The sequence below is a fragment of the Hyla sarda genome, chromosome 4 (assembly GCF_029499605.1).
Source record: "Hyla sarda isolate aHylSar1 chromosome 4, aHylSar1.hap1, whole genome shotgun sequence".
In the NCBI taxonomy this organism is placed as follows: Eukaryota; Metazoa; Chordata; class Amphibia; order Anura; family Hylidae; genus Hyla; species Hyla sarda.
In genome coordinates, this window is record NC_079192.1 from 68,087,394 (window position 1) to 68,214,442 (window position 127,049).

The 127,049-nt window shown below is 44.6% G+C and overlaps 1 protein-coding gene across 5 annotated transcripts; it reads left to right on the top strand.

The window, feature by feature from the left end:
* The first annotated feature begins 18,674 nt into the window (after positions 1-18,674).
* On the top strand, positions 18,675-115,219 carry SEMA4C (semaphorin 4C). 5 transcript variants are annotated; one of them, XM_056571338.1, is made up of 15 exons: positions 18,675-18,812; positions 103,339-103,468; positions 103,792-103,943; positions 104,028-104,090; positions 104,824-104,922; positions 106,356-106,452; positions 106,563-106,679; positions 107,475-107,626; positions 108,086-108,261; positions 109,969-110,113; positions 110,645-110,867; positions 110,981-111,096; positions 112,443-112,600; positions 112,724-112,791; positions 112,882-115,219. In XM_056571338.1, the coding sequence occupies exons 2-15, from the start codon at positions 103,375-103,377 to the stop codon at positions 113,724-113,726; spliced, it is 2,505 nt and encodes an 834-aa protein (XP_056427313.1). In that variant the 5' UTR covers positions 18,675-18,812; positions 103,339-103,374; the 3' UTR covers positions 113,727-115,219. The 5 variants fall into 5 exon arrangements, with proteins under 5 accessions (XP_056427313.1, XP_056427312.1, XP_056427310.1 ...); XM_056571337.1 differs by lacking the exon at positions 18,675-18,812 and adding an exon at positions 76,118-76,347; XM_056571335.1 differs by lacking the exon at positions 18,675-18,812 and adding an exon at positions 78,587-78,808.
* Positions 115,220-127,049: the final 11,830 nt, after the last annotated feature.

Here is a 127,049-nt window from a genome sequence, read left to right on the forward strand (position 1 = left end):
AACCTGCAGGCAGTTGTATCTGAGTGCATACAGGTAATACAGGGACATGTACTATCCGCAGAGTCATATGTAGTACAGAGTCATTAGTATCCACTATAGAAATCTCATATGCACAAAACGTGTAGCTGTAAACAGTTCCTACACCTATGTATTGCCCCTCAGCCACATGTAAACATGAAAAAGCTGTATATGCCCAATGATAAAAATACTGACTCCCCAAATGATACCCCACCGATCACACTACCATTTACATGTACATGGGAGGAAACTAGTCTGATGTTATGAAACCTGCATCACGTTGATTTCCTTCAACCTACAGGTGGTGTGATCGGTGGGTTATCCTTTGAGAATTTGGAATTTCAGGCATTGGGCATATACAGCTTTTTTATGTTTACATGTGGCTGAGGGGCAACATATAGTTGTAGGCACTGTTTACAGCTACACATTTAGTTTTTTTTTTTCTGCAGTCCAGCGCTCCAAGATCCATCATTAAAGATCCATCATTAAAAGAATAAGGATACGAAAGTATTATACAGGAAACAGAATGGTTTTACGCATTTCGGAGAGAACATCTTCTCCGATATTCAGGACTTTTAGCAGTTCTCCTTGAAACTCGTATAACTATGCAGTGTCCTGTACAGGATGTTTGTATCATTTTGCTTGTAATGATGAAATAGTAAAGATACATTTTATGGATCTGTACTCTGGATTTTCTTCTATTACATGAATTGGGTTGCAGAACCTGCAAAACCTCTGTGAGTTCTACAGATCGTGACTGTGGCCGCTAGTGGTGAGGTGACATATTTTCATTACCGCTGTAATAAATATCCAGGGCTGAAGTTCAAAAAGGGGCAACATCCCAAATTCACCACTCCAGTTTTCTCCAGTCCTCCCAGCTCCCGGCTAGGAGCGTAAATATAGAGAGTGCAGAGGGGGGCCCATAAGATTTCTCTTTACTATAAGAGTAGACCTGTGCCATCTGTGCCATAAATAAAGCGTTATAGCTGGGGGGGGGGCTGTAACAGTTTTTGCATTGGAGGCCTGCATCTACGATACGCCATTGCCCCAGCATCAACTAGATGTGAGAATTTGAAAAGATTCCAAGCGTACCTCAACATTATAAATGTTTTATAGCAAATCTGTCATCAAGATATGTTATAATGACAGGTTCGCTAGGCTTTTATATCAAATGGCACCAAAAATAATAATACAGTAAACTCACGGTTAGTTATGAGTCTGTTGTGTTCACGATTCTGGCGCCCCTCGCCTTCCCTTACCCCCCTCTCTAAAGATTGATGGGACCATTGTATTTGACTGTGTTCCCAGCAGTGGTCAATCATTAGTGCAATGGCAGGGAGAGGCAATAAGGCATCCATAGATAGATAGGCATATAGATAAGTAAAAAATACATAGATAGATAGATAGATAGATAGGAGAAGAATCACTGCAGCACTCACAAATGATGTGAAAAAAGGAAGTGTAGCTTTATTCCATCACATACTATAAACGTTTCAGCTGCTCAATTGCAACCCTTTCTCAAGCTTTTCTTGCAGCTGAGCAGCAGAAACATTGCCGGTATGGGCCAAGAGGACCTCATCTGATGACGCTACGTATGAGGAATCATGCCATGACATAAAAAAAGAGGTTAAGGCAAAGAGTTTACAGTAAGAATACCCTAAACAGAGCAAAAGGCATTGTAGATTGTCAAAATCATGATCTCTATCTCGGCTCTGATGCCAATAGGGCACGAAAAAGAATTGAAAAAAATCGCAACATACAAGGGTCAAACCATGCTGTGACCTTCTCTACCTCTTATAGTACTGTGGTGTCCCGGTACCGTATTTGTACCTTGGTTGGGGGTCCCCAAAGTCAGAGTTCCTAGGAACTGTGGGGGTCCGCTTCCCTAGTCATCCCCTAGTGACCCCTCATATAGTTAATATTCTGTTAAATTACATGTAAATGCTGTATATTATATGTAAGCTTACCTGCGTCGCAGGATCTTAGGTCATGTGATCGGGTTAGTACTCTATAGTAGGTAAAAGGACCTTTGGAGGTTCATGGGTCATGTGATTACCCATGACTCTTTGTAAAGCTGATTGACAGATGGTGTGGACCAATCCTAAAACGGTCAGCCCCTGCCCAAATAAGGGAGCTGAAGCCAATAGACGCTCTCTTGGGTTGCTGACACTTCATGAGGAAAGACCTCCACAACTTTCAACGACAACTACTGGGCCAAAGCCTGCCGGCCTTGACCTGAAGCTAAACAGTGAGTTCTTACAACTACCCCGCTTATGCTAGCGAGACCTCTGAACCTAAACATACCCCTAAATCCAGTGGATCTATGCTTACAAAATCCTACTAATCTAAAGAACTTACAAAAGTCCCAACCATATGGCAATCTCAGCTGCGCTGTACATAGACTCTGTTATATGGACTGTTCCTGTTATCCCTGTTGCAGAAAATACTCAGTAAAGTTTCCGACAGTTTTCAGCAAAGCTTCTGGTTGTGGACATTGCATTTATTCTTCAACTCCCTATCGCTTTTAGGAAAGGTGGCGATAGGCCAAGCATCACAGTATTAACCCTCACCCTGGCGTCACGACTGACAAGAGTTAATTGCACCCTTGATAAACCGCATAGCAACACCCCGACTGCCATACACCCCCCCCCCCAAAGGCACCACAGCACACATTTCACCCAGATCAAGGATATTATACAAAAACACTTACCTGTATGATAATGATGACATCTGCATGGTTCTGGGTAATGGTGTTAGAATTGTGGCTAAAAAAGGAAGATCCCTACAAGGGAGATTGTCCAATAGTGATTTCAAGAATGGCAATCGCAATGAATGCTGGATGAGAACAGTGGGTAACTATAGATGTTCACGACCGAGATGCAACCTCTGCAAGTACGTGATACACACTAAGCAGTTTTTCTCACCTGCAAATGGCAAGATTTACAGAATAAAATCTTTTATAAACTGTAAGACCACACACGTGGTTTATTCAGCAGTGTGTATAAGGTGTAATGTGCAATACATAGGCTGCACTCCCAGAAAATTGAAAAAACATTTCCATGTGCAGCAACAGGAAAATGGTGGTTCTCAGGTTTGAGCAGACATATACTGGAGGTGCATGGGGGGACCCACAATGTATCCAGGTCACAGGAATAGAACATGTCCTCGTCCCCAAAAGAGGAAGTGATTGGCCTCATCCGGTATTCAAAAGAGAGGCATTCTGGATATTAAAGAGGTTATCTACCGTAAGGTGATTTTAGTACGTACCTGGCAGACAGTAATGGACATGCTTAGGAAGGATCTGCGCTTGTCACAATGTGGCTAGCTGTTTGTGTACTGGTATTTCCTGTTTGACTTTTCTTTTTTTTTTTTTTACTACAAATCCCACAATTCCATCTTCCTCCCTCCCACACATCAGCCACCCCACCCATTAAAACATAAATGAGCTGCATCCATTCAAAAGACCTGGGGTTTTCAATCAGGGTGCCTATAGCTGTTGCATTAGTTGCAGATTGATCTCTTTCCCACCAAGCGATCGCTCCACCCATTGAAGCAGACAGGCTCCCTGTCATCAGCTGACTAGTGAGTCAGGTCTCGGCCGCAATGCAACCTGGGAAAAATCCGAGACAACAGTCATTTTGTATGCTGGTAAATATAAATATTGGGGTGAAAATCACATAAAAATTGTGAGAAAACCATCACACACAGGTACAGACACTATATTATGAACTACACTAACTTTACAGCCCCTGTAGCATAGTCAAATAAAAAAAATTCCTGGAATACCCCTTTAAGACTGGACTCACGTTACCCACAAGGCTTGAATTCCCATAATGATTTGTCTTATTTTTACTGATCTTTGATTCTTTTATTGTTGGCAAGAACGTTTTTGGAATATAGCTTTGGATATGATTGTGTTGGTTTATTTTTGCTGAACTACGTTATCTTTCCATTTTGTATTTTCATTATTACTATTTTTTCTGATATTTGTCTTGAATTTGTTCATGCCACATAGTTTTCTATGTAGTAACATGCGGTAAAAGAAGATACTATGTTTTTTTGACAAGAATGTGTTAACTAACCTGGCTGCAGCAATCCCTCCCAGGAAGTGAGGACAGACTCCAACTTCCAGGTGGTGTATAGGAGGTTCCTGGCAAACATGTGTTGTTTGGTATGGAATATATAAGGTCTGTACTTATTTTCCTCCTTTGCCATGATTAAGGACCTAATGGTCAGAAACGCGTCGGCGTAAGGGGTTTTTTACTCACACTGGGTGTTTTTCTTTGAGCGTTTTTTAAAATGAATTATTAAAGTTTGGACTTTTAACCTTTTTTTGCTTGGGAGCTGGACACCTCTCTGTTCATTGCCGGTATGTGATGGAATAAAGCTACTTTTCCATTTTTTCACATCATTTGTGAGTTTTGCAGTGATTCTTCTGTTATATATCTACTTTGGGTCCCTGGAACTGGGACCTCTCACCTGTATGCACCCAACTACCAACCACCTGCCCTGACTGGAGTGCTGCTTCTTCTTCTGGTGTTTAGATAGATATGAAAGATAGGCTGGAGATAAATATGAGATGGATGATAGATGGATAGATAGATAGATAAATAGATAGATAGATATGAGATAGATATGAGATAGATAGATAGATAGATAGAATGATAGATGGATGGCAAAGTAGAAGCAGTTGGTACTCCAGACACCACTTTATTTCACCAACCTGAAGTGCCACTGCTTCTACTTTGCTATATTACTCGGATCTCTGACCCAGATCAACAACAGGGAGGCAACCGTACACCTCAATTTCAGGAGTGCTGCTTTACTCTTCTACTAGATCAGGGGTCTGCAACCCGCGGCTCCGGAGCTGCATGCGGCTCTTTTACTCCTTTGCCGCGGCTCCGTGAGACTGTCCCGGTCACCCTCATTCCGGGACAATGTAGTGTCCCGGAATGATCTGAGCCCGTGAGCCGCCGTCGGTTTACTTACCTGCCCTCGTGCCATCGGAGCGGAGTCTCTTCTTCCGGGGCCGCGCGGATCCTCACTGTCATGTGACAATGTAACGTCACATGACAGTGACGTCGCCGGCCTGCGCCTCAGTCGAGGAGCGCCGCCGGGAGGGGAAGATGCCACGCAAGGAGCTGGTGAGTATGTAAAGTACATTACTCACTTGACAGCGGGGTGTTAACCCCTCACCCCGCGCCAGCGTTAATGCTGCCGCGGGGTGAGGGGTTAACGCTACCGCTGCCATGGGGTGAGGGGTAACTTAACCCCTCACCCCATGGCAGCGGCAGCGTTATCGCTGCCGCGGGGTGAGAGGTTAACGCTGCCGCTGCCATGGGGTGAGGGGTTAAGTTACCCCTCACCCCATGGCAGCGGTAGCGTTAACCCCTCACCCTGTGGCAGCATTAACCCCCCTCTCCCCTGTGCTTTAACCCCCCCTCTCCCCAGCCCACCCCAGGCCTGGGCCCCAAAAAAGCCCACCCCAGGCCTGGGCCCCAAAAAAGCCCACCTCAGGCCTGGGCCCCAAAAAAGCCCACCCCAGGCTTGGGCCCAAAAAAGTCCACTCCAGGCCTGGGCCTCAAAAAAGCCTACCCCAGGCCTGGGCCTCAAAAAAGCCTACCCCAGGCCTGGGCCTCAAAAAAGCCTACCCCAGGCCTGGGCCCCAAAAAAGCCCACCCCAGGCCTGGGCCTCAAAAAAGCCCACCCCAGGCCTGGGCCCCAAAAAAGCCCACCCCAGGCCTGGGCCCCAAAAAAGCCCACCCCAGGCCTGGGCCCCAAAAAAGCCCACCCCAAAAATATATTTTACATTGTTAAGTGAAAGTCCTTTTTTTCTTCAGATTGACAACTGACTGCACGATCCTGTATATATAGCATTAAGGTAAGAAACAATATATGCAGTGTTACATTTGTTTTAAATATCGCAATGGTTTTGCGGCTCACAGTTTTTTTTTTTTCTTCGGAAACGGGTCCAAGTGGCTCTTTTTGTCTTAAAGGTTGCAGACCCCTGTACTAGATCAATAGATAGATCAATAGATAGATCATTATAGATAGATATATAGATAGATATGAGATAGATAGATAGATAGATAGATAGAAGATATAAATATTAAATAAATAAATAGATAAATATAAGATAGAAAAAAAAATCGATAGAATTAAGATAGATAGAAAAGTGAGAGAAACAGTGAAACTTTGAGATGAGCATATACATTTTCGATATCAATGGCCTCATCTCACCCCCACTGATCAGCTATTTGGGTGTACATCAGCCGGAAGCCTCGGCTCTGTACTCTGTGTAGTGATGGTGTCAGGTTAGTGGAGATCAGCTTTCATTACAGTGAATGTAATCGGGTGCCACCACTACACATCCTACATTGCCGAGGCTTCTGGCTGATGTACTATAGTATATATGTCGGCACCATAGCTTGCCCAAACAATTGATTGGCGGGGTGCCAGTGTCTGCAACCCACAATCAGATATTGATGGCCTAATGCTCCCTTTAAATAGAAGACCGCCTTTTTTGATAGGACCACTCCCGATCTACACCTCTTTTTTAGTTCCTATGTATCCTATGTATATTTGTCCTTTTTTTTTAAAAGACCACCCCACTAGAGCGGTTTTTGATACCTAATCAAATCTATATCTAATAATTGTTGTGTCTATAATGAGATGATGGATATTCATTGGAAGATTTCCCATTGAGGAATGTTGGCATTGTAAGGTACAATCCTAGTAGTGGAACCATTTATTATAAAGAGCAATGCTAGTACAGTATGTCATCCAAGCAATAGTCTCTATTTCTTTTTCAATGAATTAGCATTTGGATCTGTGAAGATGTTTAGCTGTGACTATTCTTATAATATGATCATACACAGAAGAAAGAAGGAGGATGCAAAAAATCAATTGTCTCTAAGTTACAGGAGGAATAATGACAGGGAAAGGCATCTGCAGGGAAATATTATAGGCTTGTCGGAGGATGTGTGGTCAACAGATCTCTGGAGAAATGAACATGAGATGCTTTCTACTGCACTGCCCATCTGCATAGTGGTCAGACCGGATGAAGGGAAGCCAGTCCGTCCAGTCTAACCAGAGTGATTCCTGCTGTGTAGTCTGCACCTCTGCATCCCCCTGCTCACAAGGGCTATAGGCTCCCAGGACCTGATCCTTACCTCTCCAATGCTGCATCATTTCCTCTCTTCCTAAGAAAGGGCAATTCTCAAGACCTCTTATCCTTATCTTGGTGACCTCTGCAGCAGAAACTATATGGATATTACCCACTGTACTGTAATCACTCATGTAGATAAGACTATGGTAATAGACAAAGCACATGTTACATAGGATCCCTATGTGTTGCAACCAAATATTTGCATGTCCTTTATCATTTCGTAAGATGGGAAACAACTTCATTTGTGGCTCCCCTATGCTTAATCCTGTTAACATTGTGCAATGTGTTTCCCAATTCTATCAAGATATGAGCATATTATATTACACATACAGTCAATGTTTCCATATATGCCTTAAAGTTCCAGTAACACCTCTGCACAGGTCTCACTGAAGAAGGTCTCAGGGTGGCCCCATTTTTCCTTCATGATCTTCAAATTATTCTTTAATATTTTTTTCCCCTCAAAAAAATGACCTAAAGCCCAGATCTATGATAGGTTGTGTTCCCAGCAGCTATTTGCGGTGGAGCTTATCTTACAGTTTATTAGGACATGTGATCCATTAGATTTTATAACTTGAAACCCATCATGAGAAGTTTAAGAAGACTTATTGTCAGGGGCGTGGCCTGCATGCTGGACTGAGAGGACGTTTAAGCCGGAGCTCCCACACCCTCAGCCACTAAAAACCTTGAAATACCTATCTTGAGGGTCCGCAACTCTCCTGGCCCTGCTGGGGTGGTTGGCTGCTGCTGCCCTGCCTGAGGCGGAACACTCAAATCTCCTGCCGGGGAGTCCCTTGGTCTGGAGCTGAGGGCCGTGGCTGTCGGAAGGTGCCAGAAGCTGAGAGGTGGCTGTTGCTTATCTGCGAAGGTCTCCAGTGAGGTCCTGGGGTCCTGAGGTGCCACGGGTCTGATGTGCAGATGTCCGGGAGCTTCGGGCAGATTGTTGGAGGGCTGTGGGGGCACTGCCATTGTTGCCTTCGTGGGCTGGCCCAGCTGGTCTCCTAGGAGATTCCCGCCAGCGGGACTGAGTGGAGTGCTGCGCTTCACTTCCTCCTGGCACTGCTGACTTCTGGCTACAAGTGCGGTGCGCACATCTCACCGCTGCTGAAAGCTGCACGGGCAATCTCGGGCTGGTCATCTGGATTAGTACTAGTGGTGGGAGAGCCCTACCCTCCCGGTCGGGGCCCCTGCTTATCCTCTCCTACTAGTGAGGTGTAACCTCCTCTGCTGTGCCTGTCTGCCAGTGTCTTGTGCTGCTGCTGCTGTGCTTCTACCCTGCTCTGGAGCCTTGAACTGTGCTGGTCTGCTGCCTTATTGATAGTGCTGCCTGTGGGATACCTTCTGGCTTGCTCCCCTTGTGTCTACTCTCTACTTATCACTGCCTACCCCCTATGTTGCTATGGGGGGCTCCCGCAACAAATCTAGAAAGTCAAAGGTTGCTGCGGAGGCGGGCCGGCAGTCCACTGAAGAAGACAACTCTTCTGATGAAGGCTCTCAGCGGTCCGGTGGACCTTCCCACCGGGACTCATGTGTATCTACTCCTCTAACATCTAAAGTGTCAGCCCATGCAGCTAAAACGCTCAGTCAATACTCCAGGGCCCAGGACCACCCGGGCCGTGCTTCTCCTGACCCATCCCTCCTGCTGCTTGAGGGTCCTGACAGTCCCCCACAATCTTGTTCTCCGGTCCGATTTTCCTATACTGCATTGGATATTGACCAGAAATTTGCCGAGGTACTGACGGTCATTACAACATGCCAAACGTTAATGCTTTCCAGGGTTGATGAACTGAGGTAAGACTTCTGCATAACGAAACCCAGAAGATCAGAGAGCGCACCACGGAGGGGAAGTGCAGGGTCTCTTCAGTGGAGGATACATTGCAGCCAATTCCTCAGCAAATAGCTATTTTCCAGCGCCAGAAAGGAGTGGCTGACCGGAGAGACAACTTTGAGAAGCATTTACGCAGGGCCTTCGGTTGGTGGAGGGTTTTTGTTATTTGGGGGTGGAGGTATCTTTCTCACACGGTTCCTTTATGGACCTTAATCTGGTGCCCTTGTTGACGCTTACTGCCACCAGACTGCGGGGTTGGTCTTCTTTGCCTCTATCTTTAGCAGGTCCGGTGAATATATTTAAAATGATCTACCTTCCTAAGTTTCTCTATCTCTTTCTTCTGTCTCCTATTGTTCCTCCTAAATGGTTCTTTAAACAACTGAATGCTACTCTGAGATGCTTCTACTGGCAGGATAGACCCCTGAGACTGAGTCAGGCTCTTCTCCATGTGCCAAGGCAACGAGGTGGTCTTTCAGCTTCGAATATGTATGGTTATTTTCTTGTTTCACAGCTGGTGTACGTGGCATGGTGGATCGACCTGGATCTCTCTAATGCAGCAACGGCGCTGGCAAGGGCGCTCATGGTGTCTTATGAATCCTTGACTAATACGCTAAACAGATATTCCTCCTCCTCCTTATTGGGTCCTATCAAAACGGTGGCATTGGTCTGGTTGGTGGTCTCAGCTCGCTTTCCACTGCCGGTGGTGTCTCCTCGAGCATCCCTGTGGGGTAACCAAAATTTGGCACATCTTCAGGGGTTAGAGGTGGCCGGATTCTGGAGCTCACATGGAGTCAAGTTTGCTATGCACCTATTTGAGAAGGGCGTGTTTCCTTCCTTTTCTGCTCTGCAGACCAGATATAATATCCCTAGGAGTGCCTATTTTAGGTATCTTATACTTAGACATGTAATTCATGTGCAGTTTGGCTCCTTGGATGTAGCTCCTGCTTTTTCTGATGTTGAACTTCTGCTGGGTACCACCGACCTTGCTAAACCACTTACGCAGGCATATGGGTTGCTTCAAACTGTGGAACCAGTTCGTTTGGCTCTGGCTTATCCAAAAGAGGCGAAGGATATACCAGGCCTGTCGGAGAAACAGTGGAAGGAGGTGGTGCTGTCCTACTATCCTACTGTTGTTAGTGCCCATGATCTCCTTATTCAGTTTCGTCTCATTCTTCGTCTTTATTATACACCTGTCCGCTTGCTTCGCATGGAGGTTTTGCCTTCCGATAGTTGCTTCTGATGTTGTATTCACAGGGGCTTGCTTTTACATGCTGTGTGGGAATGCCCGTGTGTGGTTCCCTTCTGAAAGGAGGTATTGCAGTTTTTGTAAGATCACCTTGAGTTTCCATATGTGTATGCCCCAGATATGTCTGTTGGGTGTTCTTAATGGGTTGGAGTCTGGAACGCATAGGAATCTCTTAGGGTGGTTTCACGACCACGTTTTTGCCTACGGTCGGGAAACCGCATACGGCCGAAAACGCAGGCCGACCGGAGGCTGCGGTTCACTCCGGTCGGCTCATAGACATGCATTAAATACGGTTCCCCTATACGGCTTAGTGCGGGTGCCGCGATTAAGCCCCGCCCCCTCCTCCTAGCCGTATACGGGAACCGTAAGTACAAAACGGGGTGTGAAACCACCCTTAGTCTGTTTTCTTCTTTTCTGTGCTCGCAAAGTAGTCATCATGGCCTGGAAAGATACTGTTACTCCCCCGCTTTCCCGTTGGGTGGCCTTGGTTAATATGTATGTCCCCCTGTTTCATGCCTTTTTTCATAAATCGTGGTTGTCCGCAAAAGTTTTTATGAGGTTAAGGTGTGGTCACCTTGGTTGCGGCTGGAGGCTTTGGCTGATCCTCCAGTTAGATCTGGGTGACAGACTTATTATTGTCAGTTGTCTTAGAGGAGTGGATGGTGGAGGCTCCTGGGGTTGTGTGCGTGAGTGTACGGTGGTGTGTTTGTGTGCTGGGCTTGTTCTTGCTGGAAGCTACATGGGCTGGGACTATTCCTTTGGGGTATTGTAAGAACAATTTATTGTGTGGACTTTGCCTGTCTGTTCCCATTCACCTGTTCTTGGAACTAGTTATCCGTGCCTTGTGGTCGCTCCTCTGGGGCTCCTAGATGTATTGTTTTATTTGTTTTGTTTGTTTATTACTATTCTTTAAAAAATTTATAAATAAAAATAAAAAAAACATTACATGTTGTCAGTAAAAGTATCCAGAAGCTTAAACAATCCTGTTCCAATCCTGCATATACAGCTGTAAGGTTTGTTTCAAAAGAAATCTCGGAGTCAGTAGAAAGTGATAAGGACAAGTTTTAAAGGGGTACTGCGGTGGAAAACAATTTTTTTTAAAATAAACTGGTGCCAGAAACTTAATCAGATTTGTAAATTACTTCTATAAAAAATCTTAATCCTTCCAGTACTTATCAGCTGCAGTATAATACAGAGGAAGTTCTTTTCTTTTTGAATTTCTTTTCAGCCTGACCATGGTGCTCTCTGTTGTCCATGTCAGGAACTGTCCAGAGCAGGAGAGGTTTGCTATGGGGATTTGCTCCCACTCTGGACAGTTCCTGACATGGACAGAGGTGTCAGCAGAGAGCACTGTGGTTAGATGGAAAAGAAATTCAAAAAGAAAAGAACTTCCTCTGGAGCATACAACAGCTGATAAGTACTAAAAGGATTAAGATTTTTAAACAGAAGTAATTTACAAATCGGTTTAACTTTCTGCCACCAGTTGATTTAAAAAAATTAGTTTTCCACCAGAGAAAACTAATTTTAAGGCTGTGTTCACACATTGCAGTTCCAGTGCAACAGTACTACAATAAAACTGCAATGCAACTACAGCCTTGGTCTCTGAATATAACACAAACAATTTTCAGTCATTAACAAAAACATGGAGGGTTAAGAATTGTGAAGAATTGGAGAAAAAAAGGTTCCATATACAAGAACGTTGCAGAGCATTATTATTATGAATACACTTTCTTTGAAGAATAAAGTGAAGTACCATACATGGTATCAGCTGTAGTTCTCATAAAATTGTAGAATCCTGGCAATACAATAATACTGCTTATCTCCCTTCCTGCATTGAAAACAATTTCTAACCATGAAGAACAGCACTAGACAGATGTATTTCTCTCCAGAACCCAAACATATTCTGTCCAAGACAAAGATACAACTAAGGTTCATTGACAGGCACTTTCAGTTAATAATGTCAAGTTATCGCTGGCCAGAAAAAGATCTAAGTGCAAAGCTACAACACCAAGGTTCTGTTGAGATATATTGCTGTCTTATTATTGTGTCATTATATGTATATCTGTGGTGACCCAGTACAGAAATCACGTGCTCTTCTGTACTTCTACCCATCCTGTCTGGCAGATCATCCTCAATGTTGGTCATGGGTCCCCTCTCCTCAGAACTCTCACAAGTGACTTATCTACCCAATGGGATCTCTCTCAACTGTCCCCCTTATATAGTGAGGTCAGGGTTCAGTTCACTTTCTTGAGCTTCTTGAGCTCCTGCTCTTAGTGCTGAGCTGAGGTACAGTGAAGACAAGTCTGAGGAGTATGTGCAGTGTTCCTGAAGGAGGCCTAGTCCAGCAACCATGCTTCTACTTCAAGTCAACCCCTGCACTGTCGGTAAAAGTCAAAGCCTGACGGTAGGAACTAAACCTATTGGGGATTCAGCTGAAGTCCAGTCCAAGTAGTCAGTTACCGTAAGTCTGTCAGTTACTAAATTCAAGTGTGGCTGCATCAGTCAATACAATTGCAACTACAAGTCCCAGCAAGCCGATAAGCTTCCCTAAATTCACCCTCCATCTCCTTAGTGCCTATCTGAGCTGTATGGACTTTAAAAGCTTGTCTACCAAAGCATACCAGTTAACCGTAACCTTGTGCCGGAGTGATTATTTGCCCCGTTCCTGGCACAGGTGAAGCTGGTCTACCTCAGGCGGTGTATTGGTCAACCACGCCCTGGCATCACAAAGAGGATAATACACACATTACCCCGTCCGACACAACTTTTGGCATCACGGACAGGATATGGGTGTGTGCCTTGTGTAGCTATACCCCCAGTCTGAACTGTTTCCAGTATTACACAAACCACACATCCGTGCAACAGAATATGTGCCAAATTTGTCCGGGACTGTCTCTGTCTAAAAGTCATATGTGGAAAGGTGCTTGTGAAAAGAGGGGGAAAAGACAAGTTTATTCTGGCTACTGTAACCGTGCTAAAGTTGTGTCGGCCATGTGCAAGATTTGTACCGAAGCTATGCTACACCACAAAATGTCTGCCATACCTGAAAGGGTTAAGGGAGCTGAGGAAAAGCACGCAAAGAAGTCCCGCGAAGGCCAGTCCCTGGGCGTGGAAGTCAAGTCTCAGTCTCGAATCCAAAGTGGAACCAAAAAGCTCCGCTCCTGTTGCCAGGGGGGTGGATGAAGAGGGCGCACCTCTGAAGAACTTCTGGCTGGCAGCCATCTTGCCGAAGATGGTATAAAGAGCAGGGCGCAGCCGGACTTCTTCAGTCCACCGGAAGTTCCTGTGAAAGAGAAGATGGCAGAGCAACCTGTGAGCAAAATGTCCAGCATGGCGTGCAGCGCCCGAGATGTAGCGGCGGCGGCTGCAGAAGTCTTCTCAGCACTGGCGGAGCAGCTGGAGAAGCTGACCCTGGATGAACAATCCCTCCAGACGCCACTTCCAGAGAACGACAGCAGCTGGCCAGCAACCCCCACAGACGGAGCACCGGCATCGCCCCGAGGGGCATCACCAGAGCCTCATCATCAGTCCTGGGGTTCCTGGGCACCGCCATAATGGAGAAGATGAGGGAGCAGAGGAGAAGAGAATTTGGCCCAAAAGAACTGCCATACGAAGTGCACATGGCGCAACAGAAAGATACCATAAGTCTAGAGAATGTGTATATCCGGATGCTAGACCACCCTAGGCCCGGAGAGCCACCCCTGGTCCAAAGAAGTGCCACCGTCGTCAAATTCGACAAAGTCAGAGGGTTCGGCACGCTGCTGGACTGCCATCACGGTGGCACTATCTTAGTGAATCTGAGGGCGGTCAAAAGGGACTTTCTCCCATCTCACCTACACTCCTTGGAGAGCGTGGAATATACGCCTGTCCAGAGCACACGAGGGGAGAGGGCGGCAGCTGTGACCTGGCCCAAGAACCCGACACAGCTCCCCTTTGTATATTTTCCGTCGGAGGACTGGAATGACGATCTCTTTGGTCTGCTATCCCCCAAGAAGAAGGGTGAGGACTAAGAAGAAGAGGAGTTCCTGCCTGAGGTTCCTATGATGGCACCTCAGTATGTACCAGGAGCCAAGAAAAGGATGTCTGCAGATGTGCCCAGGCCTACTCCTGGCATTGAGGAGGTTTGGCCGGCACTAATGGGTCAAACCTGTACTGAATGTATATATAAAATGTTTATGTTTACAAATTCTGTGCCTTATGTATGTCTTCTAGCAGGATTGTTCGTGCAGAAAGTCCATAGGCCAAATAATTTCCTGAATAGTCAGAAATGCATATGTTAAATATTGTGTACAGATGGTGAATTACTGTACAGTATAAAAATGTGTCTTCAGTCAGGACTGTCACCTAATAAGTCAGTATGTATATACTTCAGTCCATGTCAGTACTTACTGTTTTTCCTGTCCACTGTGCACAGGGTTTTCTGAGAGGCCACAGAGAGCACCTGGTAACGTAAAATAGCATGTAAGGTGGAAAGTCATTGTATATTTGTCATTGTCTAATGGTACTATGTTACGGGGAGAAGTAGCAAACAAGCAGATGGGCCCCATTAGCAAAGGCATCTGGATAGAAAGCCTCAGGCAGCCGGGTCCAAAATGGGTCATGTCATACAAATAGCAATGTGTTTAATGTGTATATTGCTATGCTATGTTAAGTGTCAGTACAAGAAAAAGGTACATAGGACCCTTCACAAGGTACATAGGACCCTGTTACAACAACCATGTAGTCAGTCAAGTCTGTCAATTACTAAATTCAAGTGTGGCTGCATCAGTCAATACAATTGCAACTACAAGTTCCAGCAAGCCGATAAGCTTCCCTAAATTCACCCTGCATCTCATTAGTGCCTATCTGAGCTGTATGGACTTTAACACCTTGTCTACCTCAGTAAAGCATACCAGTTAACCGTAACCTTGTGCCGGAGTGATTATTTGCCCCGTGCCTGGCACAGGTGAAGCTGGTCTACTTCGGGTGGTGTATAGGTCAACTATGCCCTGGCGTCACGAAGAGGTTAATACACAGATTACCCTGTCCGACACCACATATCCATTCAGATTCATTATACAGAAACCCCTCTGGGTAGTTTGTACTTGTAAAAGGGGTCCCTTAACCATACTGGAAGAGAAAAACAGAGCAAATTTTTCATAAAACAGCACCACAGCTGTCCTCAGCTTCTGAGTGGTATTAAAACTTGGCTCAATTCCCTTCAGTGATCTGCAATACCACACATAACCTGAAGATATGGGTGGTGCTGTTTTTTCAAGATATTATCCCTGTTTTTCTTATCCCGCATAGCCTCTTTAAAGGGGTACTCCGTTGCTAGACATCTTATCCCTATCCAAAGGGGATAAGATGTCTGATCGCAGGGTACGGCCGCTGGGACTCCCCATCTCCGTGCAGACATGACGCTGGGTTTGGGCGGCCATGGTCATGACATCATGCCACACCTCCTTGTGACGTCACTCCACACCCCCTCCATTTATGCCTATGGGAGGGGTGTGATGGCTGTTCTGAACATGATGTTAAGAATGCCGGGTGTCTGCATGGAGATTGCAGTGGTCGAACCCCCACGATCAGACATCTTATAAGATTCTAGAGCATCACCACCACAGGGAAGACTATGCATTACACATTGCCCATTCACATTAAAGGGGTACTCAACTGGAAAAAAAAAAATTTATTAATTGGTGCAAGAAAGTTAAACAGATTTGTAAATGACTTCTATTTAAAAATCGTAATCCTTCCAGTACTTATCAGCTGCTATATGCTCCACAGGAAGTTCTTTTCTTTTTGAATTTCCTTTCTGTCTGACCACAGTGCTCTCTGTGACACCTCTGTCCATTTTAGGAACTGTCCGGAGCAGGAGTGGTTTACTATGGGGATTTGCTCCAACTCTGAACAGTTTCCTAAAATAGAGCACAGAAAGGAAATTCAAAAAGAAAAGAACTTCCTGTTGAACATACAGCAGCTGATAAGTACTGGTAGGATGAACATTTTTAAATAGAAGTAATTTAACTTTCTGGCACCAGTTGATTTATAATTTTTTTTCCCCAGTGGAGTATCCCTTTAATGTGTTGTTTGTGTAATGCATTACAGATCCTACAAAATAAGGCCCCTATTGACATGTAGCTCTGAACTCATTTAGAGAGGCTATAACAAGGCTCAACTATTGTATATAGATTGTTTGTGTAGCCCTTGGCTTCCATTATTCATCGGCCAGTAAAGGTTTTTTAACCTGTACGAAAGAGTTTATCAGCTGATCTTTGTCACAGGGCGATATCGGCCTTCAACCCATGCAGGACAAAATTAAAAATGTGATAGTAAGGGTTACTACGCAATTTGCCAAGGGTTAGGAGCTGTACTAATGGTATATAGTCTATATCCCGGGGATATAAGGATAATCTCCTGTTTGGTGGTCTGTGGAAGGCCTGGGATTTTGCATGTACTGGGACTCAAAAGGGGCTGCAGCATAATAGGTCATTTTTACTGAACATCTTCCACGTAGTGGACGTACAAATCTTAAATAGTTCCAATGAAAACATTACACGAGGCAGATGAAGGCAGATGATGCTGAAGGAATAAAGGGAAACTCCACTGGAAAACATTTTTTTTTAAATCAACTGGTGCCAGAAAGTTTAACAGATTTGTAAGTTACTTCTATTTAAAAACCCAATCCTTCCCGTACTTGTCAGCTGCTGTTTGCTCCACAGGAAGTTCTTTTCTTTTTTAATTTCCTTTCTGTTTGACCACAGTGCTCTCTGATGACACCTCTGTCCATTTTAGGAACTGTCCGGAGCAGGAGAGGTTTGCTATGGGGATTTGCTCCAACTCTGGACAGTTCCTAAAAATGACAGAGGTGTCAGCAGAGAGCACTGTGGACAGACAGAAAGGAAATTTAAAAAGAAAAGAACTTCCTCTGGAACATACAGCAGATGATAAGTACTGGAAGGTACTTAAGATTTTTAAATAGAAGACATTTACAAATCTGTTTAACTTTCTGGCACCAGTTGATTTAAAAAAATATGTTTTACAGTGGAGTACCCCTTAAACCCCTGGGGAGTATAGATTTCGGCTTGAGCAGTTCCTGAGATGTTAAATCCCGGAAAACTCTGTAGGTTGGCTTCCAATAGGAGAACGTTATTTTGGCCCGAGTGATTGTTTACAAAGGTATATGTTTGCTAAGAGGCCCTTGCTCAGTGATTATTCCCTCAGACAAGTAAGAAAACTTCCAAACTAGTAAGAATAATAAATAAGATCTTCCAGTTAGGGTTAAAACTGTACGCAGGATATTGTTTCCCTCTGCCTAGTAGCCTGTACTCATACACACGATCCTGGTAAGATTTAGCAACTTTGCTCTAACGCAAACTTCTCCAACAGCAAAAACTTTCCCTTACAGACCATGTGGCCTAGAGTCAATGTGGCCTAGGAAAACTAGACTTATATAGGGAGCTTAAAGGAGTACTGCAGTGTAAGACACTTATCCAAATGCTGGGACCCCCTGCGATCTACCGTACGGGGACCCAGCACGGCTGATGCACGTGTCATCGACCTTGTACAGGACGGTACGCCCCCGAAACAGCTCTATGGGAGAGGTGGAGCAGAAACATTGCGGGGGCGTGTCGGTCGCAGCACCCTGCACGGGAGAGCGGCAGGGCAGTGGCCCTTGTACAGGAGATTGCGGAGGGTCCCAGCGTAAGGGGAAAAGTTGTATCAGGCTGCAAATTTCTTTAAATTATATTAGAAAGTAAAATGATGTAATGTTGTCTCACCAAAGGTAGCAGCAAAGAGCAGAAAGTGTGAGTGAATGTAATTGTATGTAAGTGGTTGGGTTTAACACAGTTACCATTTGCCTTTACCTGGTAACAGAAAAGTGCAATTTAACCATTTTATGGTGCAATATACATATTAAGATAAGGTTAGGTCATCCTTCATTAAACGATATAAAAATACTTATACTGGGAGATCAGCAACTCATTTTTGAAAGAATGATGATGTATAGCCCGATAAAAGGATAAAAATATGATGTGAATTCAGCTTAAAGGTGATACCCTGGTGGAAAATATTTTTTTTTTTCATGTCAACTGGCTCCAGAAAGTTAAACAGATTTGTAAATTACTTCTATTAAAAAAATCTTAATCCTTCCAGTACTTATCAGCTGCTGTATACTACAGAGGAAGTTAAGTTGTTCTTTTCTGTCTAACCACAGTGCTCTCTGCTGACACCTCTTTCCACATCAGGAACTGTTTAGAGCAGGTGAAAATCCCCATTACAAACCTATTTTACAAATCTGTTTAACTTTCTGGCACCAGTTGATTTTTAAAAAAAAAAATGTTTTCCACCAGAGTACCCCTTTAAGTCACTATACCAATAATCTGTTGACTTCCTTCATCTGGTCTCCTTACTAAGTTTCTATTAATTTCAAGGCACATGCACTTTTGCAAAAGGGGGAGAAAGACCCATCATGACCTCTCGTGATCAGTCTGGGTCTCAGTTGCCAAGAACTCAAGAATCATCGATGTCTGTGTAATGCATAGAAGTGTCAGGTCCTCTACAGCAATAGGGTAAGTGACGTTTTTCTGTAAGGCTACAGTATCAGTTCATATTCCAGTCTTTAGAAGGCATCTTCTCCATATAATATAAACCTTCTGCTTATTGCGCTGTTCCTCGTCATCCTGCCAACAGGTTTCGTGCTTCCTGTAGAAAGTTTTTTACAAACTTCTGGGAACAGGCTTAGTCTAGAGAAGTTCTCACTCGCTTCCAAGCCAAGTCAGAACGTTCAGAACATGCAATTGCATGTGTGCTGTCCTTTCACATGAACCCGCAAGGCCATTGTGTTGTTAACACTGTGACATATGACCCAGTGACGCCAGCCCTTACACACTGCAGTCATCCGTACATTATAATACAGAAATATTATTTATTTACAGGGGTTACTTTGGAAATATTCTCATTAAATGAAGCCCCGGTCCTCAGTATACTATTCATACACTATGGCACAGACTTCTTGGAGCAGCCAGTCTTATAATGCTATAATTGTGTCATAGATGGTACATTTTATGTTACATGGAAGGAATATTACCATGTTATTGTCTTAGGCTGGGTTCACACTACGTTTTGTTACTACGGTTCCCGTATACGGCTGGGAGGAGGGGGGCGGGGCTTAATTGTGGCACCCGCACTCAGCCGTATAGGGGAACCGTATTTAATGCATGTCTATGAGCCGACCGGAGTGAACCGCAGCCTCCGGTCGGCTGCTTTTTCGGCCGTATGCGGTTTCCCGACCGTAGGCAAAAACACGGTCGACCACGTTTTTGCCTGCGGTCGGGAAACCGCATACGGCCTAAAACGCAGCCGACCGGAGGCTGCGGTTCACTCCGGTTGGCTCATAGACATGCATTAAATAAGGTTCCCCTAGACGGCTGAGTGCAGGCGCCACAATTAAGCCCCGCCCCCTCCTCCCAGCCGTATACGGGAACCGTAGTAACAAAACGTAGTGTGAACCCAGCCTAAGTCAGTAATTTCCAAAGTTTTACTACAGATTTATTAGGCTGCATAAACATCACGTTTAGCACATATGACAGCCTGATCCGACAGGGGAATTTCAAAACCGTCTCCTGCCGTATCCCTGCCAAACCCATGTTGTACCCCATTAGTTTCAACGAGGTGACCGGAGTCGGCTATAGGGTCCAGTTGGCTCATTTTCCCACTTTATTCGGTTTTTGAACTGGAATGAAAACTGTGGCCTGACGAGTTTTTTTGTCCGGTTAAAAAATGGAATATGGTGGGAAAATGAGCCGACCGGAGTCATTAGCTGATTCTGATCACCTCATTGAAATGAACAGGGTCTGGCAAGGGTTCAACAGGGATATGGCAGGAGGTGAAGAAGGAAAGTTGTCCAGTGAGGGAATAGTGCAAAAATCTTCTTTATTATTAAAAGCCAGCAAACAGGATACAAAGGGACGCGTTTCTGGTGTCCATCTGCACCCTTAGTCGTACCCTTTGTTGTATGTTGATGGACACCTGAAATGCGTCACTTTGTATCCTGTTTGCTGGCTTTTAATAATAAAGAAGATTTTTGCACTATTCCCTCGCTGGACAACTTTCCTTCTTTGCTATATTGCCTCAGTGCCTGCCTCAGCACAGTGCGGGTGAACGACGAGCACACAGTGAGCTGGATTTTTTCTATTATTTCTGTTCCTTATGACAGGAGGTGGTTTTGAAATTTCCCTGCCGGATGTGGCTGCCATAGACCCCCAATGTGGTGTGAATGCAGCCTTACCAAGATTCTTCAATTTCTGGGGAACCCTAGCTCCAAGCTCAATATAGGTGCACTTATAATTCTCTAGCCTTATCCTACAGCATTGTTGGTACCTACTGTCAGTCTATCAGACTGGTGTTCTTACAACACTGTTGTAAGATGGACAGTTTATACACTGACTGGAGACGTGAATAACATTGATTATATGGAGACAATGACCCCTGTTAAGGGGTGGGATATATTGGGCAGAAAGCAGTCAGTTCTGATGGTTGATGTATTAGAAACGGGAAAATTTTGCAAGAATAAGGCTCTGAGCGAAATTGTGGTAGCTAGACGAGCATCTCTAACAGATCTGTAAAAGGCTCTGTAAACAAGTGTCGTTCTAGGAGATCAGCGCTTATATACTGTGCAGGGCCGGGCAGACCATGCAATAGGGCCTAGGGAACTGTAACACAAATTTCTGAAAAAGTTACTGCTGACTATAATATAAAGATGTCAGAGCGCACAGGGCATCGCAGCTGGCTGATTATGGGACTATGTAACCACAAGCTGCCCATACCGACCCTACCCTCTGCCAAAAAGTATCTGGAACTGCAAGCATCAGATCTGGACCATGGAGCAATGGAAGATGGCAACCTGGTTTGATGGACCAAGTTTTTTTTTTACATGATGTGGATGGCCAGATGCACGTGCATCACTCATCAGAAGAAGAGCTGGCACTACGGTGTACCAGGAGGGAGAAAACAAGCAGTGGAGGTAGAGTAATGATCTTGGCAGTTTACTGTTGGGCCACGACATTCTTGTGGATGTTACTGTGACATGTATCACTAGTGTTGCTTGCGAATATTCACAATGCGAATTTTATTCGCGAATATTGCATATTCGCATATTCGCGAGTATAGCACTATATATTCGTAATTACGAATATTCGTTTTTTTTTTTTTTGTTTTTTTTTCACAGTGATCATCCCTCTCTGGTTCCAGCTTGTGTGGTGTAAAGAAGGCTCTAATACTACTGTGTGAGACTGGCGTGCAAATTTTTGCATATGCGGAAATTTGCATATGCTAATTTTCGCATTTGCAAATTTTCACTTATGCTAATTATGGTTTATGTAAATTTTCGCATATGCAAATTTTTCGCATACGCGAATTTTCAAACATGCGAAAATAAAACGCGAATATTACGAATATGCGAATTTAGCGAATATATGACGAATATTCGTCCATATATTCGCGAAATATCGCGAATTCGAATATGGCCTATGCCGCTCAACACTATGTATCACCTACCTAAACATCGTACAGATCGAGTCCTCAGGGCTCTGCCCTTTTCCAGGAGAAAAATGCCAGGGTTACACTGCAAAAATAGTTTAGGCATGGTTTGGGGAACATGATAAAGAAATCAAGTTGTTGACTTCACCTCCACCAGTCTATGGAGAACGCACCTCACAACTTACAGGGCTGAAAGGATGTGCTGATAACGTCTTGGTGGAAGATATCACAGGACACCATAAGAGGTCTCGTGGAGTCCATGCCTCAATAGGACATAGGGGGGTATTTATCAATTTTGCCTGTTGACAGTTTCTTTTTTACCCTTTTTTTTTTCACTTTGGTTTTCGTGGACATGAACCAAATTTATCATTTGGCTCAAATGTTGAAATCAGCTGTTCACGGCGCCTTTTACACAGAACTTACCACCACAGAGGACGTGTATTTTACCCTGTAGAGCAGCCATTTCGGAGTCCCTCCTGCAGTATATCAGCAAGCGACATGAGGTATTTTCTTTTGTGGGGTTTATAGCCACCATGTGAAATGGATTTTATTTTCAACTTGAGTAGTTTTTTTTTTTGGTTACTTTAGTGCAGTGGTCTTCAACCTGCGGACCTCCAGATGTTGCAAAACTACAATTCCCAGCATGCCCGGACAGCCAACGGCTGTCCGGGCATGCTGGGAGTTGTAGTTTTGCAACATCTGGAGGTCCGCAGGTTGGAGTCCACTGCTTTAGTGCTTACCTTTCCTGACCCCGTGTGGCCATGTCCAATGCTGGCTCAACGGAGGGTGAAGGTCCCTCAGAGACAACTATGTCGCAGGATAGTATTGAGCAGCCCTTTTTAATGTATTTTGACGCCTTTACATTTTGTGGCATTGCTAAGTGTGTTTTCCATGTGCAAAATTTCTTGGCGGTGATTTGCGACAAAAAAAAAACAAAAAAAACTAAAGGCGCAAAATTGCTTGGCGCAAATGATGAATTACTGACTAAAGTTAAAATCACACACAGGACCGTGTGATTTTGAGAAAGTTGTAAAAATGACAGTGGAGAAGATGCGTCAAACTTTGGCGCAAAAAGACACTGCGCCAAAGTATTGCGCCAAAGGTACGTGAAAAAAACAAACACATAAATCCTTTGATGAAGGCACAAAAATTAGGTTTTAACGTAACGGCTTTTTAATGCATTCTGTATATACATACAGAATATAAAATGGGCACCATGCCACGGTCATAAAACAAGCCGAGACGCCTGTGTTCTTCTTAACCCACTCTTCTACTTTTTCCAAAATACAAATAACGTTAATCTGCCTTAGTCCCTTTTTATATGCACCATATTGAGAATATATTCACATGTAGATGAAGTGTATCTTTTCATGTCAGAAGGTAAATGTAAACTACATGAAGTTAATGATTGCAGTGTATAATATAACACACTCCATGTATAAAGCGCCATAATCTTTTGCGCCTAATAGAAGATCATTACTCCAAGAATGAAGTGCTCTGGAAAGCGATGAATGGTAGGCATTTCTCACATTTAATGCGAAATTAATTGGTAAACATACTTTTCAATGACTTGGAGGTTGTCATGGGGCCTATCACATCACTCACATAGCACAAAGTCTTGCTATACATGAAAGCAAAGAGATTTGGCGTAGAGCAGTCTGTCAGCCTCCGCACTCACAATCCCCGCAGACGCGCTCGCTGTTTAATTAATAAGGATAATTAGGCCGTTTCTATTCATTTGTTTTGCTCTCACTTAGCGGCTCCTTTGTAGGGTGTCTCTCTGGTGTTAAAGTTGTCAGTGTGCGTGGCAGGTGGTCCCTAGCATGTAACCCACTCTCTGGCAGGGTAGTGTCTCAGCGGACTGATCTGACACAGTATCTACCGTCAATATAGCTCTTGCCTCTCAACACAATACCATAGGATTATATTGGCTGCATGTGGCAGTTTGGGGAAATAAAAGAACATATGGGGAATAGCATCGCTGGATTTGACTGCTGCCAATTTGGATTTCCTTCTATGGCAACTTGCAGAACATCTCTGGTTACATAACAAGAACTTGCCGGCTTGCGTTACGACATTTTAAGGATACAGCAGAAAGCCTCACTTTAATGGCTGCATAGTCCAAAAAAAATTGTAATTTTTCAAAGTCGTAATGGATGGTAGGGAAGGTCATTGGTTGGCAGAGATTTTCTGTAAATACTTTTATTGCCAGTGAAATGACAATTCTAGAGCATCTTTTCTTAGAACTCTGCATTGTACTGTTCTCTGCGCTGTTGACAATTTATTTATATATTTCCAAGAGGAATAAAAGAGAAATGGTACAATGCAGAGTTTTTAGAACGTGTCTTCCAGTTATATAGTAAAACAGGCAGATCAGGAGAGCTGGTGGATCCTCTTTAGAAAGGACCAAGGAAACATGTGAATGGAATTTGTATCTTAAGGGCCATATTGTAAATGAGCACCAACGGATCTTGTAGATCGGTGTGTGGTAACGGGGTGTGATTAGGGCAGATGTTGTTACCCTAGGGGCAGATGGCATTAACCCCTTGTTTTTGTGACGCCAGGGTGTGGTTTATCCTCAATACCACCCAAAGGTATACCGCTAGATCTTGGGCTATGCACGGGGGCAATAATGACTCTGATGCCAAGTTACGGATAGCGGTAGCTTTACTGAGGATAGACAGATGGTAAAGTCTATACAGTTCAGCCAGGGCCCACAGAGGTGACCAGTGACTCAAAGACCTTAAGGGCTTTCTGGGACTTTTAGTAGGGCTGGACAATATAATGCAGGCCACGCTGACTTGACAGATGACAGGGACTGACTTGAGTTGACTGAAGACTGACAAAGCTTTGACTGTAGCTTACTAGCATTTGATGGTGGCTGCAGGACACACGGCGATATTGGCCTGTTCAACTGATAGTTTCTATGTGTATTAGAGCCCTTTCAGATGGGAAGACCTAGCAGATCGGCACTTAACCCCTTAAGGACCAAGGACGTACCGGTACGTCCTTGGTCCTGCTCTCCCGATATAACGCGGGGTTACACAGTAACCCCGCGTCATATCACGGCAGGCCCGGCGTCATAGTGAAGCCGGGACCCGCCTCTAATAGCGCGCGGCGCCGCGCGCTATTAACCCTTTAGCCGCGCGCTCAGAGCTGAGCTGCGCGGCTAAAAGTGAAAGTGAAAGTTGCCGGCTAGCTCAGTCGGGCTGTTCGGGATAGCCGCGGCTAATCGCGGCATCCCGAACAGCTGACAGGACAGCGGGAGGGCCCCTACCTGCCTCCTCGCTGTCCGATCGCCGAATGACTGCTCAGTGCCTGAGATCCAGGCATGAGCAGTCATGCGGCAGAATCGTTGATCACTGGTTTCTTATGAGAAACCAGTTATCAGCATAGGAGATCAGTGTGTGCAGTGTTATAGGTCCCTATGGGACCTATAACACTGCAAAAAAAAAAGTGGAAAAAAAAAGTGAATAAAGATCATTTAACTCCTCCCATATTAAAAGTTTGAATCACCCCCCTTTTCCAATAAAAAAAAAACACAGTGTAAATAAAAATAAAAATAAACATATATGGTATCACCGCTTTGGGAAATGTCCGAATTATAAAAATATATCATTAATTAAACCGCTCGGTCAATGGCGTGCGCGCAAAAAAATTCCAAAGTCCAAAATAGTGCATTTTTGGTCACTTTTTATATCATTTAAAAATGAATAAAAAGCGATCAATAAGTCCTATCAATGCAAAAATGGTACTGTTACAAACTTCAGATCACGGCGCAAAAAATGAGCCCTCATACCGCCCCATACCCGGAAAAATAAAAAAGTTATAGGGGTCAGAAGATGACAATTTTAAACATATTAATTTTCCTGCATGTAGTTATGATTTTTTTCCAGAAGTCCGACAAAATCAAACCTATATAAGTAGGGTATCATTTTAATCATATGGACCTACAGAATAAAGATAAGGTGTCATTTTTACCGAAAAATGTACTACGTAGAAACGGAAGCCCCCAAAAGTTACAAAACGGCGTTTTTTTTTTCAATTTTGTCGCACAATGATTTTTTTTTCCGTTTCACCGTAGATTTTTGGGCAAAATGACTGATGTCATTACAAAGTAGAATTGGTGGCGCAAAAAATAAGCCATCATATGGATTTTTAGGTGCAAAATTTAAAGAGTTATGATTTTTTAAAGGCAAGAAGCAAAAAACGAAAATGCTAAAACGGAAAAAACCCCGGTCCTTAAGGGGTTAAATAATAAGCCTTTTACACAGTTCCATGATGTGCAGCCAGGTTCCTTCACTTAGTAATTATTCTTTATCTGTATAGCACACTCAGATTCCACAGCGCTGTACACTGTTCACAGCCACACACCCCTGTGTACACAGAGTCTCCTCCTACAGGCTGCACATGATGAAATAACGCTGTACAGTACAGGAGCAGGGAGTGCAGACAGGACAGGAGTCCCTGCCCCTGTATATATTCTATAAAGCGCCAATATAAGGGTGTAGAGTGCCATTGCATATATGTACATGCCAACAGCACCACACACATCCAACCATCTACAATAGGATGTATAGTGTTTTTTTCCTCAATAAGGGATGCAGTCAGCATCTTCTTTCCAGGGGGAGATAGCAGCTACATGAGTAGCCTCTCTGGTACATAAGCTCTTGCTTAGGCTAAGTTCACATCAGCGTTGCACGCCATCTTGTTCGGGGTTTGTTCAGCTTATTTTCTTTTTTGTTCTTTTGTTTTTTTAACCAAATGGACTCTGAACGGGTCAGAGCACAACAGACTGCCGGGTTTCCATCGGGTGTCTGTTGTATTGTAGGAGTTGAGCAGAGAAAAAATGACTAGCGTAGTTTTGACATAGCCAGCGGAGCTCCAGTCCAATATCTGTCCTGTGGCTTTGGACTGTTTCGGGCAGCTTGGTAACACAAGGTGTTGGGACCACTAGAGACTTGTAGTTAATTTATGATTACATTCTATTGCAAAGTAATATATTTTCCTAAATTAATTATATCGCTTTTATAGGTAAATATGTTTTTCTGTGTTACTGTACCCTTAAGTGAGAGCCGTGAACCCCATGTGACTCTGCCTGCCAATGGGAACCCCTAAAGTCTCCCCTATATAGTGTATTGGGGGGAGCAGTTAACCCAGTTCACCCTCCTGAGCAACAGTGTGGTTCAGGTGTGCTGTGTGGAGAAGCCTCAAGGGAAGGCCTAGCTCAAATCTAATCTCTCTGGTCATTCTGCAAGGATTACTCGCTCAGTGGAAGTTCATACCCCAGCGGAGAAGGCTTCAGTATCTTGACAGAACCCTACCTACTAGGATTCATCTACCTGTCTCACAAGCCAGTATTAATCTGTTTGGTGAAAGCACCACAAGTCCCAGCAAGGCAACAGGGCTCCCAAGGGGTTACGCTGCACTCTCTCACCCAAAACCACTATATGTGTATTACCATCTGCACCAAGCTCAGTAAAGACAGTTATCTGTAACTCCCTGTGTCCGGCCCAGGAGAAGCTGTCCCTAACCTCGGACTGTGTATAGGATAATGGTGCTCTGGCGTCATGAAGTAATCAGGTATTTCCACTAACACCACCCTGTGGCACCCCAAGTAAGTACCGTATATACTCGAGTATAAGCTGACCCGAGTATAAGCCGAGACCCCTAATTTCAACCCAAAATCCCAGGAAAAGTTATTGACTCGAGTATAAGCCTAGGGTGGGAAATACATCATCCCCCCCTGTCATCATCCAGACCCGTCATTAACATCCTCATCATCATCCCCTTGTCATCATCCCACACATCCCCCCTTCATCATCCCCTTATCATCCCACACATCCCCCCTTCATCATCCCCTTGTCATCATCCCACACATCCCCCCTTCATCATCCCCTTGTCATCATCCCACACATCCCCCCTTCATCATCCCCTTGTCATCATCCCACACATCCCCCCTTCATCATCCCACCCCCCCCCCCTTCATCATCCTCTTGTCATCATCCCACACACCCCCCCCTTCATCATCCTCTTCTCATCATTCGCCCTCAGTGGTCTTCAACCTGCGGACCTCCAGAGGTTTCAAAACTACAACTCCCAGCAAGTCCGGACAGCCGATGGCTGCCCGGGCTTGCTGGGAGTTGTAGTTTTGAAACCTCCGGAAGTCCGCAGGTTTAAGACCACTGCGGCCTTCGACATCATCCAGCCCCCTCTCACCCCCTTTAGTTCTGAGTACTCACCTCCGCTCGGCGCTGGTCCGGTCCTGCAGGGCTGTCCGGAGAGGAGGTGGTCCGGTGGGATAGTGGTTCCGGGCTGCTATCTTCACCGGGGGCGCCTTTTCTCCGCGCTTCCGGCCCGGAATAAGGCGTTGCCTTGACAATGACGCAGAAGTACGTTGGCAATGAACGCACCTCTGCGTCGTTGTCAAGGCAACGTGACTATTCTGAGGCCGGGCCCGAAGCGCTTAGAAGAGGCCTCCCCGGTGAAGATAGCAGCCCGGAACCACTATCCCACCGGACCACCTCCTCACCGGACAGTCCTGCAGGACCGGACCAGCGCCGAGCGGAGGTGAGTACTGTACAGAACTAAAGGGGGTGAGAGGGGGCTGGATGATGTCGAAGGCCGCAGTGGTCTTCAACCTGCGGACCTCCGGAGGTTTCAAAACTACAACTCCCAGCAAGTCCGGACAGCCGATGGCTGCCCGGGCTTGCTGGGAGTTGTAGTTTTGAAACCTCTGGAGGTCCGCAGGTTGAAGACCACTGCGGGTGGGGGAGTTCACTCAAGTATAAGCCGAGGGGGGTGTTTTCAGCACGAAAAATCGTGCTGAAAAACTCGGCTTATACTCGAGTATATACGGTATACATGTTTGTATAAATGTAAGTGTAAGTATAAGTATTAGTGTAAGTATAAATGTGTCATTCTGGACTCTAGGTGGGCTATTCGATATATCCATGTAGTCAAAAAAATATATTGCACTGTATTCATTTTTTTTTTTTACAATGGGTACCTATAGTGATGGATGGGACTATATGGCATCTGTTAATTGAATCCATCAAACGTATACGTCAGAAGCTTTTCCTGGTAAATGCATTTAATCACAAGGATTAAACACAGTGTGAATGTAGCCTTACTGCCAAAAACAAACATTTATATTTCTTCCGTGGTGAATGACTGAACATTTATACATCTGCATCAGCAAGTTATATTATCATCAATAGGAATCAACTTGTAGATCCTTTTATGACTCATTTTTCAAGTGCAAACTTACGGGAAACATCTACTTTATTTCAGAGGAAAACTAAACTGGAATACCCAGTGTGTCAAGCAGGAGGGATAATAATGGACTGGATGCTGTGTAGTGGACGATCTGGTCAACAAGACGCCGTAGGATGATTGACAGCAGATGGAGTAGGGTCTGGGAAAATCACTCCCATCAAGTCTTGTATTTTATTTTTAAACCAAAAATGTAAACGTTAAAAAAAAAAAATGAAATAAATAAATGTCCTCTCTATTTCTGTCGTCTCTGGTGGTAGATTCCAGTAAACGCAATGGGAGATTTCTGTAAACATTCTGCATGCATTTGCAATAGCCACAAGATCAAGCCACATTTTACGTGCTGTGTCTTAAGTAATTGTCGTCATTCTGCCGACTGGGTGTCTTATTTACAGTTTGGCTCTGGGAATTCTAGAATATGTTGTTGTACATTTTGTGCATTAGCGTGTGATGTTGTGCGACTTGTAAAAGGGTTATTTGGGGGTTTAAATGAGATGAAATGTGGTTCTGACAGCAAGTGCCCTTCAAAGCTGGTATCATGTGACAAAAGTTAGTGTGGTATCCCGGTACAGGAGTTAGTCCTCTACCATCCTTAAGTCCCCTCAGGAAGAGTCCCTAAGGTCCATAGGGCTCTCCTGCAGGGCTCCCCCCTTGTTGTCTCATATAAATGCAATGTATATTCATTATGTGTATCTATTGTTCATATGTGTAAAGTTGTACAGTTTGTATAAAATGTATAGGACCTTCCTTGGTCATGTGACCTACTGTCATGTGATATACCCAGAGTTCCATGGGCACAGGAACCCCAGGCATTAGCAACCAATGGGCTTTAGTCCAGCCCCCTGGTATATAAGGGGCTGTAGTCTCTCAGTTAGCTCTCTTGTTCCTGCACTCTCTTAATTCCTGCTTCTCATCCTGTACACTAAAGCAGCATCAATTCCTGCACAATTGCATCTAGGCCAAAGCCTAAGGAGCAGCAGCCACTCCCTCGCCCGCAACCCCGTTTGTTGTCACCGCTGAGTGAGTAAAGAAGTTATCCTGAATGGTGAGTGTCGCCTCTTCTTACTACTTCTTGCTGAACCATCGTTGTCTACGGGCTGAGCACCACCGCCTCAGGACTATTAGGTCCGGCTCCGATATTGTTGTATCTCTTTGTTCTTCTCTACGGCTTAGTATTGGTAGTGCCGGCTGTTGTATTCTCCTTGTTAGCTACTTCTAAAACGTGAGTTACAATTATCTCTACAAATCCAGTGACTACTACTCAGCTAAGGAATATATTAGTAGCACATTGGCTGTCACAGCGAGCGCTCCGGTCTTCACCTCCGGATCGGAGCGCTCGCTGCCTCTGTCCTCTGCTCCGTAGCCTCGGCGTCTCCCGGTCAGACGTACTGACCGGGAGCGCGGGTCTCACAGTGACAGAGACGCGGCTAGTGTGGTGGCTGGTCCCGCTCACGCGCCGCGTCCCTGTTCGCCTTACCTGCTCCCTGCGTGGCTCTCTAGGGCGCGTGCGCGCCGGCTTCAGTAAATTTAAAGGGCCGGCGCACCGGTAATTGGTGCGCTGGTTCCTCACCTCCCACTGGCCCTTCCCAATAAAAGGCACCTTCCCCTTCCTGCCCTTGCCAGATCTTTGTGCCTTGTGCCTTTGAGAAAGCGTTCCCTACTGTGATATTGCCTTGCCGTTTGCCGTACCCATTGCTACCGTATACTCGCCTGTGAACCCTTTCTGCCTGCCCTGACCTCTGCTACGTCCGACTACGCTCTTGCCTGCTCCCTGTGTACCACGCTATATCAGCTGCCTGAGAGGTTGAGTTGTTACTGGGGGATACGACCTGGTAGTTACCGCCGCAGCAAGTCCATCCCGCCTTGTGGCGGGCTCTGGTGAAAACCAGTAACGGCATAGAACCGGTCCTCCAGTACAACCCGTGCCATCGCCTCTCTGGTCCAGAGGATCCACTACCTATCCTGCCGGTACGTGACAGTAAGATCCGGCCATAAATCCCGCTGATGTTCCCCTGCCAAGTCTAGCGGACCTCACCTCCATTGTGGCCCAGCAAGGTCTACAGCTGGCCCAGTTGACCGCCATGATGCAACAGCTCCTATGTGCTCAGCAACAGCCTGCACCTCCGCCTGCACCTGCTGCATCACCTCCGCCCGCAGTTACCACTGGAGCCAGAATCCGTTTGTCTCTACCAGACAAATACGACGGAGATCCTAAACTATGCCGAGGGTTCCTGTCTCAGTGCTCTCTTTATCTCGAGCTACTATCAGACCAGTTTCCGTCTGAGCAAGCCAAGGTAGCCTTCATCCTCATTCTGCTCTCCGGGAGGGCCCTGGCCTGGGCTACACCGCTTTGGGACCGCGCTGATCAAGCCACCGCTTCTGTCCAGAGTTTTTGTCTGTAGTTTCGTAGTGTTTTTGAGGAAACTGCCCGGGTTACCTCTGCAGAGACTGCTTTGCTAAACTTGTCCCAAGGAAATTCTACCGTGGGTGACTATGCCGTCCAGTTCCGCACCCTTGCTTCCGAGCTGAACTGGAATAATGAAGCTCTTTGTGCCACCTTTAAGAAGGGACTTAATTGTGACATTAAAGATGTCCTTGCTGCACGTGACCTGCCTACCACCCTGAGTGACCTCATCTTGCTAGCCACCAGGATTGACAAACGTTTCTCTGAGAGACAAGAGGAACTCCATCTTGAAAAGGAAAAAGCTCGTCCTAAACACTGCTCTCGTCTGACTCCAGTGTTCCAGCGTCCACCTCTACCTGTCTCTGGGTCTTCCGCTGTGGAGGCCATGCAGGTGGACCGGTCTCGCCTGACCCCTCAAGAACGGAGCCGCCGTAGAGACGAGAACCTGTGTTTGTACTGCGCTAGTACTGAGCACTTCCTTAAGGACTGTCCTCTTCGTCCTCCACGTTCGGGAAACGCTCGCACCTAGTGGATGTGGGAGAGGCATTACTAGGTGTGGATTCTTCCTCTCCACGCCTGATTATATCCGTGCAGTTGTTCCTTTCGGCCAAGTCCTTCTTCTCTGCTGCTGCTATCTTGGATTCCGGCTCTGCCGGCAACTTCATCCACGCCTCCTTGGTCGACAAGTATCAAATTCCTATAACCCGTCTGCCCAAGCCGTTCCTTATTTCTACGGTCAACGGGGGAAAACTCTCTGCTACGGTACAATACCGCACCCAGCCCCTGCGGATGGACATTGGGATATTCAATACCGAGACTCTGGAATTTCTTGTTCTTCCCTTCTGCTCCTCCGAACTCCTGCTGGGTTTACCGTGGTTGCAACGCCACTCTCCTGTATTGAATTGGTCCACCGGTGAGATTCTGCATTGGGGTTCCTCCTGCCCTGACCGGTGCTTCAAGCCTGCTCCTATCAAACGGGTCCCGCCAGTTCCTCCGCCACCAGGTCTCCCCAAGCCTTACCATCAATTTGTAAAATTGATGTCTTCTGTAAAAAACAAGCGGAGACTCTTCCTCCTCACAGGCCTTATGATTGTCCCATTGACCTGTTACCGGGCTCTACTCCTCCTCGGGGCAGAATTTATCCTCTCTCACCTCTAGAGACTCAGGCCATGTCGGACTATGTAAGTGAGAATTTACAGAGAGGCTTTATTAGGAAGTCTTCGTCTCCTGCTGGAGCCGGGTTTTTCTTTGTGTCTAAAAAGGATGGCTCTCTCCGACTCTGCATCGATTATAGAGAACTCAATAAAATTACCATTAAAAACCGTTACCCTCTGCCTCTAATCTCTGAGCTGTTTGACCGTCTCAGTGGAGCCAAGATTTTCACCAAGTTGGATCTCCGCGGGGCCTACAATTTGATCCGCATTTGTAAAGGAGACGAGTGGAAGACCGCATTTAACACCCAGGACGGTCACTTTCAGTACCTAGTGATGCCCTTTGGACTTTGTAACGCACCCGCAGTCTTCCAGGAGTTCGTGAACGACATCTTCCGGGACCTTCTCTACACTTGTGTTGTAGTATATCTGGATGATATCCTTATTTTTTCATCCAATCTGGATCAACATCGAGTCCATGTCCGGCAAGTTCTCACCCGACTCAGAAGTAACCGCCTCTACGCCAAAAATGAGAAATGTCTATTTGAGCGTACCTCCTTGCCTTTCCTGGGGTATATCATCTCTGCACAAGGTCTGCAAATGGATCCTGCCAAGCTATCTGCAGTTCTGGACTGGCCACGACCCTTTGGTCTCCGAGCCATACAGAGATTCCTGGGTTTTGCCAATTATTACAGACAGTTTATACCTCATTGTTCCACCCTGGTGGCTCCTCTTGTGGCTTTGACTAGAAAGGGTGCAAATCCCAAGACCTGGCCTCCTCACGCTGAAGAGGCGTTTCTGTCCCTGAAAACCGCCTTTGCATCTGCACCTTTTCCCTCCCGGCCAGATTCTTCCAAGCCATTCTATCTTGAAGTGGATGCATCCTCGGTGGGAGCTGGAGCTGTATTAACTCAAAAGTCTTCCAGGGGCAAGACCATAACTTGTGGCTTCTTCTCTAAAATCTTTTCTTCTGCCGAGAAGAATTACGCTATTGGGGACAGAGAACTGTTGGCAATTAAATTTGCCTTGGAGGAGTGGAGACATCTTCTCGAGGGTGCTCCTCACCCTGTGACCATTTTCTCGGACCATAAGAACCTAGTCTACCTCCAGTCTGCTCAGAGACTAAATCCCCACCAAGCCCGTTGGTCCATCTTCTTCGCCCGCTTCATCCTCCTCGCCAGCGGTTGCAAGTTCTCAAGTGGGGCCACGCTTCCTTCCTTGTCGGTCCTCCTGGGATTAAGAAGTCTCTGCAGTTAATTTCTCAAAGATATTGGTGGCCCTCGCTAGACAGAGACGTCACTGAATTCGTCCAGTCCTGTGCAATCTGCGCCCGGGACAAGACTCCTCACCAGAAACCTGCAGGTCTTCTTCTGCCCCTCCCTGTTCCGGAGACCCCTTGGTCACACATCGCCATGGATTTTATCACTGATCTTCCCTCCTCCCATGGTATGACTGTCATTTTTCAAAGATGGCTCATTTTGTGTCCCTGCCTGGTCTCCCGTCTGCTCCTCAGTTGGCCAAACTGTTTTTTCTTCACATCTTCTGCCTCCACGGTCTTCCCAAACACATCGTCTCTGACCGTGGGGTGCAGTTCGTTTCCAAGTTTTGGAGGGCTCTCTGTGGTCAACTCGGAGTCAAGCTGGATTTTTCTTCCTCCTATCACCCTCAGTCCAACAACGGCCAAGTAGAAAGGGTGAACCAGACTCTGGGAGATTATCTACGCCATTTTGTGTCCTCTCGCCAAGATGATTGGTCGGACTTACTCCCTTGGGCAGAGTTCTCTTATAATTTCAAACAATATTCCGCCACCAATAAGTCTCCATTTTTTGTGGTTTACGGTCGTCATCCTCTGCCTCCTCTGCCTAGGACCTCCGCCCCCTCCTCTGTACCAGCTGTAGAGGACCTCCTTCTGGACTTCACTTCTATTTGGCGAGAGACCCATTCTGCCCTCCTCAAGGCCTCGGCCCATATGAAGCTCCAGGCCGACAAAAGTCATAGAGCTCCTCCAGAATTCAGTCCCGGTGACAAGGTGTGGCTCTCCTCAAAGTACATCAGATTTAAGGTACCAAGTTACAAGCTGGGCCCTCGTTACTTGGGTCCCTTCAAAGTCAAGAGCCGCATTATTCCGGTGTCCTACCTGCTCCATCTTCCTCCCTCCCTCAGAATTCATAACTCTTTTCATGTCTCCCTTCTCAAGCCTGCTATCTTTAATCGCTTCTCTCCTAAACTTCTTTCTCCCACCCCTGTCACTGGTACCTCTGATATTTTTACTGTTAAAGAAATCCTAGCCACCAAGCTTGTTCGGGGGAAAAGATTTTTTTGGGTCGACTGGGAGGGTTGCGGTCCTGAGGAAAGGTCTTGGGAGCCTGAAAATAACATCTTGGACCGCAGTCTCATTCTCAACTTCCTTGGTGCCAAAAAGAGAGGGAGACCTAAGGGGGGGTACTGTCACAGCGAGCGCTCCGGTCTTCACCTCCGGACCGGAGCGCCCGCAGCCTCCGGGGCCTCGGCATCTCCCGGTCACTGACGTACTGACCGGGAGCGCGGGTCTCACAGTGGCAGAGACGCGGCTAGCGTGGCGGCTGGTCCCCGCTCACGCGCCGCGTCCCTGTTCGCCTTACCTGCTCCCCACGTGGCGCTCTGCTCTCCTGGTTCCCGGCGCGCGCGGGCCCGCTCTCTAGGGCGCGCGCGTGCGCCGGCTTCAGTAAATTTAAAGGGCCAGCGCACCAATTACTGGCCCACTGGCCCTTCCCAATAAAAGGCACCTGCCCCTTCCTGCCCTTGCCGGATCTTTGTGCCTTGTGCCTTTGAGAAAGCGTTCCCTACTGTGATATTGCATTGCCGTTTGCCGTACCCGTTGCTTCTGGGGAAACTACATTACTGTAAAGACTGTTTCCTGAATATTCCAAGTAAAAGTTCCAGTTATTGCAAAACCCTTGCCGTGGACATTCCTTTATTGCATACCGTTTCTGGGATGGTTGTCGGCAGTTATTGTACCAAAACAACCGCATCCTGGCATCACAAACACTAAGGGGTTAACAACATCTTTCCCCCAGGGTTAATACCACCAGACCCTGCTACATACTGCAACACCCTGTGGTCAACACATTAGGATATGATGGGTACAAAATGTTAGCCCAGCATATCTGCATAGTCTCCTGTTGTCTTTGTTCAGATGTCTTTTGAGGTTACATGGATGGTTTATTATAGTCAATGGCCGACCATGTGGACCCCATCAACTGGATATTACTTACAATGGGCAAAAAGATGAGTTTTTCTGTTAGCTTTAAAGGGGTAGTCTGGGATTTTTTTCTTATTTGACTATGCTACAGGGGCTGTAAAGTTAGTGTTGTGCAAAATATAGTGTCTGTACCTCTGTTTTATGGTGATCTCGCAATTCTTCCGTGATATTTTCCCCAAAGTTTATTTTTAACAGCATACAAAATGAGTGTTGTCTCAGGTTTTTCCAGGTTGCAGTGCGGCCGAGACATGACATCACTAGTCTGGTGTTAAGAGGGAGCCTGTCCTGCTTCAATGGGTGGAGCGACCGCTGGGTGGGAGATCATTCTGCAATTAATTGTATTTTTGCAAAAGCTGGTGGCACCCTGGTTAGAAAACACTGGTCTATTGCATGGAATGCAGCTCATTTGTGTTTTAATGGGTGGGGCGGCTGATGTGTAGGAGGAAGGAAAGTGACCTCAAACAGAACAAAACAAGGAACTGTGGGACTTGTAGTTGAAGAAGGAAACTCCAACAGGAAATAGCCAGTTCACAAAAAGACAGCCACAGTGTTATGGTAATCTCACAACATAGCCATTTAGCACCAAGACAAGCGCAGATTCTTCCTAAGCATGTCCATTACTGTCTGCCAAGTACGTACTAAAATCACCTTATGGCGGATAACCCTTTTTTACACAGTTTTCTGTGTTTGGAGCTGAGATTTATCCTCTGATTTCCTCACCCTACGTACCTTTAGGGCAGTGTTTCCCAGCTGTTGAAATACCACAACTCCCAGCATGCCCGGACAGACAAAATAAAAAAAATACAAGATTTGAGAATTATTGTAAAATATAAATAGCAAAATGGAGAATTAGAAAAACATCTCCAAAAAAGAGGTATAGTTGGCCCTATATTGTATGTTTTCCAGACAATGTGTCTGCAGCTGTTGCAAAACTACAACTCCCAGCATGCCCGGACAGCTTTGGCTGTCCGGGCATGCTGGGAGTTGAAGTTTTGCAACAGCTGCAGACACATTTGTAGTAAAACGCTGGTATAACAGTTGCCTGGAGGCATAATAGGCCTCATTCACTATTTGACTTCTGTGTATATTTAGGTGAAAGAAGTATGGGGAAATGCAATTCGCTTCATTTATTGATGCTTTTTCCCTGTTTTTTTTTTTTTCACTTTGTTGACCATTTTCAGCTAATTGTTCCAAAAGCGGGCGTAGTTTTCCATTTTTTCACAACCCGGGTGATTTATAAAATGGTTTGCCCTGTTTTTGGCGTCTTTTCACTTTTAACAGAGAGATTAACTGACAAAGCTTCACGACATGTATAAACACATTCGTGCATATGAAAAAGCCAAAAAAATTCACTAAGAAAAGGACAACAAAATAGAGTAAACATAGTACATGAGGCCCAATATGCTTGTGTGCATGAGGACTGTCATGAGCATTATCTTGGCTCTTGTAAGATGGCCAAATATATGGTTTCCATTAACCCCTTAAGGACCAGGCCATTTTACACCTTAGGACCAGAGCATTTTTTGAACATCTGACCACTGTCACTTTAAACATTAATAACTCTGGAATGCTTTTACTTATTCTGATTCTGAGATAGTTTTTTCGTGACATATTCTACTTTAACATGGTGCTAAATTTTTTGGTAACTTGCATCCTTTCTTGGTGAAAAATCCCCAAATTTGATGAAAAAATAGAAAATGTAGCATTTTTCTAACTTTGAAGCTCTCTGCTTTTAAGCAAAATGGATATTCCAAATATTTTTTTTTATTCACATTTCCAATATGTCTACTTTATGTTTGCATCATAAACATCATTGACAAGTTTTTACTTTTGGAAGACACCAGAGGGCTTCAAAGTTCAGCAGCAATTTTCCAATTTTTCACAAGATTTTCAAACTCACTATTTTTCAGGGACCAGTTCAGGTTTGAAGTGGATTTGAAGTGTCTTCATATTAGAAATAGCCCATAAAAGACCCCATTATAAAAACTGCACCCCCCAAAGTATTCAAAATGACATTCAGTCAGCGTTTTAACCCTTTAGGTGTTTCACAGGAATAGCAGCAAAGTGAAGGAGAAAATTCACAATCTTCATTTTTTACACTCGCATGTTCTTGTAGACCCAATTTTTGAATTTTTACAAGGGGTAAAAGGAGAAAATTTATACTTGTATTTCTAGACCAATTTCTCTTGAGTAAGCACATACCTCATATGTCTATGTAAATTGTTCGGTGGGCGCAGTAGAGGGCTCAGAAGCGAAGGAGCGACAAGGGGATTTTGGAGAGTACGTTTTTCTGAAATGGTTTTTTGGGGGAAAAAATTTTTTCACAAAAATGTGTGTTTCCCCCCAAATTTCACATTTTTGCAAGGCTTAATAGAAAATACCCCCCAGAATTTGTAACCCCATCCCTTCTGAGTATGGAGGTACCCCATAAGTTGACCTGAAGTGCACTACGGGCAAACTACAATGCTCAGAAGAGAAGGAGTCATATTTGGCTTTTTGAGAGCAAATTTTGCTCGGGGGGCATGTCACATTTAGGAAGCCCCTATGGTGCCAGGACAGGAAAAAAAAACACAACATGGCATACTGTTTCGGAAACTACATCCCTAAAGGAACATAACAAGGGGTACAGTGAGTCTTAACACCCCACAGGTGTTTCATAAATATTCATGAAGTGGGATGTGAAAATTAAAAATGTGTTTTTTTTTACACTAAAATGCTGGGGTTACCCCAAATTTTTCATTTTCACAAGTGGTAAAAGGAGAAAATGTCACTGTAAGTTTGTAAATACATTTCTTTGGAGTAAGGACATACCTCAAGTCTGAGCGTAAACAGCTTGCACACTGGTCTGAGAGGAGCAGGTCGCATTCAGGGGCCTTGAGCTTCTGCGTTGCGGCCTATGGAGCCAGAACAGTGGGACCCCCCCTCAAGGGGCATTACATGGGGTAAATAACTGGGGTACACTAAATAACTAAAATGGGATACAGTGGGACATAAAATTATAAAACAGGTTATGTTGCCAGAATGATGACCAGATAGCCAAAACTAAAAAATATGCCCGCCCCAAACCCTATGCTCTGAATCATCATTCTGGGAATGTGACGTGTGTGGTCGTCCCTAACCTGTTACCTCAAATGTGCACCCCGCTCAGGTGGAAAGAGAGCGCTGCGCATTTGAGGCAACAAAAAAAGTCCCTGATGATAGTGACTCAGTGACCCATGACCCAGAGAAAAAAATACCCCCAGAAGTCTTATCAGTTTTTAGTTTTTTTTAGATGAGTTTTTTGGGGGGCAATTTAGTGGTTTTATGGTGTTAAAATTTGGAATGTACTCTGGACTTGGTACATTGGGGTCAAATTATGGAAAATTAAAATGAAAAGGGAAAATTTAGTACTGCATGAAAGTGTGATACTCCCTGAAGCAGTTTTTAATGCAGAGGCCCGGATGATCGGGGCAAGTGTCACATTGAGTGGTGGTGTCCTTCCGAATACCCCTCCTGTTACACACTCTGCATTTTTTCTGGCACTTATAACTCCAGTTCCTTGGGAAGTCTGGCCTGCTCTTTCCCAGTCGCCAAAGATCAGGACCTTTAGGACTTCTTCTTGGAACTGGAGGAATGTCCCTGTGTTGCCAGCGTACTGGGACAGTACAAAAGCATTGTACATGGCAACCTGTACCAAGTAGACCGCAACTTTCTTGTACCATACACGTGTTTTCCACATGGCGTTATATGGCTTGAGGACTTGATCAGAAAGATTAACTCCCCCCATATACCAATTGTAGTACAGAATACAATCGGGCTTGAGGACCGGTGTTGTGGTACCTCGCACAGGGACAGGTGAGCTGCCGTTACCATGAATAGTGGTCAGCATAAGGACATCCCTCTTATCCTTATACCTGACCAGCAACAGGTTTTCATGGGTAAGGGCACGGGACTCACCCTTGGACATAGGTGTCTGCAGAAAATTTAGAGGGAGGCCTCTCTGGTTTTTCCGCACGGTCCCACAAGAGGAAGTGGATCTGGCGGCAAGGGATGTGAAGAGAGGGATGCTGGTATAAAAGTTGTCCACGTACACATGGTAACCCTTATCCAGCAAAGGGTGCACAAGCTCCCAAACGATTTTCCCGCTAACACCCAGAGTGGGGGAACAATCTGGGGGTTCAATACGGGAATCTCGTCCCTCATACACTCTAAACTTGAGAGTGTACCCGGAGGTACTCTCACAAAGTTTATAGAGCTTCACGCCATACCGCGCCCGCTTCGAGGGAATATACTGGCGGAAGATGAGTCTCCCCTTAAAACTGATAAAAGACTCATCAACCGAGAGCTCCCTGAGGGGTACGTAGGCCTCCAAAAATTTGGCCCCAAAATAATCGATGACCGGCCTCACTTTGTAAAGCCAGTCATGGGCGGGATCACCTCGGGGCGGACATGCCGCATTATCTGCATAATGCAGGCATTTCCGAATGACCTCGAACCTCCTCCGTGCCATGACCAAACTGTAAAGCGGGGTCTGGTAGAGGACGTCCCCGCTCCAGTACTGTCTGACACTTGGTTTTTTGACCAGGCCCATATGCAGCAAAAGGCCCCAAAATGTCCTCATCTCTGCTGCATCAATGGCGCGCCATTTATTGGGCCTGGCCAAAACAGAATCAGGGTGGTGGACGATGAACTGCCTGGCGTACAGATTCGTCTGCTCCACGATGTGATTGACAAAACTGTCACTGAAAAAATAACTGAAATAGTCAATTTCAGTGAATCCAGAATTGTCAATCCGGATTCCGGAGTCGCCAACAAACTCCGGAACCCGTGGCTGATAAGCCTCTGGGGGTCTCCAGACAGGTTTACCGGAAGGGGGCTCCGGTAAACTTGTCTGGGGGGCGGACTCCTAGTACGAGCAGCATCACCACTCGCACTAGTGCCCGCCACTGGGCCACTATCATGGGGGGTGCGTGGCCTCGCCTGGCGGCGTCTCCGCCGTACAGGGGACTCATCATCAGTACTAGATGATGAGGAGGACGATGAAGAACACAGGAATGTAGGATCTTCATCATCCTCACTGACAGATTCGGAGTCGGAGGCAAAAAAAGCGTATGCCTCCGCTGCCGAAAATGCCTGGCGAGCCATCGCCTTTTTTCTACAGTGGTGGGGGGGGGGGTTGGTGGCGGGGGGGGGGGGGGGGTGTGTGTGTGTGTGTGGGGGGGGGGTGAGTATGTAGTGTGTGTGATTGGTGTAACTAACTGTATGGGGGGGGGGGGGGAGCGCTGCAGCCAAAAAAAAAAATAAAAAAATGGCCAAATGCAGCGCCCTGAATCCCTAATAGGGCCCGGGTCATACTAAAAAAAATTGTGGCGGACCCTTTAGGTCCTATTAGGGTAGTACACTTTTTTTTAACTTTATTTTACTGGTTAACCCTACCTGTCCCTTGGGCTGTAATCTCTCCCTGCTCTAAGGGGGGTCTTCCTCTGTGAGGGGCTCCGATTCTCACAGAGAGGGGGGGGGGGGTCCCTGGCTCCTTTTCGCAGCTCTGGCCGCTGAATGAACTCAGGGAGCAAGCAGAGCCGCGAGAAGGGGCCGTTAACCCCTCCCCTGCCGGCTGCTATTGGCCGTCCGGCCAATAGCAGCGATCCTGGGGGGGGTTACGAAATCGCCACCTCCCCATAGATACAGAGGGTGATAGGGGGTGTATCCTACACCCCCGATTACCTTGTATCTCTGGGTCAGCGGGACACACGGGACACAGATTGGGAACCACTGTATTAGTGGTCTGCAAACTGTAGTCCTCCAGATGTTGCAAAACTACAACTCCAAGCATGCTGGGAGTTGTAGTTCGGCAACATCTGGCTCTAAAGATGTTGCCGAACTACTACTTCCAGCATGCCTGAGAATGTTTGGGAGTAGTGGTTTTGCAACAACTGGAGGCACACTGGTTGGGAAACATTGTCTGTTTCCTAACTCAGTGTTTCCCAACCCGTGTGCCTCCAGCTGTTGCAAAACTATAACTACCAGCATGCACTGATAGACTGTGCATGCTGGGAGATGTAATTTTGCAACAGCTGGAGGTTCCCCCCCTGTGAATGTACAGGGTACATTCACATGGGCAGGGGGCTTACAGTGAGTATCAGGCTGCAAGTTTGCGATGCAGCAAATTTTGCGCGGCAGCTCAAACTCGGAGCGGGAAACTCGCTGCAATCCCCCGCCCGTGTGACTGTACCCTAAAAACACTACACTACACTAACACATAAAATAAAAAGTAAAAAACACTACATATACACATACCCCTACACAGCCCCCCTCCCCAATAAAAATGGAAAACGTCTGGTACGCCACTGTTTCCAAAATGGAGCCTCCAGCTGTTGCAAAACAGCAACTCCCAGTATTGCCGGACAGCCGTTGACTGTCCAAATATGCTGGGAGTTTTGCAACAACTGGAAGCACCCTGTTTGGGAATCACTGGCATAGAATATCCCTGTGTCCACCGCTATGCAAATCCCTAATTCAGGCCTCAAATGCACATGGCGCTCTCACTTTGGAGCCCTGTCATATTTCAAGGCAACAGTTTAGAGTCACATATGGGGTATCGCCGTACTCGGGAGAAATTGCCTAACAAATTTTGGGGGGGGCTTTTTCTCCTTTCACCCCTTATGAAAAGGTGAAGTTGGGGTCTACACCAGCATGTTAGTGTAAAAAAATTAATAGTTTACACTAACATGCTGGTGTTGCCCTATACTTTTCATTTTGACAAGAGGTAAAAGGGGAAAAAAGCCCCCCAAAATTTGTAATGCAATTTCTCCCGACAACGGAGATACCCCATATGTGGGCGCAAAGTGCTCTGGGGGCGCACAACAAGGCCCTGAAGGGAGAGTGCACCATGTACATTTGAGGGGATTTGCACAGGGGTGGCTGATTGTTACAGCGGTTTTGACAAACGCAAAAAAAAAAAACACATGCGACCCCATTTCGGAAACTACACCCCTCACGGAATGTAATGAGGGGTGCCGTGAGAATTTAGCCCCCACAGGTGTCTGACAGATCTTTGGAACAGTGGGCTGTGCAAATAAAAAATGTTGTACAGACCACTGTTCCAAAGATCTGACAGAAACCAGTGGGGGTCTAGTTTCCAAAATGGTATGCCATGTGGTTTTTTTATTTGCTGTTTTGGCACCATAGGGGCTTCCTAAACGACATGACCCCCGAGCAAAATTTTCTCTCAAAAAGCCAAATATGACTCCTTCTCTTCTGAGCATTGTAGTTTGCCCGTAGTGCACTTCAGGTCAACTTATGGGGTACCTCCATACTCAGAAGAGATGGGGTTACAAATTTTGGGGGGTATTTTCTGCTATTAACCCTTGCATAAATGGGAAATTTGGGGGAAACACACATTTTAGTGAAATATTTTATTTATTTTTTTACATATGCAAAAGTCATGAAACACATGTGGGGTATTACATATATATATGTCACGAAAAAACAGTCTCGGAATCAGAATGATAACTAAAAGCATTCCAGAGTTATTAATGTTTAAAGTGACAGTGGTCAGATGTTCAAAAAATGGCTGGGTCCTAAGGTGTAAAATGGCTGGGTCCTTAAGAGGTTAATGTTCTAGTTCTTTTTCTGCATATTTTTTTTTATATTTGTCAATTGGAATAATCTGAGCAAATAAGAAGAGGCACATAATAGTTTAAAGGGGTTATCCACTATAAGGTGATTTTAGCACTTACCTGCCAGACAGTAATGACATGCTTAGGAAGGATCCATGCTGTCTTGGGGCCAAATTGTAATGTTAATGAGATTACCATAAGGCTGTGGCTATCTGTTTGTGTACTGACTATTTCCCTTTGGAGTTCTCTCTCTGCAACTACATGTCCCATGATTCCTTGTTTGTAAATGTGAGGCCACTTTTCGCCCTTCCACACATCAGCCATTGAAACACACCTGTGCTCCCTTCCATGCAATAGACCAGTGTTTTCTAACCAGGCTGCCTCCAGCGGTTGTAAAACTACAATTAATTGCAGAATGATCCCCCCCACCCAGTGGTCACTCCACCCCTTGAATCAAACAGGCGTCCTGTCATCACCTGACTAGTGATGTAATGTCTCGGGCTGCACTGCAACCTGGGAAAACCAGAGACAACACTCATTTTAAAATAAACATCGTGGCAAAGATCACATTGTGAGACAATCATGAAACACAGGTACGGACACTATATGATGAACTACACTAACTTTACAGCCTTTGTAACATAGTCAAATAAAAAAAAAATCCTGGAATACCCCTATAACTTATTGGTGGTTATTACTTTTGTTACTATTGTACCTCGGTCCCTGGACATTCAGGTTTTGTTGGGACTGGAATGACATATGAAGCACTTGTGCACATTGTCCACACGATGACTTGTTACGCAGTTGTGTGAGGTCTTAAGTGAGGTGGGTCATCTCTCTGATGTGGTCATTTGTCACTTAATGGGCCGGTTTAAGAGATTTCCCTGGGATTACATACCACTGGATCTGGTAAAATCCCTCAGTCTTTGCCACTCCCTGGAGCTGACTGCATACATATTATCTGGCTGGGGACGTATGGAGTTCACCAGCAAATGTTCAGCAAGCCCCCTCCATTATAAACCTAAATATAGGACAGTACAATGTTCCTGGAGATAAGAACGACTTAACTCACCTAGACTCTTCCTGTTACCTTAAAGATGAGGTTCACTGTTTGTTTTTTTGTTTTTTTTCACTAATTCTAGGGTCTTACATTCATGAGTGCTTTTTTCCAGTACAAAGCTGTTTTAATGACTTTTCTTTACTATTTTTAGGAGAACCTGGTTGATTGCTGGGCAGATGTAAAGCCTGAATGATGCTGGTTTACTCTTTATTCCATCATTTGAGAACATTTTCTACTCCCCTTTTCTTCTTACCAAACTTTAGGACTAGCCATTTGATTCATATTTGCTATCAGTTATGACATGATAAAGGAGATATATTATAATGAAAAACGTATACCCTATCTGGGTCTCCCCAGGAGCGGCACATCACGACTCCCGCACAAAGTGGCGGCCTACACGCACCCTCCATATATCTCTATGGGAGAGCAATTCGGCTATCTTCAGCTCTCCAATAGAGAAATATGGGGGGGGGGGGGGGGACGTGTTGGCTGGAAGGGGCATGTTGGCAGGTCCCCCCTCCCCCCCATGAGTCTGCACTCACTACCCTATAATGAGAGTGTAAAAACAGAGTTTTTGAAATATTTGCTAATTTATTTAAAGGAAAAGCTAACATTTTACATGAACATAAGTATTCAGGCATTTTGCTATGGCACATTGGAAAGACACAGCCCTGTCTGTATAAGGTCTCACAGCTGACAATGTATATAGTTCTGAACAATCAGGACTCTTCATAGAAGAGTAATTGTGGGAGAAGAGTCTTGGTAAGGCTAAGTTTCCACTTGTTTTCTTTTTCTGGCAGTTCTTGGATATCTGCCACTGCAGTTTTTGAGCCAAAGTCAGAAGTGGATCCATAAGGGAGGAGAAGTAGAAGTCCTTCCTTTATATGTCCTATTCCTTTTGAATACACTTCTGGCTTTGGCTCGAAAACTGCAGTGGCAGATATCCAAAAACTGCCAGAAAAAAACAAGTGGATACTTAGCCTAAGAGGGATAGCCAAGAACTCACAGGTCACTCTGGCTGAGCTCCAAAGATCCTGTGTGAAAATGGGAGAAACTTTTAGAAGGTCAACCATCACTGAAATACTCCGCCAATCTGGGCATTATGGCAAAGTGGTCAGAAAGAAGTCTATCTTCAGTAAAACACACATAAAAGCCTGCTTTAAGTTGCAGAAAAGCCCCTAGAGGACTCTAGGACTGAGAAAAAAAGATTTCTGGTCTGATAAAACAAGGATTGAACGTTTTTCCCTCAATTCTAGGAGTAATGTGTGGAGGAAACCTGACACTGCTCCTCACCTGCCCAATACCATCCCTACAGTGAAAGCGTAACTCTGGGTGCCATAACCCACACATAGCCTTTGTATTGTGTGCAGATGGTGTGTACAGCATTGTTTTCACCTTATTTTTGCAGGCTTTCATCACCCCAAAAAATGCCTTTGATCACAGCCACACACAGTCGGATAGGCGTGGCGCGAGGTACGCTATGCCCTGCCGCCACCACACCCACCCCCTGTGTCAGTGCTGGAACTGCTGTGTGATTGACACAGGTCCCAGCGCATGCGCCACTCACATCTACTGTGCGCGCCGCCGCGTGTTATTCAGGCAAGTGCTTGCTCCCCCAGCGAGTGCTCGCTACCGGCGCCGTCTGCCTCCTCAGTGCGCCTGCACATTGCTAGAGGCAGAGAGCGCGCTTCCTCTCTGCCTCTAATACCGGGAACTGTCCTGCGCATGCAACTCTACCAGACAGAGAGAAGAAGGAAGGCAGAAGAGGATAATGGGCACGTTACAGTATATTAGTCACAAAAGGTGCATTTATGAATAAAGTTTTTTTTTTGTGGACCAATTTTTACATGTAATAAATAAAGCATACAGTTTTTCGCCCCTCAGTGCGCCTGCACATTGCTAGAGGCAGAGAGCGCGCTTCCTCTCTGCCTCTAATACCGGGAACTGTCCTGCGCATGCAACTCTACCAGAGAGAAGAAGAAGAAGGAAGGCAGAAGAGGATAATGGGCACGTTACAGTATATTAGTCACAAAAGGTGCATATATGAATAAAGTTTTTTTTTTTGTGGACCAATTTTTACATGTAATAAATAAATAAAGCATTCAGTTTTTCGCTCCATTGTAGGTACCGGCCCTTTCATACACACACACATATATTTTTTTTATGTGTGTGTATATATATCTTGTTACGCCGAGCGCTCCAGGTCCCTGCTCCTCCCCGGAGCGCTCACGGCGTCTCTCTCTCTGCAGAGCCCCGGTCAGACCCGCTGACCGGGAGCGCTGCACTGACATTGCCGGCAGGGATGCGATTCGCATAGCGGGACGCGCCCGCTCGCGAATTGCATCCCAAGTCACTTACCCGTCCCGGTCCCCGGCTGTCATGTGCTGGCGCGCGCGGCTCCGCTCTCTAGGGCGCGCTCGCCAGCTCTCTAAGATTTAAAGGGCCAGTGCACCAATGATTGGTGCCTGGCCCAATCAGCCTAATTAGCTTCCACCTGCTCCCTGGCTATAATACCTCACTTCCCCTGCACTCCCTTGCCGGATCTTGTTGCCTTGTGCCAGTGAAAGCGTTTAGTGTTGTCCAAAGCCTGTGTTTCCAGATCTTCTGCTATCCACATTGACTACGAACCTTGCCGCCTGCCCCGACCTTCTGCTACGTCTGACCTTGCCTCTGCCTAGTCCTTCTGTCCCACGCCTTCTCAGCAGTCAGTGAGGTTGAGCCGTTGCCGGTGGATACTACCTGGTTGCTACCGCCGCAGCAAGATCATCCCGCTTTGCGGCGGGCTCTGGTGAATACCAGTAGCATCTTAGAACCGGTCCACCGACATGGTCCACGCCAATCCCTCGCTGACACAGAGGATCCACATCCAGCCTGCCGAATCAGTAACAGTAGATCCGGCCATGGATCCCGCTGAGGTGCCGCTGCCAAGTCTCGCTGACCTATCCACGGTGGTCGCTCAGCAATCGCAACAAATCGCCCAACAAGGACAGCAGCTGTCGCAGTTGACCGCCACGTTACAGCAACTTCTGCCACTGCTACAGCAGCAACCATCTCCTCCGCCAGCTCCTGCACCTCCTCCGCAGCGAGTGGCCGCTCCTAGCCTTCACTTGTCCCTGCCGGACAAATTTGATGGGGACTCTAGACTCTGCCGTGGATTCTTATCTCAGTGTTCCCTACATATGGAGATGTTGTCGGACCAATTTCCTACAGAACGGTCTAAGGTGGCGTTCGTAGTGAGTCTTCTGTCTGGAAAGGCCTTGTCTTGGGCCACACCGCTCTGGGACCGCAATGATCCTGCCACAGCCACAGTCCAGTCCTTCTTCGCTGAAGTCCGTAGTGTCTTCGAGGAACCAGCCCGAGCTTTTTCTGCCGAGACTGCCCTGCTGAACCTGGTCCAGGGTAATTCTTCTGTAGGCGAGTACGCCATCCGATTTCGTACTCTCGCTTCCGAATTATCTTGGAATAACGAGGCTCTCTGCGCGACCTTTAAAAAAGGCCTATCCAGTAACACCAAGGATGTGCTGGCCGCACGAGAGATTCCTGCCAACCTGCAAGAACTTATCCATTTGGCCACCCGCATTGACATGCGTTTTTCTGAGAGACACCAGGAGCTCCGCCAGGAAAAAAGACCTTGATCTCTGGGCACCTCTCTCACAGTATCCTCTGCAATCTACCCCTGTGCCTCCCGCCGAGGAGGCTATGCAAGTGGATCGGTCTCGCCTGACCCACGAAGAGAGGACTCGCCGTAGGGATAACAATTTATGTCTGTACTGCGCCAGTACCGAACACTTCTTGGTGGATTGCCCTATTCGCCCTCCACGTCTGGGAAACGCACGCACCCAGCTCACGTGGGTGTGGCGTCTCTTGGTACGAAATCTGCTTCTCCACGTCTCACGGTGCCCGTGCGGATTTCTCCTTCTGCCAACTCCTCCCTCTCAGCCGTGGCCTGCTTGGACTTTGGTGCCTCTGGAAATTTTATTCTGGACTCTTTGGTGAATAAGTTCTGCATCCCTGTGACCCATCTCGTCAAGCCGCTCTACATTTCCTCGGTCAACGGAGTTAAATTGGACTGTACCGTGCGTTACCGCACAGAACCCCTCTTAATGTGCATTGGACCCCATCACGAAAAGATTGAATTGTTCGTCCTTCCCAATTGCACCTCTGAAGTCCTCCTCGGTCTTCCATGGCTCCAGCATCATTCTCCCACCCTTGACTGGACCACCGGGGAGATCAAGAATTGGGGCCCTGCTTGCCGTAAGAGATGCCTCACATCGGCTCCCAGTCCCGTCTGTCGGGCCTCAGTGTCTCCTCCTGTGCCTAGCCTCCCCAAGGCCTATCTGGACTGTGCCGTGCCTCCTCATAGCCCCCATCCTGGTGACACTCTGCCCCGTGACAAGCTTCACCCTCTGCCCCCCCTCCCCATTTCCACTTCTTCTGAACTACCTGCCGCTGGTATAGCTACCCAGAATTTCTTTTTTCAGAAGGAGACTCAAGAGGCATCCCCTATGTTGTTGTCTTTTGAAGGGACAAGGAGACAAAAAGAGGGGGAGACCTAAGGGGGGGGGGGTACTGTTACGCCGAGCGCTCCGGGTCCCTGCTCCTCCCCGGAGCGCTCACGGCGTCTCTCTCTCTGCAGCGCCCCGGTCAGACCCGCTGACCGGGAGCGCTGCACTGACATTGCCGGCGGGGATGCAATTCACATAGCGGGACGCGCCCGCTCGCGAATCGCATCCCAAGTCACTTACCCGTCCCGGTCCCCGGCTGTCATGTGCTGGCGCGCGCGGCTCCGCTCTCTAGGGCGCACGCGCCAGCTCTCTAAGATTTAAAGGGCCAGTGCACCAATGATTGGTGCCTGGCCCAATCAGCCTAATTAGCTTCCACCTGCTCCCTGGCTATAATACCTCACTTCCCCTGCACTCCCTTGCCGGATCTTTTTGCCTTGTGCCAGTGAAAGCGTTTAGTGTTGTCCAAAGCTTTTGTTTCCAGATCTTCTGCTATCCACATTGACTACGAACCTTGCCGCCTGCCCCGACCTTCTGCTACGTCTGACCTTGCCTCTGCCTAGTCCTTCTGTCCCACGCCTTCTCAGCAGTCAGCGAGGTTGAGCTGTTGCCGGTGGATACGACCTGGTTGCTACCGCCGCAGCAAGACCATCCCGCTTTGCGGCGGGCTCTGGTGAATACCAGTAGCATCTTAGAACCGGTCCACCGACACGGTCCACGCCAATCCCTCGCTGACACAGAGGATCCACATCCAGCTAGCCGAATCGTGACATATCTATCTATCTATCTATATATATAAAAAATTGTATGTGAAATATATATATATATTGTAAGGGATTAGGTAACGGGGATAACGTCTCCTGGGTAGACAGGCACAGTTTTTTGCAGGAACACTGTAGAAATTGCAGTCCAAACAGCAGGGGATTCGTTTAACTGACCTCAGCCAGTTTTATTGACAGGTTGAGGTACAGAACATAAAATATAAAAAACAAAATCCTAAGCCTGTCCGGCTCTAACTAACAACAGGAAACCTCACTAACCAAGTGCCGGCCTAATACCGGGCACCAAACAATATAGCAAAGTCCATACCACTTGTAGTGCTCTCACAGGCTCCATGCAGATAACCTGTTCCCAGGCTGAGAGAGAGATGTGTCTGAATTCTCAGCCTTATATCAGGCCAGCACACCTGAGGAGTGATTACCTGACAGCCCAAAACCCGGACTGTCCGGATGGAGTGGGGGCCCACCCTTCTCTCCCCACTCCAGCAACACAGGCCCTAAAAACACACAGGTTTTATACAAACCCAAATTGCAGAGATGTCTGCATAGACCTCTGCTGAACATTTCCCTGGTTGCTTTAAATTACATAAGTGAGGAACCTCGGGCACACATAGACCCCGTCCACTACTTCTCCAGACACTCTGTCACAATATATATATATATATATATATATATATATACACACACACATAAGGTATGTATATATATATATATATATATATATATATATATATACACAAATACACAAAAAAAAATATATATATATGTATGTATATATATCAGTGTTTTTCTAGCAGGGTGCCTCCAGCTGTTGCAAGACTACAACTCCCAGCATGCCCGGGCATGATGGGAGTTGTAGTTTTGCAACAGCTGGAGGCACCTTAAGACTTTCCAAATACATTATTCCATATTGTCTTAAAGGGGTACTCCGTCCCTGAGACATCTTATCCACCGCTGGGGACCCCCGCAATCTTCTATTCACCACCCACCTGTTTGTGCTGCACGCCGCAATGCCAGCTCACAAACAGCAGGGTGTTGAACACTGGGCTAGATTATAGTGAAGTCACGACTCCGCCCCCGTGTGACGTCACCCCCCCGCTATGCAAGTCTATGGGAAGGGGCGTGACGGCCTCGGGGGTGGGGGGTGACATCACACGGGTGCGGAGTCGTGACGTCACAATAATCTTGTCCTGTGGTCGCCACCCGGCTGTTTGTGAGCTGGCACCGTGGCGTGCAGCTCAAACAGGTGGTTTGGCGAATACAATATTGCGGAGGTCCCCAGCGGCGGGGCCCCCGTGGTGAGACATCTTATTCCCCTATCCTTTAGATAGGGGATAAGATGTCTCAGGGCCGGAGTACCCCTTTAAAATCTGACTGGTCCATATTTCCTACCAAAAAAGTTGCTGGATATCAGTTTTCCTAAATCTAAATCTGGTTCAGAGTCAGAAGTTAAAAGCAAAGAAGACTTGCAGCCAGATGTATGAAGACAATACAATTGATAATAAACTCACTATTAATGTAAATTATTATCTCTAGAGATGAGCGAACTTACAGTAAATTCGATTCGTCACGAACTTCTCGGCTCGGCGGTTGCTGACTTTTCCTGCATAAATTAGTTCAGCTTTCCGGTGCTCCGGTGGGCTGGAAAAGGTGGATGCAGTCCTAGGAAAGAGTCTCCTAGGACTGTATCCACCTTTTCCAGTCCACCGGAGCACCGGAAAGCTGAACTAATTTATGCAGGAAAAGTCATCAACTGCCGAGCCGAGAAGTTCGTGACAAATCGAATTTACTGTAAGTTCGCTCATCTCTAAATCTCCTAAACTCTAGTGTTGTGTGTTTATGTATCAGACGCACCAATATTTTAGTACTTAGTTCACATACATCACTTAGAGTTAACAACAGTCTTTACCTAGCACCAGATTTTGCTAAACCTATGTTCAGTAGTGCAGCCTCAGGCTTTGGTTCTGTAACTTGATATCTCAACATTGTAGTGAAATATTAAAATGCAGGTTTCTCACATTACTGTACACTGAAGGGCTTATTATATTTCTTCTGGTAGTCCTGCTTCAGGTTATCTATACTGCGTGAGTGTAGAGACTTGCTTTGTTAGGGTGGTGGGAATGTACGGTTTGGACAATGGCTTTCAGTATTGTGGGTCCCCAGGGCGAAGCTGCTTCCACTAGCGGGACCCCCTGCGATTCGCTGTTATTGCCTGGGGAATTACTTCTAAGTTGCTCATTTTATTTTCTTTATTTTCCAGGGGAATTGCATAGTGCCAGATAAACACAAAAAAATTGAATATACATATGTGTGTGAAAAATGATGTGGTAAAACTAGTCTGCTACTATCTATATGCTGTAATGCTTCTAAAAGGTGATATTACCTCCTATAGCAGTGGTCTTCAACCTGCGGACCTCCAGATGTTGCAAAACTACAACTCCCAGCATGCCCGGACAGCCAACGGCTGTCCGGGCATGCTGGGAGTTGTAGTTTTGCAACATCTGGAGGTCCGCAGGTTGAAGACCACTGTCCTATAGCAATCCCTATATTTTGCCTTAGTGGGATGCTGTACAGATATATGTATAGGTAAAAATGAGACGTAAACCCTGATATATCCATATGATCATTGTCCTAAATAGTAGACCGAGGACCCAATAACAAATAAAAATGACATCACCCTAGTCCTACCCACCTAGGACAAACACCATCTTAGGTAGGTTCTCACCACCCTAGAATATAATGTGCAAGTAGGATCATGTCAAAAGCAATATGTTACAGTACAGTTCTCCCAAATCTATTTATCCATATCATAAGTATATACAACTTACTAATATAATTGCTAATATACAATTGTGGCCCAAAAAAAAGTTTCAAAATAAATTTTGGTTTCTACAAAGTTTGTTGCTTCTGTGATTTTTAGATTTAAGTCAGTTGTTTCTCTGGTTACCAAAGTACAAAATCCTGACTGATGACAACCCATTCTAACCTTTACAGTGCTTGGAATTCATAACCATTTTGGTGTTTTATTTGTTTACCCGCTATTTGAGAATTAACCACAGGTTCTCAATGGAATTATGATCTGGGCAGTTTTCCGGCCATGATGACCCATAATGTCAATGTTTTGTTCACCGAGCCACTTAGTTATTACTTTTGCCCAGTGATTTGGAGCTCCATCATGCTGGAAAAACCATTGTTTATCACCAAATTGCTCCTAGATCATTGGGAGAAGTTGTTGGAAGATTATTCAATTCTTATTCATGGCAGTGTTCTTAGGTAAAATTGTGACTGCCCCCACTACCTTGGAAAAAAGCAACAGGTTTACTGTTGACATGACAAAGGACTCATGGTAGCGCTCACTATTAGTTCTTTGGACAATCATTCTTTCAGATGTCCCAAATAGTCTGAAGGGGGCTTCATCATAGAAAATAACTTTACATCAGTCCTCTTCAGTCCAATCCGTGAACTTACTACAGAATGTTAGTCTGTCCTTGATGCTCATGTTGCCATTTCTGAGCATGTTCTGCACTGGTGCTGAACTGATCCCATAGATCAATCCTCTTTAAGAGATGGTCCTGGCACTTGCTAGTCTTTCTTGGGCACCCTGAAGCCTGCTTCACAGCAATTGAACGTCTTTCCTTGGGGTAGGTAATCTTATGTGCAGCAATGTCCTAGCCTGTAAAGCCTTTTTGATGCAAAGCAATGATGACTGCTCCTGTTTCCTTGTAGGTTACCAATGGTAACAGAAGAAGACAATGATTTCAAGAACCATCCCTCTAATGGCCTCCTTACCCTCAGGGCCGGCGTTAAGGCGAGGCAAACCGGGCAATTGCCCACGAGGCCCTGGGCAACTGCCCAGTTTCCCTCGCCTTAACGCCGGCCCTGAGGGTAAGGAGGCTGTTATCTCTCTGTCATGCTGATTGAATTGTAGGAGCAACTGGTTACTTTAAAAGAGGGATGTTCTTGAAATCTGCTACAGTGTTAGCGGCTCAGGGAATGTGGGGAAGTGCAGCCAGAACCATTTAGAAGTGAGCCTCGCTGCTTCTTAAAAGCTCTTAGCAGAGGCCATACAAGTAGTGCTGGCAGGGAGAGGCCGGTCTCCATTAACAACCCCCCCAGCTCCTCCTCCTCCCCCTCCTGCTGCTGCTAGTAGACTCCCACAGTATATCTGCCTGTCGGCCGATGGGTGAGATGGCCTGCAGGCTCCAGGAAGCACAGAATCAGGCCATCAACACCTAGCTGCTAAAGTATTCTCTGCCCCCAGCAAGCTCTCAGTAAAAGTAAGTATATTTATATCTAGTGCAGTGTTTCCCAACCAGATGGGTGGGAAACACTGATCTAGTGTGTGAACATGTGTGATGTGAACTATTTCTCTTACATGCATTTATAGTGTGTTGTGTGTGTGTACAGCATGCATATACACATGATATATATATATATGTGTGTGTGTGTTTTTCTGATTATACACGTGTGTGTGTATATGTATAGTTTTTTTTCTGTATGTGATATGTAGTGGTATATCTGTCATTAGGCCAATATGGCCCAGACTTAGTGCCGCATTTATCACAGCGGTGGCCATAACTGCACCCGCCACCCCCCCCCCCCCCCCCCCCACTCTCCTCATTTATTCTAGGGCCATTGTGATGGAGTTCCATGCACTCTGGACAACTTTCTGTCCGCTCCTCCCCTCAGGTCTCTGTGGTGCCAGGAGAGAGAGTAATGGTGTCTAGGGTGTTGCGGTAATAGTGTAGGGTCTGGTGGTATTAACCCTTGAATGTCGTGACGCCAGGGTGCGGTTTCTTCAATAGTAATGGTCCTACCGCCAACCGTCCCACAAACGGCAGAGAGAAATAACAGAATGTCCACAGCAGATTTTATGAAGTAAACTGAAGAAACTTTACTTGCAGATTTTATGCAACGGTATTGAACATAACAGTCTTTTCAAGAGTGAACCGGGATACAAGTTCCTCACAGGTTTGCTGGGACTTGGAAGCAATGAGCTTTTGATGCTAGCCACTGTGCTACTATTTTAGAATATTTGAGCTGATAGCAGTCACACAGGATTCAGTAGTTTGAGCTTTGAGTAACTCACGTTTAGTGGTAGCAGGTTCTTAGGCTTTGAGGTGATGAGATGTGTTTGCTTTGTAGTGCAGGAACAAAGAGAGTAAGAGAGTGAATTTAGTGGCTACAGCCCTTTATATAATAAGGGGCTGGACTAAGCTCATTGGTCAGCAAACCTGTCAGTTATGAACCCAGTGAACTCTGGGTACATTACAAGACCTCCAAAGGTCTTTAAGCATCTCATACATTACAAGTGTGTATCACGTGACTACTAAGGTCCTAGACATATATTTCCTACACATTAAATTAATATGTACATTAAATAACACATTTATATGAGGCAACTAGGGGTAAACCCTACAGGAGAGCCCCATGGACATGGAGGGACTCTAGCTGAGGGGACTTTAGACAAGGGAAAGGACCCGGTCCTGTACCGGGACACCACAAACCCCCTTACTTGACATAAGTCTTCCTCGACGTACGTCCCCTAGGATAGAGGAACGGAATGGCCATAGGGCCAGATGCAGTCCTGAGCATTAATACAGATGTCCACATTCAGGCTGTAGATGAGTAACGGTATAGAGTCTTTGTGCATAGTGAAATGTCCATACAAGCTCCAAGATTAACATATAAACAGGATTGTTAGGAATTGGATCACGAACAGGATGATATGGATTTATCTTGACATACTTTTTGGTTTCTCCCATTCTACTTTACTTAATCATGCACCTATTGAATATGTAAGAAATTTGATACAATTAACATCTGAATGACATTAGATTTTTTTTCTTTCTTTTCTTGACTGTTTAACCACTGACTATGGAGTATGTATAGTGACAGCAAGGCTTCTACACACTTTAACAGATCTCACTATTATTATTATTTTTCTTTTTGTTGATATATACCACATTTTTATTTTCTAGAGTTATACACTGGTTGCGGATTGGATTGCCTGAGGTTTTCAGCCCAATGCCTTGGTTACTAGGGTCTGGAGGTATTACACACTTAGGCCTAGAACTCTCTGAACTAGATAACAATGACATACTGTTACCTTTCTGGATACGTGCATTTTTTATTGAGCTACAGGAGCACCTTCTGGCCAGGAAGAGCATCCTGAACACGTAAGAGACAAAAGAACACATTAGTGCATAAACAGTGGTATAGAACTGAGGTATAGCATGTTACAGTTCCTAAGAAATATGTTGTTGTGTGTGAGATATATATTTCTAAGTTATGTGTACTGGATTCTGAATGTACACTAATGAATTTTGTAAAATGTACTATGTGTACATTGTATTGAATGAATAGAGTCAGTCTTGGTATCTAATGGGAATATTTCCCATAGGCATTAGTGAGGGGTGACACTATTTGTTACTCCCAGAGAAGCTGGGAGGGCACCTTTAAGTAACACTATAACACCTGAAGGAAAATAAGTATTTTGTGTACAGGAATTGATATTGCTGTACAATAACCATGGACATTGGTTTGACATTGTGTAATAACAGCCATTTTATTGGCAAAACACCAAAAACATTCAGGTACATTCACCTGCGGTATGGGTGCATATTTTGCACACAAAAATATATTTCTATGATTTTATTTACAATAAACAGACATACAAGGATCAACAGTCCACACGTGTTATAAGTCCTTATTAGAACACGGTTCCTCCAAAGCCGGGAATAGACTTACAAGAATATCCTCGGACAAGGAGTCTCTCGGCCAAAACCCGGGGACAAGCTTAGGTGGTTACATTAATGAACAGGTTATTTCATGCATAGTCCCGCCAGGCACTTCTTCTTAACCGGTTACATCTGGAACAGAACAGTCTGTAAAAAAACAAAGGTACCACAGACTTAATGGTAAGCAAACAAAAGAAAATGTATGACTTTACACAGGGTATCTTCTTGATTCACAGCCTCGCCAGTCAGCTGCTTTGGGACATGTAGCAAGGAGCACGTGGCTGGGACTCTCTCAGGGGATGAATAGCAGTGTCCCATGAGACATTAGTGAGCTTTGATTGGGAAACAGAGAAGTTAACACTCACTACAAAATTAAAAGCAGCCTCTGCGGCCATTGGTACTTCCGTTGGTGCCGGTTGAAACGGCCTCACCTCCTTGAGTGGAGTAGGCCACGGAACTTCTGTCGGTGCCTGTTGGTTAGGCCACACCTCCGGGCATGGAGTAGGCCTGGGCACATCTGTGGTTGGTGCCTGTTGGTTAGGCCACACCTCCGGGGATGGAGTAGGCCTAGGCACATCTGTGGTTGGTGCCTGTTGGTTAGGCCACACCTCCTCAGGGGGAGTAGGCCTGAGCACATCTTCTACTAGAGCCGCTGCAGAAAGATTGGCAGATACTTGGGGTGCATAACAGGTGCTCTGAATCCTTCTTCCTCATCGGCTGTGTTGGGTAACCTCATCGGCCGGATTCCATGTGGGTCTGCCTCCCAGTCGACCAACGGAAAATAGGTGAAGAGGATCTGCATCGGGTTCTTGGGCCTGGTGACTGCTGCAGCCAATTTACCCTGCAGACTCTACACGGGGGTGTACTGGTAGATCTCCCCTCGCTCCAGGGATGGTCCCCCCATGTCTGCAATCGAGGAGGGTGCCAAAACCCCTGGCCTTATCAAATTTCACCACGGTGGCGCGTCGGCGCTCAAGGGGTGCTCCACCCTCTCGTGGGTAGTCCAACATTCTTAAGTACAGAGCCTCCAACCTCTTGGTATCACTCTGCTGCTTCACTCCATCTTCATAGGAGAGGCGTTTCGGCCCATATCACTCTCTGTGTTCAGCCTTTAGCTGCTCAATTATGCTGTTAATTTCAGCCTCCCTGCGGGCCCTTTCGGTCTGAGCTGCGGGGACCGGTGGATGAGACTTCCCTGGCTGGGGAAGAACATGGTCCCACATGTACTGAATCAGCTCAGGCTCGTCGCCGAACACCCATTTCGGGAGAGGGGGTGAGCGTGAGCGTACACTAGGGAGGGTGACTTGGAACAGGGGGACCTCTCTGTCTCTGGGTTGGATGAGGAAGAGAAATTGGCTTCCGCCGGGGTACTCACATCCGAGTCTTCTGATGGGATCTCGGCCCAGGACCCCCATGTCTGGTGGTGAGGGGACAGTCTCACCGGTGATGCCGTCTCTGATGTCCCGGGTGATGCCCCTTCCGGGGTAGCTGGCCACTTGTCGTCCTCCGGTAGCGGGGGTAGGTTGTAGGCCTCCTCGGCCCCAAGGGACAACTGCTGCAAGTGGTCGACAAGATCTTGAAAAAGTTTCGCTGCGGCTGTGGCAACTTTTCTCTGAGTCGGCGCCATCTTAGGACTCTCTCAACATGTAGCACTGGGCTCCGCCATGTCTGTACACCTCGCTGCCATCTCCAGACTGTAGAGGTCCGGCCGCGTGGCTTCTTTTTATATGGGGCTCCCACAAGATGGCCGCCAACCGGAAGGACGTCATCGGTGCAGGTCTGACTTCCTGTCCTCTGGCAAACACAAGCAAAAAAATTACAGTTCCACTTCGGCATTGCAACGAGTACTTGGTGGCCACGCCCAGGGGCAGGTTGCAGACCAACGCGGGACATTTTCGCACGGTTCTCTGGTAAATCGTTAACCCTTTGAGGTACTTGTTGCAGTGGAGAGCGCAGCATGGCTTCGCTGCAAATTTTTCACATGGCCACAGAAACACAATCTTCACCTCCCCCCTTAATGTTTTGTTCACCCCAGTCAAGCACAATCTCAACAGCAAAGTCCCATACACTTCTGGGCATCATTTTAATCTCTACATGCGATAATTCCAAACAGTTCAAATAGCACATTTCTTATTAGGGGGAGGACTATGGCTTTTGTCAGGGTAGCAAAGTTCTTTAAGGCACACACCCATATCCTGTTCGTAAGGCGCCAAAGGAGTTGTGGTGCCAGGAGAGAGAGTAATGGTGTCTAGGGTGTTGCAGTAATAGTGTTGGTTCTGGTGGTATTCACCCTTTAATGTCGTGACGCCAGGGTGAGGTTTCCTCAATAATAATGGTCCTACCGCCAACCGTCCCACAAACGGCAGGGAGAAATAACGGAATGTCCACAGCAGATTTTATGAAGTAAACTGAAGAAACTTTACTTGCAGATTTTATGCAACGGTATTGAACATAACAGTCTTTTCAAGAGTGAACCGGGATACAAGTTCCTCACAGGTTTGCTGGGACTTGGAAGCAATAAGCTTTTGATGCTAGCCACTGTGCTACTATTTTAGAATATTTGAGCTGATAGCAGTCACACAGGATTCAGTAGTTTGAGCTTTGAGTAACTCACGTTTAGTGGTTGCAGGTTCTTAGGCTTTGAGATGATGAGATGTGTTTGCTTTGTAGTGCAGGAACAAAGAGAGTAAGAGAGTGAATTTAGTGGCTACAGCCCTTTATATAATAAGGGGCTGGACTAAGCTCATTGGTCAGGAAACCTGTCAGTTATGAACCCAGTGAACTCTGGGTACATTACAAGACCACCAAAGGTCTTTAAGCATCTCATACATTACAAGTGTGTATCACGTGACCACTAAGGTCCTAGATATATATTTCCTACACATTAAATTAATATGTACATTAAATAACACATTTATATGAGGCAACTAGGGGTAAACCCTACAGGAGAGCCCCATGGACATGGAGGGACTCTAGCTGAGGGGACTTTAGACAAGGGAAAGGACCCGGTCCTGTACCGGGACACCACAAACCCCCTTACTTGACATAAGTCTTCCTCGACGTACGTCCCCTAGGATAGAGGAACGGAATGGCCATAGGGCCAGATGCAGTCCTGAGCATTAATACAGATGTCCACATTCAGGCTGTAGATGAGTAACGGTATAGAGTCTTTGTGCATAGTGAAATGTCCATACAAGCTCCAAGATTAACATATAAACAGGATTGTTAGGAATTGGATCACGAACAGGATGATATGGATTTATCTTGACATACTTTTTGGTTTCTCCCATTCTACTTTACTTAATCATGCACCTATTGAATATGTAAGAAATTTGATACAATTAACATCTGAATGACATTAGATTTTTTTTCTTTCTTTTCTTGACTGTTTAACCACTGACTATGGAGTATGTATAGGACAGCAAGGCTTCTACACACTTTAACAGATCTCACTATTATTATTATTTTTATTTTTGTTGATATATACCACATTTTTATTTTCTAGAGTTATACACTGGTTGCGGATTGGATTGCCTGAGGTTTTCAGCCCAATGCCTTGGTTACTAGGGTCTGGAGGTATTACACACTTACACCTAGAACTCTCTGAACTAGATAACAATGACATACTGTTACCTTTCTGGATACGTGCATTTTTTATTGAGCTACAGGAGCACCTTCTGGCCAGGAAGAGCATCCTGAACAGACATCCTAAGAGCATCATAAGAGACAAAAGAACACATTAGTGCATAAACAGTGGTATAGAACTGAGGTATAGCATGTTACAGTTCCTAAGAAATATGTTGTTGTGTGTGAGATATATATTTCTAAGTTATGTGTACTGGATTCTGAATGTACACTAATGAATTTTGTAAAATGTACTATGTGTACATTGTATTGAATGAATAGAGTCAGTCTTGGTATCTAATGGGAATATTTCCCATAGGCATTAGTGAGGGGTGACACTATTTGTTACTCCCAGAGAAGCTGGGAGGGCACCTTTAAGTAACACTATAACACCTGAAGGAAAATAAGTATTTTGTGTACAGGAATTGATATTGCTGTACAATAACCATGGACATTGGTTTGACATTGTGTAATAACAGCCATTTTATTGGCAAAACACCAAAAACATTCAGGTACATTCACCTGCTGTATGGGTGCATATTTTGCACACAAAAATATATTTCTATGATTTTATTTACAATAAACAGACATACAAGGATCAACAGTCCACACGTGCTATAAGTCCTTATTAGAAGACAGTTCCTCCAAAGCCGGGAATAGACTTACAAGAATATCCTCGGACAAGGAGTCTCTCGGCCAAAACCCGGGGACAAGCTTAGGTGGTTACATTAATGAACAGGTTATTTCATGCATAGTCCTGCCAGGCACTTCTTCTTAACCGGTTACATCTGGAACAGAACAGTCTGTAAAAAAACAAAGGTACCACAGACTTAATGGTAAGCAAACAAAAGAAAATGTATGACTTTACACAGGGTATCTTCTTGATTCACAGCCTCGCCAGTCAGCTGCTTTGGGACATGTAGCAAGGAGCACGTGGCTGGGACTCTCTCAGGGGATGAATAGCAGTGTCCCATGAGACATTAGTGAGCTTTGATTGGGAAACAGAGAAGTTAACACTCACTACAAAATTAAAAGCAGCCTCTGCGGCCATTGGTACTTCCGTTGGTGCCGGTTGAAACGGCCTCACCTCCTTGAGTGGAGTAGGCCACGGAACTTCTGTCGGTGCCTGTTGGTTAGGCCACACCTCCGGGCATGGAGTAGGCCTGGGCACATCTGTGGTTGGTGCCTGTTGGTTAGGCCACACCTCCGGGGATGGAGTAGGCCTAGGCACATCTGTGGTTGGTGCCTGTTGGTTAGGCCACACCTCCTCAGGGGGAGTAGGCCTGAGCACATCTTCTACTAGAGCCGCTGCAGAAAGATTGGCAGATACTTGGGGTGCATAACAGGTGCTCTGAATCCTTCTTCCTCATCGGCTGTGTTGGGTAACCTCATCGGCCGGATTCCATGTGGGTCTGCCTCCCAGTCGACCAACGGAAAATAGGTGAAGAGGATCTGCATCGGGTTCTTGGGCCTGGTGACTGCTGCAGCCAATTTACCCTGCAGACTCTACACGGGGGTGTACTGGTAGATCTCCCCTCGCTCCAGGGATGGTCCCCCCATGTCTGCAATCGAGGAGGGTGCCAAAACCCCTGGCCTTATCAAATTTCACCACGGTGGCGCGTCGGCGCTCAAGGGGTGCTCCACCCTCTCGTGGGTAGCCCAACATTCTTAAGTACAGAGCCTCCAACCTCTTGGTATCACTCTGCTGCTTCACTCCATCTTCATAGGAGAGGCGTTTCGGCCCATATCACTCTCTGTGTTCAGCCTTTAGCTGCTCAATTATGCTGTTAATTTCAGCCTCCCTGCGGGCCCTTTTGGTCTGAGCTGCGGGGACCGGTGGATGAGACTTCCCTGGCTGGGGAAGAACATGGTCCCACATGTACTGAATCAGCTCAGGCTCGTCGCCGAACACCCATTTCGGGAGAGGGGGTGAGCGTGAGCGTACACTAGGGAGGGTGACTTGGAACAGGGGGACCTCTCTGTCTCTGGGTTGGATGAGGAAGAGAAATTGGCTTCCGCCGGGGTACTCACATCCGAGTCTTCTGATGGGATCTCGGCCCAGGACCCCCATGTCTGGTGGTGAGGAGACAGTCTCACCGGTGATGCCGTCTCCGATGTCCCGGGTGATGCCCCTTCAGGGGTAGCTGGCCACTTGTCGTCCTCCGGTAGCGGGGGTAGGTTGTAGGCCTCCTCGGCCCCAAGGGACAACTGCTGCAAGTGGTCGACAAGATCTTGAAAAAGTTTCGCTGCGGCTGTGGCAACTTTTCTCTGAGTCGGCGCCATCTCAGGACTCTCTCAACATGTAGCACTGGGCTCCGCCATGTCTGTACACCTCGCTGCCATCTCCAGACTGTAGAGGTCCGGCCGCGTGGCTTCTTTTTATATGGGGCTCCCAAAAGATGGCCGCCAACCGGAAGGACGTCATCGGTGCAGGTCTGACTTCCTGTCCTCTGGCAAACACAAGCAAAAAAATTACAGTTCCACTTCGGCATTGCAACGAGTACTTGGTGGCCACGCCCAGGGGCAGGTTGCAGACCAACGCGGGACATTTTCGCACGGTTCTCTGGTAAATCGTTAACCCTTTGAGGTACTTGTTGCAGTGGAGAGCGCAGCATGGCTTCGCTGCAAATTTTTCACATGGCCACAGAAACACAATCTTCACCTCCCCCCTTACTTTTTTGTTCACCCCAGTCAAGCACAATCTCAACAGCAAAGTCCCATACACTTCTGGGCATCATTTTAATCTCTACATGCGATAATTCCAAACAGTTCAAATAGCACATTTCTTATTAGGGGGAGGACTATGGCTTTTGTCAGGGTAGCAAAGTTCTTTAAGGCACACACCCATATCCTGTTCGTAAGGCGCCAAAGGAGTTGTGGTGCCAGGAGAGAGAGTAATGGTGTCTAGGGTGTTGCAGTAATAGTGTTGGTTCTGGTGGTATTAACCCTTTAATGTCGTGACGCCAGGGTGCGGTTTCCTCAATAGTAATGGTCCTACCGCCAACCGTCCCACAAACGTCAGGGAGAAATAACGGAATGTCCACAGCAGATTTTATGAAGTAAACTGAAGAAACTTTACTTGCAGATTTTATGCAACGGTATTGAACATAACAGTCTTTTCAAGAGTGAACCGGGATACAGGTTCCTCACAGGTGTGCTGGGACTTGGAAGCAATGAGCTTCTGATGCTAGCCACTGTGCTACTATTTTAGGATATTTGAGCTGACAGTAGTCCCATAAGATTAAGTAGTTTGAGCTTTGAGTAACTCACGTTTAGTGGCTGCAGGTTCTTAGGCTTTGGGCCTAGCTTGAATTGAATTGATGCTGGTGAGATGATGAGATGTGCTTGCTTTGTAGTGCAGGAACAAGAGAGTTAGAGAGTGAATTTAGTGGCTACAGCCCTTTATATAATAAGGGGCTGGACTAAGCTCATTGGTCAGCAAACCTGTCAGTTATGAACCCAATGAACTCTGGGTACATTACAAGACCTCCAAAGGTCCTTAAGCATCTTACACATCATAACTGTGTATTACGTGACCACTAAGGTCCTAGACATATATTTCCTACACATTAAATTAATATGTACATTAAATAACACATTTATATGAGGCAACTAGGGATAAGCCCTACAGGAGAGCCCCATGGAAATGGAGGGACTCTAGCTGAGGGGACTTTAGACAAGGGACAGGACCAGGTGCTGTACCAGGATACCACATCTCCGTACAACTCCAACTCTTCAATATACATTTCTTACCTCCACCTCCCCGCTCTGTATTACTGGTTAATGCGCATGTGCTGCTGCCACAGCACAGCTTCACGTTACCAGCTATCTTGGACGTATCGATTGACACCTAAAGTTTATTATTAGCAAATATATATGGCATCACAATATATATATATATATATATATATATATATATATATATATATATATATATATATATCAGCGTTTACAAAACAGTGTCTAGATAGATTTTGCTAAATTACAACTCCCAGCATGCCCGGACAGGATATGGATGTCTGGGCATGCTGGGATGCTGGGAGTTGTAGTTTTGAAACAGCTGGCACACACTGTTTGGTAAACACAGAAAAAGTGTATATATATTTTTTCTTCATGTGTTTTCCAAACAGTGTGTTGCCTGCTGTTTCAATACTACAACTTCCAGCATACCAGCATGCCCAGACATCCATATCCTTTCCATGCATGCTGGGAGTTGTAATTTTGCACTCCCTTTGTAAAACTACAGCTCCCAGCATGCCCTGACAGGTTTGCAGCAGCTGGTGTTACACAGTTTGGAAAACACTGATAAATAAATATATATATATATATATAGAGAGAGAGAGAGAGAGAGAGAGAGCGAGAGAGAGAGAGAGAGAGATGTACGTTAGTGTTTACATACAAGTGTTTTAGAGAGTGTCTCTAGTTGTTGCAAAACTATAACTCCCAGCATGGCCGGACAGAAAAAGCCTGTCTGGGCATGCGGGGAGTTGTAGTTTTTCGAAGGCTTTTAATACAATGTTTGGAAAACACTGATATATATGTGTGTGTGTGTGTGTGTACATACACTGCCCAAAAAAATAAAGGGAACACTAAGATAACACATCCTAGATCTGAATGAATGAACTAATCGTATAAAATACTTTAGTCTTTACATAGTTGAATGTGCTGACAACAAAATCACACAAAAATTATCAATGGAAATCAAATTTATCAACCCATGGAGGTCTGGATATGGAGTCACACTCGAAATCAAAGTGGAAAACCACACTACATGCTGATCCAACTTCATGTAATGTCCTTAAAACAAGTCACAATGAGGCTCAGTAGTGTGTGTGGCCTCCACGTGCCCGTATGACCTCCCTACAATGCCTGGGCATGCTCCTGATGAGGTGTCAGATGGTTTCATGAAGGATGTCCTCCCAGACCTGGACTAAAGCATCCGCCAACTCCTGGACAGTCTGTGGTGCAACGTGGCATTGGTGGATGAAGTGAGACATGATGTCCCAGATGTGCTCAATCAGATTCAGGTCTGGGGACCGGGCGGGCCAGTCCATAGCATCAATGCCTTCCTCTTACAGGAACAGCTGACACACTCCAGCCACATGAGGTCTAGCATTCTCTTGCATTAGTAGGAACCCAGGGCCAACCGCACCAGCATATGGTCTCACAAGGGGTTTGAGGTCCCATCTCGGTACTAATGGCAGTCAGGCTACCTCTGGCAAGCACATGGAGGGCTGTGTGGCCCCCCAAAGAAATGCCATCCCACACCATTACTGATCCACCGCCAAACCGGTCATGCTGGAGGATGTTTCAGGCAGCAGAACGTTCTCCACGGTGTCTCTAGATTCTCTCACGTCTGTCACACATGCTCAGTGTCAACCTGCTTTCATCTGTGAAGAGCACAGGGCACCAGTGGCAAATTTACTAATCTTGGTGTTCTCTGGCAAATGCCAAACGTCCTGCCATGTTGGGTTGTAAGCACAACCCCCACCTGTGGACGTCGGGCCCTCATACCACCCTCATGGAGTCTGTTTCTGACCGTTTGAGTGGAGACATGCACATTTGTGGCCTGCAGGAGTTCATTTTGCAGTGCTCTGGCAGTGCTCCTCCTGCTCCTCCATACACAAAGGTGGAGGTAGCGGTCCTGCTGCTGGGTTGTTGCCCTCCTACGGTCTCCTCCACGTCTCCTGATGTACTGGCCTGTCTCCTGGTAGCACCTCCATGCTCTGGACACTACGCTGACGGACACAGCAAACCTTCTTGCCACAGCTCGCATTGATGTGCCATCCTGGATGAGCTGCACTACCTGAGCCACTTGTGTGGGTTGTAGACCCCGTCTCATGCTACCACTAGAGTGAAAGCACGGCCAGCATTCAAAAGTGACCAAAACATCAGCCAGGAAGCATAGGAACTGAGAAGTGGTCTGTGGTCACCACCTGCAGAACCACTCCTTTATTGGGTGTGTCTTGCTAATTGCTTATCATTTCCACCTGCTGTCTGTTCCATTTGCACAACAGCATGTGAAATTGATTGTCAATCAGTGTTGCTTCCTGAGTGGACAGTGTGATTTCACAGAAGTGTCATTGACTTGGAGTTACATTGTGTTGTTTAAGTGTTCCCTTTATTGTTTTGAGCAGTGTAGATAAATGCATATAATGATGTATAAATATTTATGAAATTATTATTACATCAACATGATTATACTCATGTATCTCCAAATAAAGATCTGTGTGTATATGTCTAAGTATAGTATGCAATTGCTGTAAAGGAGTTTGGAGTTTGGGGACAGTGGAAGGATGATGGGAGTTGTGGTTAGGCTTCTTTCACACTGTCGTTAGCACACGGCAGTGTGACGGCCAGAGTGGGAGCCCGGGAAATAGCGGTAGAAAAATTACTGCTTGTTCCGTATTTTTCTCCCGCTATTCCCGTCAAAAATTAACGGCACCTCGTGGCCCCCATAATAGTAAATGGGAGCCGCCAGGACCCAGTGTTGCCCATTGCTCCCCGTCACAAGATCGACTGTTAAATTCATCAGGGAAAAAAAGAGACTTTAATGACCATTCTCAATGAGTAGCAACGGCCGTGTGTAAGGGGCCTTGGTGTGAGAATGGTGGGAGTGACTGGCAGGATGATGGAAGTCAGGCAGGTGGGAGGATCAGAGGCCGCAGCAGCACACATGAAGTAGCCAGAGTCGGGAGGCAAGCAATGTATATTAAAGAGCCGGTTTGGAAATGTCCTGAGGGGAGGAGCAGATGCAAATTTGTCTGGGGCGCGTGGAACTCCATCACACCACCCTCACCACCTAAAAATCAGGCACGATGGTGGTGGTGCCCTCTGCCACAAAGAGCAGTGGCTGCTTGTAGTGGTGATGGGTGGCAGACATGCCGTGTCATACCACACACTGCTTCAGAACCTCAATATTACAATGACATTTTGTATAAGTTGGGGGCATCTCTTTCTACGCAGTGCACCTTTCGGTAAAAAATGACACACTATCTCTATTTTGTAGGTTCATACGGTTACAACAATACCCAATTTATATAGTTTTTTTTTACTACTTTAGTTTTCGTACAAGAATGAGTATGCTTATAATTGTACTATTCTGTTGCCTATAACTCATTTATTTTTCTGTATATGGGGATGTATGAGGGTCATTCTTTGCGCTGTGATTTGTAATTTTTTATCTTTTCAATTCCTTTGTAGATATTTCTTATGGTTTTTGAAGTGACCAAAAAATGTGTAAATGGGATTTTTAATTTTCTAGACAAAGAATGACAAGTTCATTACAGTACATCTGATCACTCTTCATAACAATCTAGAGTAAAAGCAAAACAATCTTACAGGACAACTTTTTCCCTATTAATCGGCTGCCGATTCATGCGGGGGTCAACATGCTCCATTGCCGGGAAGAGCCAAGGTCCCGTGCAGGAGATCGAGGGGGTCCTGGCAATCTGACTCCCCATGATCTAAAACTTATCCCCTTATCCTTTAAATAGGGGGGATACATTTTTCTGCACAAAACTTCTCCTTTAATCCAAATTACTACTATGAAAACTTAAGCAGCAAACTATGTAAAAACCAACATTTTTGTCAGTCACAAAACACATTCATCAGTGGTAAGGACACATGAATGCTCAGTTGAGCTGTGGGTACATGCATATGGGGATTTAGGAGAGAGCTGTAGGCTATAGGACTGTGTGTGGCCATCTTTAGTGTTCTGATCATTTATTGTATTTTTGTGGCACAGAACCCCTATAAATTGTTTATAATTTTTAACGCTCTTTGTGTTAAATATTTATTTTCCCAGCAGTCGATGTCCATTTATAACCCAATTTATCCGCAAGCTGATCAGCTGGAGATCAGATAGCAGATTGTTATTTGTTTTTCCATATTTCCCATGTTGTTTACGACCATATGATGCTCTCAGTGTAAAGGATGGAAACTCCTTGTTTCCGTTGGAAAGAAAATGACATTTTCCACTGCTGATTTGATTGCAGTGATAGGAAGCTTATGTATATGTCACGGCGGACAGTGCCTGCATCCACTGTGTTATTGGTTTACTGGCATAAAATTAATGTGACACTATCATTTCAGGAATCTATCTTTGTTACATGGCAATTTGTCTTGGATAGGCTGGAATTTTACATTGACATTCCGCTGGTCAGTGCAGAAAGCACTTAGCTGACAACATGACATTAAGGCGGCCAAATGACTACATGTTGTGAGACGGAATCTGCGTCTGTAGCAAAACCGACCATTAATATACACTGCGGCACACTGAATACTGAAACCCTTTTGTAAAGTTGCCTATAAATGTAACAATAAACGAGGCAATAAAGCAATATGTCTTTGTACAGAACCATGTTTTAATTATTATCGGGTAAAAGGCGTTATATGACTATGGAAATACAATAATGCTTGGCTGTTAAAACACCATTACGCTTGTCTTTGGGTGTCCATTGGGATAAGGTGTAATACCAGACACAACCTTTTACAAATGTGGCACTGTTTATTTTAATAAAAACACAGATCATTTATCTGCTAAATAGGTTATAAGTGTCTGCCCAATTTATGTGTGTGGGGAGGAGGGAGGGCCCCAACTGATAGGACCCTGTGGATCACGAGAATAAGGGTTCTATGGCCACTGTTTGAATGGAGTTAGAGTTGGTGCACTGCCGCTCCATTTACCTCTATGGGCCCGGAGAAGATAGCCGAGCGCTGTACTCATCTATCTTAGTCAGGCCTGAAGAATTGAATGCAATGGATCGGCAGAATGTAATCTTAGCCTAGTCAATCCCTGGGGTTGGAAAAGCTTTTACCATCCAATGAAATCTCTTGATTGAACCTGGTGTTCTTATCAGCCAGAAATAAAGTGTAGTTTTTATCTATGGAGAGAGAATTATTACAACTACAATATTAGGATTCCCCTTTGGGCAACCTCTACAGGACAATTCCTACCGAGCAAGAGACGCATTTTGTATCCTTTCTTCACCCTGGCCATGCAATCTGGATCCTGAACATAGAATCCCCTCTATTAAAGGAGTACTGCAGCCTAATATAACTTATCCCCTATCTGCAGGATAGGGGATAAGTGTCTGATCACGGGGGGTCCGAACGCTGGGACCCCCCGCCATCTTCTGTATGGGGCCCTATCTGCAGGATAGGGGATAAGTGTCTGATCACGGGGGGTCCGAACGCTGGGACCCCCCGCCATCTTCTGTATGGGGCCCGACTCTGGCACGGTATCTGTATCTCTATAGGAGAGGCGGAGATGCAGCATTCGTGCCTCCCCCCCCCTCCCATATAGCTGAATGGAGGGGGCGTGTGTTGACCTCTTAGTGAGGTCGACGACACGAGCATTAGTCACACAGAGCTGCGCAGTGCCGCTTCCCGTACTGGAGATTGTGAGGGGTCCCAGCGGTTGGACCCCCTGCGAACAGACACTTATGCCCTATCCTGTGGATAGTGGATAAGTGTCTATGGCTGCAATTCTCCTTTAACTCCAAATTTTCAGAGTGTATGGAAACTACCATGTGGAAATTGTAGCACAGATTGGGCCCTTATTTACTAAGCTAAAACCCACTAGTTTTTATCAGGTTCTGTTGATGCACAATGTCTGAGACATGTGAGACGGTGTGCACAAGGAAAATCCAACGTACCCGACATTGCACTGTGAAAAGCCGAAAAGGGGCGTGGTCCGTTGCAAAGGGGGGGGGGGGGCGTAACCAGCCCAAAAGGGGCGTGGTTTCACAATCCGACCTATTTACTATTGAATTCACAGAAAATTCTGTGAATAAATGGCTGGAAATTTCCACCTAGAAAAAGCTGGTCAGAAAATGTTCCCGACTTGTAAATCTGGGATCAGGTAATGTGGAATCCTGCAAGTCTGAAACAACATTTCACACTAGTAAAAACCCCACACTCTTAGTAAATGAGGCCCATTATGATCATTTCTTGCTTACAGTTACCCACAGAGACTGCTGAGACCAGTGACTGGCTGCAGTGGCAAGTGAACAATGTACATAAAGCAGCGCAGAGCAGTAGCGCTGCACCACCTATGGATTGAGGTGTTTTATATTATGCTAGTTCAAGGCTGGGCATAGTTTTTCAGAAGTCTCTTTAAATAGTATTAAGCAATGTTTTTCTGTTTTTCTTAGTAATATAATTGTCATGTGACACTTGCATGGAACTATCATAAAAACTGCATGTACAAGCACTGAAATGATTCCTATAGACTAGAAATGTCATGTAACTGTTGAAATTGGAGCATTCAGCGAGAATAAATCTGTGTGTAGTCTAAACAATCCGCTCTCCTTGGCATTTTCCAGGCACAGAGAAAAACAAGACGTCGTAGATGTGCAGCAATACTGAGGAATCCCAATGCAGAATGGAAGAAAAAGTGGTACTCACCAATATGCTGTAATCTTCTTCGGAATATATTATTCACACTGATATATATATATATATATATATATATATATATATATATTGCAATAAACTCACATAAAAGTGGGGGGTATACACCAGGGCCTTCAGCGTCTCCTGTTATTTGTGTATACCTCCCGCCCGTCGATCTTATGTAAGTATCTTGTAATAAATGGGAAGGAGATTTCAGCAAATTGGTGAGTGCTGCTTTTTCTTCCTTGCTGAATTGAAGTTTATCTATGGACTGTGTTTGGACGCAGAGCACCATCAAAAGCTGTTGTTCGCTGTGACCTACTAAGGAACCATTTACACTACGGAAATTCCACTCTTGAATTATTCCGAGTGGAATTCACATTGCAGCCGCCTATCATTGTTTTCGACGGGGTTCAGCTTCTCTGTGCACACTTTTAGCAGATCTGGATTCCACCGAAAGAATGAACATGATTATCCTTTCAGTAGAATCCGCCAGCGGAATCTCAATGGGCTAATGTTAATTTCCACTGTAAAATACAGCACTAAATATGTGCCGATATTCCAAAGGATAGGGGAGAAGTTATAGATCGCGGAGGTCTGACCGCTGGGAACCCCCGCAATCTCCTGTACGGGGCCCCGGCAGTCCGCATGAAGGGAGCATTTCGTCCCAGCAAGATGTAGCGGCCAACATGCCCCCCCCCCCCCCCCATATATCCCAAAGAGATAAATGGAGGGGACGTCTCAACCACCGCATCATGTGGGGACGAAACGCTCCCTTCTTGCGGACTGCTGGGGCCCCACACAGGAGATTGCGAGGGGTTCCAGCGGTTGGACGCCTACAATTTATAACTTATCCCCTATCCTTAGGATAGGGGATAAGTTATATACCACTACAGTTTTCCTTTAATGCACTATGCTACCTATGGATGGCCCTGGGCACAACTGCTGTACCCATGCAGCCAGCACTGGGCACTATGACTGACTCCAGCTATAATGGTCATGATTAGGGAAAGTAGTGCTGATCGAGATACTAGGATGTTCAGTGACTTGTTGAATATTGGATATTTCATCTAGTAAGGACCTAAGAGATGTTTTTACATATTGCCTGTAGTTAAAGGGGTACTCCACTGGAAAACATTTTTTTTTTTAAATGAACTGGTGCCAGAAAGCTAAACAGATTTGTAAATGACTTCTATTTAAAAAAAAAAAACTATGAATTCTTCCAGTACTTATCGGCTGTTGTATGGTCCACAGGAAGTTCTTTTCTTTTTGAATTTCCTTTCTGCCTGACCACAGTGCTCTCTGCTGACACCTCTGTCCATTTTAGGAACTGTCCAGAGTGGGAGCAAATCTCCATAGAAAACCTATCCTTCACTGGACAATTCCTAAAATGGACAGAGGTGTCAGCAGAGAGCACTGTGGTCAGGCAGAAAGGAAATTAAAAAAAATGAACTTCCTGTAGATGATAACAGCAGCTAATAAGTTCTGGAAGGATTAAGATTTTTTAATAGAAGTAATTTACAAATCTGTTTAACTTTCTGGCACCAGTTGATTTAAAAAAAATGTTTTTCAGTGGAGTACCCCTTTAAGGAAGTAATCCTAACTTTTAAAGTTCTCCACTATCAACATGAGAAAGGATAACAAGTGGCTTGGTAGGGGGTCCATTTGTTGGGACCCCCACCGATCAAGACAATGGAGGACAATTTTCCCTCGAATGAATGGAGTGCAGCGTCTATGCACTGTCAGCACTACATCCTTTCTATAGGTGGATCCTCACCAATCAGCTTATTATTGCCTCTCTGGATAACTGTTCGAGTTGAGTATACCCTTGTAAAGGGTACCTGTCATATTCCAGAACGAAAAAATGCTTTTTTATGTTACTTACTAGATCATGCAGATGCCCCCTCGTATGTTTTTTTTATGTGTCTAGCTTCTGTATTTGGCTGACAATTCCCTTCATTCTGCTGCTCACTTATTCTTACAACCACTGCTTAGGAAGGGCGTGTCCGAGGCAAGCACTGAGCCTGCCCTCACCATGCATTCACTTCCTCCCTGAGTCTGCTGTGCTGGGTCTCTTTATCCAATTGTGGTGTCTACGGGGTGGATAATGTGAAATGAACCTTCTCGTTATGCCAGGGCACTGTTAGCCTATACACGATCCAAGGTTTGAGACAGCTTCTCCTGAGCCAGGCACAGGGCAATAAATACTTTGATACTAGGTTACGGATAACTGTCTTAACTGAGGAAGAATAGATGATAATTCCTTTACAGCATAGATTGGTGCAAAAGGAGGTGCAGAGTAAACATTGGAAGCCTATTGCTTTGCTGAGAGTAGTTGTTTGGGCTGTGCTGTATGGTGACTGACTTGTGATGAATGGCAATCCTCGCTGACTTTGGTGCTGCAGACTGACTGGCTGAAGACTACTGACTTTCTTTCCTCAGGGTTTAGTACTTATTGCTAGGTTTTGATGTTCACCTGAGCATAGGGGATTTTCCTTAGGATATGCGTGGTTGCAGGATTAGACTTTTGATTAGCTTGAGTCCTCCACAGATCACCTCACAATTCTCTCTGACTTCTCCACACTGTAGCTCAGGAGAGCTCTGCTCACAGCAGAAACTGAAACTACTCTGGGCAGCTAATCCCCCCCCTACACTATATACTGGGCAATTTGGAGGATTCCCATTGGGGCAGAGAGGCCACCTGATTTACTCTTCACCTTCTCTGCTAACAGACTTAAAGATACAGTAACATAGAAAATTCTAGAATAACAACAATGGCATAACAATTTAATATATTGAGTCCTGAGTAGTGGGCCCAAGATGGACACTGAAGGCAACATCTGCCTGACAGGATGCGCAGGATACAGTATTCTGTACTGGGTCACCACACAATCACTGCAGGCTGCTCTTTAACCCCCTCCTCTCTGTTTTAAAGCTGCAGTTTGATAGGACAGGAGTGAGCACAGAGGAGTGCTAGTCCCGTCCTCACTTTCTGGACTTTGTCCCTGCCTCTGCTTCAGCTGGGACAAAGATGATGCTGCAGCCAACCAGGATTATGTTCTGGATGGTATGGGGCCCCCTAGTGGTGATATATTATATATGAAAAAGTTGATCATTTTTTTTTTATATATTAAAGTAGAAAGGTTAATGTTTTTACTAAATGTACAACTTATAAAAGTTTTTTAAAGTCATTTAAGGTATTTTCAAGGTATATTTAGGTCTGTTCTAACTACCATTTGCATGTTAGTATGTAAAGTACTGGCATACCTTTTATTTTTAAATAACAAATACAAAATATTAGTACAAAAAGTACATTTAATAAATTCATATAAAAATAAAATACACATATTTCGTATCCTCACAACTATAATAAGCAAGCGCTATGCATCCTGAAGTTTAAAACTGGCTGCATGCTAAGGATAAATTTACATGGGATGGAAATGCCCAGACTATTTTCCTGCAGATTTGCACCTGAAAAATCTGCAGCCGAAAACAGCAGGCAAACGGATGAGAGTATGATAGATGTGATTCACATTCTGCGGAAGTCGTGTATTTCCCGCAGACGCGTTGCAATTTTTGCCTAGTGAAATACTCAATGTTTTGATGTGAATTTAGAATTTTGCAAGTACGACAACTAAGGATTTCAAAATAATACATTTATTTTTTATTTTATTTTTTTTTGCATAATCCATAGGAAAATCTATACTGGTAACTCCTGCATGATTTGGTGCAGATTTGTTTTCGCACATTTTCCCTGCAGGATTGTGAATTTGCCCTGAAAAGCCTGACCTGGGTGAACTTACCGGTAAGGGTTAAGCCTCCAGATTGCAGTCATTACAACTGGAATCGATTCTTTAAAGGGGTACTCCGGTGAAAAAATGTTTTTTTTAATTAACTGGTGCCAGAAAGTTAGATTTGTATATTATTACTTCTATTTAAAAATCGTAATCCTTCCAGTACTTATCAGCTGCTGTATACTAAAGAGGAAGTTCTTTTCTTTTCAAAATTTTTTTTTTTTTACCACAGTGCTCTCTGCTGACACCTCTGTCCGTGTCAGGAACTGTCCAGAGAAGGATAGGTTTGCTATGGGGATTTGCTTCTACTCTGGACACTTCCTAAAATGGACAGAGGTGTCAGCAGAGAGCACTGTTGTCAGACTGGAAAGAATTCAAAAAGAAAAGAACTTCCTGTGGAGCATACAGCAGCTGATAAGTACTGGAAGGGTTAAGATTTTTAAATAGAGGTAATTTACAAATCTGTTTAACTTTCTGGCACCAGTTGATTTAAAACATTTTTTTCCAACGGAGTACCCCTTTAAGCATGTTCCACTGATGAAACGCTGCAGATGTCTGGGAGAGATTTTGGCATTGTAAGGGCTGGTTCACACGTAACTAATCAGAGCAGTGGATTGTGATACCATTGACTTCAATGGATCCCCCGAAAATCCACAATAGTGGCAGATTTGCACATCTTTCGCTAAATCATTGACATTATCAAAATCCGCTCCGGTCCTAAAATCTTATATATTTATGTTATCTATTTTCATTACATCAACAAACGGCCGTCCGGAATGATGGCAGTTGTAGTTTTTTGCACAACTACAACTCCCAGCATGTTCGGTCAGTTGGTGGGCCTCCAGATGTTGCAAAACTACAACTCCCAACATGCCCGGACAGCCAATGACTGTCCAGGCATGCTGGGTGTTGTAGTTTTGCAACAGCTGGAGGCACCCTGGTTGGGAAACACTCAGGACTCTGCAGCCATATTGACATCCTCTGGGGTCTCCAGACTGTGGACCTCCAGATGTTGCAAAACTACAACACCCAGCGTGGCTGCAACATCTGGAGGTCTGCAGGCTGTTCGAGCATGCTGGGAGTTACAGCTTTGCAACATCTCGAAGTCCACAAGCAGTCTGGGCATGCTAAGAGTTGTAGTTGTGCCACCTCTAGAGGTCCGCAGGCTGTTTTTGCATGCTAGGAGTTGTAGTTTTGCAACATCTACAGGTCTGCAGGCCATCCGGGTATGCTGGGAGTTGTAGTTTTGCAACATCTGGACTCCCGCAGGCTGCCTGGGCATGCTGAGAGTTGTAGTTTTGCAACATCTACAGGTCTGCAGGCCATCCGGGTATGCTGAGAGTTGTAGTTTTGCAACATCTACAGGTCCGCAGGCTGTTTGGACATACTGGGTGTTGTAGTCTTGCAACATCTGGAGGTCCACAGTTTGGAGACCACTGGTCTATTGGCTTTCTTACAAATTATCTAACTTCAGATGGTAAAAAGAAAAAAATTGGGAACAAAACTGCTAAAACTGGCACTGTCCTTGCTGAGAGCTGGGCACAGACATCTAAGGGGGCAGCCTGGGGGCTTGAGCAGATCACTGACCCCTGTGCCTGCTCTGCATCCTGCAGCACAATAGAACCATTATATATATGTATATATAAAGTCTAGTAAAGCAGATCGAGCTCCAGGATGCCCCATCCCCCCACCTTGACGTCAGAACAAAATGGGCAGGGATTAAGGAGAAAGCAATTGAAGGATGGGAAGAGCTTGAGGAGGAGGAGGTTGGAGTCTAGTGCATCCAGTGCAGGAGATCGGGACAGGGCAGTGGGATGCAGTGCAAGAGGAGCTGATATCTCAGTGCAGGACACCTGGGGGCATTGTGACTGATCTGTGGGCATCTGGGACTGTGCAGATTGTGTGCCCAGTGGAGGAGATCCAGCACCAGGAGTGCACCCTGCACCGGATATTACTGGGACAAGTAGATCGGAAAGATATCTGTGGGTTCCCTGGGAGCAGGTGAGCCAAGCACTGGGTATACAAGATATGTGGCACACTGGGTATACAACATATGTGGCACACTGGGTATACAGCATATGTGGCACACTGGGTATACAATATATGTGGCACACTGGGTATACAACATATGTGCACACTGTGTATACAACATATGTGCACACTTGGTATACAGCTTATGTGGCACACTGGGTATACAAATATATGTGCACACTGGGTATACAAATATATGTGCACACTGGGTATACAACATATGTGGCACACTGGGTATACAACATATGTGGCACACTGGGTATACAACATATGTGGCACACTGTGTATACAACATATGTGCACACTTGGTATACAGCTTATGTGGCACACTGGGTATACAAATATATGTGCACACTGGGTATACAAATATATGTGGCACACTGGGTATACAAATATATGTGCACACTGGGTATTCAACATATGTGCACACTGGGTATACAACATATGTGCACACAGGGTATACAAATATATGTGGCACACTGGGTATACAACATATGTGCACACTGGGTATACAAATATATGTGCACACTGGGTATACAAATATATGTGGCACACTGGGTATACAAATATATGTGCACACTGGGTATACAACATATGTGCACACAGGGTATACAAATATATGTGGCACACTGGGTATACAACATATGTGCACACTGGGTATACAAATATATGTGGCACACTGGGTATACAAGATATGTGGCACACTGGGTATACAAATATATGTGGCACACTGGGTATACAAGATATGTGGCACACTGGGTATACAAGATATGTGGCACACTGGGTATACAAGATATGTGGCACACTGGGTATACAAATATATGTCGCACACTGGGTATACAAGATATGTGGCACACTGGGTATACAAGATATGTGGCACACTGGGTATACAAGATATGTGGCACCATGCCTATATGTGTATGGCTCTGTCCATACACTTGTGGGTCTCTCTGGCACTCTGCACAGTGTTGTATTTATGTGTTGCACTGAACTCTTGCTACAATTGTGTCAATATTTATTGTTTATGTATTGATTCAATACTTTGTAACCTTTGGGTTGTTTTGTTGCCCAGTTGTGTATTCTTGCTGAAGTGTCTGTTCTGCTGCACACTATACATACAACTGTGTGTATATATGGTGTGTTTGTTGTTCACTATTGTTCCCCTGTTTATAACATTTTATAACATTCTATAATGTAGTGTTTCCCAACCAGGGTGCCTCCAGCTGTTGCAAAACTACAACTCCCAGCATGCCCGGACAGCCTTCGGCTGTCCGGGCATGCTGGGAGTTGTAGTTTTGCAACAGCTGGAGGCACCCTGGTTGGGAATTACTGCTATAATGTGTGCCTTTATGGTGTGAAAGGCTTGGCAGCATCTACAATGGTGTGTCTGTATTGTGCTGCACACTTGTGTTCACTATTGTTCCCCTGTTATAACATTCTATAATGCAGGGTTTCCCAACCAGGGTGCCTCCAGCTGTGGCAAAGCTGTCCAGGCATGCTGGGAGTTGTAGTTTTGCAACAGCCGGAGGCACCTTTGGTTGGGAATTACTGCTATAATGTGTGCCTTATGGTGCGAAAGGCTTGGCAGCATCCCCAATGGTGTGCCTGTATTGTGCTGCACACTTGTGTTGAGTTGTGCACTGTGTTGGGGGTTGGGATTTCTTGCTGACTAGCAGAAGTCTGGACAGTATAAAGAGGAGGGGAGAGGTTTGTATATAGTGTAAAAGGGGGGGGGGGAGGGGATTAGTGCATGGAGGGGGGGAGGCTTGCACGTGTGTCTAAGGGGAGGTTATGTGTGTGTATCGGCAAGATCTGACCCATAACTGAGGATAGTTGGCCTATTGTGGCTTGGCATAGGGGCACTGTAATTGTGCCAGTTGCGGGAAAGACTATTTGCCTCGGGGGCTTTTGATAATTCCTCCCAACAAGCTCCAACCTGAGCTGCTGACTCTTAATCTGCCCCATAATACCTCTACTACGCTGGCAGCGCCGTGCCTTGTTATGGCGGAGAAGAGGCCGATGAGAGATTGGCATTGTGAAGAACTCCTACGGTTTCATCTGTGTGGTGCTGGCGGTGGACTTTGGCGTAGAAGGGAGCAGATGAGGGAGATTTGATATGGATACTGGACAGGGACTACCGCAGGCTTTAGGCCTCCTCTTGTTAGGCCAGCAGCTGGGGGGGGGGGGGGGGCATTGGCGCTGCTGGTAATCTGATTTCAATGACATATCGTGTAACTAATTTTCCAGATGGGATGACTGCATTGGTGAATTATCATCAAATTACACTGGCCGGCCATTGCTCTGACTGGTCAATAGAACTGGTTGTGTCAGGCAGATTGCTCCTCTCCCATTAGATTACCTCATGGATGTAGGAGCCGGCATGGGGCCACCTGGTGCAGCGATTGCTCACCCTCTCTTTCCATCCTACTCGGTATAAAATATCCTCTGAATAATCCGTCATTTGCCTCGGATATCTATAGAGCGGGGTTGCAGGCAGCAGTTAATTGTTTTTCCGTATACGCTTCCATATGCTGTATCCTCCTCGCCCATCTGTATAGATTCACAGTAAGGCTGCGGAAGGGAAGTGACTTTCTGCTGCCAGCACAGGCCTAATGCTTAGAGTAGTGCAGAGGTGGTGATGTGGAACTGCTATCCGAATTATTCGTATTACAGCCTACAACAATTTCCCGGTCTTCATTTATCCTATTCTAGAAGGAAAGAAAATCGCTGGTAACCTCCAGCTTTCTCAGCCAAAAGCTCCCTGAATCTCCGCTTCCTGGAACCATCCCCCAATTACACCTGACCTTTCAGGTCTTAAGTAGAATTAGGCTTTTCGAAAATCTTCCTTTTCTGAATTTAGTGATTTTTATACCATACTTAGGCCCCAGTCCCTATTGTGGTTGCCCATTGAGATGAGAGAAAGATACAGGAAAAAGTGTATTCTCAGCACTAAAGATAAGAGAGGCAAGATGGCGAACGTCAGATTTGCTCCTGAATTTCACAAAAAATTTTGATTTATCAGAATCGGTACGTTCTGTGATTCGTTTCAGAATTTTTTCAGCCCAGAGGCGAGTGGTGATGCTGTGTGCATACGCTTCTACATTCACTGAGCTGGAGGATCTGCACATGACCCTTCTGCTCAGTGTACTTTACAAGAGCAGGGACTCCTGTTTTTGACAGGTGTCTCTGTACATACTTTGCATCGGCAATCATGGCACTTCTGAATTGGGATTCGATTGGTATCAGATTCAGGGAATAGGCCCCAATATGTATCTTGAAAGATTCAGAACCATAATAACCACACATGGAATAAAGATAATAATAATAAAAATATTTATAGTTATGCTTTCCTCTAGTACAGTTTTTTTACAGGCAAGAGTCTATAGGGGGAGATTTTTCAAGCTGATTTTGCTTATATTTGGCACAGAAAGAGGAGATTATACTTAGTTTTCAGCGTGCCCGAAATATACCATTTATTTGTGCTAGCGTGTATGTGGGGGTTTTGCTTAGTTTTTTTTCACCCAGTTTGCCATTCTAATTTGGATGTTTTTAAGTCAGATTTATCATTTGCACATTTTTTTTTTTTTAAATAGTAGCAAATCTAGGAACATCTGTACCCCATCTCCGAGCAGGCGCAGTTTATGCACACTTAACCCAAAAGGGGGCACATTTTTCTGGTATAGTTTTATAAAGGAGCTTGCGTATTTGTGTTTTTTTTTTTTTTTTTATATAATTTTATACAAAAATTTATTAAAAAAATATATACATTTTGTTTATAAAAAATTCTAAAATAAGATCTGCCAAAAATGAGAAAATGCCAAATTATTAATTTTTGTTTTCTACATAGGTTTTGCAGTCTATTGTAACCTATTATCAGCTACATCAGACTGGGAGAGATTTACTGTGGTTTTTTTCAATGGGATTTGCTTTTTCATAGAAGAGATGAAAATAAAATGTCCTAATCAGAGGCGTTCATTCATAGAAGTGTGCCCAGTGACGTCTCCCTCTCTACATTAGTATCCAGGATATATTATTCTCTGGATCGATGGATGGAAGACTCCCATATTGATCCGGTGCTGTAACCTTGCTGTACGGCAGGAAGTGCGGATCTATACTGCCTATGGCAACGTGGCATTTAAGATTGCATTTATAGGTGTATGTAATGCCATGCCAGTCTCCCCGGGCTCCAGGAAGCTGAGATATGGGGGGCTGTTTGGTGAGGTGGTGATCGTATTGTTGCTGCACTGTGGGCGCTGGTAAATTTCATCTCTTCTGACGCCATTGGAAACGGTAACTTGAGATAAGGATATGCAGAATGGATTAGCTATTAGCAGGCAGTCTGGACCAGTGTTCCCCAGCCAGTGTGCCTCCAGCTGTTGCAAAATTATAACTCCCAACATATACATATATACACACACACATCTAGCAGGTGGAGCAGCACTCAAGCGTTAAATAGGTGGGTGCAGGCTGTGGTTAGGCTCTGGTCACAAGCCCCTCTGGATACAGTACATGAAGACTCAGCAGCACTCCAGAGTAGTGATCAGTAGTGGCTTTATTATCACCAAAGATGTAACAGCGACATTTCGGCCACCTCACGTGGCCATCATCAAGCCCCATGATGGCCATGTGAGGTGGCCGAAATGTCGCGGTTACATTTTTGTTGATAATAAAGCCACTATTGATCACTACTCCGGAGTGCTGCTGCGTCTTCGTGTGCTATATATAATACAGTGATCCCTCAACTTACAATGGCCTCAACATACAATAGTTTCAACGTACAATGGTCTTTTCTGGACCATCGTAAGTTGAAACCAGACTCAACATACAATGCACAGACAGTCCAGATCTGTGATACCTGTCAATGGCTGGAAGAACCGACCAATCAGAATGGGCATTCACTGGTAAAACCCCTGTATTACTGAAGTGTATGCACTGACTGGTGTCTGGTAGCGCCCCCTACAGTACAGGGAGGTATTACATGTTCTGTACACTTTACCTGTACCAGGGTTAGCTGCTCCTTTGGACACCAGGTGAGGGCGACTCCATTACTTTTTTTCAGGACATTGTGCCTTTGGCTGTCCGGGCATGCTGGGAGTTGTAGTTTTGCAACAGCTGGAGGGTCCCTACTTGGAAAACAGTGATTACAGCTCCCAGCAGATCTTTCTTACTTTTATATGTAAGGACTTTTTCTTCAATTCTCACTTTTTCCTATTTTTGGATGACCTTTTGGTGCCTTTAGAACCAATTACCAGGTTTCCATAGAGTTCTGGTCTCAACATACAATGGTTTCAACATACAATGGTCGTCCCGGAACCAATTAATATTGTAACTTGAGGGCCCACTGCATATATAATTTAACAAAATGGGGGAGGGGGGGTTGCAATGAGGAAAAAAATTATTGGCAACCACATTGTCCCCGACTTGCCACCAGCTAGCACGGGGACTTCCAAAGTGGTTCTACAGTGCAGGAAACCAGACAAACAGCTCCTTGTATCTCATCTTCCTGGTCCTGTGTATGTTGGGAAAAATTCTGTCTGGAGATTCCGAGGTTGCCGGACGTTGACTAAATGTAGGTGATAGGACCACGCGGACAGTGCCGTTCCCATAGACTGCAATGTATTCTGCACGGATTCTGCCGAAAGAATGAGAGCTGATTCATATGGCGGCAGAAGGTCTGTCACTGAAATTCCGTACTGTGCAGCGGAATCCTATTCACAGCAATGGGATTTTTAAGTGGTCTTTTTTTTTTCTTCTTATCCCCAGCGGCGGGACCCCCGCGATCTCTCCTGTAGCACCTCCGTTCATGAGCTGTATGGAGCGCAGATTGCTCCGTGGCTGATGACCGGCAATACAGGAGCTGGGGATCGTGACGTCACGGATCCGCCCCCTGCGATCAGCTGAGTGTTCCTTTTTAAATTGACTGTGCAAAAAACAAGCCTGCACATGGGTCTGTGGATGGAAAAATGTAAAGGGTGATAGTTCTTAGGCCGGGTTCATTTGGGCAAAAATTTTCAGAATGTCTGCCTGGAAAACACGGGCTGACGTTCCGCACATTTAAATCCAGCAGGTGCTAGGACCACTCAAAAATGTGCAGTCTCTTAGATGGCAAGTCTTATTTTTCTGAGGAGTCGGGATTTCCTCAGCAGAAACATCTGCTGTGTGCACAGTGCAGCAGAATCTCAATGAAATCAATCGGACTCTGCTGCAGCAGAATGTCTGTGTGGAATATTCCTACAGATATTTCACCATGTGAACATAGCCTTTGAAGTAAAGGAGGTAATCCAGCATTATACTTTTGTTTCCAAAGGATAGGTGATAAGTGTTTGCTAGCAGGTGGTCCAACAGCTGCAAGTACCCCGCAATCTCCTGCACCGCACCCCAGCTCTACTCGTGCATGCCCCCTCCAGGCATCTCTATGGGAGTGGCAGAGATACACAAGTACAGAGCTCATGTATCTCCAGCTCTCCCATAGATATGCATGGAGGGGGCAAGTCAACCCCCGCTCCATGCACCAGTACAGCTGGGGTGCTGTGCAGGGGATCGCAGCAGTCAAGCCTCCCCTATCAGACACTTATCCTCTATCCTAACATAGAAAGAAAATGCTGGACAACCCCTTTAAGTGCAAATTCTTAGTGGATCTATGTATGTTTGTAAATTGCTCAGTATAATTAAGATACTCGGGTGGAATTTTTTTTTTTTTTTTTTTGTTAAATCAACTGGTGAAAGAAAGTTAAACAGATTTGTAAATTACTTCTATTAAAACATTTTATTCTTCCAGGACTTATCAGCTGCTGTATGCTCCAGAGGAAGTTGAGTTATTCTTTTGTCTGACCACAGTGCTCTCTGCTGACACCTCTGTCAGTGTCAGGAACTGTCTCCTACTCTGGACAGTTCTTGACACGGACAGAGGTGTCAGCAGAGAGCACTGTGGTCAGACAGCAAAGAACTACACAACTTCCTCTGGAGCATGTAGCAGCTGATAAGTACTGGAAGGATAAAGATTGTTTAAATAGAAGTAATTTACAAATCTGTTTAACTTTTTGTCACCAGTTGATTAAAAACAAAACAAAAAAAAAGTGTTTTGCTGTGGTAAGATGGACAAGAGGAGCAGGGCATTCGCATTTATTGATGACGTGGGCATCGGTTACGATATTTCTAGCGCGTTTTTCTTTTCTTTACATATACACAATCCTTATAGGACCGTAAATGGCTAACTAGTCAAAATGACTTTGCAGATTTAGCAGAGCTGACGTTGTCATTTAGTGTAACGCAAAGGGGTATAACGTCTCTTTTCAGTTTTTCCCAAGCAGTGTGCCTCCAGCTGTTGCAAAACTACAACTCCCAGCATGCCCGGACAGCCAAAGGCTGTCCGTGCATGCTGGGAGTTGTAGTTTTGCATCAGCCAGGGGCACGCTGTTTGGGAAACACTGGGTTACAGGAAAACCTAGGGCATCACTCAATCCACTGGCTTTCAGCAACCCCCTACTTAGGAAACAGGAAGGCGAAAACAAATCTTCATTATGGAGCCTGAATTTAAACTCCATAATGAACCGGAAACTTTGTTTTTACCGGAGTATGCCTTTAAGGCCGCTTTCACAAGGCATTGCTGTGCCAGGATTTTCTCACAATAGGGTTGCTATCCCTTTCTAATCATTGGGGGTTTGAGACTGCCTGGACCCCCACCAATTCTCTTTTACCCCCCCCCCCCCCCTTCTTTCTATCCTGGCATGCTGGTAGTTGTAGTTTTGCAAAAGTCAATGGTTGGCGGACACTGCTGTAGAATGTAGAAGCCATTTGGCTTACTATGAGTCTGACTTTGATAGACATTAAAGGGGTACTCTGGTGGAAAACTTTCAATCAACTGGTGCCAGAAAGTTAAACAGATTTGTAAATTACCTCTATTAAAAAATCTTAATCCTTCCAGTACTTATTAGCTATTGAATACTACACACAGAGCTCTCTGCTGACATCATGACCACAGCGCTCTCTGCTGACATCTCTGTCCATTTTAGGAACTGACCAGGGCAGCATATGTTTGCTATGGGGATTTTCTCCTACTCTGGACAGTTCTTAAAATGGACAGAGATGTCAGCAGAGAGCACTGTGCTCGTGATGTCAGCAGAGAGCTCTGTGTTCCAAAAACAAAATAATTTCTTCGGTAGCATTCAGCAGCTAATAAGTACTGGAAGGATTAAGATTTTTTAATAGAGGTAATTTACAAATCTGTTTAACTTTCAGGCACCAGTTTTCCACCGGAATACCATAATAATAATACATTTATTTTATTAATTACTCCTCTGCAATTTCTCTGCTACATTTCTATGGAGGCTCCGTTGTCTTCAGGGGTGTCATGACGCTGCAGTCCAGCACTGTGATGAATGATGTATAGGTCACATATGGCCTCTGATGACAGAACGGATGCTGGATAACCGGGCGTGCGTCCGTCACCTGCTGGCTGTATTGTCCCTCTTACATCTGCAGGGTTGACGTCACTCTTGCAGCCCTTGTGTCAGATTCCTTACTGGCATGAGATGTGCACTTATTGAGGATGTTGGTTTTCTGCCTGCACTGGGGGGGATCACAGCTGATGTGTTTGCTGGCACTTACATCTGACCAGCTTGCTTCCTGCTGAGCATTACATTCAGGTTGGTCTGCAATTTACAACTGTAAGGGGATGGAACTGTTCATTGTTAAAGGGGAACTCCAGTGGGGAAAAAAAATGTTTTCAAATAAACTGGTGCAAGAAAGTTAAAGGGGTATTCCAGGAATTTTTATTTGACTATGCTACAGGGGCACTATTATTCTAATCTGGACAGTTCCTGACATGGACAGAGGTGTCAGCAGAGAGCACTGTTGTGAGACAAAAGAAATTCACAAGTTTCTCTGCTTTATACAGCAGCTAATAAGTACTGGAAGGATTAAGATTTTTTTTTATAGAAGTAATCCTTTCAGTACGTATGAGCTGCTGAAATTGAGTTGTTCTTTTCTTTCTAAGTGCTCTCTGATGACACGCGTCTCGGGAACCGCCCAGTTTAGAAGCAAATCCCCATAGAAAACCTCTTCTACTCTGTGCAGTTCCTGAGGCAAGCAGAGATGTCAGCAGAGAGCACTGTTGCCAGACAGAAAACAACAACTCAACTTTAGCATGTGATAATTATTGAAAGGATTAAGATTTTTTAATAGAAGTAATTTACAAATCTGTTTAACTTTCTGGAGCCAGTTGAGATAGATTATATATATATATATATATATATATATATATATATATATATATATATATATATATATATATATATATAAAAAAGGTTTTTCCTGGAATACCCCTTTAAACCACCATGCTTTGCTGTGCAGCAGAAGTCCTTGTTCGATCTCCACTTTCCAAAGCTTACGTCCAAGCACTTTAATGAAAGTCTTTATCTTGCATCTTCACAATCGGCAGGTATAATGGGGAAACCACACCCTAGAAGCTTATTGCTGTAGTGGAATAATGGCAGGTATTGTCTGTATGGGGTTTTGGAACAATGTTTATTGTAAGTGGTGATAAAGTTTAATTGGTCTGATAGTCATCTCCATACACAGATCCTTTCAGACCTCTTGTTTACCCATAAGACACTTTGCACAGTCCTCTCCCTTCTCTCCTTCAGCCGACTCCAGTGTTTATTCTACAGGGTTTAATCCGGGATTAATTATATGGGAGAGTCCACCACAAATAAACTCCATCAACTGGTGATAACCCAGGTGCTGAGTGAAAACATCGCCCTTGGCGGTACACCCTCTTCTTGTATATGGATGGAGTACATTTTTTGGAGAGGATAGACCTGGGATAAGGATCATATGATATATGGATGGATATACATTTCTTCATGACTTGTAGCGTATCGTCTCTTCGCTCTCAGATCTAGACATATCGGTGCTGAATTTGTCATTGAACTCCTTGGCGTTCCATTGTAAAATGAGTTGAGCCAAAGGTCACTCTTTGTTGAATCTATACCTTGAGTTTATAGAGTTCTGCGCTATGTCTACCATTGTCTGGAGGGGTCCTTTTCCTCTGACCTCCTTCAAAGCCTTCTGGACTTGAGGAAGGTCCTGCCTGTTGGGTCATTTAAACCCTTAGATCTCTGTTCATACACAAAGGGTATAGGAGTTTCCTTTCGGTCTTTTCTGTCTATTGTTGGTATGGAACAGATCTTGGTTCCCTGCTGGTCAATGGTGAGCTATCGAAAGGGTTCATGAGGTAAAAGTACAACTTTTTATTCAAGGACTAGAAAAAAAGAAAATAAACCCCCCCCCCCCCCCCAAAAAAAAAACCAGTCCGACATCTGACCATAGGCTGCTGAGTGGGAATGAGGTGCAGTACCAGACACAGCCCATAGACAGATGTGGTGCTGTTTCTAGAAAAAGTAATGCGGGAAGGTTTGTGTTTTAATCCTTAATTATATATATATATTTTTTTTTTTTGCCCTTTTTTATAACTCTATAAAAGAACACTATGGGGGAGATTTATCAAAACCTGTGCAGAGGAAGAGTGGTGCAGTTGCCCATAGCAACCAATCAGATTGCTTCTTTCATTTTCCACAGGCCTCTAAAGAGGCCTGTGGAAAATGAAAGAAGCAATCTGATTGGTTGCTATGGGCAACTGCACCACTCTTCCTCTGCACAGGTTTTGATAAATCTCCCCATATGTGAAGGAAGCCTTAGGGGATATATTTAGGATTTTATTACTATTTACCTCAGTGATACCTGAGACTCGTAAAGCTGGGGCCTCTGGTTGTTTCAGAAGAAGTGATTTGGGCTTGGTGGGATATCTGGTGGCCACATCACTCGGATTCCCATTACAAACCGGTTTTGTGACATTGGCCTTAAGGGGCCGTACAAGTTGGATATCTGTCTTCTGAGCAATTTGATGTTCCATGTAAGCGGTAACTCGAGACCTTCATTGTGATTACTAACCGGAGGTTCCCGAAAAATGTCCGCCCCCTTATGATAACTATTTCATATCCCTAAATGTGATGATCCTAGGAACAAATAAGTGTCAACTTTTTTTTATTCTTTCCCCTGGTTGCAGTATGAACGCTCCCCATACCATACAACCAGTCACAGGGCTTGTGTATGGAAGATTTGGGTTTTCCTTCTAATGGACCACTTAAAGCAAATACCACCCACTTTTGTGTTACTGTGTTGTTTCGCATTTGCTAACCAAACAATAAAATGTACCCCAAGGAGCCTGGGAATGGCAGGTTTTAGGAAAATAGTTGTGCCGGAGCTGGTCCCACACATTAGATGGGAGAGGATAGAATTCTGTGGCAGTCTATTGTGCATTAGAGGAGCACATATGGATTGGCAAAATGTCCAGTCTAGTCATCTAGGACAGTGGTCTCCAAGCTGTGGCTCTCCAGCTTCTGCAAAACTACAACTCCCAGCATGGAATTTCATAATTTTTGTAGGGCAGTAATTTTTTCAGAGTTCAAAATACGGTAAATCTCACATTCCATCTTTATTCTATGGGTCAGTACTAGAGATGAGTGAAGTTACAGTGATTTGATTCGTCACAAACTTCTCAGCTCGGCGGTTGCTGACTTTTTAGCCTGCATAAATGAGTTCAGCTTTCAGGTGCTCTGGTGGAGGAGACTCTCTCCCAGGACTGTATCCACCTTTTCCAGTCCACCGGAGCACCTGAAAGCTGAATTATTGTATGCAGGCTAAAGTCAGCAACTGCCGAGCCGAGAAGTTTGTGACGAATCAAATCACTGTAAGTTCTCTTGTCTCTAGAGCACGATTCCAATGATACCAAGCTTGAATAATTTTTGTTTAATGGTTTAAACCTTGAGGGAAAAAAATAAAATAAATAAAAATTAAAAACTTTGTTCATTACCATGTTCTCACCCCTATAATGAGCTGTAGTTTTTAACTGTACCACTTTTATGTAGTTCAGGCTTTTTGATCACTTTTTATTACAATTTTTTTGGGACGTCATGTAACCAAAAATTAGCAATTTAAGCATTTTAGAATTTTTTTTGTTTGGGCCATTCACTAGGCAGGATCAGAAACATAATAATTTAATAGTTTGGACAATTACGCACGTGGTGATACTAAATATGTTTTTTTTTTCCTTTTGTTTTTTGTACAGTGTTTTATTAAAAAAATGGAAAAAGGGGGGGTGATTTGAATTTTTATTAGGGGAGTGATCTTTTTTTATTTTTTTGAAATCATTTTTTTAACTTTTTTTTACACACACTTTTTGGCCCTCTAGGGCCTATCATAAGCCATCATCAGATGGCTTACATAGATCAATGTAATACTGTTGCATTCCATTGATCTATTATAATCTGTGCTCTATTGCTAATGGCTGCCAAAGGGAGCCCTTAGCAATAACAGAACCAGGGAAGACACCGAGGACAAGGTAAGGCTTCACTAGCAACCCATATACTTCGGAAATTAGACACCAGGAAATAGCATCATATAATGTTTAAATGCCGTGATCTGTATAGCTCACAGCATTTAAACAGTTAAATGTCCGTCATTACTGGCAGATGTCTGCTGCTGATAGCAGCGGACATCTCCCGGTCATGACGCGGGCCCCTGTCATGTCCGCCCACCTGACCCATGACGTACATGCATGTCATGGGTGGGGAAGGGGTTAAAATTGAGTGCAATCTGTATACATCATGGGGGAGATTTATCAAAACCTGTCAAGAAGAAAAGTTGCTGAGTTGCCCATAGCAACCAATCAGATCGCTTCTTTTATTTTTTAGAGGCCTTTTCAAAAATGAAAGAAGCAACTTTTCCTCTGGACAGGTTTTAGTACATCCCCCCCCCCCCATTTTTTTGAAAAGGAAGGAGCTGAGCGGATTGATATAGTTTTTGGGAAAAAGATCCTGTATCCTGTATCAGGCTATTAACACAACTAGCGTTCTTCAGCAGCCAATACGGTAGAAAGAAGGTATTTCTTTATTAATATCATGGAAACTTGATCATACAGCAGTGCAGATAAAAACGCGTTGGCAGGAAGGATGTGTTGTTCCATACTTGTAAGGCTATGTTCCCATGATGGAATTTCCGCATGTGCTTATAGGCTTCTGAACTTCAGTGGCATTCTGCAGTCCCATTCACATTTCAGAACATTCGCTGCGGCTGTTCCGCAGCTAAACTTCAACATTCGCCATTGCGCAAAAACATAAGTCATGTTTTAAATTCCGATGCGAAAGAGCCAATGGGACTTCCTTTTCTCCGCTAAATGCGGATATCGCGCGAATATCATGCAAAATTTAACTTAAGCAGTGTATTACTGTCACTTTTTTTTTTTCCATGAACAGAATATTCTTGCGGAAATTCTGCATAGATGCGGAAAGATGGTTAATTCCGGGGCCGCGTACTTTGGCTGGAATTCCACATCTTTCCACGGAATTTCTGGCGTTTACACCATACCCTAAATCATTGATTCAAATCGCTTCTTGTTGGGAGTCTAGTTGGTGGTCCTACTACAGCCCTTCCTGCATGAGCATGTATACAAAGATAGCTATCAGTCACTGATAAGGACCTCCCACTGGACACCTAAGCCTATATCAATCTGCCCAGCTCCTTTTGTACTATAACATGTTAACAAATTAAACCACATTTTTAATGCAACAAATTTCCATCTAGGGAACGTTCACACAGGGGGGTTTACAGCAAACTTCCCCCTGCCAGTTTGAGCCTCAGCAGATTTTCTGCAGTGGAACATGAGCCGCAGACCCCCATTGAAGTTCATGTCCTCTGCTGCATTTTTCTTTGCTGCAGATTTTCCACTGGGGCTCAGGGTACATTGACTTTGGTGGTCTGCTGTGCATTTTTATGCTGCGGGAAATCTGCCGCAGTTTAAATTCACAGCGGGAAACTAGCTGTGAACCCCCAGTGTGAATGAACCCTATACAGTTGTAAATCCTACTGAATTATACATCTAATGAATGTTGCAAATGCAGTGAAAATGTACTTAAAGGGGTACTCCACTGGAAAAAAACATTTTTAAATCAACTGGTGCCAGAAAGTTTAAACAGATTTGAAAATTACTTTTATTAAAAATCTTAATCCTTCCAGTACTTAGCTGCTGTATGCTCCACAGGAAGTCGAGATGTTCCTTTCTGTCTCTCTGCTGACACCTCTGTCCATGTCAGGAACTGTCCAGAGCAGGATAGTTTTTTTTATGGGGATTTTCTCCTACTCTGGACAGTTCCTTAAATGGACAGAGATGTCAGCAGAGAGCACTGTGGTCAGTCTGTAAAGAAATTCAAAAAGAAAAGATATTCCTGTGGAACATACAGCAGCTGATGAGTACTGGAAGGATTAAGATTTTTTAATAGAAGTAATTTACAAATCTGTTTAACTTTCAAGCACCAGTTGATAAAATATATAAATAAATAAAGTTTTCCACCGGAGTCCCCTTTTAAATATACAGTCATTTAAAAAAAAATATATAAAATAAGTTGTCATTGATAAGTCGAGAAGTATCAAAAGTTTTGATGGGTCGGGTTTTGGTGTTCAGACCACAACCAATCACTAGATAGAGCTGGGAGAAGTGAATACTAAATGGGTTCTCTCCCTGCTCTGTACAATGTGACGTGATTGTCTCATAATGCAATCTATAGGACCATCTCAGGGGGGAAAGTGCACCGTTGTGCACATCTCTTCTTACACATTCCAGTGATCGGTCAAGGTCTGGGTGTTCAGTCTTTAGGACCAGTGTTGAGCGCGAATACTCAAAATGCAAATTTTTACCGCGAATATTGGCACTTCGTGATTTCGTGAATATTTAGAATATATATATATATATATATATATATATATATATATATATATATATATATATATATATATATATATATATATATATATATATATTGTACCTTGTGTTCCTGTTTGTGACTATCTGGTGAAGGGTACCATAAAAAAATAATAATAAAAAAGATACAGTAGTGATGGAAAAATTGTATCTAACAAAATGTATCTTTTTTTATTATGATATGTTTATTAATTTTTAAACAGGGATCAATTTATGTGGGCAGGTAAAGCGCTAAAAATGTAGCCGACGCTAATAAAAATGTAGTGTGTGCGGTTTTTAAATTTTTTATGTAGTACTACTACTCCCAGCATGGAACACTCTCTTCCATGATGGGAGTAGTAGTTACCTGTACTAATTGACAGATCGCCGGGGTCCCTTGCGATCCTCTTGTATAACGAATAGATGCGGCGGCCGCTCTTCTATGGTCCCCTGCACTGACGTATATATACACATATTCATATTTCCCTCAGAGCTGTGATTGGCCAGATCATTCCAGCCAATCACAGCTCTCTGTGAGAAATAGGAATATGTGTATATATACGGCCGTGCAGGGGACCAGAGGAGAGCGGCCGCTGCATCTATACATTATACAGGAGGATCACAGCGGGTGTCAGGAGTGATACCCGCAGTGATCTTTCCTTAATTACAAGTACTACTATTCCCAACATGGAGTACACTCTGCTCCATGCTGGGAGCTGTAGTACCAGCATTAATAGACAGATTGCAGCGAGTGTAACTTCTGACACCCGTGGTGATGCTCCTGTATAATGTATGGATGCGGCGGCTGCTCTCCTATGGTCCCCTGCACGGCCGTATATATACACATATTCCTATTTCTCACAGAGAGCTGTGATTGGCTGGAACCATCTGCCCAATCACAGCTCTGCGGGAAATATGAATATGTGTATATATACGTGAGTGCAGGGACCATAGAAGAGCTGCCGCCGCATCTATACATTATACAAGAGGATCGCAAGGGACCCCGGCGATCTGTCAATTAGTACAGGTAACTACTACTCCCATCATGGAACAGTGTGTTCCATGCTGGGAGTAGTAGTACTACATAAAAAATGTTTTAAAAAAAAAGTGAAAAACACGCACACAATACATTTTTATTATTGTCGGCTACATTTTTTGTGCTTTACCCACTCACATAAATTGATCCCTGTTTAAAAAGGAATAAACATTTCATAATAAAAAAGATACATTTCGTTAGATGCAATTTTTTCCATCACTACTGTATCTTTTTTATTATTTTTTTATGGTACCCTACGAAATTTTAATTTAAAAAAAGGTATCTCCATAACTTTTTAGGATCGCTAAAGTCCAAAAAAAAATAAAAAGGCTGTCCGGGCATGCTGGGAGTTGTAGTTTTGCAACCGCTGGAGGCACCCTGGTTGGGAAACACTGCCTTATGCCTTTAGGGTACATTCACACGGGCAGAATTTCCGCTGCGTATTTTCTGCAGATAATCTGCTACCATTGAATTCAATGGGTCCGAAGGAAAATCTGCAAAACTGGCTCTATGGCGGATTTTTGATCACTCATTGAAGTCAATGGTAGCTAAAACCACTGCAGATTTTCCGCAGCAAATACGCTGCGGAAATTCCGCAGGTAATCCGCCCGTGTGAACGTACCGTTAGAGATGAATGAAGAGAGACTTTTGTGCCATACTTTTTCAAGAAGATGTTTGTTTCCTTTTCCTTCCCCTGATGAGTGAATTTTAACAATGGACAGAACCAGCGAGGAGCACAGAAATGAGGACACCCGATCTGCTGCTGGGGGCCACTGGGGGGGGGGGGCCTATGAACGCCAATTGTCCTCCGCTACCTGGATCATACCCGCTGCACACCGAGATTTTGCTCTGAATATACAATGTGTTATGTTTGTGCGTCAGGGTTGATGTTCGCTCCAAGCATATAGTAGCATTTCTGTTTAACCCAGCTCGCTGTCTATGAATATTTTATATGAGTGGATTATTGGTACGGAAGCTATTATGGCAGCAGACATTTAAAGGGACATCCTTGCTCCCTTTTTATGACTAATGTTTAACATTTCCATTAAAATAGGCAGTAAAAATATATATTAGCCTTTATGGTATATAGGGAATGAGTCCATGGCAACAATTAGAGATGAGCGAACTTACAGTAAATTCGATTCGTCACGAACTTCTCGGCTCGGCAGTTGACAACTTATCCTGCGTAAATTAGTTCAGCTTTCAGGTGCTCCCGTGGGCTGGAAAAGGTGGATACAGTCCTAGGAGACTCTTTCCTAGGACTGTATCCACCTTTTCCAGCCCACCGGAGCACCTGAAGGCTGAACTAATTTACGCAGGATAAGTCATCAACTGCCGAGCCGAGAAGTTCGTAACGAATCGAATTTACTGTAAGTTCGCTCATCTCTAGCAACAATACTAATACTATCCGAGACTGTCGGAGATGATTTGAATGTGTAAGGTGGACTTTTTTATTTCTCTTATTTATTTATTTTTTCCCCATTAAATCTTCAACCTTTCAATGTATATTATTGTGGCTGCAGATGTACACAATATAATGGCGGTTGGGTTTTTAAGATCTCCGCTTGCTGTCGGTGAATGGTAATAATTCCTGCTCACAGCTGCTGGGAGGGAGAGATTTGTGCCGCTGTTGTGTTTCGGGAGGGAGAGATTTGCGCCGCTGTTGTGTTTCGGGAGGGAGAGATTTGTGCCGCTGTTGTGTTTCGGGAGGGAGAGATTTGCGCCGCTGTTGTGTATCGCTGGCAGGGAATTGCCTACAAAGGTGGAAGCAGAAAGCAGCAACAAGCTCATAGATACAGAAGCTTTTAAAAGCAGGGAAGAACTGATATTCTGTTTAAAAAAAACTCCCACCAACCATTTTTTTTTTTTAATTCTCTGTAAACAGCGCCCCTCTGGGAACGTCTGGTATTGCAGCTAAATCCATTTTAAGCAAATCATTATGAGTTTAATTTACCAGCACGATCCACGTTGTTTTAGAAATTAAAGAAGCGATCTAATTGGTTGCTGTTGGATGGCGGATGGTCCAACCGCTTGGACCCCCTCGCCGTCTCCTGCACTGCAGCTCTCCGTGCGCATGAAGCGGGGCTTGGCACGTGCAATCCAATAATATTCTATAGGAGAGCAGGAGATGCACAAGCACAGAGCTTATACCCTATTCTTTGGAAAGGGGATAACTTGGCCTACAATGCAGTACTCCTAAAACTTAGAGTGCCAGTAGTGCATTATAAGCCACACCCCCTTGTCAGACAAGGCACCTTGTAAGGCCCTGTCACCTGGGTCAGCCTGCATCGCCTTGTGTTATAGGACAAGTGATTCGCTGGTGTTTGGGCTGATGGCATCTTTTAAAGTGTACCTATCGCTTTCGTAGACTCTTGACATGTCTTAAAGGGGTATTGCAGGCAAAACCTTTTTTTATATATCAACTGGCTGCGGAAAGTTAAACAGATTTGTAAATTTCTTCTAATAAAAAATCTTAATCCTTCCAATAGTTATTAGCGTCTGAAGTTTTCTGTCTAACTGCTCAATGATGATGTCGCGTCCCGGGAGCTGTGCATGATGGGAGAATATCCCCATAGGAGCTGCACAGCTCCCAGGACATGAGTCATCAGAAAGCAGTTAGACAGAAAACAGCAACTCAACTTCAGAAGCTAATAACTAGTAGAAGGATTAAGATTTTTTAATAGAAGTCATTTACAAATCTGTTTAACTTTCTGGAGCCAGTTGATATATAAAAAAAATTTTTTGCCTGGAGTACCCCTTTTTAAATAGTGCTGAGCGGCAGGGGCCATATTCGAATTTGCACTATTTTGCTCTTCCATAGTAAATTTGGCCCATTGTGTCTATGGTTATACTTTACACCAGTGTTTCTCAACCAGGGTGCCTCCAGCTGTTGCAAAACTACAACTCCCAGCATGCCCGGACAGCCGAAGGCTGTCCGGGCATGCTGGGAGTTGTAGTTTTGCAACAACTGTAGGCACCCTGGTTGGGAAACAGTGCTTTGCACTAACAGTATGCAACCTCTTATGTAGCTTTCACCGCTAATAATAATGGTTGTTATTATCCATTATTATTCTTTATTATTTATTTATTGCAGTTATTATATGGATGTACCTCTTGAGATTAACATGGAAATTGTTAAAAAAAAATTAACTTTTATTTATTTTTGTTTAAAAAAAACCCTAGCATTTTTTTTATGAAAATTTTTTTTTTGTCATTTTTTTTTTTTTTTTTTAAAGGATTTTACTGTTTTACTGAAAGACTGCTACTTAGCCTCATTTTGCAATAATAAAATGTTACTGTGGATTTCTCGTGGATTTCCACTTCCTCATTGGGGGAAAATGGCAACAAATCTACAGCGGGTACGCCACCTAAATTGACATGATGGGGATTTAAAATGTACGCGCAGAGTTCTGTCCCTCGTTCACGTCGCTAATACGGCGCCGAATCCACTGCAGAAAATCTGCAGCATTTTATGCACCCTATTATAATCCCCTTCAACCTGTGGCACAACCAGCATTTTTTTTTCTCTTCGCAGAAATCCGCTAATCCCTGGTTCCTTATTTGCAGGGATTGCTCCCGTAAACGTCGCGCCCCCCCTGTCCCCTTTGTCCTATGTTTGGGTCACAGATGAAGGGAAGAGTCCGATGGAAGCCGAGCCTCTTTCTCCAGCCTCCGATCCCAGGAAGTGTATCCTGTATAAACTCCCACCCTCATCCCTTTCTGCTGCTCCATCCTCCTCCGCAGTTTTGGCACAGGGACTTTATTTTCCTTGATTTTGTACAGTATATTGAGTCATTCCGTTAACCCTTTCCTGCTGCGGAGATTTGCATCTGCAGCTTTTCTAGTCATTTTTAACCTTGCCAAGGCTGGTTCCTAGCTCCAGCCGCTTTGTAATTGAATACAGGTATGTCATGGAATAATCCACCCCAGGCAGCTGCCGTCCACCCACCATGCTTCATTATAATGGCTAAGGGTGGGTAATTCAGCGTATCGTTGTGTATGGTGCGCAAACATGGCATCATAATCCACTTACCTCAGATGGTAAGCTCCTTTTCTTCTCTGCGCTGCGGAATCAATTGTAGTAGTGACCTGAATGTTAATGTTATGTATACAGAGAAGTGTGTTGGGGGGGGGGGGGGGGGGGGAATATGTATACGTGTGCAGATCCTTCAAAGTGGAGTAAGCCGCTTTCCAGTGACTAATTCACTTTTCCACTCCATGCCAAACTTGTGGTCTCGCATTCACTCCCACCAGGTTCAGAGTCCGGCTACTTTGGGGCGTGGGGCAATCTCTTGTGGCATCTGAATATGTTTAGAGGAACGTAGACTTTTTTTCTACCGGCACAAAACCAATTTTGTGTGCTACCATCGCAATAGGAAGTTCATTTAGTTGTATTTAGAGATGAGCGAACTTACAGTAAATTTGATTCGTCACAAACTTCTCGGCTCGGCAGTTGATGACTTTCCTGCATAAATTAGTTCAGCTTTCCGGTGGGCTGGAAAAGGTGGATACATTCCTAAGAGACGCTTTCCTAGGACTGTATCCACCTTTTCCAGCCCACCGGTGCACCTGAAAGCTGAACTAATTTATACAGGATAAGTCATCAACTGCCGAGCCGAGAAGTTCGTGACTAATCGAATTTACTGTAAGTTCGCTCATCTCTAGTTGTATTGACCCTAAGGGTACGTTCCCACACAGCGTATTTTGCTGCGTATTTGGTGCTGCGTATTTTCCTACCCATTGACTTTAACAGAGAAAATAAAATACGCAGCAGCAAATACGCAGCAAATACGCCGTGTGGGAATGTACCCTAAAGGTCCACAAGTTATCAAACTTGGTTCCATTGTTCCCTTATAGGGACCATCTTTGAAGAAAAAAAAAGTTTGGATGGCCTTAGACATAAGATTTTGACTGAATCTCTATTAAAGGGGTACTCTGGTGGAAAACACTTTTTTTTTTTTTTTTTCAAATCAACTGGTGCCAGAAAGTTTAACAGATTTATAAATTACGTCTATTTAAAAATCTTGATCCTTCCAGTACTTATAATCTGCTGTATACTACAGAGGAAGTTCTTTTCTTTTTGAATTTATTTTCTGCCTGACCACCGTTATCTCTGCTGACACCTCTGTCCATGTGAGGAACTGTGCAGAGTAGGAGAGGTTTGTTATGGGGATTCGCTCCTGCTCTGGACAGTTCCTGACATGGACAGAGGTGCCAGCAGAGAGCACTGTGGTCAGACAGAAAATAACTACACAACTTCCTCTATAGTATACAGCAGCTGAAAATTACTGGAAGTGTGGTAAGCTTGTGGGGGTGTAGGGTATATGGGGTGTAGCTGTGCAGTGATGAAAGGGTGCTGGTTTAACCCTTAACTGTCGTGACGTCAGGGTGAGGGCTCCTCTGTATATGCTTGTCCTATCGCAACCCGTCCCAAGAGCGATAGGGAGGAATAATAAATGATTGTCCACAACTGGAGGTTTCAGAAAACTGTTGGAACTTTTACTGCAGGTTTTATGCAGAATTAAACAGGAACAGTCTTTGTACAATAAGAGTCTATTAGGATCCGGACAGTTGGTTGGGACCTTGTGAGTTTTAAGCTCAGGAGATTTATATGCGCTTTTCTGCTGGATTTAGGGGATTGAGTTTAGGTCCAGCAGTCTCGCAGACTTTAGCGGGGAGTTGTATTGTAACTCACGATTTGGTATTGTCAGGCTTCGGCCTGGTCTTGTCTTTGAAAGTTGCACGGATCTCTCCTCTCTGCTAGTCCGGAACCCAAGAGAGATGCTGCTTGCTTTGCAGCTCAGGAGCAAGAGAGCGAGGATTGGTTGGCAGCTCCCTTATATGGGCAGGGGCTGGCCTCGAGCTCATTGGTCCATACCATCTGTCATTCACTTTACACAAGGGATTATGGTCTAAACATGTGACCACCCATGTGACCTAGGAAGGTCCTTTAACATACCCTAAGAGAATTAACATTAGTCACATGACCTAAGGTCCTGCAACACTATATACACAATTAAATATACATCACAAAATTAAAGGAGGAAGAGGTGACTAGGAGCTATCCCACCAGGAGGACCCTACTGGAACGGAGTAGCTCTGACTTTGGGGACCACCACACAAGGGACGGTATACTATACGGTACCGGGACACCACAGAAGTATTAAGATTTTTAAATAGATGTATTTTACAAATCTGTTAAACTTTCTGCCACCCATTCATTTGAAGAAGAAAAAAAAAATGTTTTCAACCGGAGTACCCCTTTTAAGCCAACCAGCCAGTTCCCCCTAATAAAAAAAATAAATAAATAAAAAGTTTTTTGTTAAGAGGCATAAACAACTGCCAGACACTTCTCTAGATGTTTAGACAAAGAAAGTTCAATTCACCTGACCCCAGGAATGACTGATGCCTGTAGACACTAGATTATAATCAGAGACACCTACAAAATTCTGTGTCCACCCACAAGCCAAGCATATGTGCCCAACAACTGCTGCGGTTCATAATGTAATACCTTTGGGCAGGAGGTCCTGTCTACCTGAACTAGCAGACCTTGGGACTGTCCAGTAGCCGTCATACACCTTAGATTATAATAGAACAGAATCAAAAGGGTTATAAATGGATAATCTTGAATATTCCAGTGGATCAAAGTGAGTAGTTGGATGAACACACAATGGGGAAATGACTAGGTAGCTGAATGTCCGTCTAGAAGGATGGTAATTATGGTTGGGATATGCTGCTTTGCTTTCTTTAAAGTCCTTAGTGGACTCGATCTGTCATGTAAGGTCATACGCCAGATGTGTCTGGATATATATAGCAAATTTTGTGAATTATCCTAGATCATTAGTGTCTTAAAGGGGTTGTCCCACTTATCGCATCTATTGCCTATCCTGGAGGCTGGACTACCAGCGATCTCAGGAACAGTGGTCCCTAGGTGTTTCTTGGGATGGAGTGGTAGTGCTTATACATGGTCATTCCTCCATTTACTGTTATGAGGCTGACAGATCGCTAATGGCAATCTGTCGGTCCCATAGTGGTGGCCATGTATGTGCACTTACCGCTCCATTCACAAGAAGCTCTCAGGGACCACCATTTTTGAAATTGACGATCAGGCGGTTGGACCCCCCCTCAGTCACCTATTTATCGCATATTTTGTGGATAGATAATAAATTCTATTGGTGGGAATGCCCATGTACCGTCAGTAGCTGCAAGCCATTCCTTCTAAATCAGGGATCTCAAACTCCTGGCCCGCGGAACAAAATTTTGCGGCCCGTACCAGGGATCTGAAATTTGTATCGCCCGACGCCCAGGACATGCAGTTCCGGGCACCGGGCAGGTGATTTCTTCAGGCAAGCAGGGCTAAATGCTGGAAGACTTCACACACTTCGGCAAACACTGCTACATGGGACCCAGTGCACATATGACGGGACAACCAGTCTTGCCCCGTCACTAAACTGCTACTTACATCTGCCTGCAGGAACTTCCTGGCGGAGGTGCGCACGGTGAGTGACGTCCTCGCAAGCACCAAGCAGGGACGCCAACATCCTGTGCAGCACATGCGATGATGTCACTTATAGCGCACACCTCACCGCAGGCAGATGTAAGTAGCGCTGTCCAGGTGGGGAATCTGTGCTAAGGTTACCTAATGTGAGGAATCTGTGCTAAGCCTACCTAATGTGAGGAAACTGCTGCCTACCTAATGTGAGGAAACTGCTGCCTACCTAATGCACCCCCATCACCCCACCATCCGTCAGCTCATGCTATTACCACAGGGGAGTATGGGGAATGAAGGGGGTTGCTGGTGGATGATGAGGGGCGCATGATGGGGGCATTATATGTGAGGGGCACATGATGGGTGCATTATATGTGAGGGGCGCATGCGGCCCAGCCTCACCCAGCTGCTAACTCCAGTGGCCCCCAGATAGTTTGAGACCCCTGTTCTAAATCCTCTATACATTTTTGTCACATTTGATTAAGGTAATCTGCAGACGGATACCTTCAGGCATCAGCTTTAACTCCACTGTATACTGGTGACCCCTGTATTTTCTGTCATGGTAGAGCCAGGACATCCTCATACATATTACAGCTGATAGAAACCTGACAGTTCAGCTGTCATTGGTGTAATGTGTGTTGGCAGGTTTAGTGTTTGTGTAGGGTTCAGGTTTGCTCCTTAGGGGTCATACTGGAGGCCTCCTTGTAGTAAGGGCCAAATACCAGCCGTTGATGCTGTGTTTTCCTCTATGCTGTGAATGGAGCATATTACAGAGGTTGTCCATTATTTACATGAATGGAGAGGTTGTAGTACCAGCAATGAACAAAAGTGGTGCTGTTCCTGCAAAATAAATATATGTACCCTGTTGTCTTATCCTGGACAACCCTTTTAGCCAGTCAGTAAGGGTTTATTCACACGGCAGAAGTGTGAATAGGAGTGCGGAATCCCATAGAAGTCTATGGACTATAATTTAAGGCGGAATTCCGCAAGCGGAAATTCTGCGGTGTGAGTAGACCCTAAGTGTTTTGGATTATGGATTATTGTTAGTGCTTGGAGCACTTAATAAATTACTAACTTTTTATTCATGAATATGTATTGCTGAGTCATTGTAACACCAGCTCTGCTCATCTCCGGGGAACAAATGATCAGGAATATTTAAGTCTAACATGGCTGATCATTGTTGGCCCTGACTACAGACGTGGGAAGGGCTGAGCAGCCCCTATTATACAGTGGTCCCTCAAGTTACAATATTAATTGGTTCCAGGACGACCATTGTATGTTGAGACCAGAACTCTATGGAAACCTGGTAATTGGTTCTGAAGCCCCAAAATGTCATCCAAAAATAGGAAAAAGTGAGGATTAAAGAAAAATAAGTAGAAAACTAATATATATAAAGCAAATCCTTGCATATAAAAGTAATAAAGAGCTGCTGGGAGCTGTAAATCACTGTCTATGTCAGCGTTTCCCAACCAGGGTGCCTCCAGCTGTTGCAAAACTACAACTCCCAGCATGCCCGGACAGCCAAAGGCTGTCCGGGCATGCTGGGAGTTGTAGTTTTGCAACAGCTGGAGGCACCCTGGTTGGGAAACGCAGGTCTATGTAGAGAGCAGGAGCTTCTTCAGGGTCCTGTACAGTACACGCAATGTCCTAAAAATGTAAAATGGAGCCGCCCTCACCTGGTGTCCCAAGGAGCAGCTAACTGTGGCACAGGTAAAGAGTACAGAAGATGTAATACCTCCCTATACTGTAGGGGGCGCTACCAGACACCAGTCAGTGCATGCACTTTAGGAATACAGGGGTTTTACCAGTGAACGCCCATTCTGATTGGTCGGTTCTTCCAGCTATCGACACGTTTTGCAGATCTGGACTGTCTGTACATTGTATGTTGAGTCTGGTTTCAACTTACAATGGTCCAGAATAGACCAGTGTATGTTGAAACTATTGTATGTTGAGGTCATTGTAAGTTGAGGAATCACTGTACATTACAGTCTGCAGGAACTTACATAATGTTCATCTAAGCAATTGTTTTACAGAGCAGACAAGTTGTTTCTAATAGAGGTGTAGAGAGGTAAGTGGTTGTTAGGAAGTGGCCACGCTCTGCAATGGATTGGACTTGGTTAAAGTGTACAATCCAATGTCAGGTTTTTACCACAGACCTGGGGGGGTGGGGGGGTGGGGTGCGGGAAGGATAATAGCCTATAAAAAAAAAGGGGAGTCTTAAGAAAGGAGCCATAGGTGGTTGTTATTAATTAGGTGATTTTATTCAATAATATTATATCCTCAAGTCCCGACCGGGGGTCTAATGACTTGAACTGGCATTAGAGGGATTTAGGGACTTGGGGTCGTAATATGGAGGCAAAAATGTGCCTATATTACACTCATGTATAGCTGTCCTAATAGAGACAAGAGAGGATTTGGATATTCAGACATAGGATTGAATGGTTTATTACCAATCATACCCCTTCTGTATTCTGAATGACTAATGTTGATCATGCCACACTAGAGCCCTTTAACTGATAGATCAGCGTCGGAACGTGTAAACTTGGGGGTCCCATATCTGTAAAGTGTCTGCATTCAGCACTACAATTTATGGGGGTCTAAGGATTATACAGTGATCCCTCAACTTACAATGGTTTCAACATACAATGGTCTTTTCTGGACCATCGTAAGTTGAAACCAGACTCAACATACAATGCTACAGACAGTCCAGATCTGTGAAACGTGTCAATGGCCGGAAGAACCAACCAAGCAAAATGGGCATTCACTGGTAAAACCCCTGTATTACTGAAGCGTATGCACTGACTGATGTCTGGTAGCGCCCCCTACAGTACAGGGAGGTATTACATGTTGTGTACACTTTACCTGTCCCAGGGTTACCTGCTCCTTTGGACACCAGGTGAAGGCGTCTCCATTACTTTTTTTTTTTTTTAGGACGTTTCGTGTACTGTACAGGACCCTGAAGAAGATCCTGTCCTCTACATAGACCAGTGTTTCCCAAGCAGGGAGAACTCCAGCTGTTGCAAAACTACAACTCCCAGAATGCCCGGACAGCCTTTGGCTGTCCGGGCATGCTGGGAGTTGTAGTTTTGCAACAGCTGGAGTTCTCCCTGCTTGGGAAACACTGACATAGACAGTGATTTCCAGCTCCCAGCAGATCTTTCTTACTTTTATATATAAGGATTTGCTTTATCTATATTAGTTACCTACTTATTTTTCTTTAATTCTCCCTTTTTCCTATTTTTGGATGACCTTTTGGTGCCTTTAAAACCAATTACCAGGTTTCCATAGAGTTCTGGTCTCAACATACAATGGTTTCAACCTACAATGGTCGTCCCGGAACCAATTAATATTGTAACTTGAGGGACCACTGTATATTATATATTTTTTTGCTATTTCTTTTATTTTGTTGGATACATCTGTCTGGAATAAATCTTGAGGTGGACTCCTCCGGAGGTGAATTAACATTTTGGATTTGGAGCTGAAAGGACTTAAGCAAATGTATCGGTCATATGAAGCTGTACCGGTTAAGTTGTGTAAAATAACATGGCTGAACCTTGGCTGAACTCGATACACGCTATTCTGAAGAGTTAATAATGTGACCCTTAAGTGCTCTCTAACGCCTGCACCTTTTTTTTTTGGTAGACTCCCAGACCGAGAGTTGGAGGACCGGACGAGGTGATGATTCCGCAGTGGTTGTGTATTTTGGCCCTTTTAATAAGTGTCGAAGTCAAAGCATGGAATCAGATGCCACGCAAAACAGTGCGATATTCAGGTGAGACTACCTATTACTGTAAACACCCCCTGCCAAATTTTCCTGAACAGTTCCAGCAGACAAAGGAAAAGCCTGCCACAGGTTACATGGCTTCTTCTCTATGATCCTTCTGGGTCAGGCTGATGTCACCTGTTTATGTGCAGTTTATGTTCCTTAGGGAGGTGATGTCATGGTGTAATTATACCTCTTATACCCTTGTGTGACATGGCAACCGGTGCGGAATCACATGACCCTTAGACGACATGACGGGGAGTAGCGTGTTGGGAAGATGCTGTACTGTTATGTTGTAGATTTCATTAAAGACCATAATTTGTATGTTTTAGGCTTCACTGAAAATCGCCAGTCCTGGCGCGGTGGCATCTCCTACTACCTAACTCTTACGCTGGATGAAAGTCGGGGTGCACTGTATGTAGGTGCACGGGAAATCATATTTTCACTGGACCTTAATAACATTGGCAGAGAGCTCAGGCCACCGGTAGGTTAGATCTCTATACAGCTTTTATATGTAGACCCTGTAGAACTGGTGACTTGTTTATGACGCGTGTCTTTCCTCTGTTAGATCATATGGGAAGCCCCCAGTGAAAGGAAGCTGGAGTGTGTCAACAAAGGAAAGAGCAATCAGGTAAAGCTGTGAAACGTGTAATCCATCTACTGAAAGGGAATCTGTCAGCTGTGATTCACGTTCCAAACTTCTGACACAGAAGTGTTCCGGCCCTCGGCACTTAAGGGGCTTGGGAACGCCTCTTTGACTCTTTGCACCAGAGAAAAGAATCATTTTTCTGTGTTATGAAGACAGATATATGAAAGGTACCATGTGTCCCCTTGTTCTAAAAGCAATCTAACAGTTTCGAACGTGATTTGCAGCCAATGGGTGCAGGTAACCTGGATTACAATAAGGTATCACTTACGCGGCATCACTGTCCGGTTGCGGAGAATCCCCATTGTATTTCTAATCTGGAAATGGTTGGCTTTGCTCAATGGAGGTGGAACCCAGCTTACCCAGCATCCCTTCCTCAGTCCCCTCTGCTCTGATATACCTGCACGAATATTCATGGTACCCCTTTGCCCATGTGAGCACAAGGTGGGCATATCAGAACAGAGGGGATGGACTCAGGGATGCTAAATATGCTGGGTTCTGCCTCCAAAGTTGGCCATTTCCAGACTAGCAATGCTGATTAATATATCTGGTCTCTCCGAAACCGGACCAGGGTTCCGGGTAAGTGATGCTTCATTATAATCCAGGTGACCCACACTAAAAGGTCATGTTGTGGGGTTAGTGCAGGTGAAACCGCTGTCAGTTTCCCTTTTAAGGTGAACACCTTCCTCTAACATTGCGTTGTCACTCTTCCTTACAGACGGAATGTTTCAATTATATCCGCATCCTTGAGAAATATAATGAGACTCATCTCCTGACCTGCGGGACCTACGCCTTCCAGCCCAAGTGTGCTTATATAGTGAGTAATGAACCTGCTGTAGTACTTGAGCAGCCCTCTACAATGAGTGTCTTTGTACTGCCAGAGAGATATATAGGATTTATTATGTCATGTCAGGTACATGACAGCTTACTGCAGTAAATCGCTGCTCCAAATAATGGTCCACCTGTCAGGACCTAAAAAAAGACAGTCACAGTACTGGCAAGTAAAGGGAATATGTTGTGTCTTGTGTCTTATTTTAAGTTTTATGGAAGACTGTAGATAAATCATATAAATATATATATATATATATATATATATATATATATATATAATATACCGCCCCGACCACCAGAGATCAGAGCGACAGAGGTGATGTATACCTGTGTAAGGAATTAGGCTGCCCATAGACCTTAGGTGAATGTTGGCCAAAGTCATCAATAGAGATGAGCAAACTTACAGTAAATTCGATTCGTCACGAACTTCTCGGCGCGGTAATTGATGACTTTTCCTGCATAAATTAGTTCAGCTTTCAGGTGCTCCCGTGGGCTGGAAAAGGTGGATACAGTGATTGGAGACTCTTTCGTAGAACTGCATCCACCTTTTCCAGCCCACCGGAGCACCTGAAGGCTGAACTAATCAACTGCCGAGTCGAGAAGTTCGTGACGAATCAAATTTACTGTAAGTTCGCTCATCTCTAGTCATCAATTTTGGAATGACTGTCCACCTAACATAAGTGCGGGCCTCCCGTGTTGGGAAAGAAGAATCAAGCATGTTAGATTTCAAGATGCCCTATCCTTTTGTTCTATAGAAAGAGAGAAAACCACTGCCAAATCAGCCTGGCAGCGGTTTACGCAACTCTTTCTATTCATAACACACCTGGCCAAACTACATGCGCATGTGTATAGTAGGATTGAAAGAGACCTGCTGTCAGCTAAACAATCTTCGACAGCTATCTAAAGTGTTCGGCCAGCCTTAGTACCATGCTTCATCAAGGCCTCAAGCATTACAATAGAGCCATTGTTAACCCCCTGTTCTATGCTGATTCTTTCCCAGTCTGTACAGTAAAGCTGACAGACGAGCTGCAGAAAACTTAAAATATCACCTTATTTTGTGTTCTATAGGTTAGTGTGAAAATTTTAATAATTCAAGTGTATACTATTATTTAATAAAAAATATAATGTATTTATACTTTTATGTAAATTTTTTTAAAATAATTAAATAACAAGTATGTCAGAAATGACATTATATACAATAAAAATGTCTGTTGGTTAAAATCTTTGTTCAGGCCTCTACTTGGTATAGAAATAACAATGTACGTTTAACGTTCCTGGAAAAACCCTCAGTTAGATATACAGACGTATATATACAGACGTATTTTATAGCTGTTACTTTAAGTGATCCGTTCCATCTAAAGAATGCATATGCTCAATGCCGGGCCGCTTCATGACAAGTTATGCTTTTCTCCTGCCCAGGAACTGTCAACCTTCACTCTGGACAGCGTCAACATAGAAGATGGGAAAGGAAAATGTCCATATGATCCATCTACGGGCCACACCGGGCTGGTTGTAGGTGAGCAATGCAGATCATCACTTTCGTTGCAGTAAACTATGGACTCTTTGGATCTGGGAAGGGGGAGCTTGTAAAGCTGTATATGTAGTAAGTGTCTATTTATATTTCAGATGGGATTTTTTTCTCTGCTACGTTATTCAACTTCCTGGGTACAGAGCCGGTGATCCAACGAAGTATGGGGCAGCATAGTAGTATCAAGACGGAATATCTGGCAACATGGCTGAATGGTGAGAGTGCAAAGTCAGCTTAGTCTCTTTTAGTCTATAGTACGAGCACCATTTTATTATCTATTGTCCCCTTTTCTGCAAGACTCAAGGTTTTATAGTCACCCTCACCTATGTCACCCTCACAGATGTCTGCAAACCTACACCTCCTAGCATGCCCGGACAGCCAACGGCTGTCCGGGCATGCTAGGAGTTGTAGGTTTGCAACAGCGAGAGACCACTGACATAGGCTTTGATGTCTATAATGGCATTAGCCAATGTTTGTTGCGTGAAATAAAAAAAAGGCGAAAAGGCGCTCCTTGTGGAGTAACATAGATGGTAAGGGTAAAGCAAAAGGAAGATCCAATACCGCTTACCAGAGGAGGTTGGGCAACAACATACACAACAATGGTAAAGGTGTGTAGTTGGATAAGAACCGTCTGCAGCCTTCCTGGACATGTGTAGAATACATTCAAAGAAAAGCTTCGTTATAACCAGGATTCATGGCGCTGAGCGGAGCAAGGAATCACAGAGCCAGGATACAATCCATCCGATTGAATTCCAATAATGCAACGCGTTTCGCTGAGCATGCGCAGCTTCATCAGGCAAGATGCCTGATGAAGCTGCGCATGCGCAGCAAAACGCGTTGCAATATTGGAATTAAATCGGATGGATTGTATCCTGGCTCTGTGATTCCTTGCTCCACTCAGCGCCACGAATCCTGGTTATAACAAAGCTTTTCTTTGAATGTTTGTTGCGTGTCCAATGCCTTTAATCATCTTTACATTGCCTCACTGTACATCTTCTTTCTCCTTCTAGAGGCCAAGTTCGTGGGCTCGGCTCATATGCCGGAAAGTGTGGATAGCAAGATAGGCGACGATGACAAAATCTATTTCTTCTTCACCGAGCGTGCCCTGGAATATGACTGCTACAGCGAGCAGGTGGTGTCCCGGGTGGCCCGCGTCTGTAAGGTTGGTGACACTTGTTGCACATTTCTTTTCATTTAGTCGAAATCTTGACTAGAAATGAAGTCCCCGTTCACCTCTTTATTACGATATGCACTTAACTTTTTTTTATCTTCCTGGAATTGTTTGCGCCCTTTGTGAATCTATAACCAACCCCCATGAAATCCCTGCAAACCTTCTGGAATGAAAATTATATTAAAGCCTAATTCCATCTGATTTTGCAAAGCAGCGGCTGTGACTTCCTCTCCCCCCCCCCCCCCCCGCCCCCCATACAGAAGCAAATGGAAATGGCGAGATCCATTAGCAGTGACCTGAATCGCCCCTTGTGCTGTATAATACATAGATGCTGACTGCCAAGGAGAGTTTGCTCTGTCAGATATAGATAATTAATTTATTTTACAGACTTTTTTTTTTAATGTAGCCTCTTGTTACTTAAGATGTTCCTCTCCATATTCTGTTTTTCAGGGAGATTTGGGAGGGGCTCGTACTTTGCAGAGGAAATGGACCAGTTTTATGAAGGCCCGGCTAGTGTGCTCCATTCCAGAGCTTCAACTTCACTTTAACATGTTACAGTCTGTGTTTACCCTGCGGACTGACAAGTGGAGGTCTACGCAGTTCTATGCAGTCTTTCAGGCACGCTGGTAAGTCCTTTTGTCATTTATCTGGTACATGCTTGATGCACGGTGATGGTGGGTGGCAGACTAAAAAATGGTGGGATACACAAATGCCAAGAAAACCCCTGTAGCAAGTGATGTAGATCTAAACATCATCAATTTTGTTTTTATTGTGCTGGATAATTTTGTCTCAACAATTTTACTTGAACCCTCTAAGTACAGCAAAAGAAATCAGTGCTTAAAGGGATTGTGTCATCAAAAAAATACTTATTTATTTTTATGTTAACCATATTAATAAAGAATTTTCGGTGATGGTTTTTATATAATTTTCTCTGTTACTATTTAGATTTTAAAATAATTGTGTAATCTTGCAGTTTCCATTCTGGCCACTAGGCCTAACACTAAGCAAAGTCCCCGTTTTCTAATAATGCCTTGGTTCTCAGACAGGAGTACAGTGAAAGGTGACAATAGTAGATAAGACACCATTCACAATAGCTGAAGTTTAGCAACACCCCTCCGTATAGAATGACCTCTGAAAAGGTCACAGAGAGTACCCAGTAATGTTTCCAAATCATGTGAATAAGACCGATCCTGTCTATTGTTGATCTTTGTACTTGGGTCCTGCTGTAAAGTAGATCACTAAATGCTGCTTAAAGTAAAAAAAAAAAAAAGAAGGGTTCAGACAAGATGGCAGCCTCCATAATATTGTAGAAAAAATTACTATTAGAAAAAAGAATGTTTTAGTATCTGTCTCTTATCGGGATAATACAAATCTAGGTGAAATGAAACCTTCCCTTTCAATTTATTCCCTCACACCCATCGGTAGATCTACTTGTGATATGTAATGGAGAGTACTGTTACAACATAGATCATTCATTATACATGTATATAGTGACCTACATTTGCATACCGCAGATGTTGCAGAACTAAATTTGTCACTTGTCTTTCACAATCATGTTTGCATTGTGGTTGCTGTATTGAGTCGCTCTGACACTTTAGACCAAACAACTTCTTCCTCCCAACTCAATCCTATACAGGAGCGCTCGGCTCCGATGTGTTTTCAGTAGAAAGAGAGGAATAAGCGGCTATCGGACAGCTCTAACTCCAGCTTATCTCCTATTAGAACAAAGGTTCGGGGCATAATAAAGTGTAACTCCCCAAAGTTCATCCCCCAGTCCTGTTTAAAATCTGCGGGTTTGCCAAGTTCCATCTATTGTGTATACGCACCTTTAGGGTGATGGTAGTTAAAGGTTGTTCTAACTGGGGGGGGGGGGGGGTATATGTAGTATTACAGGGCAGCTGTTCAGGAGAATGGCAAAACATATCCCCCAGACCTGGAGCCACTTATAGTCTAGGGCTACACAACAACTTTGGACACGGTAGTGTCATGCTGCCATCATGGAAGTCAATGAAAGTGTATGTGTTCACCATGTAGGTTGCCATGAACCAACAGTTGTCCAGCAGGGTTGGATTTTGGGTGACTGTCATGCCATGCTTGCAGAGACTTTTGTGTCATAATGCCTCCACATTCTCTTCCTTTAGTCACAAGGCAAGCAGAGCGACACTGAAGTCTGCCCACAACACATGTTGGGTGGAAGTCACTCTGCATCCCTAAATCTAATACAGTCAGCCAGAATAGAGAGCCATATAGCTTTTAAGAGCAGATAAAAGATAAAGCAGCTATCTAGTTATTACACTCATACAAGAAAATATAACAGTCTTCCTGTCTTCTAGGGGTGATATTACAGTCTCTGCTGTTTGCCAGTATGCCATCCAGGACATTCAGAAGGTCTTTGATGGACATTATAAGGAATACCGCGAGCAAGCCCAGAAATGGGGTCGCTACTCCGACTCGGTGCCCAGTCCACGCCCTGGATCTGTAAGTTTAAAGCTGTAGAAGTAAAGCAATCCACTAACCTTACATGAACTGCGCATAGAGGCCGCACAGGCAAATTCTGCTTATCCCTTGAGACAAAGCCAGGAAAAGATTGCTTAAGCACAAAGGACTATTTCTGGTGACTTCACAATTCTGCTTAAAGCACGAAACAGTCTGGAAAGGCCTTTGCATAATGTATTTCACCCTCTTATTTTGAAAGTACAGGCTATTCCCTTAGGTAGCCTTTTACCTGGGTATCATATTTGGTAATGAGGACATCCATGATGCCATTTACACTTGACATATTACAGAGGGTTGGCACATGACTTTTGTATGGCATCGACTGTTGTGCAATGGAAGCGGCAAGAATGAATAATATTAGCAGAGTCTAGTAAATGCCGCTCGGAGTAGGATGTGGCATGTCTTTCCCTAGAGTTATTATTGTTTAAGACTGACATATAGTTGGTTATCATAGTCTACCATTATTTATGTGGCATTAATTCAAATTTCTAAATTAAATATCCTTTGTTCCAGTGTATCACAAATTTCCACCGGCATCATGGAATGAACAGCTCGATGGACCTCCCTGATAACACGCTCAACTTTGCCAAGAAGCACCCGCTTATGGATGACTCTGTTCAGCCTGTGCAAGGCCGGCCTCTGTTGGTCAGGAAAGGAGTCAACTTTACTACCCTGGCAGTGCACAGGACTACAGGACTCAATGGGGATTTATATGACGTCCTCTTTATTGGGACAGGTCAGCATTTTTATGATTGTCAAAATTTTTTTTTTTTTTTTTTAAACCGCGACAGTTTATAAGTGATTCTCATCAACCCCTTGTTTTCTTTTTTTCTGGTTTTTTTTTAACAGAAAATGGGTGGCTGAACAAAGCTGTCCGTGTGGCTTCTACAGTCCATTTAATAGAGGAGCTTCAGATGTTTGATAGACCATATCCAGTCCACAGCTTGGTCCTGTCTTCTAGAAAGGTAAAAACAACATATTTTTCTGGATCACTTTTTTTCTATGCCACCTATGTTTTTGATAGGCTGTTGTGTGTCTTCTCCTTCTTCCAATGTGGCGTGTAACCAGGCCATACAAATTAGAGGAACCCACCAGTTTTTGGTGCAACCAACTGACCATCTTGATGGTTCTCAGGTGTCTTGACTCTCCCCCAATTACAAACGTCAAGCAGAGAAGGATCGGGCAGTTGCATATCAATATGTTGTTTCTTTTGTTATCAAGGGAGATAAGCCACCATCTGGCAGCACCCTATTAACCTCTTGAAAATGCATGTATGCTCTGCTGAACATGCATGTGTATGGGGAGTAGCTGACCGTGTTCTTAAAGGGGTATTCCGCCCCTAGATAGGGGATAAGATGTCAGATCGCCGCGGTCCCGCTGCTGTGGACCCCTGGGATCCCCGCTGCGGCACCGCGCTATCATTACAGCACAGAGCGAGTTCACTCTGTGCGTAATGAAGGGCGATACAGGGAACAGAGCCGCGTGATGTCATGGCGCCGCCCCTCGTGACATCACGGCCTGTCCCCTTAATGCAAGTCTATGGGAGGGGGTGTGACGACCGCCACGCCCTCTCCCATAGACTTGTATTGAAAGGGGCGGGCCGTGACATCACGAGGGGCGGAGCCGTGATGTAACGATGCTCCGGCCCCTGTACCGCCCATCATTACGTGCAGAGCGAACTCCCTCTGTGCTGTAATGATAGCGCGGTGCCGCAGCGGGGATCCCAGGGGTCCACAGCAGCGGGACCGCGGCGATCTGACATCTTATCCCCTATCCTTTTGGATAGGGGATAAAATGTCTAGGGGCGGAATACCCCTTTAAGTGTGTGGCCAGAGGGTCTTGACCTAAATACCTTTTGAAAAGAATGGTTAATATATAGTTGTCAAAGTTTTGCATGATCCAGCTGTTAAGCTCAAAGCTGGACGAATACTAAGGAGTAAAGCGAGGTTTAAAGAAACACAAACTCAGATTATTTTACTTTATCGTGGACTGGCACACAGATTAACCAGGATTAAGAAGGTATTTTATAACTTCACAGCCATGAAGATATCCAGTGACTAAGACCTGGGTTCCATGTATTTTTAAAGACCTTCATGGAATCTTGGATATCATCTTTTGATATTAGGAGTAAAGCAGTTTTGCAGTAAACTTCTTATCTAAATCCCATCTCAGACAGGCTGTGCAGATCCAGCTGATTTGTTGCATCCAACCAAACGGTTCCCATATACACCCAAAACTGTCCCTGTATAGAGTCAGAATTCTTATGACCAAGATAACTAAATATATATGTTTATTCCTTTTTCCTTTACAGTCTCTTCTCTTTGCTGGCTCTGCTTCTGGGCTGGTACGCCTTCCCATGGCAGACTGCAGTAAATATCGCTCCTGTGCCGATTGCATTCTAGCCCGGGATCCTTTCTGTGCGTGGAATCTTAGCAGCAGCCAATGTGTGGAGTCCGATCCACAAGATGGGTGAGTAGCGGCCACATAGAAGGGAATGATGGTTTAAAGTGTTGCGGTGTTTGTTAGTGATGCAAACTTCTGTTTGTGCAATGTTTATATGTTCATGCTTACATTTCCCTCTGTTCTTTGCAGGGATGCTCTGCTTCAAGATGTTGAAAACTATGATACATCCATGTGTGAAGTCCAGTATATGAAATTATGTAAGTTCTTTTCCACTAATGAAACAGTAACCACATGATTCATAGGATGAGGAATGATTTACTTATGTTTTTTCATTCGTTCTCTTCCAGCAAAGCCCTCATCCAGAAATCTCACTGTGGCCATTGGGACAAATGTGGTTCTCCCTTGTGAGCTGACCTCCAACCTGGCCCAACCCATATGGAAGTTCAATGGTCAGGATCTGAGACCGGATGATAATGACTCTGTGCTTTATGATATCACACTTCAGGCTCTGGTTATCCTTGGAGTTAATGTTCACCACTCTGGAACATACAGCTGCTTCTCAGTTGAACAAGGGGCTCAGTTTGCTTCCAAGCATTACCAGCTAAACGTAGTGGCTTCCCCCTCTCTGACCCTGGAATCCTCTGCTCCTATGGATGGCCTGGGCTTGGTATGGATGATGGTTATTGCTCTTGGGGCTGTGTGCTTGGCCCTATTTCTGGCTGTAGTCTATCTGCGAAGGAAACTGCAAGATGAGATGGAGAAAGGTTCGAAGTCCCTGGAGAATACTCTTGTGTATCCCATCCAGTTACCATCACAACCCAAAATTGCAAAGTGCCTGCCTAGTGCAGACTCAGATGAGAAACTATGGGATCCTTCCTCCTACTACTATTCTGATGGATCACTTAAGATAGTCCCAGGTCATGCACTGTGCCAGAACAGCACGGGTTCCTCCTCTCCGTCTGGCAATGGCATCCCTGGTCAACCACTACCTTCACCACCATTGCACTCACCTAACCATATGCTGCTTTCAGGTGTCCGAGGTTCCAGCAGTAATGGGTATATACGGCTAACACTAGGTGGGGGAATAAATGAGGAGCGCCCACCGCTTGGGGACCTAAATGAAGAACTGAGGTGGAAACTGAAGCAGAGGCAAACTTTGCCGGACTCTAATCCAGAGGAATCTTCTGTCTGACAACCCGCGTTGCCACCTGCACAGTTTGCACTGTTTTATTTTTTTCCTTCTTTTTATTTTGAACTACCTCAGGGACTGGAGATTTGGGGGAAGGATGTGGCCAAAACTTAAATCCTCTCTCCCCGATGTCTCCACTGCAGATGTATGGAAGCCAGGAGAAGACCTAAGTGAATCTCTTATTGTCCCGGCGTACTAGCTCACATTTCCCCAATTTCTGTGACTTGTAGAACATCAGTATTGGTAAAACTTTCTTGTAAGATTTGATGCACTCATGGGTGATGTTGGATCCGGAGTGTCTTGGAGGAACCAGTCGCCTCCTATTACTGAAAGCATTGGCCAGAAGAGCAATAATAGAAGAGTTGGCAACCTGTTTACTCCTCCTGTCGATCACGGTGCAGGGATCAATCTTTAACCACTTAGTTGCCAGTCTTGCAGGTTTACTGGTGTATGGCAATAAAATCACTACTGTTTTATCTATCATTTTACACTATAAAAGTTTACAGTGCTTTATAGCCGACCTGTATGTAACATGACCAATCCTTGCCAAGTGAATAGAGGAACACCGCCAGCTGTTGTGTGACTACAAGAACCGTTATACACGACCACCCACTACTTGTTGTTTCTTGCTGGCTCTTGTAGTTCCACAGGAGATGGATGGCTTAGTGATGGCCATGCCTGTATCGGAGAAAGGAACGTGTGCGAATGGCATATCTAAAGAAAGTAGACTCCAACATATCTTCATTTGTACTAGAACTCAGAGGCAGTGAATGGATGCATTTTAGGTTCCTGTACTGCCCAAGCCTTGCCTATTTAACCCCCTCCTCCCCACCATGGGTCACATGCAGAATGACCGCTTCGATCACGTAATAGTGATGCAGCCCAGCCTGGTTGCTGAGTGTTCGTGTAAATGACTTTGTTTTTAGAGGCATGAAAATGAATGTGAGGATGTATTAATAGTTCTACGCCCTTTGTTTTACTAAATCGTTCTTCTGGAAGCTGGGACAATCCTTCTAGAAATAATGATTATTTTATATATAATTTTTTTTGGGCTATGACTCTGTGTCCATACAGTTCCGTAAGCCCAACCCTTCATCATTCCGCTGTGAGTTATAGCTGACAACATTTCAGAAATCCATAGACAAGACCAGGACTTGTGTGGGTTTATTTTCCCCGCTGCCAAATACCGTTCATGTTTTTTACTTTTATTTTTCCCAACTCTCACATGTCTGCGAGTGGCCGAAGGGAGGGAAGAGAGAATTGTGTTGTATATACATATTCTATTCACTGTTTTTAAAACCAAACCTCCTTGGGGTCTGCACGCTAAAAATATCCTCTCTCCATCCTCGTCTGTAAATAAGACCCTCTGTTCTCACGCTCTCTCTTTCCCTTCTCATTCTGTAGGTCACTGTGTAATTTATTTGTCTGTTTTTGAAATATATTTATTTGCTGTAAATAAGTATTTTTATATTGAGAAAAATAAAATGGAATTTAAACAATAATTCACATTGTATTTCTATACGGAACAACTGCTTTGTTTTCACCTCCCTCCTACAATGAGGACAGCTAGGTAGTTAGAAGAGTTTTACTGGTTTTATGTGCGTAAAGCTGATGTATTATATATTGGAACATTCTGCTAGTAATAACCCAACCAAGATCTGTTTGCTGTCAGTGAATGGAAACATGCATTGTGTGCTTCCAGATAATTGTGTTCTGTTCACACAGGGTATGCCATCATCATGCTAGGACCTGCCTGCTCAACCAATCACTGACTGATGCTGGAATGCCCCTTTCATGGCTCTTTTGAAGACAGAGCTTTAATACATTATAGTAAGCCCTATACTTATGTTCCATTCACTGACCACAAGCATAGATCTGGACAATTGTAACACAAAGTATAGTAGACAGTTGCCTAGCCTTTTATCATATACTGGAAAAGCTTTAGGCCTCGTGTAGGAGAGTTCTTTCCCACAGGCAGATTTCCTGACATATACCAATGGCTGTACGGGTATGCTGGGACTTGTAGGAGGTCCACAGTTTGGAGACCACTGCTTTATATGCTTAGGGTGCATTCACACCACGTTTTTGCAATACAGTTCCCTTATACAATTTCAATTTGAAAACCGTGTGGAACCGTATTGAAAACCGTATGCATTGACTCTCCATTGAAAACCGTATGTCAAACGATTCATTCGGTTGCATCCGTTTTGCGTCTTGTATGGTTTTGTCCTTCCCCCCCCCCCCCCGAAACCGTAGCCTACCACGGTTTTTGGTCGGGGGGAAAAACCGCATTGAAACTGTATGCGTTTTATTTATTTATTTTTTAACATGGGAGTCAATGGGAACCGCACAGAACCGTATGTGTGTATGGTTCCATCCAGTTTGTACCATCCGGTTTTTTACTTTGCAGAGTTTTTTTTCTTGGAATTTCAAACAAGTGAAACTTTATTCATAATGGAGTGAAAAGTTAGAAACATATACGTTTTTTTTTTCTTAAAAGAAACGGATGCAACCGGACAACATTTTTCAAACCGTATACTTTTTTTAACCGTATACGGGTTAAAATTTGTACACACATTTTGATACAGTTTAGTACTGTTTTGAGGAATCCGTTTTTTTATCAAAACCTGATATGGGAACTGTATTGCAAAAACGTGGTGTGAATGCAGCCTTGCACTGGCATGTGTCCCCTATTGGTTACTATGTTGGTTACTATTATTCCTTGATGAAAAAAAATCAGCTTTGGCCTCCTTTGGTTAAATTGAGGGAGGGAAGGGGAATTATGGGAACATTTTGACTTATGTAGCAGCTTTTGCCTTGCATACATCAAATAAACAATGTTAAATGGAATCTGTCAGCTCTACATCATGTTCAGAGCCTCATTATTGAGACACTGCCAAGTTGCAGCATTTTACATACAGGGCTCAGTGCTGGAAGCTTAAGAAGGGGTGGGAGAGAGGAGGCATGCATGCTGTGGCTTGGCACTGCCTCCTTGACACTTGAGCTCTGAGCATGATGTAAAGCTAACAAATTTAAGTAAGGCTACATTCTCACTTTGTTTTTACATTACGGGTGCAGGATTTGGCTGGGGGAGGGGCACTACGGTTTATGTCCGGTCACAAAACCGGATACGGGTCAAAAATGAGCCGACCGGAGTCACCGTTTTGACTCCGGTCGGCTCATTAAAGTAAATGGATTTCAGCGCTGGTCCAGCTGGGGTACGGGAGAGCCCGGTTTGCCCCTCCCCCAGCCGGATCCGGTACCCGTAATGTAGAAACGAAGTGTGAATGCAGCCTTAGAGAGAAAACAGCCTTACTACTTATTTGTGGGCAGTGGCATAGCAGTGAGGGCCATTGGGGAAAAAATCATACATTTTTGACAATTATTGTGCCCCCTAACCAACCCTAGCAAATGGAAAGAAAGCGGTGATACATTCAGTGTATGCATGACTGCTCTCTACTGATATAGGAGCAGGGAGTGTGGCGATAGGTATCTCTGCCCCCATTTTGTGGTTGGTCTGTCACTGGTTCCATGATACAACACCCATTGAAACCCAAAGCACACAGAGGTACAGCATGAACACGCTGATTTTTTAAATTTGTGAATTCATAAGGGGATCCATAAAACTAAACACCAGTAATGTATTACATTCTGTATTATAGAAGTATTCTCCTTTAAAAAAAACATTAGAAGAATATGGTGCAGTACGGAGGTACCATATGGCGGCATATAAAGTGCCTACAGCTCATGAATACAAAGCTGTAGGGAGACTGTGTGCATGATACCTTGTTTGCATAAAACAATTTAAGAATAAAAACTTTAATCTCAAAGATGGAAACAACAATGAAGAATACAGAGCATCGTTTGCCCGGGTACTGCTTAGAACAGAGATGCTCTCAGGCCTGTGATGGTGGCACAGAAGAAGCCAAGTGGATACCAGCCAAGTACAAAACCTTCCACATGTTGCGGCTCGGCTGAAACTTTTGTTGTTGACTTCAAAGGGGTGTGGAGCAAATGTGACACTTCCCCAACACAAAGCACTATAGTTAAAGACAAGTATGCTCTGTACTTCATTATAATGTGTGGCTTTTTACAGCCTAGGTGTCACTTTATTATATTAGGGTTTAATGGCATTCTATCACCACCTTGGGTTAGGACACTTTGTTTTACTCTCCTTTTTATTGTTGGCTGGGCAGTGCTTGTACATTGTTATAATCCTGATATCTGGTAGTTACCTGGGCATCCTATGTTTTACAGAATTCCAAATTGCTTCAGGGAGGGGGTGGGGGGGGGGGGGGTGGGGGGGTTATTGGGTTATTCAGGATTTAAAAAAAAAAAAAAAAAAGCTGGTTTCTTAAAAACAGCACCAGCCCTATTCTTGGGTTGTGTGTGGTATTGCAGCTCAGTTCTGCTGAAGTGAATGGAGCAAAGTTCTAATAACACAACCTGAGGTTTTGTTTTTTTCTTCTATACCTGAATAAACCCTTTTTTGAAGGGGTTGTGTGGCTTTAAAGGGGTACTCCGGTGGATTTTTATTTATTTTTTTAAATCAACTGGTGCCAGAAAGTTAAACAGATTTGTAAATTACTTCTATTTAAAAATCTTAATCCTTCCAGCTGCTGTATACTACAAAGGAAGTTCTTTTCTGTCTTACCACAGTGCTCTCTGCTGACACCTCTGTCCATGTCAGGAACTGTCCAGAGCAAGATAGGTTTGCTATGGGGATTTGCTCCTGCTCTGGACAGTCCCTGAAATGGACAGAGGTGTCAGCAGAGAGCACTTGTGGTCAGACGGAAAAAAAATAAATGAACTTCCTGTGGGGCACACAGGAGCTGATAAGTCCTGGAAGGATTAAGATGGTTTAATAGAACTAATTTACAAATCTGTTTTAACTTTCTGGCACCAGTTGATTTAAAAAAAAATTGTTTTCCACCGGAGTTCCCCTTTAAACAATCTGTATTACAGACAGCAAATTGAACAGCGTGACATCACTGATGAAAAGCGCGCATGCGCTTGAAACGATGTATCTGTAGCTGGTCATTCACCTGTGATGTATGCCTGCTGTTGAAAATAAAGCTGAATATCGTTGATGTGCTGGATCACCGTTTTCTTTTTCCTTCACGCTATTGCTGCGCACTGGTCGGGTGCGGATCTGTGCATGTCCATCACTAGAAGGTGAGCTGGATAACTATTGCAATGTTTTTGCTATCAGATGGATGGAACTGGTTTCCAGTTGCAGAACCCCTAGGGCTCATTCACACAAGCGGATTTATTTGTGGGTTTCCCACTGCGTGTCTGAAAGAGGCTGGCCCTCCACAGCTGTCCGCAGCAGATTTTAGGCTTTAATTTAATTTCCAAGGCGGAAAATCCGGCACAAGTCTCATTAAAGTCAATAGGGTCTGCAGCAAATTCCGCAGCCATAAATCTGCTGTGGAAAGCTGCAGAGAGCCCGCCCCCTTTCAAACACGCAGCGGGAAACCCACAAGAAAACCCGTTCGTGAGAATGTGCCCTTAGGGTACGTTCACACGCGTGGATTACCTGAAGAATTTCTGCAGTGTATTTCCTGCGGAATTTTGCTGCCATTGACTTCACTGGGTCAGCAGAAACTCCGCTACAGAGGCAGATTTGCAGATTTTCATTTGTGACCCAAGTCAATGGTAGCAAAATCCGCTGCAGAAATTCCGCAGGTAATCTGCCCGTGTGAACGTACCCTTACACAGTACTCATTAAAATCAATGGGTGAGCCATGTAATACATGAATATGTCAGCCTCTACAGACTCTGCTACATCTTAACTAGACAACCTCAGAGTGAAGAATAAATTATTAGGGCCTGTTTCAGTAATCTTTGGTGAACATACTTTTTGTATATTAGGGAATACATTTAGGAAGTTTCCTTTTGGCTGTCTGGGCATGCTGGGATTAGTAGTTTTGCAAAAGCTGGAGGCACGCTGGTTGGGAAACACTGCTCTGGAGGTACAAGGGACCCACATTTACATGATCAGTGATGGGGGGCCACAATGGTTAGACCCCCCCCCCCCCCCCACACTGATCAGATACCTATCCAGTGGATTAGTGATGCGTTTCAAACGGGTTATCCAAGCTTAGGAAAACAAAGCTGAATTCTTCCAAAAACAGCACCACATCTGTCCTCAGGTTTTGTGGTATTGCAACTCCTTTCTGAGCCAAGTTGTAATACCAAGCACAACCTGAGGACAGGGGTTGCGCTGTTTTTGTTGTTGTTGTTGAAGAAATCCGCTTTGTTTTTCTATTCCTGGATAACCCCTTTTAATCTGGGGATAACTCCTTTCAATTGAAGTGTGAATGAGGCCATTTGATTGGTTGCTCCACATTTCCTCTGCACAGGTTTTGATAAATCTCCCCCATAGTGTTTTCACTATTTGAACTGACTTTAGCATATTTTTGTGTGATTCACCCCTGACATGTAGTTGTGTAGTCCTCTCATTGACAGTGTGGTGTTGCCTCCAACTCCGCGGCTCCTCCCTCTCTCCCAAATCAGCACATCATCATTTGCTATCTCAGGAGGTGTAGCTGAATTGTGTCTGAGCTCTAGCCTCGCCCCCTGAGTGATGTCTCTTCTCTGACCAGCCCCTCCAGCCTATATCACCATCTCCCTGTCATATACACAAATAATATCTTTATTGGGATGTTTAGGGAGAATACATTGTGTTAACAACATGCTGCCTTGTGCTGTACAATGCCACAGGCAGAGGAGTGGACTGAGAATGAATACTGCAGGTTCTGCTCCGTAGAACAAAATTCTGCAGCAGTTATGGGCAGGGAACTGCCAGGAGTAAGATTTCTTTATTTATTTTACCTGATGTAGAAGTACCCCTTTTAAGCAAATGAATGTTTTTTCTTTTTCCTTCATCCCAGGTGTCCGCCTGAACTGTTTCTCCCATACAGTCGTGTTAATCCTGCATTTCCTTTCACATTTACGCTCTTTCCTTTTCCCACCACACTTTGTTGTGACCTTACTTCACCTTCCTATGTGTCTCTCCCTCCATTAAGTGCTTGGAACCCCCCCTCCTCTGTGTTGGTGTATGTTCCCCTCTTTTGCTCCCCCCCCCCCCATCCCCTCCTTTAAACTGTATTGTTTTAACTACATATGTTATTCCCACAAAGATTGTAAATGGCTGTAAAACGAAACACAAACTTTCTGGTTTCAGCTGTTCTGAGACAATAGGCATCACTGTCTTTCTGCTAACTATCCTCTATAGCAGTGGTCTCTAAACTTTGGTCCTCCATTTGTTGCAAATCTACAACTCCCAGCATGCCCGGACAGCCATTGGCTGATTATCTGGATGACAACAGTTTGGAGACCACTGCTCTATAGGATGAGAACACATGTGTTGTTGACTTCTACGGAGGATAGCCAGAAACTTTTAAAGGAAAACTGTCAGCTTTCTCCCCCCGCACTAATCAGTGGTACTGGCTGGTAGTGATCAGTTTGATGCCTACCGTGCCCGGATCCGCCACGCCGTTCGGCCGTAATCTTCTATTTTTGGTATATGCTAATGAGGTGCTAACTGGCACTCTGACGTCAGTGCCGGGCCACAGTGCTGTCCAGCTCATCAATATTCCTCCCCTCTCTCTTCATTACAGAGTGGGGAGAAGAGGGAGAGGTGGAGGGAGGGGAGGAATATTGATGAGCTGGGCGGCCCGGCACTGACATCAGAGTGCCAGTTAGCATTTCATTAGCATATACCGAACATAGAAGATTATGGCCGAACGGCGCGGCGGATCCAGGCACAGTAAGGATCAAACTGATCAGCGTCCCCCGCAGTACTGTTGGTTAGTGTGGGGGGGGGGGGGGGGGGCGCAGAATGCTGACAGTTTTCCTTTAAATCCCTTGATTCTATGATGGTGTTTTATGTCCCCATATAGCTTATCCATGCAGGCAGAGGAAAGAAAACCTTTTTTTGTGTCTGGGTTTGCTTCTAGGAATGAAGATACCTCAAGCAATATGGATCCACTTCCTGGTGGTGCTCCCGCAAAAATGGCCACCACGAAAAGCTAGAAGACAATGAGGGAGATTTATCAAAACCTGTCTAGAGGAAAAGTTGCTGAGTTGCCCATAGCAACCAATCAGATCGCTTCTTTCATTTTGCACAGGCCTTGTTAAAAATGAAAGAAGCGATCTGATTGGTTGCTATGGACAACTCAGCAACTTTTCCTCTGGACAGGTTTTGATAAATCTCCCCCATTTAATATCTCTGTAGGTTAAACAAACCTAATTACCAAACTTTTTCCATTGACGTTACTTCTGATATAGCTCCTTATTTTGGGTAGAAATCCTTCTAGGGCTATGTTCACATGGTGGAATGTCTGCATTGAAAATTTCCACAGCCGGCGCAGAACATGCTGGCGCTGGGACCGCTCGGAAATGCGGCTTCTCATAGATTGCAATGCATTTCCCTGCGGAATCCGCAAATACATTAAACATGTTCAATTTTTTTGCAGACGCAGCGGGAAATTCTGCCGTGTGAACAGAGCAGCAGAATCCTATTGAAATCAACAGGACTCTGCTGCCACGGAATGTCCGTGCGGAAAACTCATGCAGAATCCCGCACAGAGATAATGGCTTGTGAATTTTTGTGTGTCTGCAAAATATAAGACTGGAATTTTGGAAGCTACACTGTGTGAATGGGACGGCAGGATCCCATTGAAGTGAATGTACAAGAAATTTTGGCTGAATTTCTGGTGAAATTCTTCCGCACGGAAATCTCGCCGTCTGAGCATAGCCTTAGCCAACACAGTTACACAAGTCGTGCGGCCAGATTGCTGTGTTGCTGTCCCTGAATTGTACTACATCACAGCTAATGTAAGTGAATGATGTCGCATTGCAACCGGAAAGTGGCCGCAACCCCGACTAGAAAACCATCCTAGTAAATTTTGGGCGGTTGTCAGGTCACGGTTGGGGTCACTTGCGTATTACAACAGGAATCCCTTTTCCTTTTTTTATACTGGCTTTCCAACGTCACTGTGTTGCCCTAGCTAAAATCCTCCTGTCTAAGGCCTACTCAATGTAGTCAGACGTATTACTGTAACGTAGATGGGAAACAGCCAGAATATGTATCGATATATATATATATATATATATATATATATATATATATATATCAAAGCAAAGGATTTCTTGTGCAGAACCTATAATGTAAAGGCAGTTACCATGGTAACTTGCGCCACAAAAATGAAATGATGTTGGCAACGTGCCATTTATTTGCTGCTACCTTCGTGTTACAGGCGTCTACAGTATTAATGGGTGCGAAGCAATGACGAGCCCGGGATAGCTAAAAGCAAACGGGTAATGTCGATCCTCAAAAAACTGAAAAAAGAATTTTAATAGCTAGATGTTCTGGTTTTATGTGGGGTCAAGAAATAGGCTTTTATATTATAACAAATTAATCTCAATGAAGCCGTCAATCAGCCTCAATGTAGCTACAGGTTGTCTGTCTTAAAGGGGTACTCCGGCCTTAAGACATCTTACCCCCTATCCAAAGGATAGGGCATAAGATGTCTGACTGCGGGAGTACCCCTTTAATAAGGTTTTCTACCATGGACACTTTAACCCTGTCCACACAATTTGTCTATGGGAGTGCTGAGTATGGCCAAGTGCTGTATTGAGCTGTATCTTCTGCACTCCCATAGACAATAACTGTAGTAGCTGAGTGTGCACATCTAATGATTCAGATTGGAGCTTCGGGACTCAAGGGGAGTCCTTGTGTTCAGACCCCTATAATCACTATCCATAGTGGCCAAAGCTTTAAAGCGTTACTCTCAGGATCATAAGTATAGCCAAAGGCTGTCCGGCCATGCTGGGAGTTGTAGTTTTGCAACAGCTGGAGGCACGCTAGTGAAGCAACACTGCTCTATGAGCTAAATACATCAAATCTTCATCAGCTCTACTGTACAATCTATCAGTGTTAATAGAATGGAGTCCAGGCTGTTAAGCTCACAGGATTGTCTATCGTACTATTATATAGAGAGAGAATACATAGAAAGTACTCAAAATGTAAAAGAGAATTATTTAAAATTCTGAAACATGGAGTCCGGGTTAGGGGCCCACTTTTTAGACAGCACTAAGAATCTCCCAGCAGCACACACAAATTGGTGAAAAAAATCCAGTGTTTTATTCTATAAAAATTGTCATAAAGCAACGTTTCAATCAGCCATGGCTTGAGAAAGATCAGGAAGAGCTGATTGAAACGTTGCTGTATGACACATTTTATGGAATGAAACCCTTTTCACCAATGTTTGTTTGCTGCTTGGAGATTCTTTGTGCTCTCTCTCTCAATGATATCTGGTGACCTGCCGATGTACACATCATAGATTGTAAGCTCTTGCAGACAGGGCCCTCACTCTTCTTGTTTGGATATTTATTGTGTCGTATCATAAAAGAGACAAATATCAGACATCATAATACGACACATCAAATATCCAAAGAAGAGGAGCGAGGGCCCTGTCTGCAAGAGCTTACGTGGTGTCCTGGTACTGTATTGCATACTACGTTCAGGTAGGGTCCCACAGGTGGGAAAGCCCCTAGTCGCCTCCTTCTATTCTAATTCTATAATGTTTATATGTGCATATTTAATAATGTGTATATATAGTGTATATTGGTCTACTTACCTTGTTAGCGTCTCAGGACCTTTGGTCATGTGACCATGTTAATTTCTCTATGGTATATTGGAGGACCTTTGGAGTTCCTTGGGTCACATGTTACCCATAACTCTCTGTACAGGAGATTGACAGTTGTATGGACCAGTGAGCTTAAGTCCAGGCCCTGCCCATATAAGGGAGCTGTAGCCAATTATCGCTCTCTTGGGTTGCTGCTCTCGTGGATGCCGGACTAGCAAGACGGATCTGCGCAACTTTCAAAGACAAGCCAGGCCTAAAACCTGCCGGCCTAAACTAAACCGTGAGTTAACATCTCAATCGCCGCTAAAGCTAGCGTGATTACTGGACCGAATCTAAACCCCTAAATCCAGTGGATCACCACAACAATTATCTTCCTAAGCTCAATAGACTCACGAGGTCCCAACCACTTGTCAAGCTCTAATAGACTCTGTTATATGGACTGTTCCTGTTCATTATTGCCTAAAATCTTCAGTAAAAGTTCCGACAAGTTTCTGCAAATCTCCGGTTGTGGACAATCAATTATTTCCCTATCTCCCTATCGCTCTTTGGACGGGTGGCGGTAGGACAAGCATACAGAGAATACCCCTCACCCTGGTGTCACGAATAGAAAAGGTTAAGCAAGCACCCTTAGTAACCGCACAGCTACATCCCATATACCCTACACCCCCAAGCTATCACACTTACAATCTATGATGTGTACACCGGCGGGTCACCAGATATCATTGCTCAGTTAAAGATATGTTCTAGAAAATCTCCACTACTAGTTCATCAAACTGATCCCTTATTCTTCCCGCATGTGGGGCGGCTTCTGGAGCGGCTGGGAACATTTACTTGGAAGGGGATTTGACATATTGCAGCTGCTTAGATAAGATAATTCACTTCCCGTGGGAGAGGGGAAAAATTGGAGCCTGTTTTCTTCTTTCAAGGGTTCCCAGGGACTGTTTTGGGAAACAAGCCACAGCAATGGGACATTTAACCCCGTACTATATCAGCGCGGAAAAGTCACTTTTATGTGCACAACATCTGTTAGAATGTGTCAATTGTTGACAGACGAAGGGGCATCAATCACAACACGGTTCTGTGATTGTTATCGCTTGGGTAGCCCGGGGTAGGCAGTACAATTCTATATATAATATGTATGCTTCAAAGATATCCGACCGCAATTGCAGCACTCGCCACTTTATTTTGTCTTGGAAGCAACATCAATGCCGTATTGGTGTTTCCATGAGTGAGCAGCGTGACGCTGGAAACACCAATACGGCATTGATGGTCTGAGATCACCACATCTAATGCCAAGTGGCAGCTGGAAAGGTGTCAGCGCTGAACCGCAGAGCAGAGAAAATGTGTTTTTTGGGAGTAAAAAAATCACACCTCACCATCTGACAGTCCTATAAAAGTAACTTAGTCCACAATGTGGATGTTTTAGAGAATTGTTAGGTTGCTAATGTCTGGTGACCGTTTAGGGAAGGTGTTACCTGTCTCACTATGGCAATATCCTGAAGGGGGCCAACCACCCAGCAAAGGGGCAGAGACGTTTCATGGAGCTACATAGAGTCCCCTCTGGCTCATAATAAAAGAACAGTGGACATTGCTGTACCATATACTTCCTATAGAAGCGTAAAGTTTTTTTACGCAGTTTTTTTTTTTTGTACATGTATGTTACATAGCATTTTTTAGGCTATGTTCACACGATGGAATTTCTGTGCGGAATTCCACATTGGAATTCCACAGGGAGATTCCATGGCAGCAGCGTACCAGTGATTTCAATGGGATTCTGCTGCACTGTTCACATAGCAGAATTTCCGGCCCAGAAATTCTAATCCGGTGTCGGTGGAAAGAATAGACATATCTATTCTTTCTGCGGACTCCGCACTGAAATGCATTGCTGTCTATGAGACTGTGCATTTCCGGCCCTAGCACCGGCATGTCATGCTGACGCTCAGCTGTCAGCGCAATGTTCGCACGTGTGCGTGTCAACATGGCCTTAGTGAATTTTTTGTATAGACTTAACAATGAGGGGCAAAAAGGGCAGGAAAACACTATACCTAGAGCATTCAGCGTGTATATTAGAGATTAAAAAACAAACCAAAAAACACCTCAATGACCCGGCCATAACCAACCAAGGTGCTCTGTATATAGACAATTTTATAATTTCTTATGGACTCTCAGCAAACCTCTAGCTAAAAAACTTTGCTGCTACACGCTGTATGTATACCAAATACAGCGTCATATAGAGAATTGAGAAAAAAAAACGAAAATCTGAAGGACATAGAGGAACAGCATGGCCTGTGTCATACTGTACATATGTACAATACAGATCTGTAACACTGCAGTGCGGACAGGGGCATCAGACAGCAGATTTTATCCTGAGTTTAGTTCTGTACTATAATTCTTAAGTGGTACTGATGTTGTTGTTAGGGGCAGGGGTGTAGCTATGGGCCCAAATGCAAAAGATCAGCCTGTGCCCCTTATAATTTCTGCCACTATGCCCTAATGAACTCTGCCACCATACCTTAATGACCTGTGCCACCATTCCCTTAATGTACTGTGCCACCATACCCCAATATACTGTGCTATCATGCCCTATCTGTGCCACCATACCCCTAATAATCTATGCCGCCATACCCCTAATGGTGACAGCGCATGCCCGAGCGGTCCTAGTAACATC

Coding starts and splice junctions, on each gene's coding strand:
- SEMA4C (XM_056571335.1), top strand. CDS start 78,740: ATGGATGTAGGAGCCGGCATGGGGCCACCTGGTGCAGCGATTGCTCAC. Junction 107,627..108,085: donor GGGTGGCCCGCGTCTGTAAG/GTTGGTGACACT, acceptor TCTGTTTTTCAG/GGAGATTTGGGAGGGGCTCG. Junction 108,262..109,968: donor GCAGTCTTTCAGGCACGCTG/GTAAGTCCTTTT, acceptor CCTGTCTTCTAG/GGGTGATATTACAGTCTCTG.